The sequence below is a fragment of the Oncorhynchus kisutch genome, linkage group LG13, assembly GCF_002021735.2.
Source record: "Oncorhynchus kisutch isolate 150728-3 linkage group LG13, Okis_V2, whole genome shotgun sequence".
In the NCBI taxonomy this organism is placed as follows: domain Eukaryota; kingdom Metazoa; phylum Chordata; class Actinopteri; order Salmoniformes; family Salmonidae; genus Oncorhynchus; species Oncorhynchus kisutch.
Window position 1 is genome coordinate 23,623,321 of NC_034186.2, and position 144,179 is coordinate 23,767,499.

Genomic DNA, 144,179 nt, shown 5'->3' on the forward strand with positions numbered 1-144,179 from the left:
CTCCTGCAGCTGGGTTTTGGGGAAGGTAGTGACCGGACAGGTCCCAAATGCCACCATGCAGTTGGGACCTTCACCAACAATCAGGACAGGGCAGGAGAGGGAGGGAGATCGAGAGCGAAGCTTAACATGTTACAAAATTAGGCTACAAAAAAAATAAGGCCATCATATTAATCAAATCAAATCAAATTGTATTTGTCATATGCTTCGTAGACAACAGGTGTAGACTAACAGTGAATTACTTACTTAACATGTAACATGTAATAACAATAATAACATCACTTAACATTACTTAACATGTTATAATAAAAGTTAGAATAAATACACACTGAGTTATGATAACTTAGCTATATACCAGTACCGCGTTGATGTGCAGGGGTACGAGGTAATTAAGGTAGATACAGTGCCTTCAGACAATCACAAAAACAGGTGAAACAGATCAGGGTGTGACAGCCTGAATTTAAAATGGATTAAATTGAGATTTTGTGTCACTGGCCTAGACACAATACCCCATAATGTCAAATTGGAAATGGAACCCCTTTGTCATGGGAAGCCTAAATAAGTTCAGGAGTAAAAAGTAACATAATAGGTTGCATGGACTCACTCTGTGTGCAATAATAGTGTTTACATGATTTTTGAATGACTACCTAATCTCTGTACCCCACACATACAATTAGCTGTACGGTCCCTCAGTCAAGCAGTGAATTTAAAACAACAAAGACCAGGGAGGTTTTCAGATGCCTCGCAATAAGAAAACAGACATTGAATATCCATTTGAGCATGGTGAAGTTATTAATTAGAGTTTGGATGGTGTATCAATAAACCCAGTCAATACAAAGTTACAGGCGTCTTTCCTAACTCAGTTGCCTGAGAGGAAGGAAACTGCTCAGGGATTTCACCATGAGGCAAATTGTGAATTTCCAACAGTTACAGAGTTTAATGGCTGTGATAGGATACAAACTGAGGCTAGATCAACAATATTGTAGTTACTCCACGATACTAACCTAAATGACAGGGTGAAAAGAAGGAAGCCTGTACAGAATAAAACATATTCCTAACATAAAGCCTCATGTTTGCAATGAGGCACTAAAGTAAAACTGCAAACAATGTGCAAATAAATTAACATTAGGTCCTGAATACAAAGCATCAGTCTGTACCACTCTTCATATGTTTCACTATGGTGTTGGCTACATCATGTTATTGGTGTGCTTGTCATCGGCAAGTACTATGGAATTTTGTAAGATAAAAAGAAACGGAATAGAGCTAAACAGCAGGCAAAATCCTAAAGGAAAACACTGGGAGACAAATTCACCTTTCAGTGGGACAAGAACCTAAAACATAAGGTCAAATATACACTGGAGTTACTTACCAGACAACATTGAATGTTCCTGAGTGGCCTAGTTACAGTTTTGACTTAAATCAGCTTGAAAATATATGTTAAGACATGAAAATGACTGTCTAGCAATGATTAATAATTTGAAAATATTGTGCAATCCAGTTGTGCAAAGCTCTTAGAGACTTACCCAGAAAGACTCAACGCTGTAATCGCTGTTAAAGGTGATTCTATTGACTCAGGGATGTGAATACTTATGTAAATTAGATATTATATTTCAATCTTATCCGTACCACAATTCGTAAGCATCTGCCAATCATTGCCCCAACTGGATTAAATAGCAAAGACCCCTCACTGCCTTGGGCACATGGGTGACGTTTTTCTTTCTTTTGGTAGCACCAGTGATCCCAATATAAAAAATTAGGAGCACCCAGATAGAATTTCAGAGCACCCCAGAGCAAACGTGGGTGATCTTAAACAGTGTTTACCTAGCTAGGTTCATTGTTTACCTAGCTAGCTAGCTATATGTCTTAAAGCTACAGTGTACTGTTAGCTAGCTGGCTAATGTTAGCTAGCTGGTTCCCTAGCAGATGTTATTATTCGTTTCCCAAAGGTGTTTGCTTTTCTAGTTCGAAGATAATTGTCACGCCCTGACCTTAGTATTCTTTGTTTTCTTTATTATTTTGGTTAGGTCAGGATGTGACATGGGTGATGTATGTGTTTTTTTTGCGCCTGTCTAGGGGTTTTGTATGTCTATGGGTGTTTACTAGTCTAGGTGTCATGTATGTCTATGGTTGCCTAGATTGGTTCTCAATTAGAGGCAGCTGTTTATCGTTGTCTCTGATTTGGAACCATATTTAGGCAGCCATATTCCTTGGGTATATCGTGGGTTATTGTCTATGGTTAGTTGCCTGTGTCAGCACTTTTATATATAGCATCATGTTCGTTTTGTTGTTTTGTATAATTTGTTTAATGGTTCTTCGTTATTAAATAGAATCATGTATTCACATCACACACACATTGGTCTCCTCCATTCAACGAACGTGACACCAATGTTAGCCAGTTTTGGCACTTTGTTCATTGTTGTTTAACTAGCTAACGTTAGCTGGCTGGCTAGTTAGCTAACACTATGTGATGTGTGTACAACACCCATTGAATATGGCCGGTGTCAGTAAACGTCTGCAAAAAAGCGTAATGAAATTACTGCCAGCAGAGCTGGTTAGGCTGTTTTCATGTTAATTATCCAGAGGTAAACAAATCATCGGCCAGTGTCAAGTGTGCTCTTCGAGAGCGAAACTAGATGGGTGGGGCTAAAGCTTAATAGGGTGTGAACGATGCTGAATGGGTGTAGACAAAGAAGAGTTCTTCACTAGATACCAAAACATTCAAAGGTGATTTTCTCAAAAGTGAGTTTATAAATTGATTTCAAAGCAGCATTACTTTCTCATTGTTCCTCAAATGTAATGTATGATATACCATTTTGTAGCTCTGAGTCTTTTATCCAATGTGAAAAACATGGTCTCACATTTTGATACATAAGACCGAATCCAGGTGGTGAGTCACATTTGAAGACTTTTAATGCCAAAACTTTGATGCTGTCATCCTATGCCCCAAAGAAGGGGTTCTTTGAATGCATTCTGGTGTTACTGATTTTGGAGTCGGGACTACTTTGGGGTATTTTGGAGTAAATTGCAGAAGCAGTTGACCAGCATAAAGCATTTATATCCTATGTTTAGTTGACTATATAATCATGTCGCATCATCCACAAGTTTTTCCTTTACTGCTCTCTTCAATAATATTTGATTGTCACGAAGAGAAAATTCTCATCTTTCAGATGATGTTAAGATCATCTCTCTACCCCCATTATTGTGCGATTGGCAAACTGTTTAGCCTATCAACCAAATCTAGCAATGCGTTATGAAGATTCTGCGGTTGCAGGCTGCGCTGCTTCTGACTAGGGAGGCTGTGCTGCTTCTGACAGGGAAGGCTGTGGTGCTTCTGACAAGGGAGGCTGTGCTGCTTCTGACAAGGTAGGCTGTGCTGCTTCTGACAGGAGAGACATCCACAGTTCAGGCGCTAGAGTCAACAACATACTCCTCGGTTGAGGTCTCGTTGCCCTGGTCGCTTGAAGTTTCAAAATCAATGCGCTGCCTTTTCAGTCCACAGCCCCTCTGTGGTGTTGGGGGCTACATCTTCTTTGGTGACCCTATATTCTGAACTCTTGTACAGTCCTTTTATACATTGTGCATATGTGGCATGTAAGGACATGATCACATAATGTTTTTCCAGAAGTATGCATGTACACTATGCACTTCCCCACATTAAATTTGAGGTTGAAAAACTGGTTAAGTGTTCCTTTATTAAAATATACATACTTAGTCATCTATGTGTAAAGCCAGAGGGCTGGTCTTGCAGCATAGGATAGTATTCAGCAAGTATCTTAGCCATTGCCATTATCTCTTCAGAGATGTTAGCATGTTCCAGACATTTCTATAAGTCTTTAGCTGACACTCTAGGATTATTCTTAACCTCATTGAGCATTCTGCATTGTGCTCTTTTTTATAGGGCAAGGCATAGGGTAGGGCAGCTCTAACCAACATCTCCAATCTCGTATCATTGATTGGACTCCAGGTTAGCTGACTCCTGACCCCAATTAGCTTTTGGAGAAGTCATTAGTCTAGGGTTTCACATACTTTTTCCAACCTACACTGTGAATGTTTAAATGATGTTTAAATGATGTATTCAATATAGGCAAGACAAAATGTAAAACACATGTGTGTTATTAGTTTAAGCACACTATGTTTGTCTATTGTTGTGACTTATATGAAGATCAAATTTGATGACCAATTTATGCAGAAATCCAGGTAATTCAAAAGGGTTCACATACTTTTTCTTGACACTGTATAAGTAATATCTTTCAAGAATTAACTAGATACAAGTATATCATAAATGTACATGTCTAAAAAACGCATGTCATGGTAAATACACAATGCTAGGTTGCACCAATAGACTAACATTAATAATGCAATCTATGTGCTGTTAGTCAAAATGGCGGCCAGATTCTCTATTCATTGACCCTTTCTGCCCCTATACAAGTCATATTGATATATATTGATATCCTCCATTATCAAATCTTCAAATAATATTGAAAATGGTAAAAGTGACAATGAATTTGCCAAGTTAGTTAAGGTAATGTTACAGTAATACATAGTTTTAGGAAATGCCAATGGTTATCGCTCAAATAGCTACTTAGCCGACCACACACCAACACACTAACGCTAGTAACATTGTTACCTACCTTAGTAGCTTGCTAGCCTGGGTAGGTAACTAGCTAGCTAGCAAACTTGAACTTACCTTCTAAAATGCTCACCAACGTGTCATCCAAATAGTCCATGTCTGACATCCTCTGCACTGGTTATTTGATGAGGGTATTCCTTCACCAATGCCTATTCTAACTTCTTTTCCCAATTGTTTAAAAAAGTGTGATAACAGTTGATTTGCACATTATTGAACACCAACAGCTTATTGACATAATTAGAAAATTATCATTACTATTATGTATTGCCCTACACACACACTAGGGGGAATGGTATAAACCAAAAATAGCATGGGAGAAGAATTGAGAAAACACACAATCATTCATTTTTTATGACAGTTACTGGAAATTGTTGTCTGGAGCAGGACTCAACCTGCTGACTACAAATACTATCTAACTAACTTGGAGCATTGTTTTACAAATTCAATGAAATGGCTGGTGTGTTATTTGCTTTGTATCAGTGGCCTTGACTTTGTAGTTTCTTTTTGGGCAACATAAATAAAGCACATGGCCGCAGTCCCGATTTCCGTGCCATCTGTGGTATCGACAGCTGTGCAGAGGAGTAGAGTTTACAACTCGTTTGACTATCACATTAAATGTATGCATGCTTTCTATCTGTCAAATGGACGTCCACCAAGAAGCAGGACTACCGATGGAGCTAACGGTGGGCCTTGTCAGCTACCAAACAGAGATCCACAATCCAATAGGAGTAGGATTTCTGCGTGCACTTCACCCGAACAGATCCAAACAACCAATCTTGTTGCTTTGTCAGTGCATGGAGATGTTGATTTTGAGGATGTTCCACAAGAGGCACAAGAGACAGATGCTGGTGTCGATGTTAAATTGGATACTAAGGAGTAGATGCAGGTGGCACCACAAGACAAAAAAATATCTTTATGGAAAAAAAGGAACATTTGTTGTCTAACTGGGAATCTCGTGAGTGAAAACATCCGAAGATCATCAAAGGTAAACGGTTAATTTGATTGCTTTTCTGATTTTCGTGACCAAGCCTCCTGATGCTAAGTGTACATAATGCTATGCTAGGCTATCGATAAACTTACACAAACGCTTGTATTGCTTTCGCTGTAAAGCATCATTTCAAAATCTGAGACGACAGGGTGTTGTAACTACCCATCCCGGGTCCGGGAGCGTTGTCATCATCTGACACTAATTAGCATAAACGCAACGGACTTCAATATTACTAGAAAATATTCCTAATCCTATGAAATCACAAGTGAAATGTATTGAAACACAGCTTAGCCTTTTGTTAATCACACTGTCACCTCAGATTTTGAAAATATGCTTTACAGCCAATGCAAGACAAGCATTTGTGTAAGTTTATCGATAGCCTAGCATAGCATTATGCCTAGCTAACAGCAGGCAACCTGGTCACAAAAATCAGAAAAGCAATCAAATTAAATCGTTTACCTTTGATGAGCTTCGGATGTTTTCACTCACGAGACTCCCAGTTAGATAGCAAATGTTCCTTTTTTCCAAAAATATTATTTTTGTAGGTGAAATACCTCCGTTTGTTCTTCACGTTTGGCTGAGAAATCGACCGGAAATTGAGGTCAGGACAACACTGAAAAATATTCAAAATTAGCTCCATAATATTGACAGAAACATGGCAAACGTTGTTTATAATCAATCCTCAAGGTGTTTTTCAAATATCTATTCGATAATATATCCACCGGGACAATTGGCTTTTCAGTAGGACCGAGAGGAAAAATGGCTACCTCTGTATTTTACGCAAGAATCACTCTGAGAGCCATCAGGTGACCACTTACGCAATGTAGTCGCTTACGCTCATTCTTCAACATAAAGGCGTGAAACTATGTCAAAATGCTGTAGACAGAATACGTAGAAAAAGGAATCTGGTTTATAGCCCATGCACTGCTCAATAGGGACGCATCGGAACACAGAGCTTTCAAAACGAGTCACTTCCGGATTGGATTTTTCTCAGGCTTTCGCCTGCAATATCAGTTCTGTTATACTCACAGACAATATTTTTACAGTTTTGGAAACTTTAGAGTGTTGTCTATCCAAAGCTGTCAATTATATGCATATTCTACTATCTTCTCCTGACAAAATAGCCCGTTTACTTTGGGAACGTTATTTTTCCAAAAATGAAAATACTGCCCCCTAGTTACAAGAAGTTAACAAAAGGCTAAGCTGTGTTTCGCTATATTTCACTTGTGATTTCCTGAATATGAATATTTTCTAGTAATATTTTTTGACTGTTGCGCTATGCTATTCAGCGGTTGCTGATGACAAATATACCAGATCCGACATGGGTAGTTCTAAGAGTTAACTTCCTTGTTCAGGGGCAGAACAACAGATTTTTAACTTGTCAGTTCGGGGATTTGATCTAGCAACCTTTTGGTTACTGACCCAACACTCTAACCACTAATCATGCATCAAGAAACAGAAACTAAAACAGGAAATGCCCGTGCTCAGGTCTGTTCAACACTGGTCTGACCAATCGGATTCCACACTTCAAGATTGCTTCGATCACGTGGACTGGGATATGTTGCACATAGCGTCGGACAATAACATTGATGAATACGCTGATTTGGGTGATTGAGTTTATTAGCAACTTCATCGGTTATGTTGTACCCACAGCGACTATTAAAACCTTCCTCAAACAGAAATGGTGGATTGATGGCAGCATTCGCGCAAAACTGAAAGCACGAACCACTGCTTTTAATCAGAGCAAGGCGACCGGAAATATGACCGAACACAAAGAGTGTAGCTATTCCCTCCGCAAGACAATCAAACAAGCTCAACGTCAGTATAGAGACAAAGTAGAGTCGCAATTCAATGGCTCAGACACGAAAGGTACAGTGGGGGAAAAAAGTATTTAGTCAGCCACCAATTGTGCAAGTTCTCCCACTTAAAAATATGAGAGAGGCCTGTAATTTTCATCATAGGTACACTTCAAATATCCAGAAAATCACATTGTAGGATTTTTAATGAATTTATTTGCAAATTATGGTGGAAAATAAATATTTGGTCACCTACAAACAAGCAAGATTTCTGGCTCTCACAGACCTGTAACTTCTTCTTTAAGAGGCTCCTCTGTCCTCCACTCGTTACCTGTATTAATGGCACCTGTTTGAACTTGTTATCAGTATAAAAGACACCTGTCCACAACCTCAAACAGTCACACTCCAAACTCCACTATGGCCAAGACCAAAGAGCTGTCAAAGGACACCAGAAACAAAATTGTAGACCTGCACCAGGCTGGGAAGACTGAATATGCAATAGGTAAGCAGCTTGGTTTGATGAAATCAACTGTGGGAGCAATTATTAGGAAATTGAATACATACAAGACCACTGATAATCTCCCTCAATCTGGGGCTCCACGCAAGATCTCACCCCGTGGGGTCAAAATGATCACAAGAACGGTGAGCAAAAATCCCAGAACCACACGGGGGGACCTAGTGAATGACCTGCAGAGAGCTGGGACCAAAGTAACAAAGCCTTCCATCAGTAACACACTACACCGCCAGGAACTCAAATCCTGCAGTGCCAGACGTGTCCCCCTGCTTAAGCCAGTACATGTCCAGGCCCGTCTGAAGTTTGCTAGAGAGCATTTCGATATTCCAGAAGAAGATTGGGAGAATGTCATATGGTCAGATGAAACCAAAATAAAATAAAATGGTAAAAACTCAACTTGTGTTTGGAGGAGTTGCATCCAAAGAACACCATACCTATTGTGAAGCATGGGGGTGGAAACATCATGCTTTGTGGCTGTTTTTCTAAAAAGGGACCGGGACGACTGATCCGTGTAAAGGAAAGAATGAATGGGGTCATATATCGTGAGATTTTGAGTGAAAACCTCCTTCCATCAGCAAGGGCATTGAAGATGAAACGTGGCTGGGTCTTTCAGCATGACAATGATCCCAAATATATAGGAGTGGCTTCGTAAGAAGCATTTCAAGGTCTGGAGTGGCCTAGCCAGTCTCCAGATCTCAACCCCATAGAAAATCTTTGGAGGGAGTTGAAAGTCTGTGTTGCCCAGCAACAGCCCCAAAACATCACTGCTCTAGAGGAGATCTGCATGGAGGAATGGGCCAAAATACCAGCAACAGTGTGTGAAAACCTTGTGAAGATTAACAGAAAACATTTGACATCTGTCATTGCCAACAAAGGGTATATTACAAAGTATTGAGATAAACTTTTGTTATTGACCAAATACTTACAGTGCCTTGCGAAAGTATTCGGCCCCCTTGAACTTTGCGACCTTTTGCCACATTTCAGGCTTCAAACATAAAGATATAAAACTGTATTTTTTTGTGAAGAATCAACAACAAGTGGGACACAATCATGAAGGGGAACGACATTTATTGGATATTTCAAACTTTTTTAACAAATCAAAAACTGAAAAATTGGGCGTGCAAAATTATTCAGCCCCCTTAAGTTAATACTTTGTAGCTCCACCTTTTGCTGCGATTACAGCTGTAAGTCGCTTGGGGTATGTCTCTATCAGTTTTGCACATCGAGAGACTGACATTTTTTCCCATTCCTCCTTGCAAAACAGCCAACATGAATAAAACATTTAAACGTATTAACCCTCGCAGGGCTTCCGGCCCAGACTGCATCCCTAGCCGCGTCATCAGAGCATGTGCGGACCAGCTGGCAGGTGTGTTTACGGACATATTCAATCAATCCTTATCCCAGTCTGCTGTTCCTACATGCTTCAAGAGGGCCACCATTGTTCCTGTTCCCAAGAAAGCTAAGGTAACTGAGGTAAAAGACTATCACCGCGTAGCACTCACTTCTGTCATCATGAAGTGCTATGAGAGACTAGTCAAGGACCATATCACCTCCACCCTACCTGACACCCTAGACCCACTCCAATTTGCTTACTGCCCCAATAGGTCCACAGATAACGCAATCGCAATTACATTGCACACTGCCCTAACCCATCTGGATAAGAGGAATATCTATGTAAGAATGCTGTTCATCGACTACAGCTCAGCATTTAACACCATAGTACCCTCCAAACTCGTCATTAAGCTTGAGACCCTGGGTCTCGACCCCGCCCTCTGCAACTGAGTCCTGGACTTCTCCATCCTGCTGATCCTCAACACTAGGGCCCCACAAGGGTGCGTTCTCAGCCCTCTCCTGTACTCCCTGTTCACCCATGACTGCGAGGCCATGCACGCCTCCAACTCAATCATTACGTTTGCAGACGACACTAGAGTGGTAGGCTTGATTACCAACAACGATGAGACGGCCTACAGGGAGAAGGTGAGGGCCCTCAGAGTGTGGTGTCAGGAAAATGACCTCACACTCAATGTCAACAAATCCAAGGCATTCATCGTGGACTTCAGGAAACAGCAGATGGAGCAGTCCCCTATCCACATCGACGGGACAGTAGTGGTGAAGGTGGAAAGTTTTAAGTTCCTCTGCATACACACCACGGACAAACTGAAATGGTCCACCCACACAGACAGAGTGGTGAAGAAGGCGCAGCAGCGCCTCTTCAACCTCAGGTGGCTGAAGAAATTTGGCTTGTCACCAAAAACACTCACAAACGCTTACAGATGCACAATTGAGAGCATCCTGTCGGGCTGTATCACTGCCTGGTAAGGCAGCTGCTCCACCCACAACCATAAGGCTCTCCAGAGGGTAGTGAGGTCTGCACAAAGCATCACCGGGGATAAGATACCTGCCCTCCAGGACACCTGCACCACCCGATGTCACAGGAAGGCCAAAAAGATCATCAAGGACAACAACTACCTGAGCCATTGCCCTTTGAGAAGGTTTGCCAGCAGCATACCACCCTGCATACCACTGCTGGCTTGCTTCTGAAGCTAAGCAGGGTTCGTCCTGGTCAGTTCCTGGATGGGAGACCAGATGCTGCTGGAAGTGGTGTTGGAGGGCCAGTAGGAGGCACTCTTTCCTCTGGTCTAAAAAAAATATCCCAATGCCCAAGGGCAGTGATTGGGGACACTGCCCTGTGTAGGGTGCCGTCTTTCGGATGGGACGTTAAATGGGTGTCCTGACTCTCTGAGGTCATTAAAGATCCCATGGCACTTATCGTAAGAGTAGGAGTGTTAACCCCGGTGTCCTGGCTAAATTCCCAATCTGGCCCTCAAACCATCATGGTCACCTAATAATCCCCAGTTTACAATTGGCTCATTAATCCCCCTCCTCTCCCCTGTAACTATTCCCCAGGTTGTTGCTGCAAATGAGAACATGTTCTCAGTCAACTTACCTGGTAAAATAACTGATAAATAAATAAAAAATGTAAAAGGTGAGGTCAGTACAGGTGCATCAAGCTGGGACCGAGAGACTGAAAAACAGCTTCTATCTCAAGGCCATCAGACTGCTAAACAGCCATCACTAACATTGAGTGGCTGCTGCCAACATACTAACTCAAATATCTAGCCACTTTAATAATTTAAAAAATGGATGTAATAAATGTATCACTAGCCACTTTAAACAATGCCACTTTATATAATGTTTACATACCCTACATTAATCATCTCATATGTATATACCATACTCTATACCATCTACTCCATCTTGCCTATGCCATTCGGCCATCGCTCATCCATGTATTTTAATATACATATTGTTATTCATTCTTTTACACTTGTGTGTATAAGGTAGTTGTTGTGAAATTGTTCGATTACTTGTTAGACACTACTGCATGGTCGGAACTAGAGGCACAAGCATTTCGCTACACTCGCATTAACATCTGCTAACCATGTGTATCTGACAAATAAAATGTGTTTTGATTTGAAGATGAGCAGTAAATCTGACCATATGCGCTACTGCCTTTTCCTTAAATATTTGTGACATCATGTACCATCATTACATACCTTAGTCCTTAGATATGTTGTGGTCTTGGTAAATTGGAATTTCAAAACACTTACGGTATTATTTATTATATTAGATGGATTACTTATAGAATATTAAATGCTGGTTGATGTGAGACTTATTGTTTCTGCCCAAGACTGATGGGCTCTGTCTGACAACAGAAAGGAAAAAACATTGAACAATACTAATGTATTGGTGCATTTTGTTTGTGGCTAGTCTAGTGCAATACATTCATGCCATTCGTGTCTTTACTACATACCCTTGCTCAAAAGCCTGGAGCAGTTGTTTTCTGACTCAATAATTCTTGCCATGGCAGTGACAGGGCCACAGAAGTGCAAGGATAGATTCTTGTATGACATAGCAGATGCAGACCTTTTCCAGTCACACCCACTTTTCTCTGTCAGACCCAATGCTTTGCAGTTGATTTAGTATACATATGAAATAGAGGTATGCAACCCACATGGATCACGTGTCTAAAAATTGCTGAAGGTTTACTATTCATTGGTAAATATAGATCCTAAATATATATCAAAGCTAACTGCAATCAGACTTCTTGCCATTGCTAAATTAAGTGACCTTTCTCGCCATGGTGTTGATGTGGTCCTGGAGAGAATTCAGAATGACTTGGATGTGTTGTATTATGGAGAAAAGATCCAAACTTCCAATGGTAAAATTGATTTATTTGGTTCATTTATTTCTGTTTGTGGTGACAATTTAGCCCAACATGTGCTTGGTAGATCAAGGAGGGACTTGGGTTTGTACACAGCAAATGCAGGCACTGAGTGTACGTTTGAAGACATGCAAAGGAACTTTGATGAGAAGGATTTTGTCGGAAGGACATTGGACATGTACATTAGGCATAGCCTTGAAATAGAGAAAGCCCACACAGATTTTCAGATTTTTTTGTTGTTGTTGACAAAAATAGGATTAATAGAAAAAATAATCTCATTGAATTTACAGGCTTCTCTCTCATACAACAAACACCACAAGATATTATGCATATACACTACCAGTCAAAAGTTTTAGAACACCTACTCATTCAAGGGTTTTTCATTATTTTGACTATTTTCTACATTGTAGAATATTAGTGAAGACATCAAAACTATGAAATAACACATGGAATCATGTAGTAACCAAAACAGTGCTAAACTAATCAAAATATATTTGAGATTTGAGATTCTTCAAATAGCCATACTTTGCCTTGATGACAGCTTTGCACACTCTTGGCATTCTTTCAACCAGCTTCACCTGGAATGCTTTTCCAACAGTCTTGAAGGAGTTCCCACATATGCTGAGCACTTGTTAGCTGCTTTTCCTTCACTTTGCGGTCCAAATTATCCCAAATTATCCAGATTGGATGGCATATCGCTGCAGAATGCTGTGCTAGCCATGCTGGTTAAGTGTGCCTTGAATTCTAAATAAATCACAGACTGTGTCACCAACAAAGCACCCCCACACCATAACACCTCCTCCTCCATTCTTTACTGTGGGAACCACACATGCTGAAATCATCTGTTCACCTACTCTGTGTCTCACAAAGACACGGCGGTTGGAACCAATAATCTCAAATTTGGACTCATCAGACCAAGAACAGATATCCACCGGTCTAATGTCCATTACTCGTGTTTCTAGGCCCAAGCAAGTCTCTTCTTCTTGTTGGTGTCCTTTAGATGTGGTTTCTTTGCAGCAATTCGACCATGAAGGCCTGATTCAAGCAGTCTCCTCTGAACAGTTGATGTTAAGATGTGTCTGTTACTTTAACTCTGTAAAGCATTTATTTGGGCTGCAATTTCTAAGGCTGGTAACTCTAATGAATTTATCCTCTGCAGCAGAGGTAACTGGGTCTTCCATTCCTGTGGCGGTCCTCATGAATGCCAGTTTCATTATAATTCTTGATGGTTTTTGTGACTGCACTTGAAGAAACTTTCAACTTTCAAAGTTCCTTATTGACTGATCTTCATGTCTTAGAGTAATGATGGACAGTCATTTCTCTTTGCTTATTTGAGCTGTTCTTGCCATAATATGGACTTGTATAATATGGACTGTATACACCCCCCACCCCCTGCCTATCTTGTCACAGCACAACTGATTGGCTCAAACGCATTAAGAAAGGAAAGAAATTCTACAAATTAATTTTAAGAAGGCACACCTGTTAATTTAAATGCATTCCAGGTGACTACCTCATGATGCTGGTTGAAAGAATGCCAAGATTGTGCAAAGCTGTCATCAATCTAGAGGGGCAGCAGGTAGCCTGGTGGTTAGAGCATTGGACCAGTAAGCGAGAGGTTGCAAGCTCAAATCCCCGATGTGACAAGGTAAAAATCTATTGTTTTGCCCCTGAACAAGGCAGGTAACCCAATGTTCCTAGGACGTCATTGAAAATAAGATTTTTTTTTAACTGACTTGCCTAGTTAAATAACGGTTTTTAAAACAGGGTAGCTATTTGAAGAATCTCAAATATAAAAAGGATTTAGATTTGTTTAACACGTTTTTGGTTACTACATGATTCCATAGATGTTTTTTCATAGTGTTGATGTCTTCAATATCATTCTGAAATGTAGCAAATATTAAAAATAAAGAAAAACCCTTGAATGAGTAGGTGTTCTAAAACTTTTGACCGGATGTATAATTCTTGAAGGCATTGCCCCTGCGGAAATTAAATGTGTATTGAAACAACTCATTCTCTCAGGGCAGATGGACACATTCATTGGAGCCATGCAAAATGTTTCATACTGAACACTTGATATAACAGACAGATGATGTACAATCACGGTTAACATCTTGGCATCGAATGACGACAAACCTTCTGGACAAATGTTGGTTCTCTTGAAAATGTTGCCTTTTTTTGTTGAATGATATTGAATAAAATGTATATATACATTTCATGCTTGAGTTGACAGAGATTACCCAAATACGTTTTGCCACAGCGATGTCTCTTCAAACCATTTCAAGACTCATTATTCTGGGTTCGAGCCCAGGCTCTGGCGCAGCCGGCCGCGACCGAGAGGCCCATGGGGCGGCGCACAATTGGCCCAGCGTCATCCGGGATAGGGAGGGTTTGGCCGGCAGGGATATCCTTGTCTCATCACGCACTCGCGACTCCTGTGGCGGGCCCAGTGAAAGTGCAGGCTGACCAGGTCGCCAGGTGTACGGTGTTTCCTCCGACACATTGGTGCGGCTGGCTTCCGGGTTGGATGTGCATTGTGTCAAGAAGCAATGCGGCTTGGTTGGGTTGTGTTTCAGAGGACGCATGGCTCTCGACCTTCGCCTCTCCCGAGTCCGTACGGGAGTTGCAGCGATGAGACAAGACTGTAACTACTACCAATTGGATACCACGAAATTGGGGAGCAAAAAGGGGTAAATTTTAAGAAATGTCAATTAAAATTGTATTTTATTTTTCCCTCTTGTGATCATCTTTGCTGTTATTTTTGCATTTTGTTATAATTACTACAGCAGCACTACAGCATAATTTGTCTGAAAGAAACATTTCATTTGAAACATTTCAAGAAGATCTTTCCTGATAAAAATGCATCACCCAACTAACATAACTTGCTTCACCTTCCCTCATGCGATTTGAATCAAAACACAGTTTTTTTAAGCAATGGTCTTCTAAATTGATTACAAATCATTGGTAATGCACAATCAGCTGTTTGAATGCAGTCATATAGTGAATGGCTCATAGCAGCCATTTTTTTTTACAGGAAAGGGAATTGGGCCCACTCTCTGAGATAAAGAATGTACTATATGTTCAGTCAAAAGTTAGAGACTTCTGTAGTATTCAGTGTCATTCAAGTGGCTTGTTCTAAATGGGAATAGATATACAAGTAAAACAAATTTGATTGTTACCAACGAAAAGGACAATATTCAAGAATTTAGACTGATAAACGACATCATTGTAGCAAACTCTTCCTACTCTTTATATGAATATCAGCCTTATCCCAGCTGGACAAAAGAAACACCTACAGTGAATTCTGCACGTGTGAAAAATAACATTTGATTTATAATACATTCGGTCTGAAAAGGGATTTGTTAGCATATAAAGTTGCTGTTCCTAACATTTCCCAGGCCACAGATTTGGTAGATGCTGAAGAGCATATCGATTTTAAGTCCTACTTCTCACTCACGTTCAAATGCAGCATGTGCAGTATGTTCCAGTGTAGTAGTATCTTGATGGAATTATAATGAATAGGTGTTTAATGTGGTCCTGTGTAGCTCCATTTGTAGAGCAAGACACATACAATAACAGCTTTGGGGGTTTGTTTCCGACTGGGATCACATACAAAAAAATGTATTCATTCACATAATGTAAATTGCTTTGGATAAAAGCGTCTGCTGTGGCATATTGAAAAAAAGCAGTTTGAGTCATATCTGGATTATAATTTGTTTTTTATGCAAATATTAGTTTGATAGTCTCTGCAAGTAATTTTCTTAAAACAAGCCTACAAATCTTAAAATACCTGTCATCCCTAAACTTCCTCAAGAATGTATCTCATATAACTTGTAGAATTCCCTATACTAAGACGTAATAACTAAGTAAGATCATTTAAGATATTCTTAAAACAAGCTAAATAGTCTAACACAGTCAACCCTTGATAAGTAAACCATTCTTAAATAAATCGATTTTTAATTATTTTAAAGCATGAATTTCAAGAAAAATAGGCTTGTTCAAATGTGTATGTTTTGCAGTGTACAGCATAGGCTTAATGAGTGTTAGAGTCATACTTGTCCTTTCTTTATATTGAAGGACATCATATGGTAAACAATGCATCAAGACTTTAGTTTAATTCACTTTGGTAGCATCATGTAATCTGAATATTGTACATATTTTTCCTATTTTAAATGTTTTTGGGGGGTCTGATGGTGACCCATGAAGTTGCAGCACTGACGATGATAAGTCTGTTTACTTGCCTTAGTGAGATATCCCCTTGACTTATTCCCATCTTTTGTTGTGTTATAGCCTGAATTCAAAATATTTTTTTTTCGTCACCCGTCTACACCCAATACCCCATAAAGACAAAGTGAAAACATGTTTTATGAAATGCCAGCAAATGTATTGAAAATGAAGTACAGAAATTACTCATTTACATAAATATTCACATCCCTGAGTCAATACATGTTAGAATATTGTTTTGGTGGTGAGTACAGCTGTGAGTCTTTCTGGGTAATACTCCAAGAGCTTTGCAAACCTGGATTGTACAATATCTGCACATTATTATTATTATTATTATTATTTTATTATTTTAAGCTCTGTCAAGTTGGTTGTTGATCATTGCTGAACAGCCATTTTCAAATCATGCAATAGTTCAAGCCGATTTAAGTCAAAACTGTAACTAGGCCACTGAGGAACATTCAATGTCATCTTAGTAAGCAACTCCAGTGTATATTTGACCTTGTGCTTTAGGTTATTGTCCTGCCGAAAGGTGAATTTGTCTCCCAGTGTCACGTCCTGACCTTAGTTCCTTTTTTATGTCTCTATTTTAGGTTGGTCAGGGCGTGAGTTGGGGTGAGCATTCTATGTTTGTATTTCTATGTGTTTGGCCTGGTATGGTTCCCAATCAGAGGCAGGTGTCAATCATTGTCTCTGATTGAGAACCATACTTAGGTAGCCTGTTTTCCCACTATGATTTGTGGGTTTTCTGTCTCTGTACCAGACAGGACTGTTTCGTTTGTTCCGTTTTGTTATTTTTGTTCTAGTGTTCAGTGTAATTAAAAGATCACGTACCACGCTGCACCTTGGTCCTCTCCTTCTTCCACCTACGACAGCCAGTGTCTGTTGGAAAGCAGACTGAACTAGGTTTTCCTCTAAGATTTTGTCTGTTCTTAGCTCTATTACATTTCATTTTATCCTAAAAAACTCCCTAATCCATGCCAATGACAAGCATACCCATAACATGATGCAGCCACCACCATGCTTTAAAATATGAACAGTAAGGGCCTCCTGGGCGGCACAGTGGTTAAGTGCGCTGTACTGCAGCTAAACAACCAGAGACTCTGGGTTCGCACCCAGGCTCTGTCGTAACTGGCCGCGACCGGGAGGTCCGTGGGGTGATGCACAATTGGCCTAGCGTCATCCGGGTTAGGGAGGGTTTGGCCGGTAGGGATATCCTTGTCTCATCACGCACCAGCGACTCCTGTGGCGGGCCAGGTGAAGTGCCAGGAACATGGTGTTTCCTCTGACACATTGGTGTGGCTGGCTTCCGGGTTGGATGTGCGCTGTGTTAAGAAGCAGTGCAGCTTGGTTGGGTTGTGTATCGGAGGATGCATGACTTTCAACCTTCGTCTATCCGGAGACGGTACGGGAGTTGTAAAGATGAAACAAAATAGTAGCTACTAACAATTGGATATCATGAAATAGGGGTAAAAATTTAACAACAACAAAAACACCCCCCCCCAAAAAAAATATGTGTTGTGATTGATTTCCCACAAACATAATGTTTTGTATTCAGAACATAAAATGTATTTCTTTGTCACATTTTTTGCAGTTTTACATTAGTGCCTTATTGCAAACTGGATGCATGTTTTGGAATTTTATTATGTACAGGATTCCTTCCTTCCACTCTGTCAATTAGATTAGTATTATGGACTAACTACAATGTTGTTGATCCATCCTCAGTTTTCTCCTGTCACAGCCTACACTCTCTAACACGCTCTAACTGTTTTAAAGTCACCACTGATTTCTTCTGAAATCTCTGAGCGGTTTCCTTTTTTCTTCGGCAACTGAGGTAGGAGGATGCCTGTATCTTTGTAGTTACTGGGCAAAGATAGCCTGCAGAGTTCTGTCCTACTATCCAGGTCTGTACCCAAACAATTTGAAGTTCTACTTTTAAAAATCCACCTCTCTAAAAACAAGTCTCTCACCGTTGCCGCCTGCTATAGACCACCCTCTGCCCCCAGCTGTGCTCTGGACACCATATGTGAACTGATTGCCCCCCATCTATCTTCAGAGCTTGTGCTGCTAGGCGACCTAAACTGGAACATGCTTAACACCCCAGCCATCCTACAATCTAAACTTGATGCCCTCAATCTCACACAAATTATCAATGAACCTACCAGGTACCTCCCTAAAGCCTTAAACACGGGCACCCTCATAGATATCATCCTAACCAACTTGCCCTCTAAATACACCTCTGCTGTTTTCAACAAAGATCTCAGCGATCACTGCCTCATTGCCTGCATCCGTAATGGGTCAGCGGTCAAACGACCTCCACTCATCACTGTAAAACGCTCCCTGAAACACTTCAGCGAGCAGGCCTTTCTAATCGACCTGGCCGGGGTATCCTGAAAGGATATTGATCTCATCCCGTCAGTAAAGGATGCCTGGATATTTTTTTTAAATGCCTTCCTAACCATCTTAAATAAACATGCCCCATTCAAGAAATGTAGAACCAGGAACAGATATAGCCCTTGGTTCTCCCCAGACCTGACTGCCCTTAACCAACACAAAAACATCCTATGGCGTTCTGCATTAGCATCGAACAGCCCCCGTGATATGCAGCTGTTCAGGGAAGCTAGAAACCATTATACACAGGCAGTTAGAAAAGCCAAGGCTAGCTTTTTCAAGCTGAAATTGGCTTCCTGCAACACTAACTCAAAACAGTTCTGGGACAGTGTAAAGTCCATGGAGAATAAGAACACCTCCTCCCAGCTGCCCACTGCACTGAAGATAGGAAACACTGTCACCACTGATAAATCCACCATAATTGAGAATTTCAATAAGCATTTTTCCACGGCTGGCCATGCTTTCCACCTGGCTACTCCTACCCCGGTCAACAGCACTGCACCCCCACAGCAACTCGCCCAAGCCTTCCCCATTTCTCCTTCTCCCAAATCCATTCAGCTGATGTTCTGAATGAGCTGCAAAATCTGGACACCTACAAATCAGCCGGGCTAGACAATCTGGACCCTTTCTTTCTAAAATTATCTGCCGAAATTGTTGTCACCCCTCTCTTTCGGATGACCTCTCTTTCGTGTCGTCTGAGATTCCTAAAGATTGGAAAGCAGCTGCGGTCATCCCCCTCTTCAAAGGGTGGGACACTCTTGACCCAAACTGCTACAGACCTATATCTATCCTACCATGCCTTTCTAAGGTCTTCGAAAGCCAAGTCAACAAACAGATTACCGACCATTTCGAATCTCACCATATCTTCTCTGCTATGCAATCTGGTTTCAGAGCTGGTCATGGGTGCACCTCAGCCACGCTCAAGGTCCTAAATGATATCTTAACTGCCATCGATAAGAAACATTACTGTGCAGCCGTATTCATTGATCTGGCCAAGGCTTTCGACTCTGTCAATCACCACATCCTCATTGGCAGACTCGACAGCCTTGGTTTCTCAAATGATTGCCTCGCCTGGTTCACCAACTACTTCTCTGATAGAGTTCAGTGTGTCAAATCGGAGGGTCTGCTGTCCGGACCTCTGGCAGTCTCTATGGGGGTGCCACAGGGTTCAATTCTTGGACCGACTCTCTTCTCTGTATACATCAATGAGGTCGCTCTTGCTGCTGGGGAGTCTCTGATCCACCTCTACGCAGACGACACCATTCTGTATACTTCTGGCCCTTCTTTGGACACTGTATTAACAACCGTCCAGGCAAGCTTCAATGCCATACAACTCTCCTTCCGTGGCCTCCAATTGCTCTTAAATACAAGTAAAACTAAATGCATGCTCTTCAACCGATCGCTACCTGCACCTACCCGCTGTCCAACATCACTACTCTGGACGGCTCTGATTTAGAATACGTGGACAACTACAAATACTTAGGTGTCTGGTTAGACTGTAAACTCTCCTTCCAGACCCATATCAAACATCTCCAATCCAAAGTTAAATCTAGAATTGGCTTCCTATTTCGCAACAAAGCATCCTTCACTCATGCTGCCAAACATACCCTTGTAAAACTGACCATCCTACCAATCCTCGACTTTGGCGATGTCATTTACAAAATAGCCTCCAATACTCTACTCAACAAATTGGATGCAGTCTATCACAGTGCAATCCGTTTTGTCACCAAAGCCCCATATACTACCCACCTTTGCGACCTGTACGCTCTCGTTGGCTGGCCCTCGCTTCATACTCGTCACCAAACCCACTGGCTCCATGTCATCTACAAGACCCTGCTAGGTAAAGTCCCCCCTTATCTCAGCTCGCTGGTCACCATAGCATCTCCCACCTGTAGCACACGCTCCAGCAGGTATATCTCTCTGGTCACCCCCAAAACCAATTATTTCTTTGGCCGCCTCTCCTTCCAGTTCTCTGCTGCCAAATGACTGGAACAAACTACAAAAATCTCTGAAACTGGAAACACATATCTCCCTCACTAGCTTTAAGCACCAACTGTCAGAGCAGCTCACAGATTACTGTACCTGTACATAGCCGACCTATAATTTAGCCCAAACAACTACCTCTTTCCCTACTGTATTTTATTTATTTATTTTGCTCCTTTGCACCCCATTATTTTTATTTCTACTTTGCACATTCTTCCATTGCAAATCTACCATTCCAGTGTTTTACTTGCTATATTGTATTTACTTTGCCACCATGGCCTTTTTTTGCCTTTACCTCCCTTATCCCACCTCATTAGCTCACATCGTATTTAGATTTGATTTGATTTTGACTTGTTTATACTGTATTATTGACTGTATGTTTGTTTTACTCCATGTGTAACTCTGTGTCGTTGTATGTGTCGAACTTCTTTGCTTTATCTTGGCCAGGTCGCAGTTGTAAATGAGAACTTGTTCTCAACTTGCCTACCTGGTTAAATAAAGGTGAAATAAAAATAAATAAATAAAAGTATTGATACACCATCCATGCTCAAGGGGATATTCAATGTCCACTTTTTTATATACAGTACCAGTCAAACGTTTGGACACACCTACTCATTCAAGGGTTTTTCTTTATTTTTACTATTTCCTGTGTTTGAAATTCACTTCCTAACTGAGGTACCTTACAGAGAATTGTAAGTGTTGGGTACAGAGATGAGATAGTCATTCAAAAATCATGTTAAATACTATTACTGCACACAGAGTGAGTTCATGCAACTTTTTATGCGATGTTTTAAGCACACTTTTACTCCTGAACTATTAAGGCTTGCCATAACAAAGGGTTGAATACTTATTGGCTCAATATGTTTCAGCTTTTTATGTTTAATTAATTTGTAAAAAATTCAAAAAATTTAATTTCACTCTGACATTATGGGGTGTTGTATGTAGGCCAGTGACACAAAATCAGATTTTAATGCATTTTTCAATTCAGGCTGTAACAACACAATATGGAAAAAGTCAAGGTGTGAATACTTTCTGAAGGCACTGTAGCTAGCTAATCTAATTTGAATAATGCATCACCACCTGATCAATACAACACTGGCGTTTTTCCCCACCTACCCCTGTTTCTGGAAGGATGTGGACTGTAAGAGGGGATGACAGAGGCTCACCTCGTAGGACACTGTTACTGATTATTTCAGATGTGTGGTGATCTCTCAGGTTCTTATAGCTGCGGAAGCATCAGCCAGGTGGATGCCACACTTTCGGTGGTTGATGTTCCAGCCTAGGAGGAGTAGCTGTGAACTTCAGAGACAGAGGTGCCTGATGAAAAGCCCCGGGCCAGCCAGTCTGACTGATGTTCTCCCTCCCTGGATGTACCATCAACGCCACCTCCGCTTAAGATACTCCTTTGCTAAACTGCATCATCATCTAGCTGTGGAAGACCATCTCTCATGAACTGCAAACTCACTGATTTGTTTTTGTTTTTAAAGTGACAGATTCTTTATAAAAGCGCTATAGAAAATGTATCTATTATTACACAATCTGGTACAAACAACAAGCTTGTGATTAAATTAAGATAAACTGTGAAGAAGTAAATAAAGACACACAGACAGACTGATGGTTAACTAATCTTAAAAGTTCTGTTCAAAACCACACATGTTCCACTTCAACTACTTCTTCTACACTTCAACTCCACTTCAACTACAACAGGCAGCCCAATGCTGATCTTTTTTGAAACACCCTAAGCGGAGTTCCTAACAACCGGATGCATCTGGTTTTCAGGGATACAGCTATCTTCAACTTAGCTTCCTTTTCTGCTGAAAACAAGATGTGGGAACTTTGTTTAGGCTTTTCTTTTACGCCTGCTATGTTAGGTTAGCTCTGGTAAAGATTGGATGTTAGGTTAGCTCTGGTAAAGATCGGATGTGAAAAAAGCTGATGTGATTGGTCAAAACACCAATTAGTGAAAGAAAATATTAGAACTGGTCTGCCTGTGTGTTCACAGCCAAAGTGACACATCCATCATGTCTATCTGGATGACTTAAAAGTAAACAACGTTATCCAATCGAAAAACCCTTGACTAACCCAGAGGACAGGCTGGCCGATGAAACCAATGAGCGTGCAGAACGCCTTCCAGAACCGGGACGAGAATTGAGGACCACGGTCAGGGACCATGTCCACAGGAAGTCCATGGATCCAGAAGATGTGCTGCACCATGATTTGGGCCGTCTCCTTGGCTGAGGGTAGCTTGGGGAGGGGAATGACATTGGTGGCTTTGGAAAAGCCTGTCGACCACCGTAAGGATAGTGGTGTTGCCATCAGATGGAGGGAGACTAGTTACGAAGTCCAGGGATACATGTGACCAGGGACAGGAAGTGGTTGAAGGAGGCCAGACGGAGCTTGCCAAGGAATCTTATTCTGAGCACAGACAGTGCAGGCGGCAACGAATGCGGAGACATCAGAAAACACGGTGGGCCACAAAAAGTGTTTGTCACACAAAGGCCAGGGTCCGACGGGATTCAGGGTGCCAGGCAAGCCTGTAGGAATGAGCCCATTCCAGGACCGTGGAGTGGGCAGTGTCTGGGACAAACTTCCAGTTATCCATCCCCCTCGCCCCCAAGGTCCAACTGGAACACTGTGCGTCACGGACATGGTACTCTATTCCCCATATGAGTGCAGCCTAATTTTCTTTAGGAATGTTGTGAAGTAAAAGTTATTAATTAAAAATATTAATTGTAAAGTACAGATACCCCCAAAAATGAGTAGTACTTTACTTAAGTACTTTACACCACTGTTAAATAATTATTTAGGTCAAGGTAACTGAAGGAAAAGGTAGCTGAACTTAATGATAATCAAGGACATCAACCACCCAAGCCACTGCCTGTTTACCCCGCTATCATCCAGAAGGCGAGGTCAATACAGGTGCATCAAAGCTGGGACTGAGAAACTGAAAAACAGCTTCTATCTCAAGGCCATCAGACTACAGCCATCACTAGCACATTAGAGGCTGCTGCCTATAGGCATAGACTACAAATCACTAGCCATTTTAAGGAATGGAACACTAGTCACTTTAATAATGTTTACATAATTGGCATTACACATCTCATATGTATATACTGTATTCTATACTATTCTACGGTATCTTAGTCACTTAATGTTTACATATCTGGCATTACTGATCTCATATGTTTATACTGTTTTCTATACTATGCTACCGTATCTCATTCACTTAATAATGTTTACATACTGTATCTTGCATTACTCATCTCATATGTATATACTGTATTCTATACTATTCTACTGTATCTTAGTCCGTTCCGCTCAGACATCGCTCTTCCATAGGTATATAGTCTTAATTCACTCCTACTTAGATTTGTGTGTATTGGGTATACAGTATGTTGTGTAATTTGTTAGACTTGTTAGATATTACTGCACTGTCGGAGCTAGAAGCACAAGCATTTAGCTACACCCACAATAACATCTGCTAATCACGTGCATGTGACCAATAACATTTGATTTGATTCATAGGTCCATCACCTCTCTAGAAACGTAGAGGTGTAGGAGATTGATAACTTTCCTGTGATACAAAATATTTAATTATTTCCTGAGGACACAACCTTGACTCCACCACTCATTTCTTCACACATCCCAGTATTAGAAGACAGCTGAACATTCTTTATTTGTGGACTTTCCAAAACCACCCATCTCTGTCCCACTGTTGGTGACAGCTGACGGGGTGTCGTAAAGTTATCCTACCAGTGACCTTCAGCCTGTAAAGCTTTAGTCCAGCCTGGCCATGTAATCTGCTGTCACAGTGTGTGTCCAAACAGCATCTGGCCCTGCATTTTACTGCCTGCCCACCTCTGACAGACAGACAGAGAGCCTGCACCCGTCTCCATCTATTCTCACTATATTAGGAACCTATAACCACAGAGATGCAGTTGCCATGGTACAGTGCCAATAAACTCAAGGGTTTGCATGTTGTTGTGTCATCACATATAAGCCTTTGACAGACCTGAGGAGATGTGCACAGTAATACCTGATCTTTTTGTAAAACTAAATAATCAGCCGAGGAGCCTGATATCATCAGTGACCCAGCAGGATGTCAGTGTTGTTGTTGAACAGGATGCATCCCATCAAGCAGACCCTTAGGGGGGCTCTCTGACCTGGGTCAGCTCTCTTAGAATGGACACAATGCTTTGCACGTCAGTCAGGGAATCACACACACAAACACTCATATCATGCATACACAAGCTCTTGCACAAATGAACACACCCACACCCACACACAGATGCATAAGCAATGTTAAACTGTTACAAGGTAGAACAAGATTAAATACTTTCACCTTACTGATTTGACGTAATCTCCACATGTCAAGTTTGTGATTATCTTCCAATATTCAACTGCACTCTGTTCCTTGCATAGACTTTTGAGCAAAAGTTGTTAAACCAATGTTGCTTGGCATCTGTATTTGTACAAATAACAAAGACACACACACCAATGCATGCACACACACACACACACACACACACACACACACACACACACACACACACACACACACACACACACACACACACACACACACACACACACACACACACACACACAACACAGTCTTGTATAACTAACCTTGTGAGGACACACAATTTAGTCCCATTCTAAACTCTAAACCTAACCATAACCCTTGCCCTAACCTTAACCCCAAAACCTAACCTTAACCCTAACTCATATTCCTAACCCTACATCTAACCCTAGTTCTTAACCCTAACTCTGAACCTAATTCTAACCCTAACACTAACCTTAACCCTAAAACCCCTAGAAACAGCATTTGACCGTGTAGGGACTAACAAAATGTCCCCAGTTAGTAAAATGTTTGGTCCCCACAAGTATGGATAAACACGTCCACACACACACACACATTTTTTTTTTTACTGATTAGCAACATGTTGAATATTCTGATTTGCTTGTATACAGTACTCAGGTACATCCACATTCCACAGGTGTGTGTGATGCAGAGCAGAGCAGAGCAGATTGGGTTCTAGCAAGCTGTTAGCATCACTGATGTAATGATAATTATGACAGTCAGCCATGCCATTAGTTACAGTAATTAGCCCAGGCCTCACCACCGCATGGAGAGCGGGAAATGGAAAATAGTGGGACAGACCTCTATGATAAGGCCAGGCCACCGTCCTACAAGCTTACAGCGTTCTGGGCCTAAATCATTTATCACCTGCTATTGCTGTACACGGAGGCTGCACTACTTCCTATCAGTGACCTATCAGTGACGAACACGCCCCATTCTGGAATTTTGGAGATGAACTAAAAACAAACCCAAAACATTACTGTTGATTGTCTGTAATTCCCTCTTATAAAATCCACTCCAAATGCATTTTTTTTTGTTATGCAACCCGTCTATAAATTAATTGGTTTCTCCTAACAGGAGTGGAAAGATTCTGAATCTAAAATAAAAATGTTGGGACCACAAATGGTTTCAGTTCCCTAGTGGTTAGAATGTCTGGCTGTTCACCGGCTTAACCTTAGCATATTAACACAGTTGGTTTGTCCAGCCCTCAGGCCCCAATCCCCTTCACGGATAAACTGAAGGCCTAATGGACAGTCGTCATTTTAGGTTATGTATTCCCATCCGATACATATCCTGCCTTAACTGTTAATAGATACTGTAGCTGTGTATGTGAGTGGAATCATAATGCTATTGAGGATGGAATTTGGTTTGTAGTGCAGGGTAACTGGCCTTGCGAAGGAAGTGGTTAATTATGCATGACATTTGTTGTAATCATGTTGTTTGTCTTAATCGTGTGCTTTTAAAATGTAAATTGTATGGATCAGGTCCAAAACACCTTGTGCCAAGCCTTTGATATTACTAATTACCCCTCTGCCTACTGTTACTCTTAGATTTACAATTAACAAGGAGAAAGAAGCCATTTGGATCATCGGGTTCAGCATATAATTTTCTCTCTTTTCCTAACCATTAATTACATGCATACTGTAATTCAATTACATTTTCTGCTTAAATTGACCGGCAAGGTCTCTATGTTCCGCATAACATATTTTTACTGGTGAGTAAAAAATCTGAGGGTTGGGCTGACTCGGTAGAGCTGAACTTCCAAGCCCATATTATGCCTTCCAGTCTTCAAAAGGAAACTTGAGTGAATGAATCTACTGTTGATCACTTTCTTGGCTTGGAGTGTTGAAAACATTGTGAGGCTTTATTAAACAGTCTTGAAGCCTTTGGAAGGGAACGAAAGTGAACTAGAGTGCATGTGCACAATACTATAGCAAAACAAATCAAATTTGATTTGTCTCATGCACCGAATACAACAGGTGTAGGTAGACCTTACAGTGAAATGCTTACTTACAAGCCCTTAACCAACAATGCAGTTTTAAGAAAAATACAACAACAAAAAAAGAAACAAAGTAACAAATAATTAAAGAGCAGCAGTAAAATAACAATAGCGAAGCTATATACAGAGGGTACTGGTACAGAGTAAAGTGCGGGTCACTGGTTAGTCAAGGTCATTGAGGTAATGTATACATGTGGGTAGAGTTATTAAAGTGACTTACGCATAGATAATAACAGAGAGTAGCAGCAGCGTAAAAGAGGGAGGGGGGGCAGTGCAAGTCGTCTGGGTTGCCATTTGATTAGATGTTCAGTAGTCTTATGGCTTAGGGGTAGAAGCTGTTTAGGCTAAAGGGCAAATCGCCTTGGTTTAAACAATATAATATTTTTTAAACTCTACTACCATTATAAGAGTTGCAAAATATTTTCAGCACATGATGATGATGATGATGATGACGACCAGAAATAAAGCATCCAACAGTCTCACCAACTCACTTACTGTGCCTTCGGAAAGTATTCAGACCCCTTGACTTTTTCCACATTTTGTTACGTTACAGCCTTATTGTAAAATTGGTTAAATATTTTTTTCTCATCAATCTACACACAAATACTCCCTAATGACAGAGCAAAAACTGTTTAGAAATGTATGCTAATTTATTAAAAAGAAAAAACAAAAATATCAAATTTACATAAGTATTCAGACCCTTTACTTAGTACTTTGTTTAAGCACCTTTGGCAGCAATTACAGCCTTGAGTATGACAGTACAAGCTTGGAAAACCTGTTTGTGGGGAGTTTCTCCCATTCTTCTCTGCAGATCCTTCCAATCTCTGTCAGGTTGGATGGGGAGCGTTGCTGCAGAGCTATTTTCAGGTCTCTCCAGAAATGTTTGATCGGGTTCAAGTCCAGGCTCTGGCTGTGCCACTCAAGGACATGGAGACTTGTCCCCAAGCCACTCCTGTGTTTTCTTGGCTGTGTGTTTGGGGTCGTTGTCCTGTTGGAAGGTGAACCCTCGCCCCAGTCTGAGGTCCTGAGCGCTCTGGAGCAGGTTTTCATCAAGGATCTCTCTGTACTTTGCTCCATCCCAGACGTGACTCTTGGCATTCAGGCCAATGATGGTGAATCTTGGTTTCATCAGAACAGAGAATCCATGTTTATCATGGTCTGATAAACTTTAGGGGTCTTTTGGCAAACTCCAAAAGCGGGCTATCATGTGCCATTTACTGAGGAGTGGCATCCGTTTGGCCACTCTATCATGAAGCCCTGATTGGTGGAGTGCTGCAGAAATGGTTCTCCTTCTGGAAGTTTCTCCCATCTCCACAGAAGAACTCTAGAGCTCTGTCAGAGTGACCAAGGTCCTTCTCCCCCGATTGCTCAGTTTGGCCAGGCTGCCAGCTCTAGGAAGAGTCTTGGTGGTTCCAAACTTCTTCCATTTAAGAATGATGGCGGGACCTGTGTTCTTGGGGACATTCAATACTGCAGAAATGTTGGCTTGGTTATATAGACAGGTGTATGCCTTTCCAAATCATGTCCAATCAATTGAATTTACCCCATGTGGACTCCAGTCAAGTTGTAGAAACATCTCAAGGTTTATCAATGGAAACAGGATGCACCGGAGCTCAATTTTGAGTCTCATTACAAAGGGTCTGAATATTTTATTTATTTGCAAACATTTCTAAAAACCTCTTTTCACTTTGTCATTGTTGGGTATTGTGTGTAGATTGTTGATGCTTTAAAAAAAATCAATTTTAGAATAAGGCTGTAATGTAACAAAATGTGGAAAAGTCAAGTGGTCTGAATACTTTCTGAAGGCACTGTACATCATCTAAACGAAAACAGTTAAATAAATAATGATGTCTATTTCTCTCCCATTTTGTCAAACTATGAATCAAACTACATAATGATTATCTTGTGAATCTAAAAGAATCCACTTGTAGTAATCCCCAACCAGTCCATCTATGTCTGTACAGCAGCACGACTCTATTTCGGGAATATACATTCAAGTGTCTGTACTGTAACCAGCCAACATTATGTCTTCAATAAACAAATCACAACACATGATACTGATCTGACAAAGTAGTGACAAAAGCTGTCAAGCATCTGGTAATTAAAATATTCTCTTTGGTAACACTTCCCTGGTTGCTTGTCACTGAGACACTTCATTGGTGTTAATGAACAAGCTATAATGAATACTCTATTGACTTTTAGGCAGTTATATAGAGAAAATACTGTGCATACCTGACAATGTCACCTGAGTAACACTTTATTAGAAGGTCTGCTTAAAAGCTGTTTATATAAACACTATTACATTTTACATTTGCCAATATTATCAAATAAATACAAACAAACTGAGCATTTATGAAACATTACAACGATATGAGCTACCTATATATGACAACGGTATGAGCTCACCTGCCAAGGACATCATTTTTGCAAACTGCAGCCCCTGCAACAGAAACCTATCCAGACAAGTCCTCATTATTCTGTTGAGCCACGGCAACCTGGACAGACAGCCTGTGCTTTCTATCCCTATAATGAGCACTCTGCTTTGACACACTCTTAGATTTTCCTCTGGCTTTCCAACTGTTCTTTCCCATGGCCAATCAGATAGAATACTGGCCATCAATTGCAAATCACTTTGACCATCTTTTTTTCTAAACACTCACGATTAGACAGGCACGCACACACACATGCATAGCTCAGTCACACTTTTCATTGATTCTGACCTATAAATAAAATATTGCCTCATGGTTCTCTTCACCATTGCGTAGTTATGCCATGTTGAGACACGTCAGTACATGAGTCACCTTTTATAGCACCAAACAGAAGCAGGTGGATGACCAAAGAGGAACCAGACTTCTGGGTTTTATCCAAGGAAAGTGAAAAAGCATAGTGTAGGATCCAACATCAGTTTTATTATCAAGGATTCAGTGCTACAGTTGGCTGTGTTCCTTTGTCATAGTTTGCACACAAACAAGGCTCTGGTCAAAAGTGGTGCACTATAGGCCTATGGGGATTATGGTCTGAGATCAAATAAAATACAATAGGTGTAGACCTTACAGTGAAATGCTTACACATGAGCCCCTATCCAACAGTGCAGTTTCAAAAAATACGGACAAGAATAAGAGATAAAAGTAACAAGTAATTAAAGAGCTGGTGCAGAGTCCTTGTTTGGGGGGGACACCGGTAAGTGTAGGTAGTATGTACATGTAGGTAGAGTTATTAAAGTGACTATGCATAGATGATAAGAGAGTGGTAGTGGTACGGAGGGGGGGGGGGGGGGCAACGCAAATAGTCAGGGTAGCCATTTGATTAGATGTTCAGGAGTCTTATGGCTTCGGGGTAGAAGCTGTTTTTAAAGCCTCTTGGACCTAGACTTGGCACTCCGGTACCACTTGCCGTGGGGTAGCAGAGAGAACAGTCTATGACTAGGGTGGCTGGAGTATTCAACCATTTTTAGGGCCTTCCTCTGACACCTCCTAGTATAGAGGTCCTGGATTGCAGGAAGCTTGGCCCCAGTGATGTACTGGGCCGTTCGCACTACCGTCTTTAGTGCCTTATGGTCAGAGGCCAAGCAGTTGCCATAACAGGCAGTGATGCAACCAGTGCTTTCGATGGTGCAGCAGAAAAACTTTTGAGGATCTGAGGACCCATTACAAATCTTTTCAGTCTCCTCGGGGGGGAATAGGTTTTGTCGTGCCCTCTTCACGAGTGTCTTGGTGTGTTTTGGACCATGTTAGTTTGTTGGTGATGTGGACACCAAGGAACTTGAAGCTCTCAACCTGCTCCATTGCAGCCCCGTCGATGAGAATGGGGGTATGCTCGGTCCTCTTTTTTCTGTAGTCCACAATAATGTCCTTTGTCTTGATAACGTTGAGGGAGAGGTTGTTGTCCTGGAACCACACAGCCAGGTTTCTGACCTCCTCCATATAGGCTGTCTCTTGTTGTTGGAGATCAGGCCAACCACTGTTGTGTCATCTGCAAATGTAATGTTGGTGTTGGAGTAGTGCCTGGCCGTGCAGTCATGAGTGAACAGGGAGTGCAGGAGGGGGCTGAGCACGCACCTCTGAGGCAACCCTGTGTTGATGATCAGCGTGGTGGAGGTGTTGTTAACTACCCTTACCCCCTGGGGGTGGCCATCAGGAAGTCCAGGATCCAGTTGCTGAGGGAGGTGTTTAGTCCCAGGGTCCTTAGCTTAATGATGAGCTTTGAGGATATTATGGTGTTGAACACTGAGCTGTAGTCAATGAATAACATCCTCACATAGGTGTTCCTTTTGTCCAGGTAGGAAAGGTCAGTGTGGAGTGCAATAGAGACTCCATCATCTGTGGATCTATTGGGGCGGTATGCAAATTCAAGTGGGTCAAGTGTTTCTGGGATGATGGTGTTGATGTGAGCCATGACCAGCCTTTCAAAGCACTTCATGACTACAAACGTGAGTGCTATGAGTCAGTAGTCATTTAGGCAGGTTACCTTAGTGTTCTTGGGCACAGGCACTATGGTGGTCTGCTTAAAACATGTTGGTATTACAGACTCGGACAGGGAGAGTTTGAAATTGTCAGTGAAGAAACTTGCTAGTTGGTCGCAGTACACATCCTGGTAATCCGTCTGGCTCTTTGCCTCGAAGCGAGCATAGAAGTAGTTTAGCTCGTCTGGTAGACTAATGTCACTGGGCTGTGCTTCCCTTTGTAGTCTGTAATGGTTTGCAAGCCCTGCCACATCTGACGTGTGTCAGAGCCGGTGTAGTACGACTCGATCTTAGTCCTGTATTGATGCATTGCCTGTTTGATGGTTCGTCGGAGGGCATAGCGGAATTTCTTTTAAGCTTCCGGGTTAGAGTCCCACTCCTTAAAAGTGGCAGCTCTAGTCTTTAGCTCAGTGCGGATGCTGCCTGTAATCCATGGCTTCTGGTTGGGTCACTGTGGGGGCGGCGTCATCGATGCACTTATTGATGAAGCCAATGATATACAGTAGAGAGATTTGACACACTGCCGATTTTGCAGGTTTTCCTACTTACAAAGCATGTAGAGGGCTGTAATTTTATCATAGGTACACTTCAACTGTGAGAGACGGAATCTAAAACAAAAATTCAAAAAATCACATTGTATGATTTTTAAGTAATTAATTTGCATTTTATCAAATACTTGTTCTCCCCACTGTATATGGTGTACTCCTCATTGCCATTGGAGGAATCTCGGAACATATTCCAGTCTGTGCTACCAAAACAGTCCTGTAGATTAGCATCTGACCATGTTTTTATTGATCTAGTCACTGGTGCTTCCTGCTTTAATTTTTGCTTGTAAGCGGGAATCAGGAGGATGGAATTATGGTCAGATTTGCCAAATAGAGGGAGAGGGAGAGCTTTGTATGCATCTCTGCGTGTGGAGTATAGGTGGTCCAGAGTTATTTTCTTTCTGGTTGCACATTTAACATGCTGATCGAAATTTGGTCAAACTGATTTAAGTTTCCCTAACTTCAAAAAATAAGTTAAACAACGCAGATAAACAAACAAAAAACCTATTGGTTGGGGGACCGTAAAACGTCTGCCTTCTGCTCCGGCGCCATTTTAGGGAGATGACTCCCTATGATCGTTTAAGATGATCGTTTAAGGTCTATCTGAAGTCTTTACTCTCATTACAGAGGATTGGAGAGAAGGCACAGCTTTAAGAGTTAGAATTATGTTTCCATGAGCTCAACCTCCTGAGAGCTGATGACATGGTGGGGAATCGACTCAGTCTTTCGATTTCAACTCTTCAATGAACAGCACAGCAAACAGATCTCATCATGACTCAATAGTGTTGGTTTTCTAATGCAATCTTCTTTTGATCGTCTGCAGGAATGCATTATATGCCTTTCCCTTCTGCTCTACCTCCGTGTGACATGCTCAGTGTCAAACGCATCAATTCAAAGGAATAGCAGAGGTAGATTACTGTCTGAGACCTGGATTATCTTTCAAATTAGGTGTGAATAACATAGGCCTGTAGATATACCAAAGTGGTGTGATGATGTTATCAACCATGAAGAACTATCATCATCAATCTTCCTCTTCCTCTGCTCACCGTCCTCAACATCATAGGGCTAAGGGAGAGGCCAGACGAATCCATGGAGAACGGTCACAAAAATTGGAATGGATTGATTTTGGTCCATGGTCCGTGCACGTGTGGAGTTTGTAACGTATAAAATGCACTATTTTCAAATTGGTTAAACAGAGGGTAAAACAAATGTTTTGCCCATGCTACAGGCGGCTATATCAGTCCGCTAATACAGGACTAGTAAAGGCCAGGTTCACTACTTTTGTAAAGAAAAAAATTATATGTATTTTGTTTTAAGGATTTTTCAGGATTAGCACCCCTACTTCCCACTGCTATGGCCAGGACAACAACCTCTCACTCAATGTCAGCAAGACAAAGGAGCTGATCGTGGACTACAGGAAACTGAGGGCTGTAGTGGTGCGGGTCGAGAGCTTCAATTTCCTCGGTGTCCACATCACTAAGGATCTATCATGGTACAAACACACCAACAGTCGTGAAGAGTGCACGACAATGCCTCTTCCCCCTCAGGAGGCTGAAAAGATTTGGCATGAGTCCTCAGATCCTGAAACAGTTCCACAGCTGCACCATTGAGAGCATCTTGACTGGCTGCATCACCGCTTGGAATGGCAACTGCTTGGCATCCGACAGCAAGGCGCTACAGCGGGTAGTGCGTACGATCGAGAACATCACTGGGCCGAGCTCCCTGCCATCCAGGACCTCTATACCAGGCAGTGTCAAAGAAAGGCCCTAGAAATTGTCAAAGACTCCTCTCTCTGCTACTGCACGGTAAGCGGTAGCTATGTGTCTCACCAAGTGGTGAGACACATAGCCCTCTATATTTAAATGTTTCAGGTACACTCTGATAGGTGTCTGCGTCACAAACAGTATCTTCTATTGTTTGTCTTCTTGTCTGTTTTTCAGCATAAAGTACTCTGTAGCCACTTAGTGTGGACACCGGGTGAGACCACACACACACACACAATAACAGTCTCTCTTCTTCACTTCATCCCTCTCCCCCTTCTGCCTAAATCCTCTAGGTTATACGAGCTGTTTTGGTGAACCCCTCCTGCATCTGATCTGGCTTACACAGGGGGCACAGCATGATCATAGGTGAGATGTCACTTGGTCGCGTCAACAGGAAGTATTATTAAAGAGATGCTTTACATTGAAATACAGACAGAAATGTAGTAGTCCCAGAGTGACTGACCGTGTTAGAATTAAAAAATAACAAGGCATGTTCTCTCTCTATCCATCTGTCACTCGTCTGCAGTTATGTTTTGATGTGAGAGAGGAAGCCAGTCGTGTCATCGCCACCTCACCCACTCTTAAGATAACCTTCGGGCCAACTGGGGGTCCAAGGCTGGTTAGGAGACATCGCAATTGTGATGAACTGAGAGAATAGTAGGATATTAGCACTGTAATTCATTAATCATATGCTGTCTGCCGCTGTTCTTACCTCTTTCCCTTTCTGTCTTCTACACCTCTCTCCCCACCTCATCTTTCTTCCTCGTTTTATAATGCACACCATATGTGCATTGAAGTACAGATTGAACTTGTATTTATAATTATAATGCATTTATTATGTATTTATAACACCTGGATAATGTTCTTTCAATAAAGCGTTTTATATTCTCCACTGGTTGAAATTAAGTATCTTATTTACATACTATCCTGTGTCCTCAGATTAATGCAGATGAAGGGAGTTCGATATGCATAGTTTTTTGCAGTATATATGAATTACAAATCAGTCATGTTTCCAGTCTATTGCATAGTTACAATGTGTAATCAGGAGCAGGAGTGGTAAACACTGTTGACATATGTAATTGTAATAGATAGATGCAGACAACGTCACTAAAATAATAATAGTTTGATATGACTGAAAAATAATGTCTCAGATTCATACCTGAACCGCACCTTAATTTGCCAAGGAAGAGTACATGATCAGTGAACATATTCAATGTACAGGCTACAATGTGGGAATCTCATGCGTGGTAATAACTACAGTACATGTATATAGGACTTGCATCCTTAGCATAATAAAGTTATTATATTCTACTCTATCCATATGCAATAGTTTAGCTTCCGTATCCTCTCCTCGCCCCTATCCGGGCTCCAACCAGGGACCCTCGGCAAACATCAACAACAGCCACCCTCGATGCATCATTACCCATCACTCCACAAAAGCCACTGCTTTTGCAGACCAAGGGGAACAACTACTTCAAGGTCTCAGAGCAAGTGACGTCACCATTTGAAACGCTATTAGCGCGCACCCCGCTAACTAGTTAGCCATATCACTCCGGTTACACATAGGCTTCATTAATGGCATTCAGACTTGAAGTTGATACAACAACTATGATAGCTGAGGTTCATAGATAGGTTCTGAACTAATATTCATCGCAAAAGTTTTAGGGTCCATACACAGATTGGCTACATACTGTAGCTAGCTACACATCCATAGGCATACAGTTATTTGTATCCTCCACTACACAATAAGCAAGTAAATAGTTAGCTATGTTAACTCAGCTGTATTGCAAGGCAAGCTTACACAATTGTACATTCAATTTGCAGTTAATGCTGTAGCTAGCTGGATTCTTTACATCCACTGTTTCTCAAGATGACAGCCTAGTTTAGTTTGCTGGTTTTCTCAGGAGTTCCTAAAACATTAAACACAAATGGCAAATTCATTCTCAGATCATTAGCTAGCTGGCTAATGTTTTCTAGTCAGATAACTTGCTAAATAGCGATTTTTGTCAATTAATCTTATGACAAAAAATATGAACAAACATTTGTCTCTACATTAAGTAGAGACAAACAAAGTAGACACAGTTGTACATTTTGTCAGACATCTTCACCCATGGAAGGGTGGCTTGCGTCATAATTCGTCATTGGAACCACTCGGTATGATTTTGGGGCGGCAGGGTAGCCTAGTGGCCAGAGCTTTGGACTAGCAACCGGAAGGTTGCAAGTTCAAATCCCTGAGCTGACAAGGTACAAATCTGTCGTTCTGTTCCTAGGCCGTCATTGAAAATAAGAAGTTGTTATTAACTGACTTGCCTAGTTAAATAAATACAAAATAATAGATCATATAAAAACCTTGGGACCCAAATGCATAATGAGTGCTCTAACTCCCCCTTGTGGTATTCTGGAGCAATGAAGCCGTGATGCTGGGTACCTCTAAGTCCCGCGGTGCAAGCTCGCAACTTTTAAAGGAACCACTGTAGCGAAGTTATAGTTACTCCTTGTGTATTTATTATTACGTATTTCACTTTTCTATTATTTCTTGATTTCCTTTCTCTCTGCATTGTTGAGAAGGGCACGTAAGTAAGCATTTCACTGTTAGTCTACACCTGTTGTTTACAAAGCATTTGATAAATACAATTTGATTTGATTTGATAGGTCGTTCTACAAAAATGTTTGGCTTTTTGACCAGCCCATTAAAATATATATATATAAATTGTTTTACCAACACTTAATGAGATAAAAGTTAACCCATAAATGTTGTAAATCAACATAAATGACAGCTTAATGTTTTTTATATTTTTACTACATACATTATTGATATGCACTTTTCGCACTTTTCGCACCAACATATCTTCATCTGGGTTGGCAGGGTAGCCTAGTGGTTAGAGCGTTGGACTAGTAACCGGAAGGTTGCAAGTTCAAACCCCCGAGCTGACAAGGTACAAACCCACTGCTGTCATTGAAAATAAGGCCGTCATTGAAAATAAGAATGTATTCTTGCCTAGTTAAGTAAAATAAAAAATACTAATCTCTAGGAAACAGAAAGCGTCTCCTTCCTGAGGGGTATGACGGCTGCGTGGTCCCATGTTGTTTGCCTATATTCTTACTTGCATACTATTGTTTGTACAGATGAACGTGGTACCTTCAGGGATTTGGAAATTGCTCCCAAGGATGAACCAGACTAGTGGAGATCTTCAAAAAAAATTCTGAGGTCTTGAGTCATTTCTTTAAATTTTCCCACGATGTCAAGCAGAGAGGCACTGAGTTTGAAGGTTGGCATTGAAATACATCCACAGGTACACCTCTAATTGACTCAAATGGTGTCAATTAGCCTATCAGAAGCTTCTAAAGCCATGACATCATTTTCTGGAATTTTCTATTTTAAAGGCACAGTCAACTTAGTGTATGTAAACTTCTGACCGACTGGATTTGTGATATAGTGAATTATAAGTGAAATAATCTGTCTGGAAAAATTACTTGTGTCATGCACGATGTCCTAACCGACTTGCCAAAATTATAGTTTTTTAACAAGACATTTGTGGAGTGGTTGAAAATAGATTTTTAATGGAATCCAACCTAAGTGTATGTAAACTTCTGACCGACTGGATTTGTGATATAGTGAATTATAAGTGAAATAATCTGTCTGGAAAAATTGGAAAAATTACTTGTGTCATGCACGATGTCCTAACCGACTTGCCAAAATTATAGTTTTTTAACAAGACATTTGTGGAGTGGTTGAAAATAGATTTTTAATGGAATCCAACCTAAGTGTATGTAAACTTCTGACTCCAACTGTATAATTTAATGACAACTGAGGCTTTGCAGAATGTAATTTGACTGTTAAATTTGAATATATAATCAAAGACAGAAATGGTTAATGATTAAAAAAAATATTTGTAACAATTTACTTTAAGCCCCTACACTCATGGGAATTTGCCTATATTCTTACAGGAATATGAAATGCAAATGCATAACCATGGTAGAAATGAAAAGTGAACAGTTTGGAGATCATGGTAAATTTTTCAGACTAAATGTGAGGACACCACAGTTCACCTGGCACATGACTGAATCCAAATATTACATTGTTGATTTGATGTGCATTTTACATTTACTGTACTTTTTACCAGATTTGTTGATAACAAAATAGACGCAGGCAGAACAGTTGAAACTGGAGCAGCAGCACGACCAGGAGGACTGGGGTCAGCAAGGAGTCATCAGGCCAGGTAATCCTGAGGATGGTCCAGGGCTCAGGTCCTCCGAGAGAGAAAGAAAGAAAGAAAGGACAAAAGAAAGAAAGAAAGAAAGAAAGAAAGAGAGAATTAGAGAGAGCATACTTCAAATTCACACAGAACACCGGATAAGACAGGAGAAATACTCCAGATATAACAGACTGACCCTAGCCCCCCGACACAAACTATTTCAGCTTAAATACTGGAGGCTGAGACAGGAGGGGTCGGGAGACACTGTGGACCCGTCCGACGATACCCCCTGACAGGGCCAAACAGGCAGGATTATAACCCCACCCACTTTGCCAAAGCACAGCCCCCACACCACTAGAGGGATATCTTCGACCACCAACTTACCATCCTGAAACAAGGCCGAGTATAGCCCAAGAAGAACCCAAGGGGGGGGGGGCGCCAACCCGGACAGGGAGATCATGTCAGTGACTCAAATGATGCACCCCTCCCAAGGACGGCATGGAAGAGCGCAAGTAAGCCAGTGACTCAGCCCCTGTAATAAGGTTTGAGGAAAAGAATCCCAGTGGAGAGGGCCAGGCAGAGACAGTCAGGGCGGTCCATTGCTCCAGTGCCTTTCCATTCACCTTCACACTCCTGGGACAGACTACACTCAATCATAGAACCTACTGAATAGATGAGTCTTCAATAAAGACGTAAAGGTTGTGACCGAGTCTGCGTTTCTCACATGGATAGGCAGACCATTCCATAAAAATGGAGCTCTATAGGAGAAAGCCCTGCCTCCAGCCGTTTGCTTAGAAATTCTAGGGACAGTAAGGAGGCCTGCTTCTTGTGACCATAGTGTACGTGTAGGTATGTACGGCAGGACCACATCGGAAAGATAGGTAGAAGCAAGCCCATTTAATACTTTGTAGATTAGCAGTAAAACCTTGAAATCAGCCCTTGACGTAACAGGAAGCCAGTGTAGAGAGGCTAGCACTGGAGTAATATGATCACATTTTTTGGGTTTTAGTCAAGATTCTAGCAGCCATGTTTAGCACTAACTGAAGTGTATTTAGTGCTTTATCCAGGGAGCCGGAAAGTAGAGCATTGCAGTAGTCTAACCTAGAAGTGGCAAATGCCTGGATAAATTTTTCAGCATAATTTTTGGACAGAAAGTTTCTGATATTTTCAATGTTACGCAGATGGAAAAAAGCACAGCTGCAAAGGTATAGCAGTAAAAGTTAACATCATGTTTTTGAATGATATCACCAAGAGGTAAAATATATAGTGAAAACAATAGTGGTCCTAAAACGGAGCCTTGAGGAACACCGAAATGTACAGTTGATTTGTCAGAGGACACACCATCTACAGAGACACACTGATATCTTTCCGACAGATAAGATCTAAACCAGGCCAGAACTTGTTCATGTAGACCAATTTGGGCTTCCAATCTCTCCAAAAGAATGTGGTGATCGATGGTCTCAAAAGCAGCACTAAGGTATAGGAGCATGAGGACAGATGCAGATCCTCGGTCTGACGCCATTAAAAGGTAATTTACCACATTCACAAGTGCAGTCTCCGTTCTATGATGGGGTCTAAAACCAGACTGAAGCGTTTCGTATACATTGTTTGACTTCAGGAAGGCAGTGAGTTGCTGAGCAACAGCTTTTTCAAACATTTTTGAGAGGAATGGGAGATTCGATATAGGGTGATAGTTTTTTATATTTTCTGGGTCAAGGTTTTGGCTTTTTCAAGAGAGGCTTTATTACTGCCACTTTTAGTGAGTTTGGTACACATCCGGTGGATAGAGAACCGTTTATTATGTTCAAAATAGGAGGGCAGGCAGCAGCTCTTTCAGTAGTTTAGTTGGAATAGGGTCCAGTATGCAGCTTGAAGGTTTGGAGGCTATGATTATTTTCATCAATTTGTCAAGAGATACAGTATTAAAAAACTTGAGTGTCTCCCTTTTTATTTTGATTTCACCTTTATTTAACCAGGTAGGCAAGTTGAGAACAAGTTCTCATTTACAATTGCGACCTGGCCAAGATAAAGCAAAGCAGTTCGACAGATACAACGACACAGAGTTACACATGGAGTAAAAACAAACATACAGTCAATAATACAGTATAAACAAGTCTATATACAATGTGAGCAAATGAGGTGAGAAGGGAGGTAAAGGCAAAAAAAGGCCATGGTGGCAAAGTAAATACAATATAGCAAGTAAAACACTGGAATGGTAGTTTTGCAATGGAAGAATGTGCAAAGTAGAAATAAAAATAATGGAGTGCAAAGGAGCAAAATAAATGAATTAATTAAATACAGTTGGGAAAGAGGTAGTTGTTTGGGCTAAATTATAGGTGGGCTATGTACAGGTGCAGTAATCTGTGATCTGCTCTGACAGTTGGTGCTTAAAGCTAGTGAGGGAGATAAGTGTTTCCAGTTTCAGAGATTTTTGTAGTTCGTTCCAGTCATTGGCAGCAGAGAACTGGAAGGAGAGGCGGCCAAAGAAATAATTGGTTTTGGGGGTGACTAGAGAGATATACCTGCTGGAGCGTGTGCTACAGGTGGGAGATGCTATGGTGACCAGCGAGCTGAGATAAGGGGGGACTTTAACTAGCAGGGTCTTGTAGATGACATGGAGCCAGTGGGTTTGGCGACGAGTATGAAGCGAGGGCCAGCCAACGAGAGCGTACAGGTCGCAATGGTGGGTAGTATATGGGGCTTTGGTGACAAAACGGATTGCACTGTGATAGACTGCGTCCAGTTTGTTGAGTAGGGTATTGGAGGCTATTTTGTAAATGACATCGCCAAAGTCGAGGATTGGTAGGATGGTCAGTTTTAGAAGGGTATGTTTGGCAGCATGAGTGAAGGATGCTTTGTTGCGAAATAGGAAGCCAATTCTAGATTTAACTTTGGATTGGAGATGTTTGATATGGGTCTGGAAGGAGAGTTTGCAGTCTAACCAGACACCTAAGTAATTGTAGTTGTCCACGTATTCTAAGTCAGAGCCATCCAGAGTAGTGATGTTGGACAGGCGGGTAGGTGCAGATAGCGATCGGTTGAAGAGCATGCATTTAGTTTTACTTGTATTTAAGAGCAATTGGAGGCCACGGAAGGAGAGTTGTATGGCATTGTTGTTAACACAGTGTCCAAAGAAGGGCCGGAAGAATACAGAATGGTGTCGTCTGCGACCTCATTGATGTATACAGAGAAGAGAGTCGGTCCAAGAATTGAACCCTGTGGCACCCCGATAGAGACTGCCAGAGGTCCGGACAGCAGACCCTCCGATTTGACACACTGAACTCTATCAGAGAAGTAGATGGTGAACCAGGCGAGGCAATCATTTGAGAAACCAAGGCTGTCGAGTCTGCCGATGCGGATGTGGTGATTGACAGAGTCGAAAGCCTTGGCCAGATCAATGAATACGGCTGCACAGTAATGTTTCTTATCGATGGCGGTTAAGATATCGTTTAGGACCTTGAGCGTGGCTGAGGTGCACCCATGACCAGCTCTGAAACCAGAATGCATAGCAGAGAAGGTATGGTGAGATTCTAAATGTTCGGTAATCTGTTTGTTGACTTGGCTTTCGAAGACCTTAGAAAGGCATGGTAGGATAGATATAGGTCTGTAGCAGTTTGCGTCAAGAGTGTCCCCCCCTTTGAAGAGGGGGATGACTGCAGCTGCTTTCCAATCTTTGGGAATCTCAGACGACACGAAAGAGAGGTTGAACAGGCTAGTAATAGGGGTGGCAACAATTTCGGCAGATAATTTTAGAAAGAAAGGGTCCAGATTGTCTAGCCCGGCTGATTTGTAGGGGTCCAGATTTTGCAGCTCTTTCAGAACATCAGCTGAATGGATTTGGGAGAAGGAGAAATGGGGAAGGCTTGGGCGAGTTGCTGTTGGGGGTGCAGTGCTGTTGACCGGGGTAGGAGTAGCCAGGTGGAAAGCATGGCCAGCCGTGGAAAAATGCTTATTGAAATTCTCAATTATGGTGGATTTATCAGTGGTGACAGTGTTTCCTATCTTCAGTGCAGTGGGCAGCTGGGAGGAGATGTTCTTATTCTCCATGGACTTTACAGTGTCCCAGAACTTTTTTGGGTTAGTGTTGCAGGAAGCAAATTTCAGCTTGAAAAAGCTAGCCTTGGCTTTTCTAACTGCCTGTGTATAATGGTTTCTAGCTTCCCTGAACAGCTGCATATCACGGGGGCTGTTCGATGCTAATGCAGAACGCCATAGGATGTTTTTGTGTTGGTTAAGGGCAGTCAGGTCTGGGGAGAACCAAGGGCTATATCTGTTCCTGGTTCTAAATTTCTTGAATGGGGCATGTTTATTTAAGATGGTTAGGAAGGCATTTAAAAAAAATATCCAGGCATCCTCTACTGACGGGATGAGATCAATATCCTTCCAGGATACCCCGGCCAGGTCGATTAGAAAGGCCTGCTCGCTGAAGTGTTTCAGGGAGCGTTTTACAGTGATGAGTGGAGGTCGTTTGACCGCTGACCCATTACGGATGCAGGCAATGAGGCAGTGATCGCTGAGATCTTGGTTGAAGACAGCAGAGGTGTATTTAGAGGGCAAGTTGGGTAGGATGATATCTATGAGGGTGCCCGTGTTTAAGGCTTTGGGGAGGTACCTGGTAGGTTCATTGATAATTTGTGTGAGATTGAGGGCATCAAGTTTAGATTGTAGGATGGCTGGGGTGTTAAGCATGTTCCAGTTTAGGTCGCCTAGCAGCACGAGCTCTGAAGATAGATGGGGGGCAATCAGTTCACATATGGTGTCCAGAGCACAGCTGGGGGCAGAGGGTGGTCTATAGCAGGCGGCAACGGTGAGAGACTTGTTTTTAGAGAGGTGGATTTTTAAAAGTAGAAGTTCAAATTGTTTGGGTACAGACCTGGATAGTAGGACAGAACTCTGCAGGCTATCTTTGCAGTAGATTGCAACACCGCCCCCTTTGGCAGTTCTATCTTGTCTGAAAATGTTGTAGTTTGGAATTAAAATGTCTGAATTTTTGGTGGTCTTCCTAAGCCAGGATTCAGACACAGCTAGAACATCCGGGTTGGCAGAGTGTGCTAAAGCAGTGAATAGAACAAACTTAGGCAAGAGGCTTCTCATATTAACATGCATGAAACCAAGGTTATTACGGTTACCGAAGTCGTCAAAAGAGAGCGCCTGGGGAATAGGAGTGGAGCTAGGCACTGCAGGGCCTGGATTCACCTCTACATCGCCAGAGGAACATAGGAGGAGTAGAATAAGGGTGCGGCTAAAAGCAATAAGAATTGGTCGTCTAGAACATCTGGAACAGAGAGTAAAAGGAGGTTTCTGGGGGCGATAAAATAGCATCAAGGTATAATGTACAGACAACGGTATGGTAGGATGTGAATACAGTGGAGGTAAACCTAGCTATTGAGTGATGAAGAGAGAGATATTGTCTCTAGAAACATCATTGAAACCAGGAGATGTCATTGCATGTGTGGGTGGTGGAACTAATAGGTTGGATAAGGTATAGTGAGCAGGACTAGAGGCTCTACAGTGAAATAAGCCAATAAACACTAACCAGAACAGCAATGGACAAGACATATTGACATTAAGGAGAGGCATGCTTAGTCGAGTGATCAAAAGGGTCCAGTGAGTGGAGAGGTTGGTTGGGGGTCACGGCGATTTAGACAGCTAGCCAGGCCATCGGTAGCAAGCTAGCATAGGATGGAGGTATGTTGTTAGCCACCTCTTGCGTTCCGTCAGTAGATTAGTGGGGTTCCGTGTGGTAGAGGGGATTAATCCAAATCACACAACAACAACAAAAATAAAAACAATAGATATAGTTGATCCTAGGTCCTGGCAGAGTTATGCAGACTCAGGACAACTAAGCTTTGGAGGAATACGCAGATTTAAAGAGTAGTTTGCTACTCTGTAATTTGCTTTCTAATGATCATGATCTTTTCGTCAAAGACATTCATGAATTTATCACTGCTGAAGTGAAAGCCATCCTCTCTAAGAATGCTGCTTTTTAGTTAGCTTTGCGACAGTATCAAAAATACATTCTGGATTGTTCTTAGCAGCAGTGAAGGCTCTTCGATACTGCACGGTACTGTCGTTCCAAGCTAGTCGGAAGACCTCCAGTTTGGTGTAGCGCCGATCCAATTTTCTGGAAGCTTGCTTCAGAGCTCGGGTAGTTTCTGTATACCAGGGAGCTAGTTTCTTATGACAAATGTTGTTTGTTTTTAGGGGTGTGGCTGCATCTAGGGTATTACTCAAGGTTAAATGGAGTTCCTCAGTTAGGTGGTGAACTGATTTTTGTACTCTGACATCCTTGGGTAGGTGGAAGGAGTCTGGAAGGGCATCTGGGAATCTTTGGGTTGTCTGGGAATTTATAGCACAGCTTTTGATGATCCTTAGTTGGGGTCTGAGCAGGTTATTTGTTGCGATTGCAAACGTAATAAAATGGTGGTCCAGGATTATGAGGAAAAACATTAAGATCCACAACATTTATTCCACGGGCCAAAACTAGGTCCAGACTATGACTGTGGTAGTGAGTAGGTCCCTAGACATGTTGGACAAAACCCACTGAGTCGATGATGGCTCCGAAAGCCTTTTAGAGTGGGTCTGTGGACTTTCCCATGTGAAAATTAAAGTCACCTAAAATTAGAATATTATCTGCCATGACTACAAGGTACGACAGGAATTCAGGGTACTCATTGAGGAACGCTGTATATGGCCCAGGAGGACGGTAAACAGCAGCTATAAAACGTGATTGAGTAGGCTGCATAGATTTCATGAGTAGAAGCTCAAAAGACGAAAACGCAGTTTACAAACTGAAATTTGCTATCTTAAATGTTAGCAACACCTCCGCCTTTGCGGGATGTGCAGGGGATATGGTCACTAGTGTAACCAGGAGGTGAGGCCTCATTTAACATAGTAAAATCATCAGGCTTAAGCCATGTTTCAGTCAGGCCAATCACATCAAGATTATGATCAGTGATTAGTTCATTGACTATAACTGCCTTGGAAGTGAGGGATCTAACATTAAGTAGCCCTATTTTGAGATGTGAGATATCACCATCTCTTTCAATAATGACAGGAATGGAAGAGGTCTTTGTTCCAGTGAGATTGCTAAGGCGAACACCGCCATGTTAATTTTTGCCTAACCTAGATCGAGGCACAGATACGGTCTCAATGGGATAGCTGGGCTGACTACACTGGCTGTGCTAGTGGCAGACTCCACTAAGCTGGCAGGCTGGCTAGCAGCCTGCTGCCTGGCCTGCACCCTATCTCATTGTGGAGCTAGGGGAGTTAGAGCGCTGTCTATGTTCGTAGATAAGATGAGAGCACCCCTCCAGCTAGGATGGAGTCCGTCACTCCTCAACATGCCAGGCTTGGTCCTGTTTGTGGATGAGTCCAAGAAAGAGGATCAATTATCTACAAATTCTATCTTTTGGGAGGGGCATAAAACAGTTTTCAACCAGCGATTGAATTGTGAGACTCTGCTGTAGAGCTCATCACTCCTCCTAACTGGGAGGGGGCCAGAGACAATTACTCGATGCCGACACATCTTTCTAGCTGATTTACACGCTGAAGCTATGTGACCTCTGACTGTTTCATCCTAACATCGTTGGCGCTGACGTGGATAACAATATCCCTATACTCTCTACACTCGCCAGTTTTAGCTTTAGCCAGCACCATCTTCAGATTAGCCTTAACGTCGGCAGCCCTGCCCCCTGGTAAACAGTGTATGATCGCTGGATGATTTGTTTTAAGTGTAATACTGCGGGTAATGGAGTCGCCAATGACTAGGGTTTTCAATTTGTCAGAGCTAATGGTGGGAGGCTTCGGTGTCTCAGGCCCCGTAACGGGAGGTGAAGAGACCAGAGCCTCTGACTCCGACCCATTGCTTAATGGAGAGAACCAGTTGAACGTTTCTGTCGGCTGAATGAGCGACACTGGTTGAGCATTCCTACAGAATTTCCTTCCAGAAGCCATGATAAAATTGTCCGGCTGTGGGGTCTGTGCGAGGGGATTTATACTACTATTTGTACTTATTCGTGGCACAGAGGCTGTTTCATCCTTTCCTACACTTAAATTACCCTTGCCTAACGATTGCATCTGAAACTGGGCTTGCAGCACAGCTATCCTCGCCATAAAGTGATCGTTCTCCTGTATATTATGAGTACAATGACTGCAATTAGAAGGCATAATGTTAATGTTACTACTTCGCATCGGCTGGTGGAGGTCCTGACGAACCACGTCCAGATAAAGTGTCTGGGGTGAAGAAGTTGAATGAAAAAAGTTGAGCGAGGGAAAAATATATATATAAAAAACGGTAATTAAAAAGTAAAACAATCGTGAAGTTGGCAGGTAGCAAAGTAAGGTTAGCAACAAACTTCACAGCAGCACATAAACAAGTCTATAAGTTGTGACCGGAAATGACGCCTGTCTCACAAGTCAAGTCACCACAGATCACAAGACCGTCTTGGAAGCCCTCACTACTGAATGCACTCACTACTGTAAACCGCTCTGTATAAGAACGTCTGTTAAATGAAGACATTTAAAAAATATATATATTTGTCTATTTTTGTCATGTAACTTTAATGGCCCGAGCCAAATTGGTGTTTTGTTATGTCACATTTTTGTCCTGCAAGGTATTTTCCTCCCTTCAACTTGGATCTGAAACTCCACATCTTTTGTATAATTAACGAATGGTGTCTTTCAAGCTTTCATGTGCTGAGACAACATTATAATCAGCACAGCCCAATAACCTACGACAAACATTTAGCCGATATAAGATGTGTAGCCTATAGTCAGATGTTGTGCCTCTCAAATATTTGTACTCGACAAATGGCCCCTGATTTATTCTGACAGAAGTGAAGAGCCTAAACTCTAGGTAATCTCTTGACCATCCGTTTCTTTATACAGCCAGACCTAAACCCTGCCTCTCTTATCTCCATTCAGCCAATGGGGAGTGGGGTGGGTTCGGTTTGGGAATACATTTGACATTTTAACCGTGCTCGAGAGCAAACCAGCGAATATCATTCTGATACATGCCACCACACTGACTGGAGTACAAGAGAGCATCGCACTCGAGTGCGCAGTTCTCCAAGTGCGTCTCAGTTAGAAAAGAGGATAATTTGGCTTTTTTGGCGTTGAGGGGAAAGCAACCACCTATTTATGCATTGTGTTTTTTCTTCTGAGGAACATCATAAACAACTTATTTTCCCTCGGAAAAAAACAACTGAAAATTCACCTGGAAGGTGGCAATTGATTTTCCTCCAGCTGAATGAGCAGCGCGCCCTTGTTCGTCTCTGTCCGGTGCGCTGTTGCCTTCTCCTTCCTTTGGATTTTACATAATCGAGTGTAGCCGACCCACTGGAGGTATGATGCGGTAAAAGGGAGCTCCAGCCATTCAGGTGGATGTTGCTCAGTCACTATTTTTTTTGCTTCCCGTGGCCGTGATTTATAGCGTATGATCGTCTGACCCGGTAAACGGAGGTTTATCCAGTTGGGTCTCGATCCCATGCGAGTTCTCTCATGCATTGGGCTGATCACAACTTTGCGGTCCACTCAGAAGATCCGCTGGGGCGAAATTGTAACAATAACTTCACCGATAAGCTTTGTACCACACCGTTCGCAGAATCAGGTAAAATGATTTTCTACTATGTTCTACCACGAATGTGTAAAAATAAAATAGCCTATTAATTGTAGACGATTTGACCCCTGTGTTTTAAAATTCTATTTACATTCATATTAATTTGGTTGTTTATTGATTGGAAAACGTATACATTATGTACAATACACTACATTATAGTATTTAAATCGCATAGTGTTAATTCAGGAGATTTTTTTTTTGTTTTAAATACTTATTGAAAAATAGTCAGGTTGCCTAGCTAATGGAAGGTCAAGAAATGACAAGTGTTTCACTGTGATGACACAAGCACAGTATCTCTCTCTCTCTCTCACACACACACACACACACACACACACACACACACACACACACACACACACACACACACACACACTGTGGTGACATGTTAGCCTCTGGTTATTACTCTCATTACAGAACTCACACACTCATCCCCTTCTCTAACATATAACCATCCTGTCTTTCTTCCTCCTATCGTTCAGGACAAGGGGAGAGAAGTTTGGGGAGAATGAGGAGTCGTCGGGTGCGGGGGAAGCATGAGCGGCCGGTGTATCACTGTTAAACGGGTGGCTCTGATGGTTCTATGGGAGTGTACAGTTCTAAGCCTCCTACAGTGCTGGGTGGTAGGGGCGGCAGCCAGCAGGGCCGGGGCAGGAGCTGGGGTGTCTGCAGGGGCAGGGGGCTCCAGCGACGCCACGGGGCCCTTCGCCTGGCTCCTGTCTGACAAAGGGCCCTTTCATCACTCCCAGGAGTTTTCTGACTTTACGGAGCGCTACCAGCAAGGATTCACCACCAAGTACAAGATATACAGGTGAGTCTGTCTGCATGGCTTAAGTAAAGATGGCTGCAGGGTTTAGGGAGACTGTTGAGATCATCGAAAGTTTGTCGAGTAGCAAGGTTCAGAGTAAGATCAACATTATGGTTTAGAGATACCTGTACAGGTGACATTGATACAGATGAGATTGCCAATGAGTGTGTGTTGCGAAGCAGAGGGGTTTAGCCTTACAGCTGGCATTTCTAGTTTCAAAAGAACAGGAGGGACGAGGCAGTTTGCAAAGTCTGGCAGAGTGGCCGCATATATCGCAGCTCACAACCAGTGTCCTTCATCAATAACATATACTGCACTGACTGCTGGCAAGGTCAGGTGGATGAATACGGGGGTTGTTTGCTGTAGTGAGTGCTGTCTTTGTCACCTGTCCATACCTATTGTGTTTATTGTGATTTTTTTTTTTTCCATTTTCGTGCAAGGCGTGTGTGTGATTTTGCATGTGTGTCCCTGGTGTGTTTTGTGTGATGTTGTCGGCATGGGATTGCTGGAACAGCATAGTGGATGATACCAGCTAAGGGGTCTTGACTGACACACAGTGGCGTTTGGCTGCCGGCTGAGGTGACACGGCCAGGCACAGATGGGGAATGTAACGCTGCTCGCTCTCTCAGTGCTCCAGTGACCTGTTCAGTCAGGACCAGGGAAAGGGAGTCAAGAGGACTGTGAAAGTGTTAGCTCTCCCTCTCTCTCTCTCTCTGTGCCTTACTCCCCCCTGCTGGTGACTCTCAGCACAGAGCTACACCTGCTGACTCTGGAGGAGAAAGGACAATAGTATCTTAGAATTTCAACACCTCAGTCAATGTGATCCCTTATTAAGGACTGTGATATGTAAGATAAGCTCTCCCTTCTCCTGTGCAAGCGATAGTTATTTTGAGCTGTTATGTTGTGCCATAAAAATAAATGTTCGAATTCAAACTCATTTTCATTGGCAACGCATGTAAAGCATTTTTATCAAAAGCAATAACTTTTCATGTGAAAACACAGAATCCTACTCATCATACATGCTTAATTACGTCACATTTGTTTTGAGCTGACTTTGCTGTCGGCCAGAGCAAGGCACCTGGCTCACACCCTGGAGGCAGCCCGGATCCAAAACGAGTGCAATCACTTTTCATCCGGTTTAAACTCCTCCAACCAGGGTAACCCTTGCCAGATAAACAAATCCCTCAATACGCTTGCCATTCAACTGCATTAGAGCAGAATTCTGGATTGACAGTGGAATCCACCAATCAAATTTTGGCTACCATAAATTGGGTGCGCAGTGTGGCTGTTGCGGATCGCATTATTCTGTGCTGGTACTGTTATGTCTCTGTGCAAGTTGCAGCCCTGTTTGATTAATTCATGATGTCATCAAAAGCATTGCTTCATCTGCATTAGAGCTATATATAATGTTTGGTGCATATAGGGACGTTATGACTCTTTAATTTGTCTCGATTTGAGTTTGATACAATGTTTTGGAATAGGCCTCGGTCCAATAGCCACAGTTCGCCACCGACAAAAACATGTTTGTTCTGGAGAGGCATCTTGATCAACGCCTACAAGATTGAATCATACAATAGTGTTCAATGGCTGGTAACTGTAACTCTGCATGTCGCTGGTTTATTTTTAGAGCCATCGTAAGGCAACAGACAGTTCTCATTGCCTATAGAATAGTCCTCCAAGAGGGAAATAATTTCCCGTCTCCTAAAAATCACAAAACATAGCTACACATCCATTTTCCAGTTACATAGAACATAAACTGCTTCAAATGGTTAAGATATAGACTCAGCATAACCTCTTTTCTCCCCCAGCCAAAGGTTGAGTGATGCCTCAGGACAGTTACAGTAGCGTGTCCCTGTAGCTCGGGGAGTCGTGACGAGGAGCTCGTAGAGCACAGGGCTTATGGTTCCTGACAAGTGTGTGATGGGGGAGTTATATGGGGCAGAGGTCCGTGGTGTCACCTCTGCCATAGCGACTGAGTGTGTGTGTAGCAGAGGTCCATGGTAACGTCTGTTCCAGAGCTTATGCTGTGTGTCGGTGGTGACAGAACTCTCAGTGGCAGCCGAGTGAAGAGGTGAGGAGTGTTGATGGCTGTGTGCTTATGTGCACAGTCTTGCATGTGTGTGAGTAAGCTATACAGATGTAGGATCTTCATTTGATCACTCTTTGTTGCTGAGAAATGCAAACTTGTAGTGTATTCAAGGTTTAAAAAGGCTTCTAAGGTTTGTAATTTCCACTTTAAAATGTCAGACTTGATTTGCACTAACACAACATTTATCAACCCTACAAAACAATCTATTAATTTGAATCCACATAATTTACGTTTCATCTTGCTTCTGGATTATTTTCCACCTGTAGCAAACTGGCTCATATTAAGTATTCAGACCCTTTGACTTTTTCCACATTGTATTGCGTTACAGCCTTATTCTCAAATGGATGGAATAGTTTTTTTTGTTCCTCATCAATCTACACACAATACCCCACAATGACAAAGCAAAAACAGATTTTTCAAAATGTTTACAAATTTAGAAAAAAAAATAGCATTTGTATTCAGACCCTTTTGAGCTCAGGTGACAAATTTTTCAATTGATCATCTTGAGATATTTATACAGCTTGATTGGAGTCCACCTATGGTAAATTCATGATTTGGAAAGGCACACTCCTGTCTATATAAGGTCCCACAGTTGACAGTGCATGTCAGAGCAAAAACCAAGCCGAGGTCGAAGGAATTGTCTGTAGCTCTCCAAGACAGGAATATGTCGAGGCACAGATCTGGGGAAGGGTACCAAAACATTTCTGCAGCATTGAATGTCCCCAAGGACACAGTGGTGTCCATTCTTCTTAAATGGAAGTTTGGAGCCACCAAGACTCTTCCTAGAGCTGGCCACCTGGCCAAAATGAGTAATCAGGGGAGAAGGGCCTTGGTCAGGGAGATGACTGAACGCCAGAGTTCCTCTGTGGAGATGGGAGGACCTTCCAGAAGGACAACCATCTCTGCAGCACTCCACCAAACAGCACTAAGGTAAAGTGGCCAGACGGAAGCCAGTCCTCTGTAAAAGGCACATAACAGCCCACTTGGAGTTTGCCAAAAGGCACCTAAAGGATTCTCAGATCAAGATTCTCTGGTCTGATGAAACCAAGATTGAACTATTTGGCCTGAATGCCAAGCGCCACGTCTGGAGGAAACCTGGCACCATCCCTACAGTGAAGCATGGTGTTGGCAGCATTATGCTGCGGGGATGTTTTTCAGTGGCAGGAGACTAGTCAGGATAGGGAAAGATGAACGGCGCAAAATGCAGAGGTTCTTGATAACCTGCTCTAGAGTGCTCAGGACCTCAGACTGGGGGTGAAGGTTCACCTTCCAATAGAATGATGCCTCTAAGCACACAGCCAAGACAACGCAGGTGTGGCTTGAACCTGATCAAACATCTCTGGAGAGACGTGACAATAGCTGTGCAGCGACACTTCACTCCCCATCCAACCTAACAGAGCTTGAGAGGTTCTGCAGAGAAAAATGGGAGAAACTCTCCAAATACAGGTGTGCCAATCTTGTAGCATCATACCCAAGAAGACTCTATGCTGAATCACTGCCTAAGGTATTTCAACAAAGTACTGAGTAAAGGGTCTTTATACTTATGTAAATGTAATATTTCTCATTTCATGTAAATGTTGTAAAATTTCATTATGGGTTATTGTGTAGCTTGAGGGATTTTCTTTTTTCAAGTAAGGCTGTAACGTACCAAAATGTGGAAAAAGTCAAAGGGTCTGAATACTTTCCGAATGCACTGTGAGATATTCCAGGCACTGCTGCAGTAATGTGTCCTTGCGCAGAGTGTGAGATCCTGGCTCGACTGCTTTGTTGTGACAACAGAGACACAATGAGGATCGACAGTGAATATGGTGTGTAGCTCCACCCCGCTCTGCCAAACACCATAGATTATAAACCAGGCCATATGATGGCTGTTTACATTCACACCTGCCTCTGGTAAGGAGAGAGGCCAGGTACTAAGTCCACATATGTTAGGCTCCCTCCATTATGTGACAGTAGCCTCATTTTGTGGCCCAGGCTAAAGACCTATAGCTGGGATCGGGACTAGGGAGAGGGTAATACCTTAATGACCCTGTTGTGTGATGAAAATTAGCTCCTCATCCTGGAGATATAGTGATACGCTACAGTGACTATTACATGCAATTCTATCCTAAATCCATGATGCTGAATCCATATCACATTGTTTACGTGAACCATACCAAGTAAATCATTCTCTGGTGAGTGTTTGATCCTTTTTGGTGGTGTTGGTTGCATGTTCACTATTGGGATCATTATTCAGAGAGGATCATAGCTGTTCTCCATCTCACTTTTGTCTTTTCTCTTGCTTGCCGTCTCTTGCTCTCTATCACACAAATTAAGCAGCTCAATTAGGAAAGTTGATCTGTGCTCCTTTGAATGTGAAGCTGGCTATTGACTTGAAGCTGGCATAGGGGTTGTTTACTTCAACGTCATGTATGGTGACTTTTGAGGTCGTTGCAATCAAAAGGATATTTCTTCCTGGTTCTAAAAATTCAAAACTATTCCTCTGTTGCTGATGGGGCGTGCACATTGAACATTCAGAGGGATCAATGTGACATTAGATTAATCCCTGAGGGAGAGAAATGCACAATGTAAGACTTCAACTTGTAAAAGAGCACAACCTGTACAGTAGAAGCTGTGCACTGTTATTTAAAAAAAATAATGTTTTAAGTCAACAGGGGTGCCAAACATTAGCGAACATGTTTGTTCTGTCTTAAAATTACAGACATTTACATTTAAGTGACAAACTTAATTAACATTCTCTGCTTTAGCAGGCAAAAATTCCAGTAAAAAAACATTTGATTTAAAGTGTGTTAAGATGACTGAAACCTATTGTAGAATTGTTCCAAATAGACAATCTTAGGGGTATATTAATGTATGTTTACAGTAATTCCATAAAAACACTGTCAGATTACTTTTTTTAGTTTTATAGATTTACTGTTAAACTGTAAATATACAGTAATGTACCCTTAATTGGCTATTTGGAACATTTCTCAAATATATTTCAGTTATCTTAACACATACTTTAAATCAGAAATTACTGTTAAGTCTTAAGCTGTAAATCAACTTGACAATTTTGTAAAAATAGTCACATTTTGGGGTAAATCTGAATATTTAGTCATTTCATAAGATTGAAAATGTATATTTTGATAAAGCAATCAAATTAGGGGTTTCAGAAGTAAATTAAGTACATTTTAATATACAGTAGTTTAATCAGAAATTACTCTTACTGTAATTTGCCTGCCAAAGCAGTGAATCTGTTTGTCTAATTTCAAGATTTTCACATGGCTTTTCAATCTGACATTTTTCTGTAATTTTACGGTTAATGTTTTTTAAATGTATATTTACAATATTGCCCTGTAAATTTATTGACCATATCTAAAATTACAGGACAATATTGTAACTGTCAAAAGCATGGAGCCACAGGGTGCCAAACATTAACAGTAAAATTACAGAAAAATGTCATTCAATTGACGTGTGAGAATCTTAAAATTACAGACATTTACATGAAGAGTAAGAATGACAAATGGTTAATTAAAATGTCCTGCTTTGGCAGGCTAAAATTACAGTAAAACAAGTAATTTTATTAAATTACCATCTTTACAATGTATTTTTATAATATTGGCTAGTTAATTTACATCTGAAATCCCCTACTTTAATTCAAAATGTATGTATGTGTTAGGATTCAAGTTAATGTACAGGATCAGATTGTTCAAACATTTCCGGTTAGATTAATAAGGGCCTCAAATTATAAAAAAAGCAGATTATGTAATTATCTAGTAGAAATTGATAATTTAAAACACAAAATTCATAAACACGTATTCATATGCGTCTATCTGTCAGATATAAAACGCATCGTTAACAGTAGGCCAAGGGCCTCTGATATTGGGAAAGCAACTTGCTGTGCATGATTCTTCAAATATGTGTTAGTGATGGGCTGGAGAGAACCTGCACAGAAGCTCTCTAGGAATAGAATTGGCGAACCCTGTGGTAGGCTATAACTTACAATAGTGTAATGCAGTGTACAAGTGGATAGGGAATAAAATGTTATGGATGGAAATCCATAGACTCCTTTTATAGGAGCATAACATGTGGAGAGTCAACTCATGCATGCTCCTTCCCTCCACGTCAAAGCCAGCAAAAGGATATCCCCTCATGATGAACATCTCTGGAGCACCTGATGAAAGCATATTTATAACACCATTAGAAATGTATGTAAAACAGATTTTTCTTTTGGGGGGGGGGGGGCTTGAAAAAATACATATTACAAGTACATTTCAAAACTTACCCAACCACTGTTTTATTTGAAGATCTTATCAGTTGTATAGCTTATGGATGTTCACCCCCCAACATAATTGTTTAAGATGGCTTGATGGTTCATGTTTTTACTATTTGATTCTCCATTTAGAACACCTGGGGGTATCAGAAACAAATATGGATTTTTGTTGTTTATGAAACTTGAATTTGACCTCACTGCTATCATCTCAATAAACAAACTTCCGCTTCACACAAAGTAGTCACGTTAGCAAGCTAGTTTAGATAACTACCAGGGATGAATAAACTGTTATTATTGAGTTCTGTGACATTCAGAATGCAAACGGCGCTGCTCTATAAACAGAACCAAAAAAATTCCAGGGTCATTTTCTCTAAACAGCTGCTCAGGGATATCTACGGTGTAATTAGATCAGCTCTGAAACATATATCTGTTGTGAATGAAGGTTGAAATAATAACGTTGTATTGTTATATACCTCACATCTTCAAGAAATGGATAGGGTCCTCTCTCTTGAATCAAGGCAGGCCTCGCAGCACAGCCTCCCTCTGAATGGAACTGACAAAAAAAGCACAATTTACACCATTGTTATCAAAGTGGTTGTAAATAACACAATGTTAAGGCGTCATCACCCATATTAAGATGTATTGAAAAAAAGTTATCCATATTATCAATGTACATACCGGACTGTACAGAATACTTTTGTTTCCATAAATATAATACAACTTCTTTGTCGAGACTGCCCATCAAGTGTTTTAGCAATACCTCCACTTTTCTTGGTCCTGTAGAATTCAAGGAGCTTGGGCAGGCCTTCATAGAACGACTTCTTGAGGTCCACAGACACCAGTGTTGTGAACTACGGAGCAACCTGTTAGAGCGAGCATAAAAACAGACTAACTTAATGAGCCCTTACACAATTCCGTGTCCTGTCTCCTCACCTTCACAAAATGCATTTAAGAAGGTCTGAAGGAAGGCCTATTGAGGTATTCAAGAGTTATTTAATGGCAGAAAATATCAGATTTCACCTTTAACAGTCCTGGCAAACTGGATTTAATCTGTGACGAGGCTCATCTTCCAAAATGTATTTTTTATTTACAATTGTGACCTGGCCAAGATAACGCAAAGCAGTTCGACACACAACCGAGTTACACATGGAGTAAAAAAAACAGTCAATAATACAGTAGAAAAATAAGTCTATATACAATGTGAGCAAAAAGGTGCGATAAGGGAGGTAAAGGCAACAAAAAAAGACACTGGAATGGTAGATTTGCAGTGGAAGAATGTGCAAGGTTGAGATCGAAATAATGGGGTGCAAAGGAGCATAAATAAATACAGTAGGGGGAGAGGCTAAATTATAGATGGGCAATTTTTCATTTGATACTCTAATAACCTATCCATTTTGTCACGAAAAGATGCTCGACTATGCATATAATTGACAGCTTTGGAAAGAAAACACCCTGATGTTTCCAAAACTGCAAAGATATTATCTGTGAGTGCCACAGAACTGATGCTACAGGCGAAACCAAGATGAAATTTCAAACAGGAAATGTCCCAGATTTTGAAGGCGCTGTGTTCCAATGTCTCCTTATATGGCTGTGAATGTGACAGAAATGAGCCTACACTTTCTGTCGTTTCCCCAATGTGTCTGCAGCATTGTGACGTATTTGTAGGCATATCATTGGAAGATTGACCATAAGAGACTACATTTACCAGGTGCCCGCTTGGTGTCCTCCGTCGAAATTATTGCGTAATCTCCAGCTGTGCATTTTTCCATTTGGTTCAGAGGAGAAACCCAACTGCCACGAATGATTTATCATCGAATAGATATTTGAAAAACACCTTGAGGATTGATTCTAAACAACGTTTGCCATGTTTCTGTCGATATTATGGAGTTAATTTGGAACTGAATTTTCGGGGTTTTTTCTTAGCCAAACGTGATGAACAAAACGGAGCGATTTCTCCTACACAAATAATATTTTTGGAAAAACTGAACATTTGCTATCTGAGAGTCTCCTCATTGAAAACAGCCGAAGTTCTTCAAAGGTAAATGATTTTATTTGAATGCTTTTCTTGTTTTTGTGAAAATGTTGCCTGCTGAATGCTAGGCTTAATGCTATGCTAGCTATCAATACTCTTACACAAATGCTTGTGTAGCTATGGTTGAAAAGCATATTTTGAAAATCTGAGATGACAGTGTTAACAAAAGGCTAAGCTTGTGAGCCAATATTTATTTCATTTGCGATTTTCATGAATAGTTAATGTTGCGTTATGGTAATGAGCTTGAGGCTATGATTACGCTCCCGGATACGGGATTTGCTCGACGCAAGAAGTTAACAAACAGATTACTGACCATTTCGAATCCCACCATACCTTCTCCGCTATGCAATCTGGTTTCAGAGCTGGTCATGGGTGTACCTCAGCCACGCTCAAGGTTCTAAACGACATCATAACCGCCATCGATAAGAAACAATACTGTGCAGCCGTATTCATCGACCTGGCCAAGGCTTTCGACTCTGTCAATCATAACATTCTTATTGGCAGACTCGACAGCCTTGGTTTCTCAAATGATTGCCTCGCCTGGTTTACCAACTACTTCTCTGATAGAGTTCAGTGTGTCAAATCGGAGGGCCTGTTGTCTGGACCTCTGACAGTCTATGGGTGTGCCACAGGGTTCAATTATCGGGCCCACTCTCTTTTCTGTATACATCAATGATGTTGCTCTTGCTGCTGGTGATTCTCTGATCCACCTCTATGCAGACGACACCATTCTGTATACTTCTGGCCCCTCCTTGGACACTGTGTTAACTAACCTCCAGACGAGCTTCAATGCAATACAACTCTCCTTCTGTGGTCTCCAACTGCTCTTAAACGCAAGTAAAACTAAATGCATGCTTTTCAATCGATCGCTGCCCGTACAGCATCACTACTCTGGACGGCTCGGACTTAGAATACATGGACAACTACAAATACCTGAGTGTCTGGTTAGACTGTAAACTCTCCTTCCAGACTCACATTAAGCATCTCCAATCCAAAATTAAATCTAGAATCGGCTTCCTATATCGCAACAAAGCATCCTTCACTCATGCTGCCAAACATACCCTCGTAAAACTGACCACCCTACTGATCCTCGACTTCGGTGATGTCATCTATAAAATAGCCTCCAACACTTTACTCAACAAATTGGATGCAGTCTATCACAGTGCCATCCGTTTTGTCACCAAAGCCCCATGCACTACCCACCATTGCGACCTGTATGCTCTCGTTGGTTGGCCCTCGCTTCATACTCATCGCCAAACCCACTGGCTACAGGTTATCTAGAAGTCTCTGCTAGGTAAAGCCCCGCCTTATCTCAGCTCACTGGTCACCATAGCAGCACCCACTCGTAGCACGCGCTCCAGCAGGCATATCTCTCTGGTCACCCCCAAAGCCAATTTCCTTACAGTTCTCTGCTGCCCATGACTGGAAAGAATTGCAAAAATCTCTGAACCTGGAGACTCACATCTCTCTCACTAGCTTTAAGCACCAGCTGTCAGGCTAAGTACAGGTGCAATGATCTGTAAACTGCTCTCTGTAAACAGCCCATCTATCCACCTACTTCATCCCCATACTGGTATTTATTTATTTATTTATTTATTTATTTTTGCTCCTTTGCACCCCAGTATCCCTACCTGCACATTCATCTTCTGCCAATCTACCATTCCAGTGTTTTAATTGCTATATTGTAATTACTTCGCCACCATGGCCTATTTATTTCCTTAACTTACCTCATTTGCACTCACTGTATATAGACTTTTTGTCTTTTGTTTTACTGTATTATTGACTATGTTTTGTTTATTCCATGTGTAACTCTGTGTTGCAGTTGCAAATGAGAACTTGTTCTTGACTAGCCTACCTGGTTAAATAAAGGTTAAATAAAAATGCATACACTGTATTCTACACCATCTACTGCATCTCGCCTATGCCGCACGCCATCGCTCATCCATATATTTATATGTACACATTCATCCCTTTACATTTGTGTGTATAAGGTAGTTGTTGAGAACTTGTTAGATTTTACTGCATAGTGGGAACTAGAAGCACAAGCATTTCGCTACACTCACATTACCAAGTCATTACCAAGTCTATTTATAAAAGTGGACCAACATTTTAATGCCACATAATATCTGAACATCAGTTGCATCCCTTCATGTAAGCAGTGTACACATCTGCAAATCTTTTTTTTGTCTTTTTTTTCCCCCCAGCAGGATAATGCCCTATGCCACAAGGTTAGAATTGTCCACAAACAGGACAGTGAATTCAGCTTACTGCAGTGGCCTGCCCAGTCACCAGATATCAATCCAATTGAGCTGCTGTGGGATGAGATGGAACGAGCTACTACCAGCCAACTTGACACAACTGTGAAGTATTGGAGTCCACATGGGCCAGCATCCCTGTGGACCACTTTTGATACCTTGTAGAGTCCATGCCCCAACAAATTGAGGCTGTTCTGAGGGCAAAAGGGGGTGCCAATCAATTTTAGGAAGGTGTTCCTAATGTTTTGTACACTCTGTGAATAGTAATTCAGTTTATGCAGAACATGATGCATGCATGCCCAGAATAAAAATATATATATATATATATATATATATATATTTTACCCCCTTGTTCATTTGTTAACTGTGTAAAATGGCTGGAAATATGTTCTTTGCTCTAGCACCTTGCTTTATCTAATGTTGAAAATCACAATTGAGTATTTTATCTGAAATCCACATACTGGTGTGAAAGTCAAACACCCTACACATGGTGCAAATAGGGTAACCCCACTTGGGAATGGTAACGTGGCTTTCACCACATCAGCCTCCTCAAACATCCAGCCGTGCTTTCCAATTGCCTCACTGCTGCCATCCCAATTCTGACACCAATGTATCAAACTGCAATGCAGAGAAGGGAACCTGGGTCACTGCCATGAAAAGCATACACCATACGCATTGCGTCAATAGGGTAAACTCACTTGAGAATGGTAACGAGGCTCATATTATCGAGGACCACTAAATTGCTCCCTCCAAATGGGAAGGCACAATTCTGTGCCTCTTTAAATGTCTGGCAGTGCATTCCAATGGCCTCACGGCCACCATCCCAATTCTGGCACCAGAGTAGCGAACGGCTGGGCAGGGAAGGGAACCTGGGTCACTGGCATGAAAGAAACTCCCTATTAACAGGGTTAACCCACTTGGTGGGAATTGTACCGTCACTATAATACATTTGCAAATAGCCTACTTAAAGGGATAGTTCACTCAAATTACAAAATTACATTTAGGCTTTAATTACCCTGTAAAGTATGACCTGAATCCATGCTTTGGTTTAGCTTCCCTGGCACTGTTTCCAAATGCTAATATTTTTTGCATTTGTATCACAAATCTCATTCACGTCATGGGACCGATATGAGCGTATTTCATATCATGTCCAAATCATCCGAAAGTATCTACAATTGAGTGTAAAGGTCAACAAAGTCACTTAGACGTTTTGAACAAAATGCGCAGAAATGCTATTATCGGTCCCATAACTTGAATGGGATTTGTGCCACCAATGCTAAAATGTTAGCATTTTGGAAACCAGGGAAACTCAACCAAAGAATGGATTGCTGTCACCCCGTTTCCATGTACTGCTAACAGGGCAAGAAAACCAATATGTAATTTTGGAATTTGGGTGAACAAGAAATGCTTACCTTATATTAGAATTTGTGGCACAAATCCAATGCAAGTCAATGGTACATACAGTACCAGCCAAAAGTTTGGACACCTGCTCATTCCAGGGTTTTTATTTTATACTATTATCTACATTGTAGAATAATAGTGAAAATATCACAACTTTGATATAACACACATGGAATCATGTAGTAACCAAAAAGTGTTAAACAAGTCAAAACATATTTGAGATTATTCAATGTAGCCACCCTTTGCCTTGATGATAGCTTCATGAGGTAGTCACCTGGAATGCATTTAAATTAACAGGTGTGCCTTCTTAAAAGTTAATTAATGGAATTGCTTTCCTTAACTTCTTATTAATTAAGGTAGAGGGGGCAGCATTATCACTTTTGGATAAATAGCATGCCCAATTTCAACTTCCTGCCACTCATGCCAGGAATATTAGATATGCATATTATTAGTAGATTTGGATAGAAAACACGCTGAAGTTTCTAAAACTGTTTGAGTCATGTCTGTGAGTATAACAAAACTTTATCAGGCAAAACCCCGCGGACTAACCGTTCAGAATTTTTTTTTTTTTTTAGGTCTCTGTCTGTTCAGTAGTTCTCATTGGGAAACAATATTTCTTAGGCACTTGTTTTCAGTTCCTACCACTTCCACTGGATGTCACCAGTCCTTGTAATTTGGTTGAGGTTATTCCTTTGTGCAATGAAGAAGTATGGTTATCTAGGAACTGGGTAACACTGTTGAGAGTTGCGCAAGACTTGAAGTAGCGTTGGTTTGTTGTCTTCCTGTATTGAACACAGATAGACCCGTCTTCAATTTGATCGATTTATTAACGTTTAAAAATACCTAAAGTTGTATTACAAAAGTAGATTGAAATGTTTTGGCAAAGTTTACAGGCAACTTTTGAGATATTTTGTAGTGACGTTGCATATTTGGAAGCTGTTTTTTTCTGGATCAAACACGCCAAATAAATTAACATTTATTACATATATATGGACGGAATTAATCGAACAAAATGACCAATTGTGATGTTATGGGACATATTGGAGTGACAACAAAAGAAGCTTGTCAAAGGTAAGGCATGTTTTATATTTTATTTCTGCGTTTTGTGTAGCACCTGCAGGGTTGGAATATGCTACTCCCTTTGTTTACTGTTGTGCTATCATCAGATAAGAGCTTCTTATGCTTTCGCCGAAAAGCCTTTTTAAAATCTGACATGTTGGCTGGATTCACAACGAGTGTAGCTTTAATTAGTATCTTACAAGTGTGAACTCTTGGAGTTAATGTTGGGATGAGACCCCCTTCAGCCCCCATCTGTGCCCTGGACACCATATGTGAATTGATCGCCCCCAATCTAATCTTCAGAGTTCGTACTGTTGGGTGACCTAAACTGGGACATGCTTAACACCCCGGCCGTCCTACAATCTAAGCTAGATACCCTCAATCTCACACAAATTACGAAGGAACCTACCAGGTACAACCCTAATTTCGTAACTATGGGCACCCTCTTAGATATCACCCTGACCAACTTGCCCTCTAAATACACCTCTGCTGTCTACAACCAGGATCTCAGCGATCACTGCCTGCGTGCGTAATGGGTCCACCCCTCATTACTGTCTCATCACTGTCATCACTTTCTAATCGACCTGGCCCGGGTATCCTGGAAGGATATTGACCTCCTCACATCAGTAGAGGATGCCTGGTTGCTCTTCAAAAGGGCTTTCCTCTCCATCTTAAATAAGCATGCCCCATTAAAAAAATGTAGAACTAAGAACAAATATAGCCCTTGGTTCACCGCAGACTTGACTGCCCTTGACCAGCACAAACATCCTGTGGTGTTCTGCATTAGCATCGAATAGCCCCCGCGATATGCAACTTTTCAGGGAAGTCAGGAACCAACATAGTCAGTTAGGAAAGCTAATGCAAGCCTTTTCAAACAGACATTTGCTAACTGTAGCACTAAATCCAAAAGGTTTTGGGACACTAATGTCCATGGAGAATAAGAGCACCTCCCAGCTGCCCACTGCACTGAGGATAGGAAACTCTGTCACCAACGATAAATCTACAATAACTTCAATAAGGGTTTTTCCACGGCTAGCCATGCTTTCCACCTGGCTACTCCTACACCGGCCAATATCTCAGCACCCCCTGCAGCAACTTGCCCAAACGCCCACCACTTCCTTCCCTACAAATCAGCTGGGCTAAACAATTGGGACCCTCACTTTCTAAAATGATCTGCCGAAGTTGTTGCAACCCTACTAGCCTATTCCACCTTTCTTTCGTATCGTCTAAGATCCCCAAAGATTGGAAAGCTGCCGCGGTCATCCACCTCTTCAAAAGGGGAGACACTATAGACCCAAACTGTTATAGATCTATATCCATCCTGCCCTTGGTCTTGTCTTTCGGTATGCCGGATTAAGTGATTTGACATGCAATTCTATAAAATAATTTCTCTGTAATTAATATCACCTGATTAAGCTAATCAGGTAAATGTAATTAACTAGAAAGTCGGGGCACCATGAAAGAATGTTTATAGAGCTGTTATCTTCCGAATAAACTCTTAAAGACCTAGTAATCTTTTACATCAGTAGCAGTCAATTATTAATCCTCACCTTATTCAGTCTCCAAGAATTTACAACTTTCAGATATCTTCACGAACCCTGGCTAACAAGTTGAATCAGCAATACAACGTGGTTTAATTATTTATTTACTAAATACCTAAATAATCTGTCACTATCGTCGTAATGATTGGACCAAGGCGCAGCGTACTTCAGGTTCCAAATATATAAATGAAAGTGAAACTTAAGCTAATAAAGAATAAATGAACCGTGATGACAATATAGTTCGAACAGGCAACTAAACATAAACAATATCACATACAGTGGGGCAAAAAAGTATTTAGTCAGCCACCAATTGTGCAAGTTCTCCCACTTAAAAAGATGAGGCCTGTAATTTTCATCATAGGTACACTTCAACTATGACAGACAAAATAAGAAAGAAAATCCAGAAAATCACATTGTAGGATTTTTAATTAATTAATTTGCAAATTATGGTGGAAAACTTTTGTTATTGACCAAATACTTATTTATCTCAATACTTTGTTATATACCCTTTGTTGGCAATGACAGAGGTCAAACGTTTTCTGTGAGTCTTCACAAGGTTTTCACACACTGTTGCTGGTATTTTGGCCCATTCCTCCATGCTGATCTCCTCTAGAGCAGTGATGTTTTGGGGCTGTTCCTGGGCAACACGGACTTTCAACTCCCTCCAAAGATTTTCTATGGGGTTGAGATCTGGAGACTGGCTAGGCCACACCAGGACCTTGAAATGCTTCTTAGGAAGCCACTCCTTCATTGCCCGGGCGGTGTGTTTGGGATCATTGTCATGCTGAAAGAACCAGCCACGTTTCATCTTCAATGCCCTTGCTGATGGAAGGAGGTTTTCACTCAAAATCTCACGATACATGGCCCCATTCATTCTTTCCTTTACACGGATCAGTCGTCCTGGTCCCTTTGCAGAAAAACAGCCCCAAAGCATGATGTTTCCACCCCCATGCTTCACAGTAGGTATGGTGTTCTTTGGATGCAGCTCAGCATTCTTTGTCCTCCAAACACGATGAGTTGAGTTTCTACCAAAAAGTTATATTTTGGTGTCATATGGTCAGATGAAATTCTCCCAATCTTCTTCTGGAGGATCCAAATGCTCTCTAGCAAACTTCAGACGGGCCTGAACATGTACTGGCTTAAGCAGGGGGACACGTCTGGCACTGCAGGATTTGAGTCCCTGGCGGCGTAGTGTGTTACTGATGGTAGGCTTTGTTACTTTGGTACCAGCTCTCTGCAGGTCATTCATTAGGTCCCCCCTGTGTGGTTCTGGGATTTTTGCTCACCGTTCTTGTGATCATTTTGACCCCAGACCCCGAGGGAAATTATCAGTGGTCTTGTATGTCTTCCATTTCCTAATAATTGCTACCACAGTTGATCAGCGCGAATCACTGCTTATAACCAGGGCAAGGTGACCGGAAACATGACCGAATACAAACAGTGTAGCTATTCCCTCCGCAAGGCAATCAAACAAGCTAAGCGTCAGTATAGAGACAAAGTAGAGTCTCAATTCAACGGCTTAGACACGAGCTATGTGGCAGGGTCTACAGTCAATCACAAATTACAAAAAGAAAACCAGCCCCGTCATGGACCAGGATGTCTTGCTCCCAGGCAGACTAACTTTTTTGCCCGCTTTGAGGACAATACAGTGCCACTGACACGGCCCGCAACCAAAACATGCGGACTCTCCTTCACTGCAGCCGACGTGAGTAAAACATTTAAATGTGTTAACCCTCGCAAGGCTGCAGGCCCAGATGGCATCCCCAGCCATGCCCTCTGCATGCGCAGACCAGCTGGCTGGTGTGTTTATGGACATATTCAATCAATCCTTATCCCAGTCTGCTGTTCCCACATGCTTCAAGAGGGCCACCATTGTTCCTGTTCCCAAGAAAGCTAAGGTAACTGAGCTAAATGACTACCGCCCCGTAGCACTCACTTCCGTCATCATGAAGTGCTTTGAGAGACTAGTCAAGGACCAGATTACCTCCACCCTACCTGACACCCTAGACCCACTCCAATTTGCTTACCGCCCAAATAGGTCCACAGACAATGCAATATCAACCACACTGCCCTAACCCATCTGGACAAGATGAATACCTATCTGAGAATGCTGTTCATGGACTACAGCTCAGCATTTAACACCATAGTGCCCTCAACTCGTCATCAAGCTGGGTCTCGACCCCGCCCTGCACAACTGGGTACTGGACTTCCTGACAGGCCGCCCCCAGGTGGTGAGGGTAGGGAACATCTCCACCCTGCTGATCCTCAACACTGTGGCCCCACAAGGGTGCTTTCTGAGCCCTCTCCTGTACTCCCTGTTCACCCACGACTGCGTGGCCATGCACGCCTCCTACTCAATCATCAAGTTTGCGGACGACATTACAGTGGTAGGCTTGATTACCAACAACGACGAGACGGCCTACAGGGAGGAGGTGAGGGCCCTCGGAGTGTGGTGTCAGGAAAATAACCTCGCACTCAACGTCAACAAACTAAGGAGATGATTGTGGACTTCAGGATACAGCAGAGGGAGCACCCCCCTATCCACATTGATGGGACAGTAGTGGAGAGGGTAGTACTTTTTTTTTTTTTTTACGTTCCTCGGCGTACACATCACAGACAAGCTGAAATGGTCCACCCACACAGACCGCATCGTGAAGAAGGCGCTGCTGCGCCTCTTCAACCTCAGGAGGCTGAAGAAATTTGTCTTGTCACCAAAAGCACTCATAAACTTCTACAGATGCACAATCGAGAGCATCCTGTCGGGCTGTATCACCGCCTGGTAAGGCAACTGCTCCACCCACCACCATAAGGCTCTACAGAGGGTAGTGAGGTCTGCACAACGCATCAAAACTACCTGCCCTCCAGGACACCTACACCACCCGATGTCACAGGAAGGCCATAAAGATCATCAAGGACAACAACCACCGAGCCACTGCCTGTTCACACCGCTATCATCCAGAAGGCGAGGTCAGTACAGGTGCATCAAAGCAGGGACCGAGAGACTGAAAAACAGCTTCTATCTCAAGGCCATCCGACTGTTAAACAGCCACCACTAACATTGACTGGCTGCTGCCAAGACACTGACTCAACTCCAGCCACTTTAATAATGGGAATTGATGGAAATGAATGTAAAATATATCACTAGCCACTTTAAACAATGCTACATAAAATGTTTACATACCCTACATTATTCAACTCATATGTATATACTGTACTCTATCATCTACTGCATCTTTATGTAATACATGTATCACTACCCACTTTAAACTATGCCACTTTGTTTACATACCCTACATTACTCATCTCATATGTATTGTATCAAGTACAGTATATACATATGAGATGAGTAATGTAGGGTATGTAAACAAAGTGGCATAGTTTAAAGTGGGTAGTGATACATGTATTACATAAAGATGCAGTAGATGATAGAGTACAGTATATCTACTGCATCTTGCCTATGCCGTTCTGTACCATCACTCATTCATATATCTTTATGTACATATTCTTTATCCCTTTACACTTGTGTGTGTATAAGGTAGTAGATTTGGAATTGTTAGGTTAGATTACTCATTGGTTATTACTGCATTGTCGGAACTAGAAGCACAAGAATTTCGCTACACTCGCATTAACATCTGCTAACCATGTGTATGTGATATACATTTGATTTGATTTTGATTTGACCTACTCTACCATAGACAATACAGGCATTCTATGGTCAGGACGTGACATAATCACACAGAATTACATCTACACAGAAAGGATCATACATTGATTACAAATCATGTCATAAAGGAAAACGCCCCTAGTGGACGGAAAATATATGATGGCTGGTTACACAAAGAAAGGGGGTTGGGTTTTGAATGAAAGACCGGGAACAAAAAGATTTGGTCTCTATCGGGCCATAGGCAGCTATCTTAAATACAGTATCTTATGCATTTTAAATAACTGCCTATATGAAAAAGGACAATGCAATAAATATTTACTCTGAGCTGTGCTTCGGTAGATTGGTCGTAGATAGAAGGCCGGGTTCTCCAGCATGGATCTCTTGTCCTCTGAAGAATGTCTAGTGGTGAACTGGAGTGTGGTAGAGTGGATACTCTGTCCGTCCTCTCCTAGACCATGTTTACAGCTGCTGTTGCTAATGCAACGGCTAGGAGGTATCACTGATTTAGTGAATAAGAGTTCAAAGTTCATACCAAGTTGCCATACTTTAAGCTCATGTTATTTTCTGGCTGATATAGTCAAAATTCCTCCTTTCGTCGTGTTGATCGTCATCTTCCCGTTGAAATTCGATGCTAATTTTGTTAGCGTGAACTCTGGTTGAACGACAAGAACCTGAGGTTGGCTTAGTTCTGTTGGTGATCTTGCCCTTTTAACGTGGGGACCGCCATCCTCTTGTCCTTAGAACAGAAAGTAGAATTTTCGTCAACGGGTTTATATCGTGGTGAAAGAAGGGTGTGTTTCATAGTTTTACAACCAATGTCTGTTCACTTGGGCGGGGCTTCTGAGTGAGCAGAGTTTACTGACAAACCGTTCTCTAGTTTAAGAAGCTAAAATTACATTTCATCTTTCACAAATAGTTTCATATTTAAACATTTAAATTGCACAACAATTCCATGTGAATCTGATAACTAGAATTTGTCAACTTTCCAAGATACAGTTTCTGTCATCCTGTCATTTTTTTTATTTATATTTTATTTCACCTTAACTTGCCTACCTGGTTAAATAGAGAACAAGTTCTCATTTACAATTGCGACCTGGCCAATGTAAAGCAAAGCAGTTCGACACATACAATGACACAGAGTTACGCATGGAGTAAAACAAACATACAGTAGAAACAAGTCTATATACGATGTGAGCAAATGAGGTGAGGTAAAGGCAAAAAAAGGCCATGGTGGCAAAGTAAATACAATATAGCAAATAAAACACTGGAATGGTAGATTTGAAGTGGAAGAATGTTTAAAGTAGAAATAAAAATAATGGGGTGCAAAGGAGCAAAATAAATAAATCAAATAAATACAGTAGGGAAAGAGGTAGTTGTTTGGGCTAAATTATAGGTGGGCTATGTACAGGTGCAGTAATCTGTGAGCTGCTCTGACAGCTGGTGCTTAAAGCTAGTGAGGGAGATGTGTGTTTCCAATTTCAGAGATTTTTGTAGTCCGTTCCAGTCATTGGCAGCAGAGAACTGGAAGGAGAGGCCAAAGAAAAATGTTGTTTTTGGGGTTGACCAGAGATCTACCTGCTGGAGTACGTGCTACAGGTGGGTGATGCTATGGTGACCAGCGAGCTGAGATAAGGGGGGACTTTACCTAGCAGGGTCTTGTAGATGACATGGAGCCGGTGGGTTTGGCGACGAGTATGAAGCGAGGGCCAGCCAACGAGAGCGTACAGGTCGCAATGGTGGGTAGTATATGGGGCTTTGGTGACAAAACGGATGGCACTGTGATAGACTGCATCCAATTTGTTGAGTAGGGTATTGGAGGCTATTTTGTAAATGACCTGGCCGAATATGAGGTAAATTATACTTTATATTTTATATAGAAATTGGTGAGGGGGGTTGCAGGCAACGAAGGAGTGGCTTCGTAAGAAGCACTTCAAGGTCCTGGAGTGGCCTAGCCAGTCTCCAGATCTCAACCCCATAGAAAATCTTTGGAGGGAGTTGAAAGTCCGTGTTTCCCAGGAACAGCCCCAAAACATCACTGCTCTAGAGGAGATCTGCATGGAGGAATGGGCCAAAATACCAGCAACAGTGTGTGAAAACCTTGTGAAGACTTACAGAAAACGTTTGACCTCTGTCATTGCCAACAAAGGGTATATAACAAAGTATTGAGAAACTTTTGTTATTGACCAAATACTTATTTTCCACCATAATTTGCAAATAAATTCATAAAAAATCCTACAATGTGATTTTCTGGATTTATTTTTTCTCATTTTGTCCGTCATAGTTGTACCTATGATGAAAATTACAGGCCTCATCTTTTTAAGTGGGAGAACTTGCACAATTGGTGGCTGACTAAATACTTTTTTGCCCCACTGTATATACAGGACACGACAAGACGAGGACAAAAGACATCTGACTGCTATGCCATCTTGGTGACAAAATGTCATTAGTAGTAATGTCTCAGACAATAACTGATCTGAGATCATATTCATTAAGTACAAATGCATATTTTCAACTGGTTGGATTACCGAAATATGGTTACGTTTCCTATCTTTTGATGTTACCAGACTCTATGTTGCGAAGGCTTTACAAGAGTCAACTCTATAAAGTAGAGTGAGAGAAAAGGGGAAAGGTATTTAAGGTGGTCATAAACCTCCCCCAACAGGCCAACGTCATGACAGTCCCCCCATGTTGGGTTCAATCGTGCGATTAACCTGCATTTTGCAAACCAACATAAAAATGACCATGGGTTCTCCTGGTTGTGGACCATCGTTGTGGTCCCCCTCTGGTGGTCGACCCGGGTAGGGTTTCTGGGGATGAAGAAGTCCACTCCAAGGCTGGGCAGCAGATGTCCAGTTGATGATCGCTGTTGCAGTCCCCCCTCTGGTGGTCGACTCTGTTAGGGTGTCTGCAAATGAAGAAGTCCGCTTCAAGGCTGGGAAGCAGATGTCCAGTTGGTGATCGCTGTGTCATTTTCCCCTCTGGTGGTCGACCCTATATACACGTCCATGGTTTTGGCAAAATGACCCTATCATGGCATTGTCTAATGTCATATCTAGGTCTTTCCTCATTTCCGGGGTGCTGCTTAGGGTACTATCCTAAGTTGATAACTACATGATAAGTCTACAGCTGCAAGGCACTAGTTTTGGGCAGTCTACAGGGATGACCTATGGACTTCTGGAAAGAAAACAACTGGTGAGTACTGTAGCTGGAGAGTCAAAGGTCTCAAAATAAATGTTCAACTTTACTAAGGCTGGTATTTTTCTCGGATCCTTAAGTGATCTTAAAATAAATCCTAATTGGATGTTCCGTTGTTCATGTGCGTTTCTGCTTACACAAGCGCACATGTCAAGGGAAGAAAACCAAGTATTCTGGCAGATTACAACTTGTTCAGAATGAGTCTGACGTAGTCAGGTCGTTTTCAGGTCAATGCCTGGAGGTCAGTCAGAATTGGTGTCGAGGGAGTCTGTAGTGGTTTTACTACCAGTCACTGTCTTCCACTATTGTAGTGGCGGTAGGTATGAAGAAGTCCACTTCATAGCTATGTTATCCACAGAGGAGCTAACCTGACAACGGAAGTACTCTAAGCATGGAACCATTCGTATGGAGGGTTCTATTTATTAGTGGCATGTGTGTTAACCATTGGAAGAGTGCAATGGAGATTCCCTTCCTCTTGTTACACTCTGACTCCTATGTCGCTATTATCAATAGCAATTTAACTTGTGAGGTTACTAATCCTTTTACTGAGTGTTGCTGGATTGTCTGTGGTACTGGTACTCAGGGGGACCAGTTGTCCTCACTGTTCTCATAGGGGAGTTTACAACTAGATGTGATTTATCCTCGGGCAGCCTCGTACGGTGTTGTCTGTAGTCTCGACCCACCCAACGTCTCGATGAGGCTCATGGGTCTGGGCTACTATTCTCCCAATTTGAGTCTCTAGACCCCCCACCCCACCAACGGGTGGTGTTGGTACCCGAGGCGCAGACTAAAAGTTCGGACCCTATGTACAAGTTGTCAGTGGCCGCGTTATTATGAGAATGGATGTAAACTTTCAACCAAATCTCCTGGTGTTTGTGCTTCAAAACGCTCAGTGGCTGTTACCAGACTATCTATGTTACAAAGGCTATACAAGAGTAAACTCTAATAAAGTAGAGAGAGAGAAAAGGGGAAAGGTATTTATGAGGGTCATTAACCTCCCCAACAGGCCAACGTCATGACACCTGCCTTTCTAAAATCTTTGAAAGCAAAGTTAATAAACCGATCACCGACCATTTCGAATCCCACAGTACCTTCTCCGCTATGCAATCTCGTTTCCGAGATGGTCGTGGGTGCACCTCAGCTACGCTCAAGATCCTTCTTCATCGAGCTTGCCAAGGCTTTCGACTCTGTCAATCAATGCATTCTTATCGGCAGAATCAATAGCCTTGGCTTCTCAAATGACTGCATCGCCTGTTTCACCAACTACTTCTCAGATAGAGTTCAGTGTGCCAAATCGGAGGGCCTGTTGTCCGGGGACAGTATTGAGTAGCTTGGATAATAAAGGTGCCCAGAGTAAACTGCCTGCTACTCGGTCCCAGAAGCTAAGATATGCATATTATTATATTGGGATAGAAAACACTGACGTTTCTAAAACTGTTTGAATGATATCTGTGAGTATAACAGAACTCGTAAGGCAGGCATAAACCTGAAAACATCCAACCAGGAAGTGGGAAATCTGAGGCTTGTAGGTTTTCAACTCATTGCCTATCGACGATACAGTGCACTTCATAAGGCTTCCACGAGACGTCAACAGTCTTTAGAGCCTTGTTTAAGGCTTCTACTGTGACTTGGAAGCGAATGAGAGGGGAATGAGTCAGAGGTCTGCCAGAGAGCCACGAGCTGGCCACGCTCATTCGCGTGAGAGTTAGCTTGAGTTCCATTGCAATTCTACAGACAATTCCGGAATTCTCCGGTTGGAACATTATTGAAGATTTATGTTAAAAACATCCTAAAGATTGATTCTATACATCGTTTGACATATTTCTACGAACTGTAACAGAACCTTTTAACTTTTTGTCTGCTCCTAGTGATCGTGCTTCATGAATTTGGAATACTGGACTGAACGCGCTAACAAAAAGGAGGTATTTGGACATAAATTATGGTAATTATCGAACAAAACGAACATTTATTGTGGAACTGGGATTCCTGGGGGTGCATTCGGATGAAGATCAATCAAAGGTAAGTTAATATTTATAATGCTATTTCTGACTTCTGTTGACTCCACAACATGGCAGATATCTGTTTGGGTTGTTTTGGTCTCTGAGCGCCGTACTCAGATTATAGCATGGTGTGCTTTTTACGTTAAGTTTTTTTGAAAACTGACACAGCGGTTGCATAAAGGAGAAGTGTATCTATAATTCCGTGCATAATAGTTGTATCTTTTATCAATGCTTATAATGAGTATTTCTGTAAATTGATGTGGCTCTCTGCAAAATCACCGGATGTTTTGGAACTTCTGAACGTAATGCGCAAATGTAAACTGAGAACTTTATCAACATAAACATACATGTATTGTGTAACATGAAGTCCTATGAGTGTCATCTGATGAAGATCCTCAAAGGTTAGTGATACATTTATCTCGATTTCTGCTTTTTGTGACTCCTCTCTCTTTGGCTGGAAACAGCTGTTATTCTGTGCCTTGGCTCTGACCCAACATAATCGTTTGGTTTGTTTTTGCTGTAAAGACTTTTTGAAATCGGACACCGTGGTGGGATTAACATGAAGTGTATCTTTAAAATAGTGTCAAATACTTGTATGTTTGAGGAATTTTAATTATGGGATTTCTGTTTTGAATTTGGAGCCTTGCACTGGCTGTTGTCTTATCGATCCCGTTAGCGGGATCTCAGCCCAAAGAGGATATATCAATGATGTTGCTCTTGCTGCTGGTGATTCTCTGATCCACCTCTACCCAGATGACATCATTCTGTATGCGTCTGGCCCTTCTTTGGACACTATGCTAACAAACCTCCAAATAAGCTTCAACGCCATACAACACTCCATCCCTGGCCTCCAACTGCTTTTAAATGCTAGTAAAACTAAGTGCATGCTCTTCAACCAATTGCTGCCTGCACCCTCCCGCCCGACTAGCATCACTACTCTGGATGGTTCTAGAATATGTGGACAGACACAAATATCTAGTTGTCTGGTTAGACTGTAAACTCTCCTTCAAGCCTCACATTAAGCATCTCAAATCCAAAATTAAATCTGGAATCATCTTACTTTTTCACAACAAAGCCTACTTCACTCATGCCGCCAAACATGGACTATCCTACCGATCCTTGACATCGGCGATGTCATTTACAAAATAGCCTCCAACACTCTACTCAGAAAGACTACATCCAGTTATCACAGTGCCATCCATTTTTTTCACCAAAGCCCCATATACTACCCACCACTGCGACCTGTATGCTGTCGTTGGCTGGCCCTCACTACATATCCATCGCCAAACCCATTGGCTTCAGGTAATCTATAAGTCTTTGCTATTTAAAGCCCTGCCTTATCTCAGCTCACTGGTCACCATAACAACACCCACCCGTAGCACGTGCTCCAGCATGTATATTGCACTGGTCATCCCCAAAGCAAACACTTCCTTTGGCTGCCTTTCCTTCCAGTTCTCTGCTGCCAATGACTGGAACGAATTGCAAAAAGCTCTGAAGCTGGAGTCTTATATCTCCCTCTCTAACTTTAAGCATCAGCTGTCAGAGCAGCTTACCCCCACTGTACCTGTACACAGCCAATCTGTAAATGGCACACGCAACTACATCATCCCCATATTATTTACACACACTGTACATGCATAGAAAAATCTTTATTTTATTTTGTGTTATTGACTGTGTTTGCTTATGTTTAACTCTGTTGTTTTTGTCGCACTGCTTTGCTTTATCTTGGCCAGGTCGCAGTTGTAAATGAGAACTTGTTCTCAACTGGCCTACTTGGTTAATTAAAGGTTAAATAAAAATGTTTTAAAAATGAGCATGCACACAAGGTAGACATATAAGAATTGTGGCTTTGCAAGAGAAAATAAAAACGTTGAAGAGAAACTTCCAGTGAGCAGCCAACATGACACAAATATTTCATTTCTAAATTGTTAAATAGATTTTTATTTCCACTTTTTTCTTTGACATTGTGGTGTATCTTTCTAATGTATTTTTAAGCTTGCATGCATTATTTCAAATATGTTACTTATCTTCGCTGCTGTCAGATGCTACTCCAAATTTGGAGGGTGAGGGAGAGCTTTGTACGCATCTCTGTGTGGAGTAAATGTGGTCTAGAATTGTTTTTGTCTGGTGGCACATTTAACATGCTGTTAGAAATTAGGTAAAACAGATTAGTTTCCCTGCATGAAGGCCACTAGGAGCACTGCCTATGGATGAGTTTTCCGCTTTACTCATGACTGTATACAGCCACTACTGGTGATAGTATAAAAAACAATTTACTCCTTGAAAGTGGCAGCTTTAGCCTTTAGCTCGATGTGTATGTTGCCTGTAATCCATGGCTTCTGGTTGGGATATGTGTGTACAGTCACTGTGGCGACAATGTTGTTGATGCACTTATTGATGACGTTGGTAAACTCCTCAATGCCATTGGATGAAAACCCAGAACATATTCCAGTCTGTGCTAGCAAAACAGTCCTGTAGCTTAGCATCCGCGTCATCTGACCCTTCCATATTGAGCGAGTCACTGGTACTACCTGCTTTAGTTTTTGCTTGTAAGCAGGATTTAGGAGGATATAATTATTGTAAGATTTGCCAAATGGAGGGTGAGGGAGAGCTTTGCATGTGTATCTGTGTGTGGAGTAAAGGTGGTCTAGAGTTTTTTTATTTTTATTTTTTTATATATATAATAAAAAAGTTCTGGTTGCACGTGACATGCTGGTAGAATTTAGGTAAAACAGATTTAAGTTTGCCTGCATTAAAGTCCCCAGCCACTAGGCATGCTGCTTCTTGATGAGCATTTTCTTGTTTGCTTGGGGCCTTATATTGCTCGTTGAGTGCGGTCTTAGTGCCAACATCGGTTTGTGATGGTAAATAGATGGCTATGAATAATATAAATGAGAACTCTCTTGGTAGATGGTGTGCTCTACAGCTTATCATAAGGTACTCTACCTCAGGCGAGCAATACCTTGAGACTTATTTAATATTAGACATTGCGCACTAGCTGTTATTGACAAACCGATACACACACGCACACAATGTATGTCTACAATATGTTTGAGTTAATTTAGGTCTTAAAACCGCTACTTTAATCAGAAGTTACTGTATTTTGGTTGTGTATTTCCATAACTGTTAAATTGTTATTTTATTCACAGTGAACTAAATGTTTTGACTCTGATTTCCACGTAAAAGTACATTTACATACAGTATGTTAAAATAGAATGATTTCCCTAAAAAAAAATCCATAATTTGTTATAATTGAGACAAACCATTATTTTACAGGAAACATTTTAAATTAGAGCTGATTACTGTAATTTTTAAAAAGTGTTCATTTTCCAGAAAAAAAGGAAATTACTGTAACAATGAGTTTTCTGTGAAATTATGTGTGCCAAACTGTCAATTTCTAGGCAGCGCAACTGAAATATTCAATGGCTAGGACAAACATCCATGCTTCCCACAGTTGTGCCAAGTTGGTGTCCAGTCTTGACACTTAAACTGGTGTGCCTGTCACCTACTACCATATCCTGCTCAGAGGCACTTAAATATTTTTTCTTTCTTCATTTTCCCTCTGAATTGCACAGATACACAATCCATGTCTCAAGGCTTAAAAGTCCTTCTTTAACCTTTTTTAAAATATTTTTATTGATTACACATTTAACCCCTTATTGTCAAAACTACCTCCGTACTTCCATTAATTTGTATGGGTTACCTTTAGATAGTCGTAGAGCGGAGAGGCCTATTCAAACGGAGGATACCATTGTATTTGTGAGAGTCAACCCCTTTCTACTGTGGGGTCATATTAGTTTGTAGGCCAAACCGTTCAGATGGTTTAGTGAGAAGACTCTGCCACTTTCTACCACAGATGTGGAAGGGCGACATACTTTAGGAGGATGCAGTGAATTGAGACCCTGCAAAGAACCTATATTTTTTTAGGTTAAACTAACAGATTTTGATGGGGATATTTTTATTATGTTACTTATATTGATGCACTGGTCATCAATAGACTCTGGGGGTTGGGGATATTGAATCTATGTCCAGCTCCTGTGAAAAGTTTGGATGTTTGTAAAACCCTTCAGACTAAGTTGCCTTGATTAATATTACAGTATATGCCCACGTGGCGCAATTACAGTATGGTGCCTGTAACTGTATTTGGACATGGCCTATTTAAAACAAGTTGTTGAATTTTTTTAATGGAATTTAATTACAATTATTCACTTTTTTGTTGGTCTTATCAATAGTGAATTTCTTGCTTATTGACCACGTTTGGCATGTCCATGGCTGAGACATAATGTAATTTACAGTAGGCCTAGCCCCTATATTAGTGGAATGCTATGTTAAACAATATATTTTCATAGGCCTATTGAAGCCATGCAATTACTTAGAACAATATAGACTTCAAACATGTTCAACATAGTATGGTATCCCAGGAGGTCTACCCCGGGGGATGGTAATAGAGGGGAGGTACGTGAGGCGATGTTGGCTCCCTCTGCTGGGAATACAGGAGCTGGGCACCCCGACATGGACAGCTAAGTAGAAGTAATTAGAGGAAAGTGCCAACCAGCTGTGGAGGCTAAATAAAAGGAGCACGATGGCACACTACGGGAGAGAAGGGAGAGAGACGGACACCGGTTTAGAGAGAGAGAAGGAAGACCGAGCAAAACCGAAGTTATTTCTTTGATATATTTATTTTCTGTCTTAATTAAGTAAAGTTGTTTTTCTGACTAATGTCTCCCTGTCTCTGTGTCAATCTCTGCATGCTCAACCCAACACCCCACGGTTTACCACATATGGTGGAGAATGCGGGCAACTAAATAGATTTAGGTGCCGTGGGGTCGAGTGTGCGGAGATAACCATGGAGGAGCTGGCGGCTCAGGTCATCCTCAGCCAGCAGAAGCAACAGGCTCTCCAGGAGCAAGCGCTGGAGGAGCAGCACCAACAAAACCGCAGACTTGTAGCGGAGGTAGCCCAGTTGAAGGTTGGGAGGGCTCAGGAGTCTGGCCCGAATCAGTTCTTTTCGTTCAGTTCAGGGAGGAAGATGACGTGCAGTCGTATCTGTGAACCTTCGAGAGGACGGCACAGCGGGAAGGATGGCCCAAGCCCCAGTGGGCCAGCCTGTTGGCACCCTACCTCTCTGGGAAGGCCTACTTTGATTTGAACACTGACCAGGCCGCGAATTATGAGGGACTCAAACGGGAGATACTAAGCCATTATGGGTTCAATCTCACACGCCGTAAACAATTAGTCCACGACTGGGCCTTTGACCCCTCCCGATGCTCGACAAACCCGTGCTGGATAAATACTTTCGGGGCCTGCCCTACGAGATGAAGAAGACGGTGAGCATGTAGAACCCCAAGAGCCTGGAGGAATTGCTGACAGTGGTGGAAATTCACCAGAACACACAGGACCTGCTGAGAGGGGCCCGAGCATAGAGAGGAGACACGGCAAGGGGGTCGACCAACACAAAGAGAGACCAGGAGCGGAGGGGGCCTGGACGGGACCAGCCGAGGCTGTGAAGCGGGAGGGTGACCCAAACTGACGACGCCGGCAGCTGCTGGACCCCGATCAGAGATGCTGCTATGAGAGTAGTGAGCTGGCTGGGAGGAGGCCATGCCCTCCGCACCTCCCAGCTCGGGGATAACCCGGATGGCGAGTTACGTCACCTCCTGTTGGGCGCACACCGAGACGGCCCCTCCGATGGTTCCGGTACAAATCGATGGCATCGACACCAGCGCTCTGCTGGACTCCGGTAGCATGGTGACCCTGGCCCACCCGCAGTGGCTCACGTGAGAGGGGAAGGAGGAACAAGGGGACGAGGAGGTGAGTATCCTGTGTACATGGGGACACGAAGAGGTACCCAATGGTGGCCGTGAGGATAACCACCCCAAAGGGGGAGTGCCAAATGCGCGTGGGAGCTGTACCTAACCTACCAGTGTCCTTTCTCCTCGGTCGAGACCGCCCTCTCTTCCAGGCACTGTGGAGGAGAGACCTGGGGAGGTGAGCACGGAAGGAAGGAAGAAAAGGAAAAGAGACTGTGGCGTGTGCCACTTAACCCCCGCCACAAGAGGTGTCCACTGGGCCTGAGTCGGAGCCGGAGAAGGGAGACGACCCCGCTCCGGCAAGCGAGCCACTGTGCAAGGAAGACCTCAGGCTACACTTTATGGAGTGGACGGACCTCCCAACATGGGAATCCTCATGGGTCAGTTCGGGATGGCCCAATTAGAAGACCCAAATCTCCAGAACGCTAGGGCCCAGGTGATGCCGGTGGATGGCGTACTGTTACCTGGGTTAAGTGATTGGTGCTACCCCCACTTCGCAATTAAGCATAATTTATTGTATCAGGTAGTAAAGCATAATGGGCAGACCAAAGACTTATTACTCATACCCAGCCAGTATGTTAGGACTGTGTTGCAGCTTGACTACACCCACCTGCTTGGGGAACACCTGGGGGTGGAGAAAACCAGGGAGCGGATCGGGAACCGGTTCCACTGGCCCGGAGTCAAACGCGCCATGGAGGACTACTGCCGTGGTTGCCCGGAGTGCCAGATCACAGCTCCGAGGGTGCAATATTGAAACCCTTTGGTTCCCTTGCCCATTATAGGAGTGCCATTCGAGCGGTTGGCAATCGATCTGGTGGGTCCGTTGGTGAAGACTGCGAGGGGACACCAAAACATCCTGGTATTCATGGCTTACACCACCCGTTATCCTGAGGCAATACCGCTACGCACGGTGGCATCCAAAGGTATCGCACGGGAGCTCTTCCATTTATTCAGCCAGGTGGGGATTCTGCAGGAAATCCTGACAGACAGGGCACTGTGTTCATGTCTTGTGTGATGAAGGATGTCTGCAATCTGTTACGAATCAAACAAGTGAGGACCAGTGTGTACCATCCACAAACCGATGGGCTGGTGGAACGCTTCAATAAGACCCTGAAACATGCTGAAGAAGGTCATCGAGAGAGACTGGAGGAACTGGGACCAGCTGCTGCCCCACCTGATGTTTTCAGTGCGTGAGGTACCCAAAGCATCCACGGGGTTCTCCCCCTTTTGAGCTCCTGTATGGCCGTCGGCCCCGCGGGCTGCTGGACCTAGCCAAGGAGGTCTGGGAAGAGCAGCCGACCCCCACGAACATCGTGGAACATCAGATCCACACTGTTCCGAGAGGAAAAAGTGCGTAAACGGCCATACCAAATACCAGAAGCCCGGAGGGTGGTGGTCCAGCGGGAAGTGACAACAATGTTAGAAATGGGGGTACTGGAGGAGTCTCAGTGAGTGGTGTAGCCCCATAGTGCTGGTTCCGAAACTGGACGGATCCATTCGCTTCTGTAATGACTTCCGGGGTCTGAACGAGATCAGTAAGTTTGATGCCTACCCCATGCCCTGGGTGGACGAACTGATCGACCACTTGGGGACAGCGAGATACGTCAGGACCTTGGACCTAACGAAGGGGTACTGGCAGGTGCCACTGGTAGCGGCCTTCCGGGAGAAGACTGCCTTCTCCAACCCGGGGGGGCTATACCACTACCGGGTTCTGCCTTTCGGGCTCCACGGGGCACCAGCAACATTTCAGCGGCTCATGGACCGAGTTTGTGGCCGCACAGTGAGTACGCAGCGGCTTATCTAGATGACATAATTGTGACTCCCAATTGTCACTGTGCACATCTGCAAGTTACAGGCTGTGGTTGATGCGCTAAGGGATGCAGGTCTGATCGCGAACCCCCACAAGTGCAAGCTGTGCTACGCCGAAGTGGAGTGCCTGGGATATCAGATCGGGAGGGGAAATGTGAAACCCCAAGAAAAAGAATTGCTGCCATTAAGGATGGCCGGTCCCCCGAACGAAGAGGCAGGTAAAGTCATTCCTGGGGTTAGCAGGCTACTACAGTAGATTTGTACCTAACTTTGATGCAATAGCTTCTCCCCTGACAGATTTAACAAAGGCACGACTACTCCAGACGGTGCGATGGATGGAGGACACAGAGGCGGCTTTCCAGGCCCTGAAGTATGCGCTATGTTCGCACCTGGTACTCGTCACCCCGGACTTCTCAAACTCTCCTGGTCCAGACAGACGCGTCTGACACCGGGGTAGGGGCCGTTTTGTCCCAAGAGCAGGAAGGCGAGGAGCACCCCATCATGTATGTCAGCAGGAAGCTCCTCCCGAGGGAGAGGAAATACTCAATTGTCGAGAAGGAGTGCCTTGCCGAGAAGTGGGCCCTCGACACCCTCAATTATTACCTTCCCGGGAGGAAGTTCACCTTGATTACTGACCATGCCCCGCTCGTGTGGATAGCACGAGGTAAGGACACGAATGACCGTGTCACCCGCTGGTTCCTGTCCTTACAGGGATTCTCTCTGTCATCCACAGGTTGGGGGCCCAGCACAGCAATGCGGACTCCCTATCCAGGAGGGATGCAAACCTAGCCCTGAGCATGCCTCCCTCCCAGTCAGGGCTAAGGGGGGGTGGTGTGTGGTATCCCAGGAGGTCTACCCCAGGGGATGGTCGGACGTACGTGAGGCAATGTTGGCTCCCTCTGCTGGGATTCCGGGAGCTGGGCACACCGACATGGACAGCTAAGTGGAGGTAATTAGAGGAAAGTGCCAACCAGCTGTGGAGGCTAAATAAAAGGAGCACGATGGCACACCGCGGGAGAGAAGGGAGAGAGACGGACACTGGTATAAAGAGAGATGGAAGACCGAGCAAAACCGAAGTAATTTCTTTGATATATTTATTTTCTGTCTTAAGTAAAGTTGTTTTTCTGATTAACGCCTCCCTGTCTCTGTGTCAATCTCTGAACATTCAACCCAACACCCCACGGTTTACCACAATAGGCTATTTAGCAAATATGGGATTGGCTTACATTTTTTGTTATTTTGTTTCTGTAGGGTATTTTATAAACTAGACTACAGCATACTAATGTTTGAATTGGAGTTGAAAACAATGCAATACATAAGACTGTTAATACACAACTTAAAGCAACCACGTACTGTATTTAGACATGGAGCACGTTCTGATTGGGCAGTGAGGGGTCAAGCCCTTATGTGTCACTGCCAGCTACTGCATCCATAATTCCCACTGTGAAAATAGCAAAAATATTTCTGACACACCGCCTGACCTATGGCACTACTGCCAGTGCTAAGATTTACCATTGCATTCTTTAAAATTGTATTTTTTTAAATAAATAAAGCCGTGAGTGTCCTAGCATCCCTACAGGGGGCCTGTGGTGGAATTGCCCAGTGCTAATGCTAGCTAACTCGCTAGGGTGTTTGTGTGTGCCCTTGCTAACCAGCATCCTTAACTGTACATCCAGTACTCTGCTGCCTGTGACTGGAACGAATTGCAAAAATTGCTGAAGTTGGAGACTTATCTCCCTCACCAACTTCAAACATCAGCTATCTGAGCAGCTAACCGATCGCTGCAGCTGTACATAGTCTATTGGTAAATAGCCCACCCTTTTTCACCTACCTCATCCCCATACTGTTTTTATTTATTTACTTTTCTGCTCTTTTGCACACCAATATCTCTACCTGTACATGACCATCTGATCATTCATTCACCCCAGTGTTAATCTGCAAAATTGTAATTATTTGCCTACCTCCTCATGCCTTCTGCACACATTGTATATAGACTCCCCCTTTGTTTTCTACTGTGTTATTGACTTGTTAATTGTTTACTCCATGTGTAACTCTTTGTTGTCTGCTCACACTGCTATGCTTTATCTTGGCCAGGTCGCAGTTGCAAATGAGAACTGTGTTTCAACTAGCCTACCTGGTTAAATAAAGGTTAGATAAAATAAAATAAAAAATAAAACATCAACAAGCCTGGCAAGGCTTTGTGTCGATCACGGTTAAGCGCTGCTCTACTCGCTCCCTCCTTCTCTCCCCCACGGCTCAGTGGCAGGAATACCAGTAATTGACCCTTGTTATGGAAAAACGGCATCGTGAAACATGCCATAATTAGCTGATTCCTGTTGGCTACTTTTTTATGTGTTTTTCTTCTCTGGGGGGACTTTTCCAGCTAAGTTTTTGATTGACAGCTACTGTGGACTCTTGAGCATGTGTGCGGGTGCGTGCCCGTGTGTTTTCCCTGATTGTTCCACGACAGAACTGATAAACTATTCCGACCCACAGTAGATCACCTCCATTGTTATTCCATTAAAATCCACAGCACTAATTTCTGACAGTTTTACATTGATCCTTTCTCTCCATAATAGGCTTGACCACTGAAGCCTGGTTATTATGGGCTGTTTGAGCTGCATGGTAATCTGTAAGGACCGACGCTGGAGTAGAGGAGCAGGTACGGGGAGTCAAACATTTAATCGAAACAGACATCGAACAAGACAGGAACAGCGTCAGGACAAGGACATATGACAATCAATGCTGAAGCAGGAAACAGTGCGGGGGAACAGACAGACATAGGGGAGGTAATGACAGAGGTGATTGAGTCCAATAATCGCTGATTTGTGTAATGGGGGGGAGAGGCAGGTGTGTGTAATGATGGGGAGCCTTGTGCTCTCGGAGAGAAAGAGAGCGAGAGAGACCTTCTCAGAACAGTGTAAACAGCATGGCACTGTTCATATTTTAAGAAATGGCACCGGAGATGTCATGGCGTGCAGACACATTTCCCACCCAGCATTGCCTGAATCTAAAAATGAGTCTCCTCACACAGGGCAAGGCTGTTGACTGGCTGTAACATCCTCTTGAGAACTTTTTCCTCTGTCTTCACTATGACTATGAAAGAGGGTGTTTGCAAATGAAGCCTGCTGTGTGTGGGTGGGTGGGGTGCATGTGCATCGCTGCCTGTGTTTGTTAATGTGTGTGTCTGTGTGTGCTAATGTGTGTCTGTGACATTGCAGGGAGTTTGGCCGCTGGAAAGTGAACAGCCTGGCTCTAGAGAGACAGGACAACAATGGTCTGGCCCTGCCCCTGGACCCAGAGTTCCTCCAGACCATCAGGCACCTGGGCAGACGGCCCAGCCTCAGCTCCATTACAGACAGCATCATCAGGAAGTACGGAACACACTTCCTGCTCTCAGCCACCCTGGGGGGTAAGAATAATATGTATTTATTGGTGTTCTTTTAACCCAATCCTCTGTATGCTGCTGATGCTCAGCTTCAGAAACGCAAACAGTAAATTCTCTCTTTGCTGTAAAGGTGTCATATTGAATGTGTTGTTCTATTCCCCAGCCCAGTTCGCTGTGAATATTCTGCTCCACTCTGTGTGTTTAGGGGAGGAGTCATTAATGATCTTTGTGGACAAGCGGAGGTTGAGTAGAACGGTGGAGACGAGAGAGGCCAACGGTACAGCCGTGACTCTAGAGGCCCTGCACCAACTGGCTGCCTCTTACTTCATCGACAGAGAGAGCACCCTGCGCAAGCTGCACCACATCCAGATAGCATCCACAGCCATTAAGGTAATCCTACAAGCTGCACCACATCCAGATTGCATCCATGCCCCCCCCCCCCCCCCCCCCCCCCCACACACACACATTCATTCCCAGAGCCCTCTAGCTGGGTCCATTAATCACTGTGTCAGTCATTATTACTGAGTAATGAGTGTGATCGGCTGAGTTTGCCCTTTGCACAGCAGGACATGTTTGTCAGACTCCGTATTCGGGGTAATTCGTTTCCATGTGAGCCTGTAATTTGTTTACATGTACCTGTGGCAATGAGAGGATTATCATTGAGGAATTTCCCATGTATAGACACCTTGTATGAGAGCAGTGTTTCACCAGCTGGTGAGCCACTGGTGTCGAATTTACATTTATTTAGAAGTGATTGGTTAAAACTGGACTGCTAGACTGTTTTGTACATCTTGAGGTTTGGGGACCAACTTCTAAAGAATGTGGGGGAGGGGAGTAGGTGTGTGCTAAAATACACGTGACAGTCATACCTGACACAATTGTACAGTTCAACATTGATTTTGAACATTATCTAAGATGATGTAGAGTTATAAACTCACTTGTAGTTTGAAAGCATCCATCTGTTTATCATTGACTTTTCCCAGTGCTATCCCATCTTTGGCCACCACAGACAGATAAGGCCATATATTCCTTAAAGTGAATTGGCAACGGGACACATCATGGCTTTGTTGGCAGCGTTCTCGTGGACAAAGTGCTGCTAAAATCGTCTGATTGAGATGAATGGAGCAGAAGTCCTCTGAGGTGCATTTGTTTAGGAGGCAGTTTCAGGTGACTGATGTGAAATATTCACAGCATCAGCTGCCTTTAATTCAGGCCATGGTTTTTTACCTCGTCAAGATGAAGACGGATGGCAAAACAAAAGCATCTCTTAGAAAGAGGGCACCGGACAACAGATTTCAGGAGGAGAAAAGCCTGTTGTACTGGTATAATGTAGGAGCTATAGCTATAACACTAAAGGGAAAGGAAAAATGAAAAAGATAAAGAGGGGAGGCGAAGGGAAGTGGTGCCTCTACAATTACGCATCAGAGTGATGAATCCTCGGTTCTATTTCAACAATTTCTTAGAGGGCTTGCCCCATTTGTCAGCCATTTTGGGTATGAGTTAAGGTGTCACGCTAATGAATAGAAGACGTATAAAGAATACTGGGGTTCTGCCATCTGTAATAATCGGTGCTTTAACCTACCAGCGAGCAAGAAACACTGACAGGAGATACTAACAGTGCTGGGTGGACATAAATCAAGTGGTTAAAGTTTGATTTACAACCCAGGTCCGTTTCTACTAAGGTTTATTACAATTAGCCTGAAAAACAACTAGCCATCGATGGGGAGAGGACATGAGTGTTTTTGACCCAATTTGCTGCCTTGCTACTGCAGTGTTTAGTCATTCATGTCCTCTTATGGTTCATTTGTAGGGGAATAAAGATAATTTGTTGAGGCTGAGCTTTGGAAATCTAGTGAGAAAATATGGTTGCAGTTGTTCACGATGTAGAACAGATTTGATGTGGATAAATAAAAAAATGCTGTCTTGTTTTATCCCTTGTGTATCAATGAATTATCCATTTCATACAGATGTTGTCATCTTCGTTATTATATTGTTGTCCTCTTTAACATTTTGCCATGTCCTCCCCCTCAAGAAAAAGACACCCTCAGATGTAAAAACAAGAGGAAGTTTGTTATTTTCTATCAAGGTCTTATATACTCTGGGAGAACTTTACAAATTAGATAAAGGAATGAGCTGCAGTTGGCTTCACTTACCCTTTAACCTCTGTCTGGGTCATCGTCAGTCAAGCTACTAATATGCAAGTTGTGAGTAATCTTAACCTTTAGCCAGCTCTGTTTCCTCTCTCTGCAACATTGTCTGCCAAGAGCACCAGAATTATTAAGCTCTGAGAGAAGGGAAGAGGGACGATAATTTGTTCCAAATCAAAAGGAGTCTCTCTCTCAGCCCCATCCAAGTTGGGAAACAGACTCCCATCTAAAAAAACAGCATATCATAGTTTGCCTTGCCACAGTATTAACTCCTACTTTCTTCTCTTAAAGGTCCTCTGCTGCTCCCCTGCGGATTTCAATGAGCCTCCATTTATTTAGGGGGCACAAATATAATCTCATGCTAGTTTATTTTTTCTCTCTTCAAGTCGATAAGCTGATCCCCAGCTCTGGTTGACATCGTAGTGTAAGCCAGTGCAACAAAGTGGTTTTAAAACATCTTGCCGGAATCCTCAAAGAATGTCTAAACACGCGTAAACACATCTAGGATGCAAATGGGGATATGCTGCATCTACTAAGGCTATGCCTAGTGATTAAAAACAGGACGATTCTCTGTGGTGCCGTGAAAAAAGCAATTTCCAAAGAAGCGCCGGTCCCAAACATTAATGCCATTCCATACTTTTTTAACAGGCTGGTGTATAGGCCTCTTAATACCCATTATTATTTAAATATCTGACATCTGGGGCTCACTTACTGGCATTTTATGTATTATATTCTGCTTTTGTGGAATTACTCATAGGTGGAATTAACAGAAGGCATGATCTTCAACAGTTTCCATGCCTTTGCCTTAGTGCTATAATAATAATATTAATAATGCTTGCATTTAGAAAATAATTGAGCTTCCTTGTCATTTGAGGCATTGCACCATGCATATAAAAGTATACAAGCGTTGTTCCTGCATTGCTTTGGAGCACTTGGGATATGCTTATATTTTCATTCTCGCTTTAAACCATTAGCTATTCCCAAACACTAAACACTTGCAAGACCTTTAAACAATTCCCCAGGGGCAGATTCTTTGGCTGAGGCAGGACAGGGGACTCTGGTCTCTGCCTTAATCAGAAGAAGCATCCATACTATGAGTGAGTGCTGTTCCCGTATATCAAGTCTCATGTGGCTCAGTTTGGTAGATCATTGCGCTTGCAATGCCAGGGTTGTGGGTTTGAGTCCCACCAGGGACCAGTACAAAGTTTTAAAAAATATGCACACACTACTGTTACTTGGTTTGGATAAGAGCGTCTGCTGAATTACTTAAATGTAGAATATGATGATGCATACCAGACATGTCTCCATCACATAACCAAGCAGCACATTCCTATTCCAGGAAAGCCTTTAAGAGCAGTCGCCAGTCCCATTAAATGCAGCTGTTCGAATTTCTGATAGTCAGCACTCGATTATGGCATATTAATACATCCCCCGCTCGCTCTCTCTCCTCCACCTCATTTACATTTTTCTATCCACCAAAGTCCCAATAAGTTACTGAACATACTTTTATACAAACAACTGTTAAGACTTCTTTTTTTGGGGGGGGGGTCCTTTCTATAAGAAATGGATTTAAGTGTGCGTATGCTCGGCTTCACTTGGTCCTTGTTGCAGATGTTCTCATTGCTATGCATAGAAAATCCAGATTTAAATTAAAACATTTCCCTTTAAGTTGGACATCTGTCTGTGTTAGAAATTTATCTGCCCATCCCTCTAGACATTTCTCGGATTTTAATTATTTTCGTCGAAGCATCAATAAAAAAAATAATGGAAATGCCGTCGATAGGCCTGCTGAAGTTTAGGTTTTTATTCTCTCTTTCTCAACCCTCTTCCCCCCTCCATTTCAAAGTAACTAAAACCTCAATGTTGAATGAAAAATGGAAAATAATATTTTGTGATTATCATATAATGAATCACTGCTGCTTATGTATGAAGGTTGGTCATGGTTCTGGTGTATTCATGCTTTGAATGCATACCTTTTTGATACAGTTAAGTTTGTTCTTCATTTTCTTTCCTGTGTCTCACCCTTCCCTCTGTTTTCACAGTGACATTAAAGTAGGTGTCAAAGAAAGACAACTTTTCTGCCCACAGAGGGAAAGGAAGGTGTCCCCTTTCTTCTGAATGTAGAACCATAGTTCCTCATTGATCTACACTGGTGATGTGGTTACTTTTATTGGCCCTTTGGGAAAATATTAAAAGAAGGAGCCACTGTGGCATTAGGGGAGAATAACTTGCAAGTGACGAGGAGGGAGATGGATGGGCCCACAGGCTGCCAGACTTGGAATGGTGGCAGAGAAACCTTGATATATGGGAGCTTTAAATCATCCTTTTGTCAAGGAGGATTGAGCTGTGATTGTGAACGATCTAACCGCTTACCCAGAGGAGAAGAGATCCAGTGTCTTTCTCATTTGTCAGCGTGAATCTAGTGATATGTCTGCCAGGCTTGCATGTAACTGCATCTTTCAAGACTTAAAACATAATTGGAAGCTGCCACCGAAAATAGTTCTTCATACGTAGTTCTTTCTTTTACTTTTTTGCAGACTCCACATTATTCTCTCCCTTGTCAGATGACAGTGTTTTTTGGTTGCATTGCTACTGTATGTCATCATCGCTTTCTCTGAGTAGACAAGAAACCACCTCTCACCCTTAAGCTTATTCATGTACTATACTTTTTGGATATAACATAATGTGGCCTCTGAACAGAGAATTATCATCTAACAGACTATACTGAATAGTGGATATGTCTAAATGCACAACCTTGGTGTTGCATCATACAGCAAACAACTGAACTACTGTACTACTACTTGTAATGTTTGTTGTAATGTGAACATTTAAACGTGTCTCAATAAGGTATAAAATATTTAGTCCTGTGGAAGTACACATGGTAGGATCTGAGTGAGCATACTCTTGTTGTTGATCTCATTCCACATGACATTCAGCTCTGCATCCCTACATTTTTTATGACCTTTAGTGGCTCTCTTTTACAGTGTAGTGGAGTATTGCCATGTGCCTCTGTCTTTCCCGCTAGGTGACTGAAACCAGGACGGGCCCTCTTGGATGCAGTAACTATGACAACCTGGACTCAGTCAGCTCTGTTCTGGTTCAGAGCCCTGAAAACAAGATTAATCTGCAAGGTCGGCCATCCATAATTGAACCCACCCAGACATTCTGATGGAATTGTCACAGTTTATATTCTCTGCCAAACGTTAGACAAGAGGCACCAGAGTGTCAGAAGGAATTTAGCTTCAATTCCTCTTTGTCTGGCATTGGAAACGGAACCTCTGGATTCCTAAGTGGATCACAGGGATTTGTAGACATATATGAACAAGCCAGTGGAAATGTATCTATAAAGTGACCAGAAAATACCTCTTCTGTCCTATAGTAACTTACAGTAGAAAGTCTATAGTTAATACAGTATTTGAGTCTAGTTTACATTATTACAGTAATTTGTCTTGAAGTTTAGCCAGTGTTGTCATATATAAACTGTACCATGTCCTCTCCTCAGGTCTCCAGGCCATCCTACCAGAGTACCTGAGGGTCCGGTTCGTCCAGGCTGCTCTGAGCTACATCGGCTGTAACGTGGAGGGTCAGTTTGTGTGCCGAGACAATGACTGTTGGTGCCGCTGCAGCCCAGGCTTTCCCCAGTGTAATTGCCCCGAAGTGGACCTGAGGGCCATGGAGGCCAGCCTACTGCACATCAGAGACACCTGGAACATGGCCAACCAGGACTTTGAAGAGTCGGGTATGGGAGTATGACATTGATGATACACACAGAGGCGTATATAGAGAAGTTGTAACATTCAATATACTTGCACAAATGTACTGCAACTGTATGTCAAATCAAATGAAATTGTATTTATCATGCGCCGAATAAAACCTTACCGTAAAATGCTTATTACAAGCCCTTAACCAACAATGCAGGTCAAGAAATAGACTTCATTTTATTTTCACTTATTTTGATTTATTTTTAATATTTTCTTAAGTAAAAAAATAAAAAGTTACAAAATTACAATAACAAGGACATATACAGGGAGTTCCGATACTGAGTCAATGTGCGGGCTACAGGTTAGTTGATGTAATTTGTACATGTAAAGTGACTATGCCTAGATAATGAACAATGAGTAGCAGCAGTGTAAAAGGGGGGGGGGGGTGGATTGGGGGTTAGAAGCTGTGAAGTCTTATGGATTTGGGGTAGAAGCTGTTAAGGAACCTTTTAGACTTGGCGCTCTGGTACCGCTTGTCATGCAGTAGCAGAGAGAACAGTCTATGACTTGGGTGACTGGAGTTTTTGATAATTTTTTGGGACTTCATCTGACACCGCTGTGTGTGTGTGTGTGTATATATATATATGTGTATATATGTATATATGTATATATATATGTATAAATATATATATGTATATATGTATATATATATATATATGTATATATGTATATATATGTATATGTATATGTATGTATATGTATATATATGTGTATATATGTATATATATGTGTATATATATATATATATATATATATATATATATATATATGTATGTATATGTATGTATATGTATGTATATATGTATATATGTATATATGTATATATGTATATATGTATATATGTATATATGTATATATGTATATATGTATATATGTATATATGTATATATGTATATATGTATATATGTATATATGTATATATGTATATATATATGTATATATATATATATATGTATATATATATATGTATATATATATATGTATATATATATATGTATATATATATATGTATATATATATATATATGTATGTCCTGGATGGCAGGAAGCTTGGCCCCAGTGACATACACGGCAGTAGGCACTAGCCTCTGTAGCACCTTACTGTCAGATGCCGAGCAGTTTCCATACCAGGCGGTGATGCAACCATTCAGGATGCTCTCGATGGTGCAGCTGTAGAATGTTTTGAGGATCTGGGGACAAATGCCAAATCTTTTCAGTCTCCTGATATATGCCACAGAACCTTACACAACACAGAAATCAGTGTGACGTCTTATTGTCTATGGGTTCAAATGTATATTTAAAGGCTGAATTATTCATATTAAATGTCCGGGTCACACTTGAGAAGTGTGTAAACGCATACAGCAACTCCAGAAAGTATTTACGCCCCTTGACTTGTTCCACATTTTGTTGTGTTATAGCCTGAATCTAAAATTGATTAAATAGAAATTTGCTGACACTGGCCTAAACACAATACCTCACAATGTCAAAGTACAAATGAATAAAAACGAGTGAATAAGTATTCAACCAATTTGTTATGGCAAGCCTAAATATGTTCAGGAGTAAATGTTTGCTTAACAAGTCAAATAATAAGTTCAATTAACTCTGTGTGGAATAGTGTTTAACATGATTTTTGAAAACCTCAACTCTGTACCCCACACATACATGTAAGGTCCCTCAGTTGAGCAGTGAATTTCAAACACAGATTTAACCACAAAAACTAGGGAGGTTTTCCAAAGCCTCGCCAAGAAGGGCAGACATTGAATATCCCTTTGGGCATGGTGAAGTTGCTTTTCTACACCCAATCACTACAAAGATACAGGCGTCTTTCCTAACTCAGTAGCTGGAGAGGAAGGAAACTGCTTTAGGATTTCACCATGAGGCCAATGGTGACTTTAAAACAGTTAGAGGGTGTTTAATGGCTGTGATAGGTGAAAACTGAGGATGGATCAACAACATTGTAGTTACTACACAATACTAACCTAATTGACAGAGTGAAAAGGAAGCCTCTACAGAATAAAAATATTCCAAAACATGCATCCTGTTTGCAATAAGGCAGTAAAGTAAAACAGCAACAAATTGGGAAAAATATATTAACTTTATGTCCTGAATACCAAGTGTTCTGTTTGGGGCAAATCCAACACATCACCGAGTACCACTCTTCATATTTTAAAGCATGGTGGCGGCATCATGTTATGGATATGCTTGTCATCGGCAAGGACTACGGAGTTTTTTAGGATAAAAATAAACAGAATAGCTAAGCACAATTCTAGAGGAAATCCTGGTTGTCTATTTTCTAACAAACACTGGGAGACAAATTCACCTTTCAGCATGACATTATCCTAAACACAAGGCCAAATATACACTGGAGTTGCTTCCCAAGACAACATTGAATGTTCCTGAGTGGCCTGGTTACATTTTTTACATTTTTTTTGCTTGAAAATATATGGCAAGACTTAAATGGCTGTCTAGCGATGATAAACAACCAACTTGACAGAGCTCGAATAATTATTTTAAAGAATAATGTGCAAATATTGTACAATCCAAGTGTGGAAAGCTCGTAGAGCCTTACCCAGAAAGACTCACAGCCGTAACCGCTGGCGATTTTAACATGTACTGTATTGACTCAGGGTTGTGAATACTTATGTGTATGAAATATTTGTGTATTTCATAAAAATAAAAATAAACATGTTTTCACTTTGTCATTATAGGGTATTGTGTGTCGATGGGTGAGGAAAAAGTTATATTTAATCCATTTTGAATTCAGGCTGTAATAAAACAATGTGGAATAAGTCAAGGGGTATGAATACTTTCTGAAGGCACTGTATGTTTAATTCACATGGCCCATGCGAGGGACTAAACCCACAACCTTGATGTTGGCAGCATTATAATGTAACTGTCTGAGCCAGTTGGACCAATTATACCCTCCACACCATCTGCCCTACTGCATTGTTGATGTGAGCTGTTTAATTTGCCCAGGTTCAGTACCTGTAGTTCTGCAGTGGTTTGCCTCAGAGCAGAGCTGTGGGAAGGCATTAAGAGAGAAGCATTGTTACCTAGCTGTTTTCATCGTCTGACAAGATAATAATGGTGGGAAGAGGCCTGGGCTTTCAGGGATGAGGTGTCATTGTCGTGGCAGTGAAACAGCGCTCTAGTCTTGGCATGAACAGACTTTTTTTTTTTGTGTCCCGGGAATGGTGCCAGCCTAAGCAGGTTTACTCAGGGTGCAATGGAGCACACTAATTCATTTGAATGCAGCAGCTGGAGGCTGATTTAAAACATGTAAACATCCTTTACCGAGCACATCATGGATTCTAATGGCCGTAAAGTCACTACTACGTTTACTTGTAATTGCAATCTGAGATCTCTCTCCTAATATAGCGATGGTTTATCAAAATTTCACAGCAGTACATATTACACCATGGCTAATCACTTTGAGAGCGAATGACGATTGTAATCAGAGATAATCAACATCACTGTTAATTGTAAATATCACTGTCACTTTCTCATTACAGATTAATTAGAATTGAATTCTGAAAAATCTATTCAATCATGAAAGCATATATCGATTGCTCTGAAAATCGTTTTTTGCCCCCTTTGACTCGTTAAACCTAACACTTACCATGAAGCAATGTAATATGTTTTGCTGCTTTTCAATCTGTTTGGCTGTTGTGCCTCTGCACACAGAGCCATGAGCTTGCTTTGCCAGGAGCTGGCTGGGTTCTTCGTGTTTCAAACAGAGACACAGACCTACATTTATTTCTGCCTCTTTCTATTAGCATATGCATCACTTCCATTTTCCCCCACCGCGGCCCGGCAAATCAAGTCCCATGTGCTCTCTCTAAAGTGATCCCTTAATGCCGTCTGACTTTATCAGACAAAATGAACAGAATCATATAAATAAATAAGCGGACCAGAACGACAAGGGGGCATTAAACCTCTCCACACCTGTCTGCCTTTCAGAGGAGTTCCAGAACTTTTTGCGGAGACTCCCGATGTTCTACGCCCTCAACACATCTGCCATCCAGTACTTCTGGAAGATGGAGCCGGCCATCCACCAACGCTACAGACAGCTGGAGCTCAGCAGCAGACAGCTCATTGCCAAATCCCGACGAATCGTCAACAAACTCTTCACCCTCAGCAAGAGGTGTCGGACACAGCCGAAAGTCATTGTGCTGAGAGAGAGGTGAGACTGTATTATGATAAACGTTGCCTGTGAAGTTTAGCTGGCATGTAAAATACCAGTCAAAAGTTTGGACACCTACAGTACTTGTTCCGGGGTTTTTCTTTATTTTTACTATTTTCTACATTGTAGAATAATATTGAATCAAATCAACTTTAATTGTCACATGCGCAGAATACAACAAGTGCAGACCTTACCGTCAAATGCTTTCTTTTAAGCCCTTAACCAACAGTGCAGTTCAAAAAGAGTTGAGACAATATTTACCAAATAAATTAAACTTAAAAATGTAATAGTCTGGTGGTCATTTGATTAATTGTTCAGCAGTCTTATGGCTTGGGGGTGGAAGCTGTTGAGGAGCCTTTTTGTCCTAGACTTGGCGGTCCGGTACCACTTGCAGTTTATGATTTGGGTGACTGGAATCTGACAATTTTATGGGCTTTCCTCTGACACAGCCTATTATATAGGTCCTGGATTGCAGGAAGCTTGGCCCGAGTGAGGTACTGGGCCGTACGCATAACCCTCTGTAGCGCTTTATGGTCAGATGCCGAGCAGCTGCCATACCAGGCGGTGATGCAACCGATGGTGTATCTTTAGAACTTTGAGGATCTGGGGACCCATGCCAAGTCTTTTCAGTCTCCTGAGGGGGAAAAGGTTTTGTCGTGCCCTCTTCATGAGTGTCTTGGTGTGTTTGGACCATGATAGTTCGTTGGTGATGTGGTCACCAAGGAACTTGAGGCTCTCGACCCTCTCCACTACAGCCCCATTGATGTTAATGGGGGCTGGTCCGGCCCGCCTTTTCCTGTAGTCCACGACCAGCTCCTTAGTCTTGCTCACATTGAGGGAGAGGTTGTTGTCCTGGCACCACACTGCCAGTTCTCTGACCTCCTCCCTATAGGCTGTCTCATCGTTGTCGGTGTCAGCAAACTTAATAACGGTGTTGGAGTCGTGTTTGTTTGGGCGTGGGTGAACAGGGAGTACAGGAGGGGACTGAGTACACACCCATGAGGGGCTCCAGTGTTGATGATCAGCATGGCAGACGTGTTGTAGCCTCCCCTTACCACCTGGGGGAAGCTCATCAGGAAGTCCAGGATCCAGTGACTGCACTTGGATACATCTGGTATCATATAAAATATATTTTATATTTTCTTCAACGTAGCCACCCTTTGCCTTGATTACAGCTTTGCACACTCACTTAGCATTCTCTCAACCAGCTCAACCTGGAATGCATTTAAATTAACAGGTGTGCCTTGTTTAAAAGTTACTTTGTGGAATTTCTTTCCTTCTTAATGCATTTGAGCCAATCAGTTGTGTTGTGACAAGGTAGAGGTGGTATACAGAAGATAGCCCTATTTGGTAAAAGACCAAGTCCCTATTATGGCAAGAGCAGCTCAAATAAGCAAAGAGAAACAATAGTCCAGTACATTAACTTCTTATGGTATAGGGGACGCTTGCGTCCCACTTATTATCTGATGATAGCACAACAGTAAACAAAGAGTAGCATATTTCAACCCTGCAGGCGCTACACAAAACACAGAAATAAAATATAAAACATGCCTTAACTTTGACGAGCTTCTTTTGTTGGCACTCCATTATGTCCCATAAACATGACAATTGGTCATTTTGTTAAATTAATTCCATCCATATATATACAAAATGTCCTTTTATTTGGTGCGTTTGATCCAGAAAAAACAGCTTCCAAATTGCGCAACGTCACTACAAAATATCTCAAAAGTTACCTGTAAACTTTGCCAAAACATTTCAAACTAGTTTTGTAACACAACTTTAGGTATTTTTAAACGTTAATAATCGATCAAATTGAATTTGGTTTCAATAGAGGACGAGAGGAAACTAACGCTACTTTTCAAGTCTTGGGCACTCAACAGCGTTACCTTTTTCCAACATGGCCGTACTTCATTTCACAAAGGAATAACCTCAACCAAATTCCAAGGACTGGTGACATCCAGTGGAAGCGGTAAGAACTGAAAAGAAGTGCCTAAGAATAATGGTTTCCCAATGATCTCACTGAACAGAGACGTCAAAAAAAGAAATTCGGAAACGGTTAGTCCTCGGGGTTTTGCCTGCTACATAAGTTATACTCACAGACATGATTCAAACAGTTTTAGAAACTTCAGAGTGTTTTATCCAAATCTACTAATAATATGCATATCTTATATTCTTGGCATGAGTAGCAGGAAGTTGAAATTGGGCACGCTATTTATCCAAAAGTGAAATTGCTGCCCACTGTACCTTAAGAAGTTAAGACATGAAGGTCAGTCAATCTGGAAAATGTCAAGAACTTTGAACATTTCAAGTGCAGTCACAAAAACCGTCAAGCGCTATGATAAAACTGGCTCTCATGAGGGCCGCCAGAAAGGAAGACCCAGAGTTAACTCTGCTGCAGAAGATAAGTTCAATAGAGTTAACTGCACCTCAGATTGCAGTTCAAATAAATGCTTCACAGAGTTCAAGTAACACACATCCCAAAATTAACTGTTCAGAGGAGACTGCATGAATCAGAACTTCATGGTTGAATTGCTGCAAAGAAACCACTACTAAAGGACTCCAATAAGAAGAGACTTGCTTGGGCCAAAAGCAATGGTCATTAGACCGGTGGAAATCTGTCCTTTGGTCTGATGAGTCCTATTTTCAACCAACTGTCTTTGTGAGATGCAGAGCGGTGAATATATGATCTCTGCATGCGTGGTTTCCACCGTGAAGCATGGAGGAGGAGATGTGATCGTGTGGGGGTGCTTTGCTGGTGACACTGTCAGTGATTTATTTAGAATTCAAGGCACACTTAACCAGCATGGCTACCACAGCATTCTGCAGTGATACGCCATCCCATCTGGTTTGCGCTTAGTCCCACTATCATTTGTTTTTCAAAAGGACAATGACCCAACACACCTCCAGACTGTGTAATTACTATTTGACCAAGAAAGAGAGTGATGGAGTGCTGCATCCAATGACCTGGCCTCCACAATCACCTGACGTCAACCCAATTGAGAAAGTTTGGGATGAGTTAGACAGCAGAGTGAAGGAAAAGCAGTCAACAACTGCTTAGCATATGTGGGAACTCCTTCAAATCTGGTGGAAAAGCACACCATTTCTGACTCGATCCTATTTAGACATATTGTTGTTGGTTTAAAAAACATTGTTTTTTGTTTAATTTGATTAAAAACCAAACTTATTAGAAAGATTTATCGTTAATTGGTTTATGGTGAGAACATGCATGGCTCGAAAGCAATGTAATTTCAGCTGCTAATTCTGGATAAGCGCTAATATGATCTGTAAAATGGCTCCATGATGTTTATAAAACATTACATTTGCGAGCAGTATCACAGTGAGTGGACATTTCCTCATTCTCTTTATATTGGATCTTTATCCAGCTCCTGTGAAAAGTTTGGATGTGCATAAAACCCTCCATAGTTTTAAGTTGTCTGTATTATACGCCCACAAGGAGCAATTATGGTGCCTGTAACTGTATTTAGACATATGGTGGAAAAGCATTCCACCTGAAGCTGGTTGAAAGAATGCCAAAAGTGTTCAAAGCTGTCATCCAGGCAAAGAAGGGTGGCTACTTTGAAGAATCTCAAATATAAAATAATGATTAATAATACATTTATAAAAAATGTATAATAAATGTAGTAATAAATGACTACATGATTCCATATGTGTTATTCCATAGCTGTGATGTCTTCACTATTATTCTAAAAATAAAGAAAAACCCTTGAATGAGTAGGTGTCTGTCCAAACCTTTGACTGGTACCGTGTGTGCATGAAGAATGCGAGAGGGGGGGGGGGGGGGATACAGAAGGAAATATTGGGAGGGAGTGACAGAGACGTGACTGGATGCTATAATAAACATTGTTGGTGATATTTAAATTACATGGATATGGAAGAAAAATCAAGCCTCAAACTGGTAGTTATATTTCTGTGCTATCTCTGGATGAGGTATCAAACCCCCCAAAATGTTGTATCTTCTTATGGCTAGCAGAACCCTCGACCACATTCCGCTGAAATGGCAAATATGTAACTTTCATACATTCACATGTGCAATACACCAAATTAAAGATAAACCTCTTGTTAATCTACCCATCGTGTCTGATTTCAAAAAGGCTTTATAGCGAAACCACAACATATGTTAGGTCAGAGCCTAGTCACAGCCAAAGAGAGGAGTCACAAAGCAGAAAGAGATACAAATAATCACTAACCTTTGACGATCTTCATCAGATGACACTCGTAAGACTTCATGTTACACAATACATGTATGTTTTGTTCAATAAAGTGCATATTTATATCCAATAATCTCAGTTTACATTGGCGCATTACGTTCAGTAATGTTTTGCTTCCAAAACATCCAGTGATTTTGCCACATCAATTTACAGAAATAGTCATCAAACTTTAATATAAGATACAAGTGTTATGCACAGAATTAGAGATGTACTTCTCCTTAATGCAACCTCTGTCAGATTTCAAAACTTTACGGAAAAAAGCAAACCATGCAATAATCTGAGTATGGCGCTCAGACAACAAATCAAGCCATACAGATATCCGCCATGTTGGAGTCAACAGAAGTCAGAAATAGCGTTATAAATATTCACTTACCTTTGATCATCATCAGAATCCACTCCCAGGAATGCCAGTTCCACAATAAATGTTTGATTTGTTCGATAAAGTCCATAATTTATGTCCAAATACCTCCTTTGTTAGTGCGTTCAGTTCACAAATCCAAACTCACGACGCGATGGCAGGTCCAGGCTAAAGTTAAGAAGAAAAGTCATATTACAGTTCGTAGAAACATGTCAAACGATGTATAGCATCAATCTTTAGGATGTTTTTATCATAAATTTTCAATAATGTTCCAACCGGAGAATTCCTTTGTCTTCAGAAATGCAATGGAACGCAAGCATGAGTGCGTGACCAGCTCATGCCACTCTGGCAGACCTCTGACTCATTCAGGTCCCATTCCCCCCTCCTTCACAGTGGAAGCATCAAACAAGGTTCTAAAGACTGTTGACATCTAGTGGAAGCCTTAAGAAGTGCAATATGACCCCATAGACACTGTATATGCGATAGGCAATGAGTTGAAAAACTACAAACCTCAGATTTCCCACTTCCTGGTTGGATTGTTCTCAGGTTTTCGCCTGCCATATGAGTTCTGTTATACACAGACATCATTCAAACAGTTTTTTAGAAACTTCAGTGTTTTCTATCCAAATATACTAATAATATGCATATATTAGCAACTGGGCCTGAGTAGCAGCTAGTTTACTCTGGGCACACTTTTCATCCAAACGTGAAAATGCTGCCCCCTATCCCAAACAGGATTTATCTTTATTTAACTAGGCAAGTCCGTTAAGAACACATTCTTATTTTCAATGATGGCCTAGGAACAGTGGGTTAAGTGCCTTGTTCAGGGGCAGAACGACAGATTTTTACCTTGTCAGCTTGGGGATTCGATCTTGCAACCTTTCGGTTACTAGTCCAACGCTCTAACCACTAGGCTGCCTGCCGCCCCAAAGTGTTGTTTATAACATGGCAATAAACACAACACTTTGTTTTCAGCAGAGACCTGAGAAGGGTTTTTGTAGAAAGAATTGTTTTGATGCTGATGACTTGGTCCCGGTCTAGTCTCCCTTCAAAATGTCCAGGCCATGTAAGAAATCTGCCTGAGAATCCCTTTTGTGCCTGAATAGACTCGGAGATGTTGTGAATGTCCCAGTCAAAAATGGCCGCTGTTCAGACATACACATTGTTGATAGGCGAAGGGAGATGAATTCTGTACTCTGCATATTGCTTTGACATTTCTGCACTGATTTATTTTGTTTCTTATGTTCAAAAGAGTTCACAGGCAATCAATCAGAACATGAGATAGCATCTCCAATTTCACCAACCCTCTTGTCGGGTGAAACTCTGCTGTGCTTGTGTTTTTTCTTCATTTTCTTCTAAATGTGTTTTAAAGAAGGTTTCACTTGGCAAAACCAGCCCATATTTCTTCGTCAGGGGAAAATTGACTTTAACAAGCATAGAGGACTGATTAATAAAACTGGAACTCTATTTCATACATTAGATATACTGAGAGCTTTGATTTTAATAGACTACATACAGAGAATACAGTAGTTACCTAGATCTGACTAATACCGTCAGCCATAATTTATTTAATTCATTCATGTTTATTATTTAGATAGAAAATCCCATTGAGAGAACATCCATTTCAGTAGTCTTTCCTTTTACTGTTATTTTTCACCGTCAAGGACTATATTTTGCTCAGTGAATGACTGTATTCTGTGGTGTTGAGTGTCTTTTTGTATGACTTTCCCTCTTTTTTGATGAAACTACCTATAATGGATACAAATAAAAGATCTGTGGCCATGAGATTCTCAAACTATGTTAATTTGTACTAGTCTCCTAGTACTACTGCTATTGTGGCTCTAACACAGAAGTGATCGTGTACATGAAGAGTCTGACTCTGTGACATATTTCTCTTAATGGGTTTTAGTAAAGCAATACAAGCTACTCTCTGCCCCTCCAATGTCCAGTATAGGTTTCTTTGCCCCTTCTGTTTCTCAACCTTATGGTGTTTCGACAAATCGTTTCATGGATGTAATTCAAAAAGTAAATCCAGTTATTCACAGAGAATTGGGTGCCAGCACAGAGATGCAGATACACGGGGCTGTATTTTCGGCTGGTGCCAAGGTGCACATTCGTTTGCAATTTCGTCATGTAAAAACTGGTGCACTGGCATTTTCCAAACCTAACGCCAGGTTCGGCTATTTACCTGTTTAACATCAGCTTGCTTACGCTGAGATTGAAAGGGTGGCAATATTTGAGGTGTGTTCTTAACAAGTGCAAAAGTCACAATTTCATGCAGTGCTAATGGGAAGTTTTAAGACTCACAAAAAGCAGGTCTTAACTGTAATGCAGTAGATAATGGCATGGATTTTGAGAGTGAAAGCGCACCCTATCCAGCCATGATGCACAGTGCCCATGGAAGGAGAGATGTGCCTTTTGTGCAGGTGAATCTCTTATTTAGAAACAATTTATTTTTACCACCCCCATTTTAATTTGATATAAAAAAAATAACAAGCATAGCCTGCCCTCCCCTTAATATAGGCTGATTTAGCAGCATCACATAGTGCGTTTTTTTATCATGGCCATTAGCCAAGTAGACTATGAATAAGGAGGTTTTAAATTGTCTACAGAGTGATTGGAATTGTTTTTGATGCAACTGGTCAGGATGTTCTCGATGGTGCAGCGGTAGGACCCAGGGCAGCATGCTAAAGTTCTTCAGCCGCCTTAGGAAATGGAGACGCTGTTGTGCACTCTTGACATGAGTGGTGGTTTTATTGGTCCATGACAAGTCCTCGGTGATGTGGACTCCAAGGAACTTCAAACTCGTGACTCTCTCTACTACTGCAGTCCCATTGATGTTGATCAATGGTAGAGTATCCATCCCCTCGTCCAATTACCAGAAACACTCCTCCAAACTATTCAGTCTTCCTATAATGCCATATCAACCAGGTAAAAAAATATATATTTGCCTTGCACATACTGTAGGTAACGATAGAATTGAGAGGAGCCTTGTATTTTGTATAGAAGTATGAATATTATGCCTAAAGACATTTAGGCCTACATGTGCACACAGTTCCATGAAATGAGAGAAGTGATTTATGGTATATTTCTGACTCGATCCTATTTAGACATTGTTGTTGGTTTAAAAAACATTGTTTTTTGTTTAATTTGATTAAAAACCAAACTTATTAGAAAGATTTATCGTTAATTGGTTTATGGTGAGAACATGCATGGCTCGAAAGCAATATAATTTCAGCTGCTAATTCTGGATAAGCGCTAATATGATCTGTAAAATGGTTCCATGATGTTTATAAAACATTACATTTGCGAGCAGTATCACAGCGAGTGGACATTTCCTCATTCTCTTTATATTGGATCTTTATCCAGCTCCTGTGAAAAGTTTGGATGTGCATAAAACCCTCCATAGTTTTAAGTTGTCTGTATTATACGCCCACAAGGAGCAATTATGGTGCCTGTAACTGTATTTAGACATATCCAATTTTACAACTTGTTTTAAATAGGCTAACAATTATGCAGTTTTATTTTAGGTATTATCAATAGCCTAGTGAATTTAATATTGCTTATTGACTACATTTGGCATGTCCAGACTGCAATTTTAGCCAGCAGCATACCACCCTGCGTTCCACTGCTAGCTTGCCACTGAAGCTAAGCAGGGTTGGTCCTGGTCGGTCCCTGGATGGGAGACTCTTTCATATTGTCAAAAGAAATGTCACAATCGCCCAGGGCAGTGATTGGGGACATTGCCCTGTGTAGTGTACCATCTTTCTGATGGGACGTTATATGGGTGCCCTGACTCTCTGTGGCCACTAAAGAGCACACGGCACTTATCATTTTAACCCTGGTGTCCTGGCTAAATTCCCAATCGGGCCACCTAATCATTCCCAAGCTTCCAATTGACTCATTCCTCTCCCCTGTAACTGTTCCCCAGGTTTTTGCTGTAAATGAGAATTTGCTCTCTGTCAACTTACCTGGTAAAAAAAGGGTTAAATTAAATTAATTCAAATGTACAGTAGGCCTAGCCCCTATCATTGTGAATGCTATAGCCTATGTTTAACAATGTATTTCCATATTGATGCAATTACAACATATTTAGCAGGCTATTTAACAAACTAGTCTGTAACGAACTAATATTCAAATTGGGGTTGAGGACAATGCAATAGATAACACCATAAATACACAACTTGAAGCAACCACAAATTTAGCCATGGTGAGGGGCCAAGCCTCGACAATCCCGCAACTTTATTAATCAAAACCCAGCCTTTTCACACTACCGCCAGCTACTGCGCCCATCATTCATTCATTCATTCATTCATATTTCTGACACACCCCCGAATCTACAATGCTACCGCCAGCGCTAAGATTTACCATTTCATTAGGTTTGTTAAAATAGAGCACACAGAGGTATCCACTGTCTCTGATGTTGGGTGTCTGTGAAAAGCTCTGACAAATTACTGTATATATGAAGGGACAAAGCCATAGATCACATGACACCATTCATTCCTATGTGAAGACTCAATGGCGTATTGAAGCCAAATTAAGATGGTATCTCATGAAGACATAACACGTGCAATTTGAACTACTCCAGGAAGTGATGTTGCAAGCTAGCTCAGTGCTGCCCCCTCTCATTGAGTAACTCAAGTTGAAGGCCACCCGGATACTGCAAGGCTGCCATTAGCAACTAAATTGTCCTTATAACTTCTTGTGTGGAATAAAAAATAAATCTATTCAAGGACATTTTTAACAGCAGCTGATGTACGGAATCTAATGGTAAGGAATTCTCTAGGTTTTGCTTGCCTGAGGTAGAGGTTTACTAAGAGTTTTTATCTATATTCTTTGTAGCTGTCTATTTACGACCACAAACCGATGCTGGGACTAAGACTTCACTCAATGAGCTGAATACAGCCATAGGAAAACGCTCATCCACTGGCTAAGCTCATAGTGGCCAGGGATTTTAATGCAGGGAAACTTAAATCTGTTCTACCTAATTTCTACTAGCATGTTAAATGTGCAACCAGAGGGGAAAAATAAACTCTGGACCAACTCCACACACAGAGACACGTGTACAAAGCTCAGAGACATTGGCCATGTGGTGCCAGGATCACAACCTCTCCCTCAATGTGATCAAGACAAAGGAGATGATTGTGGAATACAGGAGGAGGACCGAGCACACCCCCATTCTCATCGACGGGGCTGTAGTGGAGCAGGTTGAGAGCTTCAAGTTCCTTGGTGTCTACATCCCCAACAGACTTTCATGGTCCAAACACACCAAGACAGTCGAGAAGAGGGCAAGACCAAACCGTTTTCCCCTCAGGAGACTGAAAAGATTTGCCATGGGTCCTCAGATTCTCAAAAGGTTCTACAGCTGCACCATCGAGAGCATCGAGAGCACTGGTTGCATCTCTGTCTGGTATAGCAACTGCTCAGGATCCGACACCAAGGCACAACAGAGGGTAATGCGTATGGCCCAGTACATCACTGTGGCCAACTTCCTGCCATCCAGGACCTCTATGCCAGGCGGTGTCGGAGGAAGGCCCTAGAAATTGTCAGACTCCAGCCACCCTAGTCATAGACTGTTCTCTCTGGTACTGCATGGCAAGCGGTACCAGAGCCCCAAGTCTTGGTCCAACAGGCTTAACAGCTTCTACCCCCAAGCCATACGACTCCTGAACATCTAACCAAAGGGCTACCCAGACCCCTCTTTTATGCTGCTGCTACTCTCTGTTTTAAATCTATGCATAGTCACTTTAACTCTACACACATGTACATTTTACCTCAATGACCTCGACTAACCTGTGACCCCGCACATTGACTCTGTACCGGTACCCCCTGTATATAGCTTTGCTACTGTTATTTTACTGCTGCTCTTTTTACTGCTGCTCTGATTATTTATTTAAATTTTTTCCATATCTATTTTTTACTAAACACATATTTTTCTTAAATGCATTGTTGGTTAAGGGCTTGTATGTAAGCATTTCACTGTAAGGTCTACACCTGTTGTATTCGGTGCATGTGACAAATAAAATGTGATTTAAACATTTGATTTGAAGTGGGATAAAAAAAATACAAAATCCATTTTAATCTACACAAAATACTCTGCCAGTGGAAGAACACTTCCAACATTTGAAAAATAAAACATTAATAAATGTATCTTCATTAGTTAAGTCAATACATGTTAGAATCACCTTTGGCAGTGATTACAGTTGCTATTATTTCTGGGTAAATCTCAAAGTGCTTTCTAAACCTGGATTGTGCAAAATTCTTCAAGCCTTTATAAAATTGGTTGTTAATTGCTAAACAACCATTTGCTGGTCTTGCCATAGATTTTCAAGCAGATTTAAGTTGAAATTGTAACTCGGCCACTCGGGAACATTCACTGTCTTCATGTTAAGCAACTCCAGTGTAGTTTTGGCCTTGTGTTTTAGGTTACTGACCTGCTGGAATGTGAATTCATCTCCCAGTGTCTGGTGGAAAGTAACCTGGTGCAGTCTTTCCTCTAGGATATTGCCTGTGCTTGGCTCCATTCTGTTTCATTTTATCATGAAAAACTCCCCAGTCATGAACGATTACAAGCATACCCATAACATGATTCAGCTACCACTATTCTTGAAAATATGGAGAGTGGTACTCAGTAATGTGTTATGGATTTGCCCCAAACACAACACAACATTTTGTTTTTAGGACAAAAAGTTCATTGCTTTGCCACATTTTTTTTCAGTATTACATTTGTTCCTTGTTGCAAACAGGATGCATGTTTATGAATATTTGAGTCTGTACAGGCATCCTTTTCACTCTGTCAATTAAGTTAGTATTGTAGAGTAACTACAATGTTGTTGATCCATCCTATCACAGTCATTAAACTCTGTAACTGATTTAAAGTCACCATTGGCCTCATGGTGAAATCCCTGAGTGGTTTCCTTCCTCTCCGGCAACAGTTAGGAAAGACGCCTATATGTTTGTAGTGATTGGGAGTATTGATACAAGATCCCAAGTGTAATTACTAACTAATAAATATCATGCTCAAATGGGTATTTAATGTCTGTTTTTTTACCATCCTACCAATAGGTGCCTTTCTTAGCGAGGCATTGGAAAACCTTCCTGGTCTTTGTGATTGAATCTGTGTTTGAAATTCACTGCTCGACTACAGGATACAGAGAGGAGGTAGTCATTCAAAAATCATGTTAAAGGCCTCCCGAGTGTTGCAGCGGCCTAAGGCCCTGCATCGCAGTGCTTGAGGCATCACTACATTCCCGGGTTCGATCCCAGGCTGTGTCACAGCTGGCTGTGATTGGGAGACCCAGTGCGGCTTGGCAGGGTTGTTTCGTAGGACGCATGCCTCTCAACCTTCGCCTCTCCCGAGTCCGTAGTGGAGTTACAGCGATGGGACAAGACTGTAACTACCACTTGGATATCATGAAAAAAAAAATGGGTAAAAAGCACCCAAAAAGATGAACTATTATTGGACAAGCAACTTATTATGTGACTTGTTAAGTACATTTGTACTCCTGAATATATTTAAGGTTTGCCATAACAAAGGGGTTGAATACTTATTGATCCAAGATATTTCAGCTTTTGATTTCTTATTAATTTGTAAACATTTAGAAAAAAATAATTCCACTTCGACATTGTGGGCTACTGTGTGTAGGTCAGTAACAAAATATTTTCAGTTGAATCCATTTCATATTCAGGCTGTAACACAACAAAATGTGCAACGGGTCAAGGGGTGTGAATACTTTCTGGTGTATTAGAAGCAATTATTTGTACTATTACATTTTTTAAAATGTATTTTCCATTCACTATATTGGGGTCCTGTTTTCTGCTAACAATGCCTGCAGTACTATAGTCGGCCTTCAACTTCCGTGGCTTCAATGAGAGGGAGCATTGCTACATGTAACACCTCTTAAGTTTACCACCCACCTTCTCGCTCACCTCTCATGTCAACAGGACTCCGGTAGTATTTACATATCCCCCGCCATGAAGTATTCTGGGTCAGCGTGGTGGGAGAAAAACATTCCTGGCTGAGCAGAAGTTCCAGTGAGGAGAGATATGCACAATACCCATGTGGGCGATAAAACCAGTCCCAGTAGATATAAATGTTTCTGCAGCTACAAAGAGATTTGATTAACAAACATGGATAAAATGTCTTATAGATAAATAACCCATTATATATACCTTGAGGCTGGCTTTTAAGGGAGAGCATTTTATTTTCAGTTTTTCCACTTTCATATATTTTCATAAACTGTCGTCAATTCTTCATAAACTGTTGCTGTGTGCACATATACCCACATACATTCAGTATCTATCATTGTTTACAGTATGTCTCATCTGGGGTACTGAAAATACCATGACACCCTGCCTGCATATATTTAAGAATTAAACACTGCGACAACCTACTGATATGACCAGACATAAAATACTACAGGGTAATACCTAATATATTGTTATTTTGTTAGGGAAATACAGCTGTATCATGACATGAACCCAAGGAAGATGGAATTTTGTATTGGGGAATGTGACTATCTAGTTATTCTAGTGAACTTGATATCCCCAAAATGACTGTACGTACACTACCGTTTAAAGGTTTGGGGTTACTTAGAAATGTCCTTGATTTTGAAAGAAAACCTCATTTTTTTTGTCCATTTAAAATAAGATCAAATTGATCAGAAATACAGTGTAGACATTGTTAATGTTGTAAATGACTATTGTATCTGGAAACAGCTGATTTTTTATTGAATATCTACGTAGGCGTATAGAGGCCCATTATCAGCAACCATCACTCCTGTGTTCCAATGGCATGTTGTGTTAGCTAATCCAAGTTTATAATTTTAAAAGGCTAATTGAGCATTAGAAAACCCTTTTGCAGTTGTTAGCACGGCTGAAACCTGTTGTTCTGATTAAAGAAGCAATAAAACTTTAGACTACTTGAGTATTTGGAGCATCAGCATTTGCGGGTTCGATTACAGGCTCAAAATGGCCAGAAACAAAGGACTTTCTTCTGAAACTCATCAGTCTATTATTGTTCTGAGAAATGAAGGCTATTCCATGCGAGAAATTGCCAATAAACTGAGGATATCATGCAACGCTGTGTACTACTCCCTTCACAGAACAGAGCAAAATTGCTCTAACCAGAATAGAACGAGGAGTGGGAGGCCCTGGTGCACAACTGAGCAAGAGGACAAGTATATTAGAGTGTCTAGTTTGAGAAACCAACGCCTCACAAGTCCTCAACTGGCAGCTTCATTAAATAGTACCCGCAAAACACCAGTCTCAACATCAACAGTGAAGAGGCGACTCCGGAATGCTGGCCTTCTAGGCAGAGTTGCAAAGAAAAAGCCATATCTCAGACTGGCAATAAAAAAAATTAAGATGGGCAAAAGAACACAGACATTGGACAGAGGAACAGTGAAGAGTCGCCTCTTCACTGTTGACGTTGAGACTGGTGTTTTGCGGTTACAATTTAATGAAGCTACATAAGTCATTTACAACATTTAACAATGTCTGCACTGTATTTCTGATCAATTTGATGTTATTTTAATGGACAAAAAAGTAGCTTTTCTTTCAAAAACAAGGACATTTCTAAGTGAACCTACATTTTTTAACAGTAGTGTACGTACAGCCATGGAAGCTTATAAGAAATCCCGCTTCGACCTCCAACGAGCCATCAAACAGGCAAAGTGTCAATACAGGACTAAGATCAAATCCTACTACGTCGGCTCTGCTCGACGGATGTGGCAGGGCTTGAAAACTTTTATGGATTGCAAAGGGAAACCCAGCAACGAGCTGGCCAGTGTCGTGAGCATACTAGATGAGCTAAATACCTTCTATGCTCGTTTTTGAGGTAAGCAACACTGAACCATGCATGAAAGCACCAGCTGTTCCAGACAACTGTGTGATCTCGCTCTCCATAGCCGATATCAGTAAGACCTTTAAACAGGTTAACATTCACAAGGCCGCAGGGCCAGACGGAATATCAGGATGTGTACTCAGAGCATGCACTGACCAGCTGACAAGTGTATTCACTGACATTTTCAACCTATCTTTGACCTGGTCTTTAATACCAATACCACCCCCCCCCCCCCCCCCCAAGCTCATTTCCAGACTCAAGTCCTGAATACCTCCCTATGTAACTGGATCCTGACTTCCCCTGGCAGTGAGGGTAGGCAACAACACATCTGCCACGTGGACCATCAACAAGGGGGCCCCTCAGGAGTGTGTGCTTAGTCCCCTCCTGTACTCCCTATTCACCCATGAATGTGTGGCTGCACACTACTCCAACACCATCATCAAGTTTGGTAATAGCACAACGGTGGTAGGACTTATGACCAATGACGATAAGGCAGCCTATAGGAAAGAGGTCGGAGACCTGGCGGTGTGGTGCCAGGACAACAACCTCTCCCTCAATGTCAGCAAGACAAATGAGCTGATCGTGGACTATAGGAAATGCAGGGGCAAGCACACCCCCATCCACATTGGTACATTGTTGGGGCTGTAGTGGAGCAGGTCAGGAGCTTCAAGTTCCTCTGTGTCCACATCACTAAGGAATTAATATGGTCCCCACACCCACACTTTGTGAAGCGGGTACATCAGTGGCTGTTCCCCTCAAGGGGCTGAAAAGATGTGCCATGGGCCCCTATATCTTAGAGGTTCTACAGCTGCACCATTGAGAGCATCTTAACTGGCTTCATCATTGCTTGGTACGGCAACTGCAAGGCATCCAACCGCAAGGCGCTACAACGACCGCAAGGCGCTACAGAGGTTTGTGAGTATGGCCCAGTGCATCAATGGGACCAAGCTACCTGCTATCCAGTACCTCTACACCAGGCGGTGTCAGAGGAAGGCCCAAAAAAATGATCAGACTCCAGCCACCCAAGCCATAGACTGTTCTCTCTGCTACTGCACGGCAAGCGGTACCAATGCACAAGTCTGGAACCTACAGGACCCTGAACAGCTTCTACTAACAAGCCATGAAACTGCTTAACAAGACTGCTAAATAGACAATCAAATGGCTACCAGGACTAACTGCATTGACCCTTTTTTGCACTAACTCTCTTGCGCTAACTCTGCATACACACTGGACTCTACCCACACACTCACACATACAGTTGAAGTCGTAAGTTTACATACACTTAGGTTGGAGCCATTAAAACTCATTTTTCAACCACTCCACTAATTCCTTTTTAACAAACTATAGTTTTGGCAAGTCGGTTAGGACTCCAGCTTTGTGCATGACACAAGTAATTTTTCCAACAATTGTTTACATACAGATTATTTTACTTATAATACACTGTATCACAATTCCAGTGGGTCATACACTAAGTTGACTGTGCCTTTTAACAGCTTGGAAAATTCCAGAAAATTATGTCATGGCTTTCTGATAGGCTAATTGACATCAATTGAGTAAATTGGAGGTGTACCTGTGGATGTATTTCAAGGCCTACCTTCAAACTCAGTGCCTCTTTGCTTGACATCATGGGAAAATCAAAAGAAATCAGCCAAGACCTCAGAAAAAAATTGTGGACCTCCACAAGTCTGGTTCATCCTTGAGAGCAATTTCCAAACGCCTGAAGGTACCACGTTAATCTGTATAAACAATAAGGAAGGAGACGCGTTCTGTCTCCTAATTTTTTTTTTTCCCCTTTTCTCCCCAATCTTCGTGGTATCTAATTGTTAGTAACTACTATCTTGTCTCAGTGCTACAACTCCCGTACGGGCTCAGGAGAGACGAAGGTCGAAAGCCATGTGTCATCTGCAACACAACCCAACCAAGCCGCGCTGCTTCTTAACACAGCGAGCATCCAACCCGGGAAGCCAGCCACACCAATGTGTCGGAGAAAACACTGTGTACCTGGCGACCTGGTTAGCGTGCACTGCCTCCGGCCCGCCACAGGAGTCGCTAGTGTGCGATGAGGCAAGGATATCCCTACCGGCTAAACCCTCCCTAATCCGGATGAAGCTAGGCCAATTGTGCATCGCCCCATGGACCTCCCGGTTGCGGCCGGCTGCGACAGAGCCTGGGCTCGAACCCAGAGTCTCTGGTGCCCTAGACCACTGCGCCACCCGGGAGGCCGAGATGAATGTAACTTGGTGCAAAAAGTGTAAATCAATCCCAGAACAGCATCAAAGGACCATGTGAAGATGCTGGACGAAACAGGTACAAAAGTATCTATATCCACAGTAAAACGAGTCCTATATCAACATAACCTGAAAGGGTGCTCAGCAAGGAAGACGCCACTATGGTTTGCAATTGCCCATGGGGACAGAGATCGTATTTCTTGGAGATATGTCCTGTGGTCTGATGAAAGAAGAACACCATCCCAACTATGAAGAACGGGTTGGCAGCGTCATGTTTTGAGGGTGCTTTGCTGCAGGAGGGACTGGTGCACTTCACAAAATAGATGGCATCATGAGTATAGAAAATGATGTGGATATATTATCCGAAACGTTTGACCCAAGTCAAACAGTTTAAAGGCAATACACTCAATTAGTATTTGGTAGCATGTAAACTTCTGACCCACAGGGATTGTGATGAAAGAAATAAAAGCTGAATTCAATCATTCTCTCTACTATTATTCTGACATTTCACATTCTTAAAATAAAGTGGAGATCCTAACTGACCTAAGAATTTTACTAGGATTAAATGTTAGGAATTGTGAAAAACGGAGTTTAAATGTGTTTGGCTAAGGTGTATGTAAATGTCCGACTTCACCCTAACACTCACACACCAAACACAGATATACTACATACGCCCACACATCGCATGAGCACACATGCATATTGACGCCACACTCACACACACACACATTTAAAAAGGACAAAGCAAGCATTTCACTGTTAGTCTACACCTGTTATTTACAAAGCATGTGATAAATTGAATTTGATTTGATCCTTGTGCAGATAGTGTTCAAAATGGGTTGTGTTAAATGCGGAAGACACATTTCAGTTGAATGCATTCAGTTGTACAACTGACTAGGTATCCCTCTTTCTCTTTTCCCAGAACTGCAAAGTGTTTGGCCACACAAAGTGCATTTCCTGTAGAAAACAGTCTGGAAGTTTATCTTCATTGTGTTTATCTGTGTTTTGCAGGTCCTTCACCTACTGGCTGAACTTTATCTTGTCCATCATGTACTGCAGTGAGAACAACCACATAGGTTCATACTTGGAGGAGACAAGGAGCTGCTCTTGCCCCTATGAACACCCGTCCTGCCAGGGTGTCATACCCTGCACCATGGGCGAGGGCTCCTTCTGCGCCTCCTGCTCCTACGACAACCGCTCCCGCTGTGCCACATGCAATCCTGGGTACATGCTCAGCCAGGGGGTCTGCCGCAATGAGGTGCCGGACTCCACAGACCACTACATCGGCTTTGAGATGGACCTGCAGGATCTGGAGCTGAGATACCTGCTACAGAAGAAAGACAGCCGTATTGGCATCCATGGGCTCTTCGTCAGCAACGATGTCCGGCTCAACAACTGGTTTGACCCGTCGTGGAGAAAGAGGATGCTGCTGACACTGAAGAGCAACAAGTACAAGTCCAACCACGTCCACATGCTCCTCGGGATGACCCTGCAGATCTGCCTTACTAAGAACAGCACCCTGGAGCCAGTGCTGTCTGTCTACATCAACCCCTTCGGGGGCAGTCACTCTGAGAGCTGGATCATGCCTATACACCAGAACAGCTACCCCGACTGGGAAAGGACTAAACTAGACATTCCCCTGGACTGTTACAACTGGACGTTGACTTTGGGCAACAAGTGGAAAACATTTTTTGAAACTGTCCACTTCTACTTGCGGAGCCGGATCAGTGCTCCGTTGCCCCAAGGGAACGGCTCAGTCTACTATGAACCTTTAGAGTTCCTGGAGCCTGGTAAGAACCTGGGCTACATGAAAATAAACAGCATCCAGGTGTTTGGCTACAGTATGCACTTTGACCCGGAAGCGATCCAGGACCTGATTCTGCAGCTGGACTACCCGTACACTCAGGGATCGCAGGACTCAGCCCTGCTGCAGTTGCTAGAGATCAGGGACCGGGTCAACAGACTGTCCCCTCCTGGACCTCAGCTCCTGGACCTCTTTTCCTGCCTGCTGCGCCACCGCCTGAAATTATCCACCACAGATGTTGTCCGAATACAGGCAGCGTTGCAGATTTTTTCTGCCAAACAGCCGAACTCCATGGAATACGAAACAACCAAATTATGTAGCTAATAAGGGGCCGGAGTCCAACTACACAGATGCTTGTGCTGCTATTACACTGACTTGATTACACTTAAGAGCAATTTTGTAAGGCACCAAGGGGCATTTCTTTGTTTTTATGATGTTGAGCGCTGTTTATTGGGATTCGTGTAAAATTATATATTTCTGGAAAGTGTGTGTCATACAAACACAAGGGGGCTTCACCATGCCCACTTTGCCTTTTTAAATGATAAGAAATTAGAAACAGAGTTGATTTCTGACCGTGATGGATATAAAAGATGTATCATTACTGATATGTTTCCCATAAATTGCACATATCTCAATAATCTGTTAAAATGTGAAGCTTTTGCTGATAATTAAGTGTTATCTCAACAGTGTGTTTGGTTTGACACCAGCATGGCTTTACTTAGGACTTTCACTTTGTTATTGAACACACCATTTTTTATTATCATACTCGTCTGTTTAATCCCACTACACCCCATGTGTCCAGAGCTAAATGAGATGCTAAGGAAATCAAATATTCCTTGTTTGTCATAAGTTTAAATTCCCACATAGGCTTTTCTATTTCACATATTTGTAAAATTAGAGTTATACAATACTTCAGACATGCAGAAATAAAACACCATACACGCAATGGCTAGTATGTTTATGTTACTTTTATTTTTTATAATGCAGTCATTTGTGAACAGTTATGAAACAATGTCTATATGATGTATGAAAACATTCTGAATTTGCTAATTCACTAAATAAAAGTAATTTTTATGTGCCATCTGTAAATAGTTTAGATGTTTTATCTAGTGGATATTTTTATCAGAGATAATCTATGTATGATGAATCAATTTCATATTTATATTTGATCTTTTTAAATAATCTAGATTATATCATATCTGATGCATATCTTTGTCAGTTAAGATTATATTTCAAAATCAATCTCTTCTCTGAAAAGGAAATGCTTCATGCAAACCACAGAATATGAGATGTTCCATTCAGTCCTTCGGTGTTTTGAGAGGATTTCTTATCCTGTAATTTGAGAGAAATGTTGACTTGAATGAACCTTTGCAATTTATCTGTGTAAAGGACTTCGACAAGGCAACATTGCCCGACAACAAAATAATATATTTAAGTCACAACAAACCCTAGAGCACAACTCGCTCCAGTATTTGGCATAAAACGCCAGGTGACTTATACTTCGACTAATGACTTTTCCCCTTGGATATCCTTGAAAGCAATCCAGCCAATTCACTGCAGGAAAAAAGTGTAAAATACTAAAAGAGTGGTAGCCTGGAAAGTTTCCCTATATCTTCAGATGATCATCAATCAAAGTGGAGGCATTCCTTATTTATTGATTCACTCTCTCCGTTCTGTCTGTCATTATTTAGTACTTTTTCAGAATTCGTGAGAATATGAGGTATGAATCTTTTTTATGTGCCAATATGAAATCTGGCTTTAAGAAAAGTTTTTTTTTAAATGCTCTGGTTAATTGGACGTTTGATGACAACAGTGAAACAAAAGTGTCCATCGGTACACTTGAAATGTGAGTTTCAAGGACTTTCAATTGTCTTTGTTGTAATTACATCCCTCTGGACACTAACTGGTTGAATTAATGTTGTTTCAACGCAATTTGTCAACCTATTGTGATGTGGAATCTACGTGGAAAATACATTGGATTCGAAAAAGTCATCAATGTAAACTTGTTTTTGACGGTGAAATTTCAACCACAGGTTTATGTCATCATGGTAACTACATTTCAACATAGAAGGTTAGTCTATAAATTATTTTGAATTTGTTTATTTAAAACATCAGATCTTCAAAGTAAAATCCACTATCAGAAAAAAACAATAAGCTGGGCAGCACCTCCTACTGGAGAATGAATCTATCTACAGCAACCTTTTGGTCTCCCATTCAAGATTTTAACCAAGCCCTGCTTAGCTATGATATTTGTTACTGACGATTACCAATATGTTATCGTGAGAATGATGTTGAGTGATTTCCACTTAAAATCTAAATAGATTAACTGCTGCTATCGAAGTCATTCCAAAGGGTAGATTTAACAGAGCAAATTAATGTGACTCATAACATCAATGATGCTATTTAGGCCTATATATATTTTTTGTTGATAGTTATTTAAAGTTGAACTGACAGCATTTAAAAAATATATTAAATATTTTAAAAATCTGTTCAAATACAGCCCTAGGAAGAATGTCATTTTTTTGGTACATTTTCTGACAAGCGAGCACTTTTTTCACATTTTCAGAAATTCTTAGAATGTTTGGGAATTACGTATGTTACGGCATTTGAGAAAATGTTATAGTAATATAGAGTGGGAAAGCGGCCGTGTGTTTGGACAATTAATAGACACTACAGTAAATAAAACCTAATAAAAAAAGTATCATCCAGGACTGGAGTGTACACAGGCCGTTGCACCATAGCCAATCAGAGCTACAGTAGGCCTTTACGCAAACATCTGCCACAAGGACCTGCCATCATTCACTTTTAACTGACCTGTGTGTTTACAGACAGCAAATTAGAACCAAGCATGGAAAAAGTTCCTTTCATTACTCAGCCCCCTGGTCTTGGAATTCCCTCCAAGCCAACCTAAATCTCCAGGACCTGGTGTCCCTAGAGGAGTTCAAAGGACAAATAGATAAACAGGTTGTTTGAGACATGTAGTTGTTTCTAGTTTTCACTCGATGTCACACACATCCACTGTTTGTCAAGATTGAGATCTGAGCTTGTTTGTGTTTCCATTTCAAGCTAGAAGAGAGGATAGATACACTTTACCTAAAATGACCTCAAGAATGTACCAGTGTTTGAGCCTGCGTGTTGCTAGTACACTGTAAAGATCACCATGATGAGTTAGATGTCTCTGATTGGTAACAAAATGAAGGCTTCATGATACAGATTCAAAAGCCTTCAGTGTAGAGTTTTAGGCTTACACATAATAGTATCACCATAGACCAACACAGAGAGAAAGGTACAACAAATCAACCATTTTCTGGCGGCAAAGGAAAAACAAGATTTGTGCAGGTAATAAAACACAATTGCCAGCATGTGTTTATGGACAAGGTTTTCAACATGGGTGTTGAAACTTAACTTCTCATCCACCCTGTTGTAACAAGAGCCCACGAGTGAGGGTTACACACCCTCCAGGCAAAGATTTTAAGTTTTGTTGTTGACAAGTGACCCTCAGTTATGAATGGTGGAGAACATATATTCCCTATGTACTACATTCCAGGCCAGAGTGTTCTGTTATTGACAGCACCTTCCTCAAGCCATCAATGATGGAGCAAAGTTTCCCTCTGCACGCATTAATGTGCAAAGGGGGGTCAGACCTTCCAGTCACTGAGTAGCTTACAAGACGCCCCTGTCACAAGAACAATAAACTCCTCTCCGTTTCCCCTTTTTATGACTCCTGAAGGATTGTCTCCTGAAGGAGGTCTAAGAGACAAAGAACAGGCACTTTCTGCAGATCAGCAGATCATCTTTACAATGTGCATTTGTTACTGGGGATTACCAACTAGAATTTTGGGTACCATAGATGTGGATTCCAAGGGGGGGCAGGCTATGATATTCCTTGTAACAAGAAGGAAAAGTAGCAGCAATTGTGAAAGTGACATTTAAACTAATTTCTGAACAATGTACCAAACAGAAGGACTCATGACATTGGTTGGCATAACTTGATATTTTTCTTCTGATTTTTCTGTTTCTAAAAGGGTTATATAATGAGTATTTGCTGAGACATGGAATGAATGCATTTTACTTAAGGTATGTTTAGAATCTAAAGGATATGTATTTCATCCTAGGGACTGTTGACCTGTTTTCTCTACAGTAGGAACATACTGTCGATACTTATGAGGAAATCTTAGATTTATCTCACTTGTCAAAAATTGGATGGATTCTTGGGATCAACGGGGTGGTCCCGTGGTACCTTGTCTGGCCTATCAGCCCGCCCTCTGTGAGTATCCCTATAATTACAGGACTTGCTAACAGACTAATATATCAAGTTTCTTCGCGGTGCAGCCACACCAGTTGAACAAATTATCCACATTACCTTGGAACCAAACACCTATTGACGAGACCTATCCCACTCAGACAGAAGCAATAATCCTAGAGGTGATCCTGCGGAATGCACTGTTTGCTCATTCGAGACTAACTGACTGAGTTCACAATCCACCCTGGTTGGCATCAGAGGAAAAATTCACTGCACAGAAAAAAGCTGTAATCAACTTTACTCTCCTTGACTGAGGACTGAGAGAGAGAGAAGTGGGTATAGCTCTTTCTGCTATGAGCTACTTCGGCCTGCTGACCTCAGCACTACTGTCGAAAGAGAATTGGACAACAACCCCTTTACCCCAGCTCCATCTCATCCTAACGGAATCCAACTGGGCAGGCAACACTGACATGCAAGTCGGTGTTGCATTCTTACTTTCCTCTGAATGTGGTGCTGTTTGTGTTAAGTGGTGGAAGTCATTGAGCATTGTAAGCGGGTAGGTATAATTTACAAACCAATTATCAATACTGTCCTGGCACTGTCAACATCGGATGCCAACTGGTAGCCTAGTCCATGTCTATTCCTGGAAGGTGAGCTCTATAGTTTCATGGTTGTGAAAGCCTATGTTGATGTAGCCCTCTCACATATTCTCTTTCAATGAATAAGATCATATCATCCTCAAAGGTCCTGTGAATGTGTTGTTGAGTACATAAGCCTATTCATACTGATCTGCGGAGATTCTCACCTCAATAACTGTGTTGTATCCCATTGTACCCTGTCTTCATTTTTTTATTTACCTCTTGAAGCTAGGGGGTACTATTTTTATGTTTGGAAAAATAACGTTCCCAAAGTAAACAGCCTATTTCTCAGGACCAGATGCTAGAATATGCATATAATTGACGATTAGGATAGACAACACTCTAAAGTTTCCAAAACTGTCAACATTTTGTCTGTGAGTTAAACAGAACTGATATTGCAGACTAAAACCTGAGGAAAATCCAATCCGGAAGTGCCCCTGTTTTTGAAATCTCTCTGTTCTTATGCATCCCTATTGCCCATTTAAAGGGATATCAACCAGATTCCTTTTTCTGTGGCTTCCCTAAGGTGTCAGCAGTCTTTAGACATAGTTTCAAGCTTTTATTTTGAAAAATGAGCATGTACATTGCGTAAGTGGACAGTTGGGGGCTCTCAGAGAGTTGGTGCGCAATTGAGTAAAACGGCCATTGTTCCTCCCGTTGTTATGGAAAAAGCTACACACTCGGTTGATATATTATCGAATATATGTTTTAAAAACAACCCGAGGAATGATTCTAAAAAACGTTTGACATGTTTCTGTGAACATTATGAAGACTATTTAGAATTTCCGTCAACGTTGTCGTGACCGCTCTTTCCTGTGGATTTCTGAACATAATGCGACAAACAAACGTCGGTATTTTGGGTATAAAAATAAGTGGGATCATCTCCTTTCAAAAGAGGAAGGACAAATGCTGATTTCCGCAACCTGGGGATTTCATTACATTCTAGGGTGAGGTTAAAGATGTCGGCTTTCTATTCCGCAACAAAGCCTCCTTCACTCACGCCGCCAAACTTACCCTAGTAAAACTGACTATCCTACCGATCCTCGACTTCGGCGATGTCATCTACAAAATTGCTTCCAACACTCTACTCAGCAAACTGGATGCAGTTTATCACAGTGCCATCCGTTTTGTCACTAAAGCACCTTATACCACCCACCACTGCGACTTGTATGCTCTAGTCGGCTGGCCCTCGCTACATATTCGTCGCCAGACCCACTGGCTCCAGGTCATCTACAAGTCCATTCTAGGTAAAGCTCCGCCTTATCTCAGTTCACTGGTCACGATGGCAACACCCATCCGTAGCACGCGCTCCAGCAGGTGTATCTCACTGATCATCCCTAAAGCCAGCACCTCATTTGGCCGCCTTTCGTTCCAGTTCTCTGCTGCCTGTGACTGGAACGAATTGCAAAAATCACTGAAGTTGGAGACTTTTATCTCCCTCACCAACTTCAAACATCTGCTATCTGAGCAGCTAACCGATTGCTGCAGCTGTACATAGTCTATCGATAAATAGCCCACCCATTTTTACCTACCTCATCCCCATACTGTTTTTATTTATTTACTTTTCTGCTCTTTTGCCCACCAATATCTCTACCTGTACATGACCATCTGATCATGTATCACTCCAATGTTAATCTGCAAAATTGTAATTATTCGCCTACCTCCTCATGCCTTTTGCACACAATGTATATAGACTCCCCTTTTTTTTCCTACTGTGTTATTGCCTTGTTAATTGTTTACTCCATGTGTAACTCTGTGTTGTCTGTTCACACTGCTATGCTTTATCTTGGCCAGGTCGCAGTTGCAAATGAGAACTTGTTCTCAACTAGCCTACCTGGTTAAATAAAGGTGAAATATATATATTTTTTTTTTATGTATGTTGAAGGGGGAGCAACAATGTCTGCAGCTAATTGTAGTAGGTGGGGTTTTCAGATCATCAGGGGCAGGGGATTTTTTTAACATAAATTTAACTATCAAATAATATGTCTGCATCATGAAAATGTTCATTAAAATAGTTCAGAATAGAGGTTCTCAGTTACCACCTGTGAGTCAGATTTATATTCAAAGACAGATATTGAAATTGCTTGGGTTTGGTAACAAGTCAGAATGGTTTCCAAAAACGTGTATTTTATGTATATAGCAACCCTTAGATCTGCAATCGGAACAAAAAAACATGGTATCCATCAATATCAATGTCACTGATATATATATATATATATATATATATATATATATATTATATATTAAAAACCTCAGACATAGATGTATTTATGCTTTCTTATATATTTATGCTTTCATATATATATATATATATATACAGTGGGGCAAAAAGTATTTAGTCATCACCCATTGTGCAAGTTCTCCCACTTAAAAAGATGAGAGAGGCCTTTCATCATAGGTACACTTCAACTATGGCAGACAAAATTAGAAAAAAAAATCTTTAAAAAAATAAAAACATTTTATGAATTTATTTGCAAATTATGGTGGAAAATAAGTATTTGGTCAATAACAAAAGTTTATCTCCATAATAAAAGTTTATCTCAATATACTCTGTGTTGGCAATGACAGAGGTCAAACGTTTTCTGTAAGTCTTCACCAGGTTTTCACACACTGTTGCTGGTATTTTGATTGGGGCCATGTAAAGTTTATCTCAATACTTTGTTATATACCCTTTGTTGGCAATGACAGAGGTCAAATGTTTTCTGTAAGTCTTCACCAGGTTTTCACACACTGTTGCTGGTATTTTGGCCCATTCCTCCATGCAGATCTTCTCTAGAGCAGTGATTTTTTGGGGTTGTTGATGGGCAACACGGTATTTCAACTCCCTCCAATTAGGGAAAGAGCTATTTGCAAGTTTAAAGCTTTAAACCAGCAAATCAAATTGTTTGGGGACAGACTTGATGGAGCACTGAAGGTGATCCTTGGTAAAGATTGCCACTCCCCCACCTTTGAAGGATCTGTCTTGCAAAAAGAAAGTGATAACCAGAAAGGTTAACATCAGTATTCAAAACACTCATCCTTAATCATGTCTCAGTAATGACCAACACATCTGGATTGGAGCTGTGAACCCACACTTTCAAATGATACATTTTAGGTAATAAGCTTCTAGTGATAACGTGCAGAAAACCCAGGATTTTAGGAGAGCAGAAATCAGTGGAGCAGATATCAGAGCACAAAGAGAATTGAGGCTAACAACAGTAGGTGGGCCAGGGTGTTCATGCACATTTCCAGATATGATCAACAGTAATACAATCAAGGCACGGCATACTACAGGGAGAGATCTGCAGTGCTGATTTATGACATCTGAATGTGCGTCAGATAGCAACAAGATCATATTGTACAGCAATTTCATCAGGTAACATGAATACAATGCCGGCGAGAGGTGGTTGGAATAGGATGGGAAGCCAAAAGTCTGTGCAACCAATAGAGTGTAAAAGACCCAAGTGTGGGATCAAACATAGTCTGTCCAACGGTTGGGTAAAGAAACTTTGTAGTCAACAAAGTATGCAGTAGTCATGAGGCAAATAGCAAAATTCCCAAGAAAAAAGAATATATATATAACGACTTGGGGCTAGTCATTGTAAGTTCAGAGTCACTCGCCCCAACAGTGTCTGAGTGCTGGAGGCGAGCACAAGCTCGGGAGAGAGGGGTGAGTGTGGTGGAGGTACCTCTACCAGACAGTGGGAGACAGGCCAGGGCGGACGGTGAACAGATTGCCAGGTGGAATCCAAGCAGCAGTGCAGCAGCGCAGCAGGCAATGGGACTATGTGTCACACCCACTTGGGAGAAGCTTTTTTTTGGTTGAATATAGGTTGTAATCTCATTGTACAATATTGCAACTAAATATTACCTAATTACCCATGTTGAAATGACATGGTGTTCCCAGTGGGATGTAGGTGGGTGCAGGTATAAGTTATGTTTGGTCAGTAACAAGACGTTGCCATCCCTAATAAAATCCCATCGCTCATCCCAGCAGCTGGTGTAGTCGGCAGGACACCAGCAGTAGGCTATACTACATGGGCAGAAAATCGCTTCACCAAAGGTCAGGCAGGTGTGTGGAATCTAGTTTCCAGTGACAGGAGGAGAATAACCCAGCTTTGGACCTCTCTGTCTCTAACATTTCCATTGATGGATGGCTGCTGGAGGAAGAGAGACAGGCAGCGTATCAAAGCTCATTATCTCAGGTGTTTCTCTCACTAGCTGCCAGTCTTGTAATCTATAGAGTTTTATGTCTTACTCTGGGTCCTGGAATAAAGGAATTTCACCTGAGAGGCCTCGGAGTGAAAAAGCTTAGGGTTGTCTCGACAGCAGGCCTGATGGGAGACAAATGTTTACATTCTGGTTTAAATCTCCCAACCCTAGCTCAGCTTTAGCTTCATCACCTAGAATGACAACTGGAGCCAATGAGACTCAAACATTCCACAGCATCCTCTGAACAGCTCAGACACAAGGAGAGAAACAGGAGGAAAATTGTAAATAGAAAACAACAGGGGTGGTCAACCCTCCTGCCGGAGAGCTACTGTGCTCTCCTGCTTTAACAAATTTTTCCTTACAAATCAGCTGCTCATCAGGACCTTGATTAGCCAAATAAGGTGTGTTAGATCAGGGCTGGAGTAAAAGCCTTAATACCCAGTATCCACCAAAACATCTCAGGTTCTTTAGTGCATCCTTGTGTAGAACTATCTCCTGCTGATATTACGTTATTTGCTGTAATGTCTCTCCCTCGGAAGCAGTACAAAAAAAAATCTATTGAGTGTAGTCCACATATTTATATTCATGGTCCAACTAATGTCATTCAGTCGACAAGGCAAGACTCAACCTTGAGTCTTTATAAACATAGATTTTCATAAAGACCTCATTATTCCTGAAATGTTTCATAATTGTTGTTTTATTGTTTAGTGGATGTTTATTCCTCAGCTAGGTACTGTAGAGCTCCCCATGGTGTAATCTCTGCATCCTTCTCCAAATGATCTTCATAGTTCACCACACAACTGCAATCAAGTGCAATTCCCAATGTGACACCTAGTTTCCCCCGCCCACCGCTAAAACAGTAATATCTGAACTCATATAGCCTTAATAGTAGCACTAAAACATAATGTTCATGCATGAAAGTGAAATAGCACAGACTTCCGAATTTGGTGGGCTGAAGGTGACATTATTACAACGAGGCACAATTCTCTGAGAAAATGTTCCCTTAGAAACTTTATCTATGAGGTTAGAGACAAGGTATTCCTGTGGTGAATGACTTTACCAGAATAACTCCATAAGTCTATTCATTTCCTACACAGTCAGAACAGAGTGGAAGTCAAAGAGTTGGGAAGGGAATTGACATTCCCACGGCCTACCTACAGTGTACTTGAGCTGAATATTTTGAGTACAAATGTTTAGGTGCATAAATTATATTTATGCGCATTAGGTTTCTCTGCCAGAGGGGCTGAGTGAAACTAATTTAGTGGCAATAAAACAAAATTAATGGAGTACAAGCATCAGAGCACATAAAGAGGTAATTCTGTCTGAAAGTAACATTAACATCCTGAGAGTGTAATTGTGAAAAGGGGGCCTATAAAAATAGTGATTTGGTCGGCCAAATGCAAATGAATGCGCCTCTCACTTGACTCGACTCTGCAACTCCTCCAAGTTTCAATCAAGCATGACATTTCTGCTGGATTAGAAAAGGCAAGGCTTTTCTCTAAATCATCAGATTTTTGCATAGCTCTGAAATAGGCTGCATGAGATGCATTTGATAAGGAAGTAGAGATGAGGGGGATTCTGAATATATGTCCTTTACCTCATTTGACACGGGACCATTTAGGAGTGGCATTTCAAAGGAATGTCCTTTCCATTCGCTCTCCAATTACTAACAATGATTGGTGCCTTTTATTGAAAGAGAACAGGATGGAAAAATCATATCCACAATAAGGGTGTTAAGTTGTAAGAACTTCCAGGTCCAGGCACTACTTATTTTGGTGCCATTTGGATTTACTGTTATAATTCATATTTATTTCAATATTTCAATATTCATATATAATTCAGATTTATATTTTCAAATGGGGTAACTGCTTTTGTGTTATTTCCTTGTGGAAATCTCTACAGTGTTTGTCTGTTACAGTAAGCACCCCATACAATCTTCTAAAAGCACCATGCTGTTGTAAATACTGTGTTGTTGCATTGCCATCTTCTATACCACATTCAAAGTGGTGTCAGAGCATACGGAGAGTAATTGCATGGCTGTTGCAGTATTGAATGGGTCAGTAAGCCCATTCCTCTCAGATCTCTCCTCATTCTTCTATCAGTGAAAACAGGAAGGAGAAATACAGTGCTCCAGGAAAAACATCACAGTGAGCCCTCTTTCTCAACCTACTGAAGAAGTATATTAGTGCCTGTATCTATTCCAATTGCTTATGATAGGGGAAAACCACTTCTTCCTTCTGGGACAAGAAATGCACATTTGAAAAATGGCCCAGACGTGCTCCTAGGTTCCCAACCTCAATCTATGATGCAGTGGCACATTCTGAGCGTCTTCTTCAGAGTCGCAGCACACAACCACCAGGGCTTGGCCATGTTGCCCAGGCAATTATTAAAGCACTGTGCATTATTAAAGTGCCCAATCGCACCTGCCCACTCTGCACTGCCCCACACCATGCCGCTCCATGCCCCTCCATACCACGTGTCTCCAATGTCACTCCAGGGCAAGATGCAGTTAAGGTGGACACCCCCCGTTCAATTTAACATGGAAACTAATGCAGGGGCAACATGTAGAGAATGAGGTACCATAGCAGTGTTATGGCTTGTATGTGCATCTATTTGTGAAAGCATTTCCGCAAATCGGGCTCTCAGGCATCCCTCGCCATGAAGTGTACTAAGTGCTCAGATTCATGAGGAGCTAGGATGAGATTGTCTTAATTGTGACAAAGCCAGGAAGCCAAGGCGTTCTGTTACAGTGCTGTAATATTAACCAAGGACATACTCTAATCCAAGACAATGAACATCAGTGGAAAAAATAGTTTGACAGTAGAGCCTCACTTTCCCCCACTGAGGGACTGGCAAGGAAGTTCAACGTGCAGGATACATAATTATTTGTTTTTTATAACAATGCTTCTCTGTGAGGTAAACATTGGATAAGCGGGTATAGGGGGCGACTCACAGAGCCTCTGAGGGTTATTGGAATCCACAAACACCTTGTTTGTCCCCCCCTCTACATTTTCATATATATTTTTAGGGACTTTTTATTGGCACAGTGCGCTGAAAGGGGTTGACACGGTTTGACAAACAGAATGACAGCTTGATGCTTGCCCCTTGCACCCCTGTAGTAATCTGAGCCCTAGTCATCTTTCTCCAGGGTGTTTTGTCATTTCCTTATGGCTCTCTCTCTTTCCCTCTTTCTTTCTCCTTCTCTAGTATATACAACTGCCTGGCATGGGGCACCTCCCAATTATGTGCATCCTGATACCTGCCAAGGCTAATGAGGAGAGGTACTGGAGCAGCAAAGTCAGAGCATTTGGATTAATGGGAGTTGTGCAGCAGGGAAGTTGGGGAATAGCATGTACTCTACTCTATTCTCTCTAGCAGTTCATTACTGTGGATATATGACATTTGGAGCGGAGAGCTGAGTCGCTGGCTAATGATACAGTGGGACAAACACTGGGGACAGGTTGGCTCAGTCAGGACTGGAGATACCTGAGGAGGTTTCTGCCAGAGGTAACGTCAAACAAAAACAGCTCTATTCTTCCTGTCTGTAGCAATATGTAGCATGGACCCTGTCCATGGACCCTGTGATACGTCTGTATGCAGCACCTTAAATGAAGAGGTACTGAAGAACAAAAGATGAAAGATTTGGTACCACAAACCACGTTTCCATCCATAGTTTTTATGCGAGTAATGTCCTACTGTATTAAAATGAAATCACGACAGCTGTGATGGAAACAGGAAGTTTCGGTACAGTTAGATAAATGGCGATAGATAATTTGTTTGTTCGACATGGTGGGATGTTTTTGTGTCTGTAAATTAATTATGCAAAAAATGGTGGCAGAAATGCAATGATATGGTGTGAGGTCTTCCCACTATAACTCTGGAAACCATGCAGTATATAAGGCTACAGATTAAATCAATTACAGGTTGGTGAAAGCAGTGGCGTCAGTGCCGTTTAAGATGATGGAGGACAACATTTTTTCCCATGAGAATGGCCTTATTTCTATTACAGCATATTGGATGAATCTCATTCATATTCCATTCACCCAGTTCAATATAACAGCGATAGGTTTAGGCTACTTGATACTCAAACTTTCCCTATTCCCATCATGAGGTTGCTCCAACCTAGCCTATGAATGAAAGTTTACAATGTAAGTGAACACAGGTCGAGAGAAAACATTTGAGGTGACAGACAGTGACACATGGACAGACAATGACATTCATTACCGCCTTGCACACTCTTGCCTGCATCTAGCTGATATAGGGTGTAATCATTAGTCCAACAGTTGCAAACTAGAGTTTCTATTGGACAAATTCAGATATGTTCATCCCTGTTTTGTTACGTTTGCTTCCGTTTAAGAAACGTTTTTCAATAAAATTGTCTGGAATGAATACACCCTTAAACACAGTTCATTTTCATAGCAGCCACATTGTATTCCTTCTCGCATATATGCACTCTTCTCCTCTCACCTCTTCCCTTTGCTTGTGGACTTCAAGGCACAACACATCAGCTGTATGTGACCAGGTGAAAAAAACTTTCCAAACCAAACTGCTGCACACAGCCTACATCATTCTCACAATATTAGCTAAAGTAACGCCATAGTCAGCATAACTAATTGAACTAATGCGTTGGTAAACCCGCTACAATCTTGCAGTAACGTTAGTGTACAGTCAGTAAGTAGTTACACCGACAGGCCCCGGTTGCAATAAATGAGTAAAACCAAAAGCTTACCATGACTTGGAAGAGTTCCAGTGTTCTGTTGGAAAGTCATAGCCAGCTAGCTAACATAGCATCCCTCTGTTTGAGCAGGACGTTTCAGTTGGCTAAACTAGCTTGCTGCATTTGCTAGCTAAGTAAGTCAAACTGAAAGTGATTTTTTTTTAAATCTCTCTTTATTTCTCTTTTGCTTCTCCTTCATTTTGGGGGTGGCAGGGTAGCCTAGTGGTTCGAGTGTTGGACTAGTAACTGAAAGGTTGCAAGTTCAAATCCCCGAGCTGACAAGGTACAAATCTGTCGTTCTGCCCCTGAACAGGCAGTTAACCCACTGTTCCTAGGCCGTCATTGAAAATAAGAATTTGTTCTTAACTGACTTGCCTGGTTAAATAAATAAAAAATAATAATAAAAACTTTGGAAGAAATCAATTTGTTCAAAACCATTCAACTATTGTATTTCTCTCTCGTTGAGTCAACTATAATTATTGTGTACCTCTTTGAAAGGGGGTGAGAACCATAAGCCTCCTAGGTTTTGTATTGAAGTAAAAGTACCCAGAGGAGGATGGAAGGTAGCTGTCCTTAGAACATTGGGCCTGGAACTGATAGGTTGCTGGATCGAATCTGACAAGCTGACAAGGTAAAAATCTGTTGTTCTGCCCCTGAGCAAGGCAGTTAACCCACTGTTCCTCGGGTGCCGAAGACGTGGATGTCGATAAAGGCAGCCCCCCGCACCGCTCTGATTCAGAGGGGTTGGGTTAAATGCGGAAGACACATTTCAGTTGAAGGCATTCATTTGAAGGCATTCATTTGAAGGCATTCATTTGACTAGGTATCCCCCTTTCCCTCCGGTTACACCATGGTTCTAACCCTACAGAGTGCTTCTGAGGCTACCGTAGACCTTATTTGCAAAATAGTCTGTTTTAAATCAGGTATTTGTTGACATAATTATATTTAGCATAGTTGTATCTAAAAAAGGAACACTTTTAAATGTATTACAATTTTATTTTTTATGAAATTCACTGGGGAGTATGGTCCTCCCCTTCCTCCTCTGAGGAGCCTCCAATAGGTGAAAGTGTTCAGGTTGATGCAGCTTTCCAATAAATATTGAGGGTCTTATTCTGGTGACATGATGAACGATGCTTAACTTGTTATGGCTGGGGGCAGTATTGAGTAGCTTGGATGACTAAGGTGCCCAGAGTAAACTGTCTGCTACTCAGGCCCAGTTGCGAATATATGCATATTATTATTAGTATTATAGATAGAAAACACTCGGAAGTTTCTAAAACTGTTTGAATGATGTCTGTGAAACACCTGAGAAAAAATCCAACCAGGAAGTGGGAAATCTGAGGTTTGTAGTTTTTCAACTCTTGGCCTATCGAATACACAGTGTCTATGGGGTCAATTGCACTTCCTAAGACTTCCACTAGATGTCAACAGTCTTTAGAACCTTGTTTGATGCTTCTACTGTGACGTGGGGGCGAATGAGAGGGGAATGAGTCAGAGGTCTGCCAGAGAGCCACGAGCCGGCCACGCGCGTTCACGTGAGAGTTAGCTTGAGTTCCATGCATTTCTGAAGACAAATGAATTCTCAGGTTGGGTATTAAAAAACAAAATTAGGTATTTGGATATAAATTATGGACATCGTATGTTTGGGTTGTTTTGGTCTCTGAGCGCTGTACTCAAATTATAGCATGGTTTCTTTTTTGGTAAAGCGGTTTTGAGATCTGACAAAGCAGTTGCATTAAGGAGAAGTGTATCTATAATTCCGTGCATAATAGTTGTACCTTTTATCAATGTTTATTATGAGTATTTCTGTAAATTGATGTGGTTCTCTGCAAAATCACCGGATGTTTTGGAACTACTGAACGTAACACGCAAATGTATAATTAGATTTTGGATATAAATATGAACTTTATCGAAATAAACATACATGTATTGTGTAACATGAAGTCCTATGAGTGTCATCTGATGAAGATCATCAAAGGTTAGTGATTAATTTATCTCTATTTCTGCTTTTTGAGACTCCTCTCTTTGGCTGGAAAAATGTTTTTTTTCTGTGACTTGGCTCTGACCTAGCATAATCTTTTGGTTTTCTTTCGTCATGAAGCCTTTTTGAATATGCAATTCAGTACATGAAAACTTAAGCAAAACATTGCATTTTGTGTGCACTATGTCATCACGCACTGATTGTTTTCCGCAAAAAGTCAGTTTGGTGGAAAAACCACTGGTAGGAAAATGCACATATTTTCTACACACGGATTTTAGAATTTTCCCATGAAAATCTCTCACCATTTGGATGGAAACCTAGCTACAGTCATAGCTACAGATAGCAAGATGGCGTCGACATAGAGGGTCACCTCGCTTCTAGTCCTTAGGGAACTTTACAGTATTTTGCTTTTCTATGTATTATTTCTTACAACGTTAGCCCAAAAAATCTTAAGTGTTATTACATCCTGCCGGGAAGAACTATTGGATATCAGAGCGACGTCAACTTATCAGCACTACGACCAGGAATACAACCTTCCTGAAGGAGATCCTTTGTCCGAACCACCCAAGGCATTTGATTGATTCCAGATGCTGAACCAAAACAACGTCACCGTAGAAGAGGAAAATGGAATGGCCTTCTGGTCAGACTTAGGAGGCGCACACACCACCCACCGCTTCTGAGTATATTACTTGCTAATGTCCAGTTTCTAGATAACAAGGTAGATGAAATTAGGGCAAGGGTTGCTCTCCAGAGATACATCAGGGATTGTAGATACTCTGTTTCAAGGAAACATGGCTCTCTCAGGATATTCTGTTGGAGTCGGTACAGCCACCGGGAGTCTTTGTGCGTTGCGCCGACAGAAATAAACATCTCTCCGGGAAGAAGAAGGGCAGAGGTATATGTTTCATGATTACTGACTCATGATGTAATTGTAACAACATACAGGAACTCAAGTCATTTTGTTCACCTGACCTAGAATTCCTCACAATCAAATACCTACCTTTTTATCTCCCAAGATAAATCTTGTCAGTTATTGTCACAGCTGTATATATATCCCCCCTCATGCCAATACCATGACAGCCATCAAGGAACTTCACTGGACTCTATGCAAACTGGAAACCATATATCTTGAGGCTGTATTTGTTGTAGCTGGGGATTTTAACAAAGCAAATTTGAGAACAAGGCTACCTAAATTCTATCAGCATATTGATTGTAGCACTCGCGCTGGCAATACAATGGATAACTGTTACTCTAACTTCCGTAATGCATACAACACCCTCCCCCGCCCTCCTTTCGGCAAATCTGACCACAACTTAATTTAGCTTTTCCCTCCCTGTAGGCAGAAACTCTAACAGGATGTATCCGTGACAAGGGCTATTCAACGCTGGTCTGGCCAATCGGAATCCACTTATATTTATACGCTTCCATTTATACGCTGATTCGATGAGTGAGTTTATAAGGAAATGCATAGGAGATGTTGTACCCACTGTGACTATTAAAACCTACCCTAACCAGAAACCGTGGATAGATGGTGGCATTCGCACAAAACTGAAAGCGCAAGCCACTGCATTTAACCATGGAAAGGTGACGGGGAATATGGCTGAATACAAACAGTGCAGTTATATCCCTCCGCAAGGCAATCAAACAAGCGAAATGTCAGTATAGAGACAAAGTGGAGTCGCAATTCAATGGCTCAGATACAAGACGTGTGTGGCAGGGTCTACAGACAATCACAGACTAGAAAAAGAAAACCAGCCATGTCACGGACACCGACGTCTTGCTTCCAGACAAACTAAACACCGTCATTGCCCGCTTTGAGGATAATACAGTGCCGACACGGCCCGCTACCAAGGACAGTCGGCTCTCCTTCTCCGTGGCTGACATGAGTAAGACATTTAACCCTTGCAAGGCTGCCGGCCCAGATGGCTGTTTTGTTTACGGACATATTCAGCCTCTCATTATCCCAGTTTACTGTCCCCACATTCTTCAAGATGGCCACCATTATTCTTGTACCAAAGAAGTTAAAGGTAACTGAACTAAATGACTATCACCCCGTAACACTCACTTTTAGTCAACATGAAATGATCTTGAGAGACTACTCAAGGATCAAATCAACTCCACCTTACCTGTCACCTTAGACCCACTTCAATTTGCATACCTCCCCAATAGGTCCACAGACGATGCAATCGCCATCAAACTGCACACTGCACACTGCCCTATCCCATCTGGACAAGAGGAATACCTATGTAAGAATGATGTTCATTGACTACAGCTCAGCATTCAACACCATAGTACCCTCAACTCATCATTAAGCCTGTGCAGTTGGGTCCTGGACTTCCTGATGGTCCGCCCCTAGCTGGTGAAGGTAGGAAACAACATCTCCACTTCTTTGATCTTCAACACTGGTGCCCCTTGTGTGCTCAGCCCCCCCTGTACTCCCTGCTCACCCACGACTGCGTGGCCATGCATGCTCCAAATAAAATAAAATGTTACTGGTCACATACACATAGTCAGCAGATGTTATTGCGAGTGTAGCGAAATGCTTATGCTTCTAGATCCGACAGTGCAGCAGTATCTAACAGGTAATATCTAACAATTCCACAACAAAACCGAATACACAGAATCTAGTAAAGGAATGGGATAAGAATATAGAAATATAAAATATATGGATGAGCAGTGACAGAGCGGCAAAGATGCAATAGATGGTATAGACTAAATAGTGTAGTGTACAGTATACAGGTAGGCTATTTGAGAACAAGTTCTCTTTTCCACCTGCGACCTGGCCAAGATTAAGCAAAGCAGTTCGATACAACAACATAGAGATACACATGGAATAAACAAACATACAGTCAATAATACAGGAGATAAAGTCTACATGCAGTGTATGCAAATGAGGTAAGCTAAGGGAGGTAAGGCAATAAATAGTCCATGGTGGCGAAGTAATTACAATACCAATTAAACACTGGAGTGATAGATGTGCAGAAGATGAATGTGCAAAAAAACTGGGGTGTAAAGGAGCAAGATAAATAAATAAATACAATATGGGGATGAGAGGGTTGAATGGGCTACAATATGAAAACTGTAGGTAAGCAGCCACCTCTCTATGCTAGTGATGGCTGTTTAACAATCTGATTGCCTTGAGATAGAAGCTGTTTTTCAATCTTTCTGTCCCAGCTTTGATGCACCTGTACAGACCTCACCTTCTGGGTGGAAGAGGGGTGAACAGGCAGTTCCTCGGGTGGTTATAGTCCTTGATGATCTTTTTTGCCATCCTGTGACATCGGGTGGTGTAGGTGTCCTGAAGGGCTGATAGTTTGCCCCCGGTGATGCGTTGTGCAGACCTCACCACCCTCTGGAGAGCCCTGCCATTGTGGGCGGTGCAGTTGAGGTACCACGTGGTGATACAGCCCGACAGTATGATCTCCATTGTGCACCTGTAAAAGTTAGTGATGGTTTTCGGTGACAAGCTACATTTTCTCAGCCTCCTGAGGTTGAAGAGGCGCTGTTGCACCTTCTTCACCACAATGTTTGTGTGCGTGGACCATTTATGTTTGTCGGTGATATGTACACCAAGGAACTTAAAACTTTCCACTTTCTCTACTGCTGTCCCATTGATGTGGATAGGGGGGTGTCCCTTTGCAGTTTCCTGAAGTCCACGATCATCTCTTTTGTTTTGCTGACATTAAGTGAGAGGTTATTTTCCTGACACCACTCTCTGAGGGTCATCATTCAAACAGTTTTAGAAACATCAGAGTGTTTTCTATCCAATACTACTTATAATATGCATATATTAGCATCTGGGACTGAGTAGCAGGCAGTTTACTCTGGGCACCTTATTCATCCAAGCTACTCAATACTGCCCCCCTGTCACAAAGAAGTTACCTTTTTTGGGATAGGGGGCAGCATTCAGAATTTTGGATGAAAAGCGTGCCCAAAGTAAACTGCCTGCTACTCAGGCCTAGAAGCTACCGTCCCACATAACCCCAAGGAGGTTAAGAGTTTATTCAGAAGTTAACAGCTCTATAAAAATTATTTTGTGGTCCCCCGACTTTCTAGTTAATTACATTGACCTCTCATTTACAAAATAGCCCCCATACCCTACTCAATAAATTGGATGCAGTCTATCACAGTGCCATCCGTTTTGTCACCAAAGCCCCATATACTACCCCCCACAGCTCGCTGGTCACCATAGCAGCAACCACCTGTAGCACGCGCTCCAGCAGGTATATCTCTCTGGTCACCCCCAAAACTCTATTCTTCTTTTGGCTGCCTCTCCTTCCAGTTCTCTGCTGCCAATGACTGGAACGAACTACAAAAATCTCTGAAACTGTCAGAGCAGCTGTCAGATCAGCTCACAAATTACTGCACCTGTACATAGCCCATCTATAATTTAGCCCAAACAACTACCTCTCCCCCTACTGTATTTATTTACAGTGCCTTGCGAAAGTATTCGGCCCCCATGAACTTTGCGACCTTTTGCCACATTTCAGGCTTCAAACATAAAGATATAAAACTGTATTTTTTTGTGAAGAATCAACAACAAGTGGGACACAATCATGAAGTGGAACGACATTTATTGGATATTTCAAACTTTTTTAACAAAACAAAAACTGGGTGTGCAAAATTATTCAGCCCCCTTAAGTTAATACTTTGTAGCGCCACCTTTTGCTGCGATTACAGCTGTAAGTCGCTGTAAGTCGCTTGGGGTATGTCTCCCATTTTTCCCATTCCTCCTTGCAAAACAGCTCGAGCTCAGTGAGGTTGGATGGAGAGCATTTGTGAACAGCAGTTTTCAGTTCTTTCCACAGATTCTCGATTGGATTCAGGTCTGGACTTTGACTTGGCCATTCTAACACCTGGATATGTTCATTTTTGAACCATTCCATTGTAGATTTTGCTTTATGTTTTGGATCATTGTCTTTTTGGAAGACAAATCTCCGTCCCAGTCTCAGGTCTTTTGCAGACTCCATCAGGTTTTCTTCCAGAATGGTCCTGTAATTTGGCTCCATCTTCCCATCAATTTTAACCATCTTCCCTGTCCCTGCTGAAGAAAAGCAGGCCCAAACCATGATGCTGCCACCACCATGTTTGACAGTGGGGATGGTGTGTTCAGGGTGATGAGCTGTGTTGCTTTTACGCCAAACATAACGTTTTGCATTGTTGCCAAAAAGTTCAATTTTGGTTTCATCTGACCAGAGCACCTTCTTCCACATGTTTGGTGTGTCTCCCAGGTGGCTTGTGGCAAACTTTAAACAACACTTTTTATGGATATCTTTAAGAAATGGCTTTCTTCTTGCCACTCTTCCATAAAGGCCAGATTTGTGCAATATGCGACTGATTGTTGTCCTGTGGACAGAGTCTCCCATCTCAGCTGTAGATCTCTGCAGTTCATCCAGAGTGATCATGGGCCTCTTGGCTGCATCTCTGATCAGTCTTCTCCTTGTATGAGCTGAAAGTTTAGAGGGACGGCCAGGTCTTGGTAGATTTGCAGTGGTCTGATACTCCTTCCATTTCAATATTATCGCTTGCACAGTGCTCCTTGGGATGTTTAAAGCTTGGGAAATCTTTTTGTATCCAAATCCGGCTTTAAACTTCTTCACAACAGTATCTCGGACCTGCCTGGCGTGTTCCTTGTTCTTCATGATGCTCTCTGCGCTTTTAACGGACCTCTGAGACTATCACAGTGCAGGTGCATTTATACGGAGACTTGATTACACACAGGTGGATTGTATTTATCATCGTTAGTCATTTAGGTCAACATTGGATCATTCAGAGATCCTCACTGAACTTCTGGAGAGAGTTTGCTGCACTGAAAGTAAAGGGGCTGAATAATTTTGCACGCCCAATTTTTCAGTTTTTGATTTGTTAAAAAAGTTTAAAATATCCAATAAATGTCGTTCCACTTCATGATTGTGTCCCACTTGTTGTTGATTCTTCACAAAAAAATACAGTTTTATATCTTTATGTTTGAAGCCTGAAATGTGGCAAAAGGTCGCAAAGTTCAAGGGGGCCGAATACTTTCACAAGGCACTGTATTTTGCTCCTTTGCATCCTGTTATTTCTCTCTCTACTTTGTACATTCTTCCACTGCAAATCTACCATTCCAGTGTTTTACTTGCTATATTGTATTTACTTCGCCACCATGGCCTCTTTTTCGCCTACCTCCCTTATCTCACCTCATTTGCTCACATTGTATATAGACTTATTTTTCTACTGTATTATTGACTGTATGTTTGATTTACTCCATGTGTACTCCAACAACTCTGTGTTGTTGTATGTGTCGAACTGCTTTGCTTTATCTTGGCCAGGTCGCAATTGTAAATAACTTGTTCTCAACTTGCCTACCTGGTTAAATAAAGGTGAAATAAAAAATCTAACCTGATTAACTTAATCAGGTGATATTAACTTCTTAGTGATCCCTTCCCGCTCAGATCCCGGTAACAGGATTGATTTGACAACATCCAGTGAAATTGCAGCATGACAAATTCAAAAACAGAAATACTCACAATGAAACATACATCAAAATGTAGCTTAACTTCTTGTTAACCAAGACACAGTGTCAGATTTTAAAAAGGCTTTACGGCGAAAGCAGACCATGCGATTAACTGAGGACAGCACCCCGCAAACGAACACCTGAAAATCAGATTTCAACCAGCCAGGTGCGACATAAAACTCAGAAATAACAATATAATTCATGCCTTACCTTTGAAGATCTTCTTCTGTTGGCACTCCAAAATGTCTCAGAAATACCACAAATGGTCATTTTGTTCGATAGATTTCTTCTTTATATCCCCAAAATGTCCATTTATTTGGCACGTTTAATTCAGAAAATACACTGGTTCCAACTTGCCCAACATGACTACAAAGTATCTAATAAGTTACCTGTAAACTTGGTCCAAACATTTCAAACAACGTTCCTAATCCAAACTTAGGTATCGTAAAACGTAAATAATCGATAAAATTTAAGACGGGATAAACTGTGTTCAATTCCGGACGAAAACAAAGTGATGCGCGTTCCAGGTCAAGCGCACCAAAAGACTAGAGTCCACCATGAGTGACACATGGAAAGAACAGGGCCACTTCTTAATTTCTCAAAAGAAAAACATCAACCAATTTCTAAAGACTGTTAACATCTAGTGTAAGCCATAGGAACTGCAACCAGATGACTATTAAAAAGGGCTTACCATAGAATCCTAATGGAAAACAGATTGACCTCAAAAAAATTCAAAAGACACAAGGTAGTAAGTAGTGTTCTACATTTGTCACATCCGTGTGTAGTTGGCTTGCATAAGAGCTAATCATTTGATGGTTTGTGTATAGAGTTTTGATGCAAAAACACAATTTTGAGGAGTTGAAATAGTTTTGAATTAAGTGTTTGTTTTGCAAGAGATGTGTGATGTTTTGCATGTTGGGTGTGTAGAGTCTAGAGAAAAGGAGCCATAGTTTCAGAAATCATGTGTAAGCAATATGATAATTGCTATCATTGCTAGTATGATCATGATCATTAATATCCCAAGATGGCATAGCAGTCAGACGTCCTTTGTCCTCGTCTTGTCGTGTCCCGTATATATATATATTTACACCTTTCTTCGCATATCTTTAATATATTTTATTTTCCAAAAACTCAACTTCAAAACAGTCTTCTGCAACCCGCCTCACCAATTTAAAAAAAATAGTATTATTTACCTCAAATCGGAAATCCACAATAGAAGCTAGCCAAAAGCTAACCAGAAGCTAACCAGAAGCTAACCAGAAGCTAGCCAGAAGCTAGCCAGAATTGCTAACGTTAGTGTTCAGCTAACGACGGTTTGTGGTCATCAGCTTGGCTTTAGCTCGAAAATCTGTAGCCAGTTTTGTACAACGCGACTCAGACCAGAACATACCAGACCTATTTTTCTCTCCATATCACCATATCCATGTGACTATTGCCTTACGTCTCATCCAGTCAGTAGAGGATGCCTGGTTATTTTTTTAAATGCCTTACTCACCATCTTAAATAAGCATGACCCATTCAATAAATGTTGAACCAGGAACAGATATAGCCCTTGGTTCTCTCCAGACCTGACTGCCCTTAACCAACGCAAAAACATCCTATGGTGTTCTGCATTAGCATCAAACAGCCCCCGTGATATGCAACTTTTCAGGGAAGCTAGAAACCAATATACACAGGCAGTTAGAAAAGCCAAGGCTAGCTTTGTCAAGCAAAAATGTGCTTCCTGCTACACAAACTCAAAAAAGTTCTGGGACACTGTAATGTCCATGGAAAATAAGAACACTTCCTCCCAGCTGCCCACTGCACTGAAGATAGGAAACACTGTCACCGCCGATAAATCCACTATAATTGAGAATTTGAAAACGCATTTTTCTACGGCTGGCCATGCTTTCCACCTGGCTATTTTTACCCCGGTCAACAGCACTGCACCCCCCACAGCAACTCGCCCAAGCCTTCCCCCTTTATCCTTCTCCCAAATCCAGTCAGCTGATGTTCTGAAAGAGCTGCAAAATCTGGACCCCTGCAAATCAGCCGGGCTAGACAATCTGGACCCTTTCTTTCTAAAAATTATCTGCCGAAATTGTTGTCACTCCTATTACTAGCCTGTTCAACCTCTCTTTCGTGTCGTCTGAGATTCCCAAAGATTGGAAAGCAACTGCGGTCATCCCCCTCTTCAAAGGGTGGGACACTCTTGACCCAAACTGCTACAGACCTATATCTATCCTACCCTGCCTTTCTAAGGTCTTCGAAAGCCAAGTCAACAAACAGATTACCGAACATTTCGAATCCCACCATACCTTCTCCGCTATGCAATCTGGTTTCAGAGCTGGTCATGGGTGCACCTCAGCCACACTCAAGGTCCTAAACGATATCTTAACCACCATCGACAAGAAACAATACTGTGCAGCCGCCATCATTGACCTGGCCAAGTCTTTCGAATCTGTCAATCACCACATCCGCATCGGCATACTCGACCGCCTTGGTTTCTCAAATGATTGCCTCGCCTGGTTCACCAACTACTTCTCTGATAGATTATGGTGTGTTTGGAGGGTCTGTTGTCCGGGCCTCTGGCAGTCTCTATGGGGGTGCCACAGGGTTCAATTCTTCTTCAACTACCTCTTCTCTGTATACATCAATGATGTCGCTCTTGCTGCTGGTGAGTCTCTGATCCACCTCTACGCAGACGACACCATTCTGTATCCTTCTGGCCATTCTTTGGACACTGTGTTAACAACCCTCCAGGCAAGCTTCAATGCCATACAACTCTCCTTCCGTGGCCTCCAATTGCTCTTAAATACAAGTAAAACTAAATACATACTCTTCAACCGATCGCTGCCTGAACCTGCCCGCCTGTCCAACATCACTACTCTGGACGGCTCTGACTTAGAATATGTGGACAACTACAAATACCTAGGTGTCTGGTTAGACTGTACACTCTCCTTCCAGACTCACATCAAACCTCACCAATCCAAAGTTAAATCTAGAATTGGCTTCCTATTTTGCAACAAAGCATCCTTCACTCATGCTGCCCAACATACCCTTGTAATACTGACCATCCTACCGATCCTCAACTTCGGCGATGTCATTTACAAAATAGCCTCCAATACCCTACTCAATAAATTGGATGCAGTCTATCACAGTGCCATCCGTTTTGTCACCAAAGCCCATATTCTACCCACCATTGCGACCTGTACGCTCTCGTTGGCTGGCCCTCGCTTCATACTCATCGCCAAACCCACTGGCTCCAGGTCATCTTCAAGACCCTGCTAGGTAAAGTCCCCCCTTATCTCAGCTCGCTGGTCACCATAGCAGCACCCACCTGTAGCACACGCTCCAGCAGGTGTATCTCTCTGGTCACCCACAAAATCAATTCTTACTTTGGCCGCCTCTCCTTCCAGTTCTCTGCTACCAATGACTGGAACGAACTACAAAAATCTCTGAAACTGGAAACACTTATCTCCCTCACTAGCTTTAAGCACCAGCTGTCAGAGCAGCTCACAGATTACTGCACCTGTACATATGCCATCTACAATTTAGCCCAAACAACTAGCTCTTTCCCCACTGTATTATTTCTATCTCTACATTGCACATTCTTCCACTGCAAATCAACCATTCCAGTGTTTTACTTGCTATATTGTATTTACTTCGCCATCATGGCCTTCTTTTGCCTTTACCTCCCTTACCTCACTTGCTCACATTGTATATAGACTTATTTTTCTACTGTATTATTGACTGTATGTTTGTTTTACTCCATGTGTAACTCTGTGTTGTTGTATGTGTCGAACTGCTTTGCTTTATCTTGGCCAGGTCGCAATTGTAAATGAAAACTTGTTCTCAACTTGCCAACCTGGTTAAATAAAGGTTCAATAAAAAAATAAAAAAATATTGCACAGGTGCACCTTTAGCTGGGAACACTAAAAGCCCGATCTAAAATGTGCAGTTTTGTCACACAATACCATGCCGCAGATTCCTCAAGTTTTGAGGGACTGTTCAATTGGCGTGCTGACTGCAGGAATATCCACCAGAGCTGTTGTCAGATAATTTCATGTTAATTTCTCTACCATAAACTGCCTCCAATGTTGTTTCAGAGCAATTTGGCAGTACGTCCAACGTGACTCACATGCAGATCACGTGTAACCACACTTGCCCAGTACCTCCACATCTGGCTTCTTCACCTGCGGATCGTCTGAGACCAGTCACCCGGACAGTTGATGAAACTGAGGAGTAGTTCTGTCTGTAATAAAGCCCTTTTGTGGGGAAAAACATATCCTGAAGGGCTGGGCCTGGCTCCCCAGTGGGTGGGCTTATGCCCTCCCAAGCCCACCCATGGCCCAATTCATTTGTTTTAATTAACTGATTTCCTTATATGAACTGTATTTCAGTAAAATCATTGACATTTGTATGTTTTTGTAAACCAGCATAATATGTTCTACTGATGTGGTTTGCAAACCAGGAGTTTTAGAACACTGTGTTGGGGTAAAAATAGGCTATTGAAATATGTTATTGTCAAAAAAAAGTAATCTATTGCCATAAATAATTCAATTTGAATTATAAACTATTCACTTAGGCACTCACTGGATGAAGGCTACAGGACTGATAGACATTGAATGCAACAACCAAATCAAAATCAAATGTTATTGTTCACATACACATATTTAGCAGTGGTACCAGAACCACGCATTTCCCCTAAACAGCGGACTTTAGATCTAAGAGGTTTTAAACAACACCCCAAAACGGGTTACTGCAACACCACAGGTGTTACCTCCCTAACACTGAGAGTGTATCAGCATCAGTTATAATAAAGTGTTAATTTATGTCGTAATTTGCAACACCCATGGTATTACCCTAACTCTTGGGGTGTTAATGTTTCAATACTTTGAATAGTGTTAGTTTAACACTATTTATAGGAGTCATATATACTGTAATTACTAAGAAAGTGTTACATTTAACATGTGGGTATAAAAATTCTGACCGCAAATTTGCTGTGCGTAAACAAGAAACCCTCTATGATTTGAAGCAGACGGCATCGTGCAAATGGAGGTCATAGTTTAGCTGTATTGAGTCCCACCTCATTGGGTTTCCAGCAACAAAAGGAGACAGCAAAATCCCTTTGAAAATGATTAAAACTAAACCTCTCTTTTGGCGATAAAATATGCTGTCTAAACACAGCGAGTATTTATCACATTTCAAATTGATAGTGTCAACAGCCTTATAGTGTCTCATGGCCTATTGCATCCCTGAGTTACTCCAGAGCTGCAGTTCAATAACTAAAGCCTATCCATCCTCTCAGAACCCCAAGCCTCCAGCCGGAGACAAATATTTTGATTTGAAATGGACCATTTCCTTAAATAACTGCATTTCTAACAAGCACTCCCCCTTTTCTCCCCTCTCCTCCCCTATAGTTGTCTCTCTATTAGCGTTGGGGGACGTACCAACGAGCCAAGCTTCACGCAGGACTTGGAGGCTGGCTGAGTGATCAACTAAACCTTGGGGCTGACAGGACTGCTAGCCCCAGAGGAGGCCCCAGTTAGACTAATGTGGTTCTCTATTTAACAAGGCTGGAGGAGGGAGAGACAGGGGTGGAGGGGAAGGAGGTAGTGATATAATGGGGTGAGAAAGGGGTATGAGAGGAGGGATAGAGGAAATAGGAAAGGAGTGTAAGGGGATAGTTAGAGGGAGGGAGGGGATCGAAGAAAGGTATGAAAAGGGTCAATAATGTAAGAGTGAACCACAGGTTTACAGGGAAGACTACCATGCGAGGAAGCAGTGAAATATAAGGTGTGACAGGTCTGAGGCTTAACTAACGAGCTAGCCTGACTGAGAATGGGGCTGCTGAAACCTCTCCCAGGGGCTCTGGAGCGATGCATGCAATTGTTTACGAAGCACTCCTGATCAAATGTCCTTCTTTACCCACCTAAGTGAGGAGGGATATTGATGGCTGTTTTCTGGACCAAGCAGCATTTGAAAGTGCAGTTATTGTTTTGATTGCAGAGCCAGTGGTCTTTTCAAGTGACAGCTAGGGTTGATGGTTGCTTGTTGATGTCCATGAGGTGTTGAAGGAGACAGGGCATTGTTAAAAATGATTCTCCTGTGTATATGTAACGAAGGATGGGTATGAAAACAGAGTAATTAGAGAGTGGCAGAGCTGTTCGTTATCACAGATGAAACAGATCTGTTTTTTACCGTTGGCATAAACACTCCTCACACAGCCAGTCTCTTCCTGATAAACACATTTCAAACAGGGAGCCCACTGAGATTCCTTAACTGACATCGCTTAACAAACAAGTGTGATGTCCATTCATGATAAGTCTATTTTTGGGTTAGGTTTTTAACTAATTACAGGCATGTCCAATAGATTGCCTTCACTGTTGTTAGACAGGAACACACCTCACTGCACTGAGAAAAGTATACTGTGGTAAAATCGCACTTAAGCAGCCATACAATCCTGTTCTCTATTCATTTCCTTATCCAACAGTCAGAATCTTTACAGCAGTGTTTTTCCTGTCACCAAAATGCTGGGCTCAGCATTTAGTCTCCTTATTAGTGTCATTTCTCCTGCCACTACACTAGGAACAGTCACAATGACTATGTGATACATTCAGTAGGAAAACCCCTGGGTATTTTTGCTAGTAGGTAAAGTGGATGTCAGAATACAGCCGTTGGCATCTGCTGCTGGGAAACAGAAGACCTCACACTCTCTAGCAATGAGGAGTCCCATCTTTTGTACCTCTCCAGACCCTCATTATCTTCCACTAACAGCAGGATTCTCCCTGTCAACGATCTCTATAGACGACAGAGATACCGAGGACAGAGAGAATGAAAGCTTCTGTATTCACTCAAAAGTGGGTTGGAACTAGATCATGTTCCATTGGTAGCTGTCTCTATTAATGATATCAAAGTTACAAGCAGTGAATACATCCAAGATTGCAAATGAGAGATTGTGTATGTAAGATTCAGCATGGCAATGTTGATATACAAAAGTATGTGGACACCCTTTCAAATTAGTGGATTTGGCTATTTCAGCCACACCTGTCACTGACAGGTACTGTATATACATTTATACCTTTCTTTAACTAGGCAAGTCAGTTAAGAGCAAATTCCTATTTACAATGACTGCCTACCAGGGAACAGTGGGTTAACTGCCATGTTCAGGGCCAGAACAACAGATTTTTACTTCGGGGATTCGATCCAGCAACCTTTGGTTACTGGCCCAACGCTCCAACCACTAGGCTACCTGCTGACTAAGCTGACACGTCTTAGTTTGCTGAAAAATTGAGCACACAGCCATGCAATCTCCTTAGACAAACATTGGCAGTAGAATGGCCTTACTGAAGAGCTCAGTGACTTTCAAGTGGCACTGTCGTAGGATGCCACCTTTCCAATAAGTCAGTTCGTAAAATGTCTGCAGTGCTATAGCTGCCCTGGTCAACTGTAAGTGCTGTTATTGTGAAGTGGAAACGTCTAGGAGCAACAATGGCTCAGCCATGAAGTGATAGGCTACACAAGCTCACAAAACAGGACCACTGAGTGCTGGAGTGAGTATAGCATAAAAACGGTCTGTCCTCAGTTGCAACATTCATTATCAAGTTCCAAACTGCCTCTGGAAGCAACGGCCATGGAAATGGGTTTCACACAGGCCTAAGATCACCAGGGGCAATGCCAAGCACTGGCTGAAGTGGTGTAAAGCTTGTTGCCATTGGATTCTGGAGAAGTGGAAACCTTTTCTCTGGAGTGATGAATCACTCTTCACCATCTGGCAGTACAACGGACGAATCTGGGTTTGGCGGATGCCAAGAGAACGCTACCTGCCCGAATGCATAGTGCCAACTGTAAAGTTTGGTGGAGGAGGTATATTGGGCTGGGGCTGTCTTTCATGGTTCGGTCTAGGCTGAAATTCTAGACAATTCTGTGCTTCCAACTTTGTGGCAACAGTTTGGGGAAGGCACTTTCAAGTTTAAGCAATACAATGCCCCCGCGCACAAAGCGAGGTCCATACCTAAATAGTTTGTCGAGATGAATGTGTAAGAACTTGACTGACCACCACAGAGCCCTGACCACAACTCCATCAATAACCTTTCGGATTAATTGGAGCGCCTACTCTGAGCCAGGCCTAATCGCCCAAAACCAGTGCCCGACCTCACTAATGCTCTAATGGCTGAATAGAAGCAAGTCACAGCAGCAATGTTCCATCATCTAGCGGAAAGTCTTCCCAGAAGAGAGGAGGCTGTTATAGCAGCAAAGGGGGCCCAATTCCATATTAATGCCCATTATTTTGGAATGAGATGTTTGATGAGCAGGTGTCCACATACTTTTGGTCATGCAGTGAATGTTCACCTTCTAATTTGCTACTTCAGCTTTTTTCCTTTTTTTCAAAAACATTGGCCCCAGTCCTGCATTCAATATATTTGATGCCAAAGTCTACTGTACATCTACAACGTATTAGACTTGATAACAGATACAATTTGCATTCATGGCACAATGTATCAAATCCAACCATTTAGTTCTAGCATGTATATAATGAGCAGAGCAAACACAACGTAGATATACATACTGAACAAAAATATAAATGCAACATTGAACAATTTCAATGACTTTACTGAGTTACAGTTCATCTAAGAAAATCACTCAATTGAAGAAAATTCACTAGGCCCTATTCTATGGATTCCACATGACTGGGCAGGGGTGCAGCCATGGGTAGGCCTGGGAGGCCATAAGCCCACCCACTTGGGAGCCAGGCCCACCTAATGGGCAGCCAATTATAATTCGTTTTTCACAACAAAAGAGCTTTATTACAGACATAAATTACTCCTCAGTTTCATCAGCTTTCTGAGTGGCTGGTCTCAGACGATCCCACATGTGAAGAAGCTGGATGTGGATGTCCTGGCCTGGCGCAGTTACACGTGGTCTGTGGTTGTGAGGCCGGTTGGACGTAATGCCGAGTTCTATGAAATGACAGGGGAGGCGGCTTATGGTAGGGAAATGAACATTCCTGCAGTAAGTATGCCAATTGCACACTCCTCAAAACTTGAGACATCTGTGGCATTGTGTTGCCTTCTATTGTCCCCAACACAAGGTGCATCTCTGTAATGATCATGCTGTCTAATCAGCTTCTTGATATGCCACACATGTCAGGTGGATGGATATCTTGCAAAGGAGAAATGTTCACTAACAAGGATGTAAACAAATTTGTGCACAAAACTGGAGATAAATTTGCTTTTTATGGAAAAATTCTGGGATCTTTTATTTCAGCTCATGAAACATGGGACCAACACTTTACATGTTGCGTTTACATTTTTGTTCAGTATATTTGCTCCATTCTCTATGAGAAAAGTAAAAAAAAATGTTTTTGCAACTTAGCAACAATTTACACAATGAGCCACTAGATGTAGATGTTTGAATTCTGATGCAATGTGTTTTCCAAAGTATTCACTTTGTTGTACCCCAACAAACACACAAACAGGCACACACTTGTTCACTTCAATTCAATTCAATTTAAGGGCTTTATTGACATGGCAAACATATGTTTTAATATTGCCAAAGCAATTGAAGTAGATAATAAACAAAAGTGAAATAAACAATACAAATTTACAGTAAACATTACACTCACAGAAGTTCCAAATGTAATATTATGTCTATATACAGTGTTGTAACGATGTGCAAATAGTTAAAGTTCAAAGGGGATAATAAATAAACATAAATATGGATTGTATTTACAATGGTGTTTGTTCTTCACTGATTGCCCTTTCTTGTGGCAATAGGTCACACATCTTTCTGCTGTGATGGCACACTGTGGTATTTCACCAAGTAGATATGGGAGTTTATCAAAAATTGCTTTTTATTTTCAATTTTTTTGTGGATCTGTGTAATCTGAGGGAAATATGTGTCTCTAATATGGTCATACATTTGGCAGGAGGTTAGGAAGTGCGACTCAGTTTCCACCTCAATTTGTGGGCAGTGTGCACATAGCCTGTCTTCTCTTGAGAGCCAGGTGTGTCTGTCTGTCTGTCTGTCTTTTTGTCCTTTTTGTCTCTCAAATAAGGAACTATAAACCAGCAGAATCCAGGAACCACATCAGAAAGAGCTCTGTGTGGCAGAGAGACACTGTGGAGTGGGGTTCTGAAAATAATGTAATTCACCAGTGGGATCAAAATGCTGCAACCTGCAATCTCCCCGAGATGGACTTTGTAGTCCCTCAGAAGTGTTAAAGCTGGTTAATTAGCATAATAGAAATGTTAATGAGAGGCAACATGACAAATCACAACATGCAATCAAGGATAGGTGAAGAAGACGGTGTTAAATTTGTTGGTGTTGAAGAGAGAGAGAGAGCGAGCGAGAGAGAGAGAGAGAGAGAAAGAGAGAAAAAAAGGAGAGAAA

General features: G+C 41.9%; 1 protein-coding gene across 1 annotated transcript; it reads left to right on the plus strand.

The window, feature by feature from the left end:
- Positions 1-47,077: 47,077 nt before the first annotated feature.
- On the plus strand, positions 47,078-112,631 carry LOC109902735 (BMP/retinoic acid-inducible neural-specific protein 3). The gene is made up of 8 exons (XM_020499342.2): positions 47,078-47,680; positions 48,169-48,497; positions 82,823-83,013; positions 83,195-83,379; positions 88,162-88,267; positions 88,639-88,875; positions 92,857-93,079; positions 110,750-112,631. Exons 2-8 carry the CDS (start codon positions 48,223-48,225, stop codon positions 111,864-111,866), a joined length of 2,334 nt encoding a protein of 777 aa, XP_020354931.1. The 5' UTR covers positions 47,078-47,680; positions 48,169-48,222; the 3' UTR covers positions 111,867-112,631.
- The last annotated feature ends 31,548 nt before the right edge of the window (positions 112,632-144,179 follow it).

Excerpts from the sequence above, each read along its gene's own strand:
- LOC109902735 (XM_020499342.2), top strand. The coding sequence starts at position 48,223 with ATGAGCGGCCGGTGTATCACTGTTAAACGGGTGGCTCTGATGGTTCTA. Across the intron at positions 83,380-88,161 it reads TAGCATCCACAGCCATTAAG|GTGACTGAAACCAGGACGGG; the intron begins GTAATCCTACAA and ends CTTTCCCGCTAG. Across the intron at positions 93,080-110,749 it reads GTCATTGTGCTGAGAGAGAG|GTCCTTCACCTACTGGCTGA; the intron begins GTGAGACTGTAT and ends TGTGTTTTGCAG.